The sequence below is a fragment of the Mercenaria mercenaria genome, chromosome 13 (genome assembly GCF_021730395.1).
Source record: "Mercenaria mercenaria strain notata chromosome 13, MADL_Memer_1, whole genome shotgun sequence".
Lineage (NCBI taxonomy): Eukaryota > Metazoa > Mollusca > Bivalvia > Venerida > Veneridae > Mercenaria > Mercenaria mercenaria.
Window position 1 is genome coordinate 44540837 of NC_069373.1, and position 144179 is coordinate 44685015.

Consider the following 144179-nt stretch of genomic DNA (forward strand, 5'->3'; position numbering starts at 1 on the left):
GGTTAGGGCAGGGTGACGGTATCAGTCTGAGTAAAAATATTATATTTATAAAGAAATTTGTAGGAAACGGCGTGCAAATCGCATTAAAAGCCAATTTTAATCCTGGGCTACTGTGACTACTGTGTTTGGCTCTCACAATTATTGAAGATATATCTTTAAAAGTAATATTGTGATCTACAATTTGAGGGATTTCACCGCCGATTCGGTTCATTGGTTAGGGCAGGGTGACGGTATCAATTTCAGTAAAATTTAATATTTACAGAGCAAATAGCAGGAAACCGCGTGCAAATCGCATTACAAGCCTGTTTTAATTCCGGGCTACTGTGACTCATGTGTTTGTCCCTCTCTATAATTGAAGATATATCTTTAAAATTAATACTGTGATCTAAAATTTGAGGGATTTCGCCGCCGATTCGGTTCACTGGTTAGGGCAGGGTGCCGGTATCAATTTGACAAAAAAAATCTTATATTTATAAAGAAATTTGTAGGAAACCGCGTGCAAATCGCATTAAAAGACAGTTTTAATCCCGGGCTACTGTGACTTATGTCTTTGGCTCTCACTATTATTGAAGATATGCCTTTAAAAGTAATATTGTGACCTACAATTTAAGGGATTTCACCGCCGATTCGGTTCATTGGTTAGGGCAGAGTACCGGTATCAATGAGTAAAATTTAATATTTACCGAGCAAATATAGTAAGAAACGGCCTGCAAATCGCATTACAAGCCTGTTTTAACCCCGGGCTACTGTGACTCATATGTTTGTCCATCTCCATAATTGAAGATATATCTTTGAAATTAATATTATGATCTAAAGGGGTTTCATCACCGATTCAGTTAATTGATAAGGACAGGGTGACGGTATCAATTTGAGTAAAATTGAATATTTACAGAGCAAATGTTATTATACGTACGTTTGCTGATTTGGTACTGGGTGATTTCTTTCAGCTTTCACCAAACCCACCCGTATAGGACTCAACGCAAATGAGTACCTCATATTACGATGTTACAAGCCTTAGTATTTCGGGCTAGGTTTAGCTTCCACAAAATTCATCCGTATACGACTCAACGCAGGTAGGAACCGCGTACAAATCGCATTACAAGCTTGTTTCAATCCCGGGCTACTGTGACACATGCGTTTGTCCCTCTCTAATATTGAAGATATATCTTTGAAATTTATATTGTGATCTACAATTTGAGGGATTTCACCGCCGATTCGGTTCATTGGTTAGGGCAGGGTGACGGTATCAATTTGAGCAAAACATTTTATATTTACAGAGCAAATAGTAGGAAACCGCGTGCAAATCGCATTACAAGCCTGTTTTAATCCCGGGCTACTGTGACACATGCGTTTGTCCCTCTCTAATATTGAAGAAGATATATCTTTGAAATTTATATTGTGATCTACAATTTGAGGGGTTTCACCGCCGATTCGGTTCATTGGTTAGGGCAGGGTGACGGTATCAATTTGAGCAAAACATTTTATATTTACAGAGCAAATAGTAAGAAACGGCGGGCAAATCGCATTGCAAGCCCGTTTTAACCCCGGGATACTGTGACTCATGTGTTTGTCCCCCTCTATTATTGAAGATATATCTTTAAAGTTAACATTGTGATCTAAAATTTGAGGGGTTTCATCACCGATTTAGAACATTGGTTAGGGCAGGGTGACGGCATAAATTTGAGTAAAATTTAATATTTACAGAGCAAATGTTATTATACGTACATTTGCTTATGAAAAATATATGGTACTGTGTGATTTCTTTCAGCTTTCACAAAACTCATTCGTATAGGACTCAACGCAAATGAGGACCTCATATTACGATGTTACAAGCCTTAGTAATTCGGGCTAGGTTTAGCTTTCACAAAACGCATCCGTATACGACTCAACGCAGGTAGAAACCGCGTGCAAATCGCATTACAAGCCTGTTTCAATCCCGGGCTACTGTGACTCATGTGTTTGTCCCTCTCTAATATTTAAGATATATCTTTGAAGTTAATATTGCGATCTACAATTTGAGGGGTTTCACCGCCGATTCGGTTCATTGGTTAGGGCAGGGTGACGGTATCAATTTGAGTAAAATTTAATATTTACAGAGCAAATGTTATTATACGTATGTTGCATGCATATGAAAATATATTGTGTGATTTCTTTCAGCTTTCACAAAACTCATCCATACGAGGGGTGTTTCATAAATAATGCAACTGTTACAAAATCTCGAAAACCACGTGCACTTCCACCACCAAACCCATATTTTACGCTCGAGCAATTATTCGTCTCCATTTTTCTCGAGATTTGGTTAATATATATAGATTTATAGATTTTATTTTATAAACACCAGTAGGTCATCGACCCATGTGGCAAACACATACATATATATATGGAACCAGGTACAAATATCGTAGTTTCGAAGTAGGTTACTTCATGCTACTACATATTAAAATGGTTGGAAAACGTTCAGAAAAGTGGCTACAAATTCGATCATACATTCAAGCCAGGAATAAAATTGGAATAAGTGCAAAAGTTATTTTTAATGAAATTTGTAATATATATGGACACTATGAAGTTTCATATAGTACAGTGACGAGATGGATATCTCGATTCAAATCGGGAAGGGAGCAGGTAGAAGACCTTCGACGTTCTGGACGGCCAAAGACAGCAATCATCAAGAAAAACGTCCAGTTAATTAAGGACTTATTACATCAGGATGCTCGCTTAACTGTGCGTGATTTAGCTCGTCGATCAGGAATATCATCGGCACGAGTTCATTTCATTCTTCGCAAAATCTTGCTCGTGAAAAAGAAATGTGCACGATGGATACCACACCTTCTGACAGCCGAACAAAAACAGGAGCGCGTTCGAAAGGCCAAGAAACTGCTTAAGTTATACCCTGAATTTGACAATAAACGTTTTTCAGAATTAATTACAGGTGATGAGACATGTGTTCACTTCTTTGAGCCCAAACGGAAGTGTTCAAACCGGGTATGGGCAACAAAACATGCCAAGAGGCCAGTTATTGCCAAACGTACGGCAACAGTGAAGAAGGTGTTGTACTGCATTTTCTTCTCAATACACGGACCTACTATACAAGTACCTGTTCCCAAGGGTAGGAGTGTAACTGCCAAATTCTACAAAACCGTTGTTCTTAAGGAACTGAACAGATACTTTAAAGTACGACGACCACAAAATGGTATGAAGTACATTTCACTTCTTCATGACAACGCATCCTCACATAAGGCTCAGATTGTAAAAGATTATTTGAGCAAAGAAAAGGTTCGAGTTTTGGAACATCCAGCCTACTCGCCAGACTTGGCACCATGTGACTATTTTTTGTTCCCAAAGCTGAAATCAATGCTCGCTGGGAGACGCTATGCTTTGCGGAAAGTCTATTGAAGACTATCAAAACTGCTTTCACAACTGGATAAAAAGACTAAATAATTATATGGCTATCATTTTGCTAGAAAAAATATTTATGGGCGAAAAACCGAAAGGGATACATATGTTGTGTATGGGCTATATATGTGGTGCAGCATTATTTTTTTTTAAAACTGCAGATCTTGAGCTAAGATGGTATCTGGATAAAGAAACGAACTGGAAATACTAGTACGTATATGTCACATCATTCCAAATATTATATACATTTATCACATCGCTGGAGTGTAATAAAGCCATTACATAAATATGATATACACTAGTGTAATAAAGTTTTGACGTTGTTTATAGTATAGGAGACGTTGGTCAAATTAACTTGTTTATATAGTAAAAGAAAGTAGATTTTGTTTGTTTCCACAGGAAAATCTAACACATGTGATAAAAGGAATATTACATTTTTGACTTTCCAAATAGAATTTGTTAAACTCGTTGAATAAAATTGATAAAATGCTCTGCTTTTTTTGTTGGATTTAACGTCGCACCGATACATGATAGGTCATATGGCGACTTTCCAACCTTAATGGTGGAGGAAGACCCACTTTATACAGCCTAGGCAGATTTAATTGTACACATACTAATGGCAGCCTCCATTTGAAACCGACTCCAAACTGGGAACAATTCTGGTACAATGCCGAATTACCATACGAAGACACAAGCAAATCTCTTGTGCAGATCTTTTTATTTTAAATCAACATAACGTATGACCCACCTGATGGTGAATATTTCAAATGTTCAAAACAATGTTACAGCACTATACTGTATCCAGTGAGAGACTTTTATGCAAAATTTAAATTACTTTCACTATGCCGTTTTAAAAAAAAATAAATTTTGTATAATTCATGATATTTCCTCAAGCTCAAGTAGAGACAAATTTCAAAGAGATGGCCACTGTCATAAATGTTTGCAGAGAATTCATTTTACCAATAATTTTGATAAAAGAAACATCAAACTATTGGTAAACAATTATAAAACACAAAATAAAACTGTGAATATCATTTTTCAAGGGTGCCTCAAGTACTAGGATTTAATGAGACAGGATTCTAACTCCAACATTGTAAAAATAAGGTCGAGTCCTGTGGGATTACTTTAAATTTTGCTCACTTCATTCAAAAATAATCTTGGAGCAGAAGTAAAACTTACCTACATTTCTTCCACAATATGTAATCTAAAGAGTAAAGGCAAAATAGAGAATTTTTACCGTACGTAACTCAGTATTTCTAAATATGTCTTACTCTATCCCCTTCTGTTTCAGAGGTAAATTCACTTTGAACAGCAAGAAATCAATCATCAAATGAAAAAAAATTCACTTTTGTACAATTATCAATGATAAGTCTTGAAAAAAAAGTAAAATCTTACTAGAAAAATGGAATAAACAGAATAAAAGGAAAACAAAGAGGGCCATGATGGCTCTATATATCGCTCACCAGAGTTGATCTGGCCTACTGACCTAGTTTTTGACCCCACATGACCCAGATTCAAACTGGACCTAGAGATCATCAAGACTAACATTCTGACCAAGTTTCATAAAGATTGGATCACAAACGTGGTCTTTACAGTGTTCAAAAGCTTTTCCTTTAATCTGACCTACTGACCTAGTTTTTGACCCCACATGACCCTGTTTCGAACTTGACCTAGAGATCATCAAGATTAACATTCTGACCAGGTTTCATGAAGATTGAGTCACAAATGTGGTCTCTAGTGTTCACAAGCTATTTCTTTGATCTAACCTACTGACATACTTTTTGACCCCACATGACCCAGTTTCAATCTTGACCTAGAGATCATCAATAATAACATTCTGACCAAGTTCCATAAAGATTGGATCACAAATGTGGTCTCTAGAGTGTTCACAATCATTTTCCTTTGATCTGACCTACTGATCTAGTTTTTGACCCCACATGACCCAGTTGCAAAACTGACCTAGAAATCATCAAGACTAACATTCTGACCAAGTTTCATACAGATTGGGTCACAAATGTGGTCTCTAGAGTGTTCACAAGCTTTTCCTTTGATCTGACCTACTGACCTAGTTTTTGACCCAATATGACCCAGTTTCGAACTTGACCTAGAACTCATCAAGACTACCATTCTGACCAAGTTTCATGAAGATTGGGTCAAAAATGTGGTCTCTAGAGTGCTCACAAGCTTTTCCTTTGATCTGACCTACTGACCTAGTTTTTGACCACACATGACCCAGTTTCGAACTTGACTTAGAAATCATCAAGACTAACATTCTGACCAAGTTTCATAAAGATTGGGTCAAAAATGTGGTCTCTAGATTTTCACAAGCTTTTCCTTTGATCTGACCTACTGACCTAGTTTTTGATTCAACATGACCCAGTTTCAAACTTGACCTAGAGATCATCAAGAATAACATTTTGACCAAGTTTCATAAAGATTGGGTCACAAATGTGGTCTCTAGTGTGTTCACAAGCTTTTCCTTTGATCTGACCTACTGACCTAGTTTTTGACCCAACATGATTCAGTTTTAAACTTCACCTAGAAATCATCAAGACAAACATTCTGACCAAGTTTCATAAAGATTGGGTCAAAAATGTGGTCTCTAGAGTGTTCACAAGCTTTTCCTTTGATCTGACCTACTGACCTAGTTTTTGACCCCACATGACCCTGTTTCGAACTTGAGTGACTTGACCTAGAGATCATCAAGACTAATATTCTGACCAAGTTTCATAAAGATTGGGTCACGAATGTGGCCTCTAGTGTTCACAAGGCAAATGTTGACAGACGACGCACGACGGACGACGCACGCCGATGGACGCTGGACAATGACCGGTCACAATAGCTCACCTTGAGCACTTTGTGCTCTGGATAGCTAAAAAATAGTTGGTCCAAATGGGGTTTGAACCTACGCCCCTAAAAAATATAAGTCAAAGTAGATTTATTGTAGGAATTGAATACTCTTCCAAAGGAGGTACACTATTACGTGGGTCATACCTAAACCCAATTATAGGTGATTTTGAAAAGAACTAAATTGAAAGATGCCAATTTAATCACAAAGTTTTCTAATATATCCCATCAGTCAATGAATTTTAAGCCTATATTATAAACAAGAGGGCCCTGACGGCCCTGTATTGCTCACCTGAAGAAAGTAGGTCAGTAGGTCACATTCATGGCCACTGAAGTCAGTTTTCAGATCGGTGTGCAAAACTTTAAATGCCATCCTAGTTTTTGACCCCACCTGACCCAAATTTAAATTTGACCTTAAGATCATCAAGGTTAACATTCTGACCAAGTTTCATTAAGATATGGTCATGAATGTGGCTTCTAGTGTGTTAACTAGCTTTTTCCTCTGATTTGACCTGGTGACCTAGTTTTTAAACCCACCTGACCCAGATTTAAACTTGACCTTAAGATCATCAAGATTAACATTCTGACCAAGTTTCATATGGTATGGACATAACTGTTGCCTCTAGAGTGTTAACTAGCTATTCCTTTGATTTGATCTGGTGACCTAGTTTTTGACCCTACCTGGCCCAGATTTGACCTTAACCTCAAGATAATCAAGTTAAACATTCTGACCAAGTTTCATTAAGATATATACATAAATGTGGCCTCTAGAGCCTTATCTTTGATTTGACCTGGTGACCTAGTTTCTGATTCTACTTGACCTAGATTTGAACTTGACTTAAATATCATTAAGATTAACATTCTGACCAAGTTTCAGGAAGATACATCATAAATGTGGCCTCTAGCCTGTTAACAAGCTTTTCCTTTGATCTGACCTGGTGACCTAGTTTTTGATCCTACATGACCCAGATTCGAACTTGACCTAAAGCTCATCAAGATTAACATTCTGGCAAAATTTCATGAATATATATCATAAATGTGGCCTCTAAAGTGTTAACAAGCTTTTCACGTTATTTGGCCTGGTGACCTAGTTTTTTATTCCAGATGACCTAATATTGAACTTGTCCAAGATTTTATTGAGAGTAACATTCTAACCAAGTTTTATTAAGATTGGGCCAAATTTGTGATCTCTAGAGTGTAAACAGTGAAATTGTTGATGACGACAACAGATGAATGGCGATGGACACAGGGTGATCACAAAAGCTCACCTTTGAGCACTTCATGCTCAGGTGAGCTAAAAGACTGAGGAACAGTCAAAATGTAATATGTTATTAAAACACTTATTTCATTTTTAAAGTAATTTGCCAAGTTAGCAACATTTCCAATTTAACATGCCATTTCTTTTTAAAGATGCCATCTCTTAATAAAATATCACTTCTTTTTCTTGTTCTTGATCTTTTTCTTTTTCTGCATATTCTTTTGAAACCTTTTAACATTTATCCCTTTGTATTCACTGTACATTCCAGTTTCACTATCTGTCGCTTTTCTCTTCATACTTCCAACATTTCTTTCAAAATCTCCTTTGCTATGGTCAGTCTCTTTAGAAGCTGCTTCACTTTTATTTCTTTCAACCTTATCTGTATCTGTTCCTAGGAGTGAAGGTTGTATTCCAAAGGTAACAGGATTTTTACGCACTCTTCTTTCATTCTTAACTCTTATACCTTTAACTGTTTCGATGGTTTTACATTGAGGTCCTTCATCAAAAGCTATAAAACTTTGTCCACTAAACGATTTAGATTTGTCTGTCTCAGATTTATAAATGTAGTACTTGGTTGCATCAACTACTGGGCGACACAAATGTTTGTTACATGTTTCATTACTTGTATCAGATTTAAACTGCTCAGTTTTGGCGTCAGCTTTAGGTTTGTCTTTGGACTGGTCAGGTTCTATGACTGGGACTTTTTGAATTAACAGTTTGTCTTCTGTCACTGAAGGATCAGTCACATGAGGTGCATTGGTTCTAATACTTTCAACAAGTTCTTTGAAGTCATTGGGTTCCTCCATTCTCTATAAAAGGCAGAAATCAAACATAAAGATCATGTTCAACATTTTTCTAACAGCAGAATAATAATAAACTTGCCATTCTCTGGTGATATCAGTTTAAGAGCCTGATGAATTTATCAAATGCCAAAATGTTTATCAAATATAGTGTGAAGAAAGCATCTTTAAGGATAAACAAGATCTCACCAGTTATTACGAGATTTAGTGAGATTTCACTCTATCGTCTTATTGGAGTTTCAGATCTGCTTTTATTTCATAGAACTTTAATCAAACTAGTCCCACTATGTGACTTGAACTAGGGGGGTCCTAAATAGGTAACAAGGCAGTCTGAAAAACAGCTATATCCCCCACCACTGTTATAGACAGTGAAAGGGTTGATGGTATTGGGCAGAAGCGTTGACGTTGTTAAGTATATTTTATAGTCCATGTATGACAAAATCAATGAATTTGAAAATCCTTCAGGAGGTTTACTAGATACAGAGTGGACATAAAATGGAAGGCTCAAACCTTTGACCTTGAGTTGTGACCTTGACCTTAAGTCGACATGGCTGACTCATGAGTTCTGCAAATTGTCTTGATGAGGTGATCATTTGACCAAAGTTTAATGAAAATCCTTCAAGGGGTTTAGGAGACACAGAACTCAAACTTTTGATCTTGAGTTGTCACCTTGACCTTGTATTGACATGGCTGACTCATGAGTCTGCACATCGTCTTAATGAGGTGGTCATTTGACCTAAGTTTCATGAAAATCCTTCAAAGGGTTTAGGTGATACAGAGCAGACACAAAATGGCAGGCTCAAACCTTTGACCTTGACTTAAGTCGAAATGGCTGGCTGACTCATTGAGTTCTGCACATCGTCTTGATTAGGTGATGATTTGACCCAGGTTTCATGAAAATCCATCACGGGGGTTTAGGAGATATAGAGCCGACAAAAAATGTTAAGGGCACAAAGGTGATCATTTTACCCAAGTTTTATGAAAATCCTTCAAGTGGTTAATGAGATACAGAGTGGTCACAAAATGGAAGGCTAAAACGTTTGACCTTAAGTTGTGACCTTGATCTTGAGCCAACATGGCTGACTCATGAGTTCTGCACATCGTCTTGATGATGTGATCATTTGACCCAAGTTTCATGTAAACCCTTCAAGGGGTTTAGGAGATACACAGCGGACACAAAATGGAAGGATCAAAACTTTGACCTCGAGTTGTGACCTTGTCCTTAAGCCAACATGACAGACTCATGAATTCTGCACATAGTCTTGATGAGGTGATTATTTGACCCAAGTTTGATGAAAATCCATCACAGGCTTTAGGGGATACAGAGAGGACACAAAATGTTAAGGACACTTAAAAATGGAGACCATTCCTAAAACCTCCCACCACTCATAGCACGGAATTAATAAGCATTTAACTGACTGTATTAGACATTTACGGATTAAGTCTACGTGGACTGTGGACACCTAAGGCGATAGATTTTTCAAGGGGACCGTCTCAACATAGTTTAATTATAGTATGCGCGATATGAAAAAGAGTTTATAACGGCAATAGGGTTTGAGTTATTATATCATCACTATGCGGTAGGTGATATAAATTTGGATGTGCCTGTTTTTAGCTCGACTTTTCGAAGAAAAAGTAGAGCTATTGCACTCGCTCCGGCGTCGGCTTCGGCGTCTCCGTTGGGTTAAAATTTTTGATAAAGTCAAATATCTCTCTGTTAATGTCAAAGCTATTGACTTGAAACTTAAAATACTTATTTACTATCAAAGTCTACACAAGGAAGAACAATCCCCATAACTCTGATTGAATTTTTACAGAATTATGCCCCTTTTTAATTTAGCATTTTTGGTTAAAGTTTTTGATAAAGGCAAATCTCTCTGTTACTATCGAAGCTATTGACTTGACACTTAAAATAGTTATTTACCATCAAAGGCTTCACCAGGAGAAACTATCCGCATAACTCTGATTTAATTTTGATAGAATTATGCCCCTTTTTAACTTAGAATTATTGGTTAAAGTTTGTGATAAAGTCAAATATCTCTGTTACTATCAAAACTATTGACTTGAAACTTAAAATACATATTTACTATCGAAGTCTACACGTGGAAAATCAATCCCCATAACTCTGATTTGAATTTTTACAGAATTATGCCCCTTTTTAATTAAGAATTTTCTGTTATTTTTTTTGATCAAGTCAAATATCTTTGTTACTATCAAAGCTATTGACTTGAATCTTAAAATACTAATTTACTATTTAAGTCTACACGCGTAGAAACAATCCCCATAACTCTGATTTGAATTTTGTTAGAATTATGTCCCTTTTTAACTTAGAATTTTTGGTTAAAGTTTTTGATAAAGGCAAATATCTCAATTACTATCGAAGCTATTGACTTGAAACTTAAAATAGTTATTTACCATCAAAGGCTTCACCAGGAGAAACTATCTGCATAACTCTGATTGAATTTTGATAGAATTATGCCCCTTTTTAACTTAGAATTTTTGGTTAAAGTTTTTGATAAAGTCAAATATCTCTGTTACTATCAAAGCTATTGACTTGAAACTTAAAATAGTTATTTACTATCGAAATCTACACCAAGAAAAGCAATCCCCATAACTCTGTTTGGATTTTGACAGAATTATGCCCCTTTTTAATTAAATGTACTAAATTGAACAAATATATATGTCATTACAGAATAACTGTAGAACATTCAATCGCAGAATTGAAGTGTTACAAGAGCGTAAGCTCTGTATGGAGGCACTCACGACAACGACTTTCAAGAACTGTACATGTCTGTGCGTTCCTTGTGTGTAGAAGAAAACATGTCGGATTGATTGTATAAACTGATAACTGTCAACAAGAAATGAATTTCATTTCATTCATGTTTATGCCATAATACAGTATAAATGGGAAGATTTTTTTATTTTGATTATTTTCCTATCTTCCGTTCATTTATCTAGTAAAAAAACTGTCCATCTCTTCGTCCATCCACTACTGACAAATTAAAACAATAAAGTTATACAAATACAACGTCTTTAACGTTAATACAGAAATAACAAGTGCTCCGCCAAGCGGGGCAATATACGCCCGAAGGATTATATCAGGGGATGGGAGCAAAATTAAAAGAACTTTATTGTTGAAGCCCAAACGAAAAGGACAACAAAGGGAAGTAATTCCCCGAAAAACTCTTAAGTCCACTAAAATCATTACCAGGTGCAGATATGTCAAATACACCTTAACTTTGCAGGTACCATCCATGTTGTACCACAGAAAAGTGGTATCGGTTTTTTCCCTACGACCAGTAATAAAAATGTTACAAAATAACCTATTTATAGTAACATAAAAGGGAAGTAATTCAATAAAAAAATATTATAAGTGAACAAAAAATGGATATGCCGAATAAAATTAAGAGCACCGCAATGCAAAGCAACATAAACACAAAACAAAGTCATGTGACCTTTGACCCCTAAGTGTGACCTTGACCTTGAAGCGAGCCATGCGCTCTGCACGTCGTCTCAATGTGGAAAACATTTGTGCCAAGTTTCTGTAAAATCCTTCAAGCAGTTCAACAGTTACACATCGCACTCGAAACAAAGTTATATGACCTTTGACCCCTTAGTGTGACATTGGCCTTGTATCTAGCCATCCAAAACATGCGCTCTGCACGACGACTCGATGTGGTGGACATTTGTGCAATGTTTCTTTAAAATCTCTCATACAGATCGAGAGTTACAGAGCGGACACGAAACAAAGTCATATGACCTTGACCCCTAAGCGTGACCTTGACCTTAAAGCAAGCCACCTGATACGTCCTCTTGATGTGGATAACATTTGTTTCAAGTTTGTTTTAAATCCTTCAAGGAGCGGAGTCGACACGAAATTGTTAACGGACAGACGGACAGACAGACAAACAGACAGACAGACAGCCAGATGAACACCTGTGGTATCCCAAAATACGTCCCTTCGGGCGTATAATAACAACAAAGGAATGGAGACGCAAGATATTACGTTTTCTACAGTTTTCACAATGTTTTACCTGCTGACCTACATTTTGATCCCAACTGACCCAGTTTAGATTTTTTCATGTTGGACGACGACGACGATGGAATACGGATACATTGCGATCAGACTAGCTCATCTTTTCAACTTTGTCGCAGATGCGCAACTTATGATATTGAAGAACATTTCAGGAAAGTGTTATGACGCTAGATCAAATACTTTTTGCGATATGTATAACAAAACATTTCTCTGGTGAACAGACGGACGGACAGACAAATCCAAATATTATCCTGTGCAGTGACATATGAAGCCAGACCTTACCATCATTATAGGAATTTTTTTCCTACCAAACATAAATAAAAATTATCATGTTGAGACGGTGCACTTGAAAAATCGATCGTCTTAGGTGTTCACAGTCCACGTAGACTTAATCCGTAAATGTCTAATAGACATTCAAGGCAGGACTAGGTTCAAACTGCTTTTCTGACATACATTATTACTTTACTAATATGTTCTTCCTTGTTGCATCTAAAGAAAATTTCTTTGCTTATTACACATTAAAACTAGTTAAAGCTACTTGCTTTCAGTAGTGGAGAGGGGGAAGAAATCTGAATACAGTGAAACCTGTATACAAAGATCACACTTAAAAGTGCCAGAATTTGGTCTTTAATAGAAGTGGTCTTTATTCACAAGCAAAAAAAAACACTTTAAAAAGTTCACAGGTTAGAAAACACTTTAGAAGTTCAAAAAGTTGAAAACACTTCAGAAGTTCACAAATTAGAAAACAGTTCAAAAGTTAATTTTTGCAACAGTACTGAAGCTATATTATACTGCACTGAGTTTGTTTTTCTAAATTTCTTATCGAAAGTACAAGCTTCTACTAGGAACTGATAACTTTCTACAAAAGACTATGGTAAAAACCTTAATAATTAGGGGGCATCACAGAGAGATTTGTTCCAGTCTTTGTCACTACTACAAATCCGTAGCTCTCCATTGTCCTTACCCAGCTTCTTGTTTTGTTTGGTTGAACTTACACCAACACAACTGTAAGTCATATGTCAACTTTCCAAGACTTGATTATGAAAGAAGACCCCCAAGTACTGGTAACCCCTCTGGGCATTATTTCAGGCATGAGCAGGCATCCGAGTAGAACCATTGGCCTTCCATAAGCCTGCTGCATGGCTTCCTCACAGAGAGAATTCTACACCCTGAGGAACGTTTTGAATCCATGGCGGTAAGGGGCAAGTGATTTGAAGTTGGTAACCCAAACTATTCTGCCGCCAAGCAAGAAAGGACTAAGAAAGGTGTGGCAGTTTTAGTTTGTACCTACCAGAACACCAAGCACAGCAGCTGAGGTCAGTCCTGGCCAGGACTTCTGTATACTGGACAACAGATCAGACACACAAATTGCCGGACATCCATGCTGACTGACCAGGTGTAGAAGGGCTTTTCGGAGTACTGCTGGCTGCATTTCACTCCATAACAAAACAGCGGACAATTTGTCTCTCTCTAGGTTCCTCATTACAGTCTGTGCACCAACTACAAACCAGGACCTAATAAACAGAAAGAAAATGGTTGGCATGAAAATACGTTTATAACCTTTAAGGTAAAGACTAGATATTGAGCTATACAAAAAAAATCCCATCTTTTTCACAATATTTTGGCTTTAAGTCCTCTTTAGGTGACATATGCTTAAAACTTAAATACTTTGAGGTGGTGGGGGTGGTTGTGGGGGTGGGGGTCGAAGAGTACAATATAAAATTTCACCTGAAGAAGGCTTAAAGAGCAATGGTGTCAAACTCAAACATTGTATAATTCACTAATCACAGCAAATAACTTTTGACTTTTAAAATACTCTACTTAATTGATCAGGCCAGCTATTAAACATGGCTAAGGCAATATACCAATAAACATTCTAAGTTGGGAACTGCGTAAGCTATCAAAAGGACAATTCAAGGGCCTTGAAGAATGAAGGGCCAAGAATGACTTGGAGTATCCATCTAATGGTAAGAAGAGTCTGAAATAATGTGCCCATAAACATTGTGACAAAGTTTAGTGAACACTGGATAAGAACTATGAAGGAGCAGACACTCAGTTTTTGCAATTTTGAGTAATTCAAGGGCCATAACTGCAGAAAAGTTTGCTGAATCCAAGTTAATGGACTTGGCTGAGATACGATGTCTATTGTGATAAAGTTTGGTGAACCTGAATAAGAACTACTCACGTTAAGAGATATGAACACCTCGTTTTTCACAAATTTAAGTAATTCAAGGCCCATGACTCAAGAACCACTGGGACATTCCAGCTGCTTATCGAACTTACCTTGGAAATTATTCCAACAAGAGCTGGTCGAACATGAAATGCCCCCCTTGATGCATTCAGTAAAGTGAAAGTAGGCCACTAGGTCAGATCAAGGTCAAATTTTATTTTGGAACAAAAACCTATGCATGTGGTCCAAATTTGAAGCCGGTACCTTCAAAAATGTGAAAGTAGGTCACTAGGTCAATAACAAGGTCAAAGTTTTTTTTGGTACACAAACCTATGCATGTGGTCCAAATTTGAAGGCTGTAGCTACAGAAATGTGAAAGTAGGTCACTAGGTCAAGATCGAGGTCAACTGAGGTCAAGGTTCATCTTGCCACTCAAAACTATACATGTGGTCCAAATTTGAATTATGTAAGTTATAGACATGAAGGTTCAAAGTTTTTCCCTTTGTAAGTCTATATGAACCATATGACCACTGGGGCGGGGCCATATTTGACCTTAGAGGGATAATTTGAACAAACTTGGTAGAGAACCACTAAATGATGCTACATTACAAAATATCAAAGCCATAGTCTTTGTGGTTTGGACAAGAAGATTTTCAAAGTTTTCCCCTATACAAGTCTATGTAAACCATGTGACCCCAAGGGCAGAGCTATATTTGACCCTAGGGGAATAATTTGAAAAATCTTAGTAGAGGACCACTAGATGATGTCATATACAAAATATCAAAGCCCTAGGCCCTGTGGTTTTGGACAAGAGGTTTTTCAAAGTTTTTTCCTATATAAGTCTATATAAACCATGTGACCCCCAGGGCGGGGCCATATTTGACCCCAGGGAAATAATCTTAACAATCTTGGTAGAGGACCATTAGATTTTGCTACATACCAAATATCAAAGCCCTAGGCCCTATGGTTTTGGACAAGAAGATCAGAAACCGTTCTAACTGTTCCTGGCCAATGTGACCTTGACCTTTGACCTAATGACCTCAAAATCAATAGGGGTCATCTGCTGGTCATAGCCAACCTAACTATCAATTTTCCTGACACTAGGCCCAAGCGTTCTAGAGTTATTGCCTGGAAACCATTTTACTGTTCCTGGTCACTGTGATCTTGACCTTTGACATACTGACCTCAAAATCAATAGGGGGTCATCTGCTGGTCATGACCAACCTCCCTATCAACTTTCGTGACCCTAGGCCTAAGTGTCTTGAGTTATCATCCGGAAACCGTTTTACTGTACAGGGTCACTGTGACCTTGACCTTTAACATACTGACCTCAAAATCAATAGGGGTCATCTGCTGGTCATAACCAACCTCCCTATCAATTTTCATGATCCTAGGCCCAAGTGTTCTTGAGTTATCATCCGGAAACCGTTTTACTATTCAGGATCACTGTGACCTTGACCTTTGACAAATAGACCTCAAAATCAATAGGGGTCATCTGCTGGTGATGACCAACCTCCCTATCAACTTTCATGATCCTAGCGTTCTTGAGTAATCATCCGGAAACGGATTGGTCTACATTCCGAATGACCGACAGACCGACCTACCGACCGACATCTGCAAAACAATATACCCCTCCTTCTTCGAAGGGGGGCATAATAAACATTGTGCCAAAGTTTGGTGAACATTGGATATACATTGTAGAGCAGACACCAACAATTTTCACATTTTTTACTAATGCAAGGGTCAAAACTCCAGAGCCTCTAGTAACAACCAGTTGGTTATAAAACTTGGTAGAGACTATATGCCAAATAACATTGTGACCAAGTTTGATGAACTTTAGACAAGAACTGCTCAAGTCAGAGAGCACACAACTTAAAGAAGATGCCGCTAGCTAGATGCCACAATGAGTCACATAATATGTCCCATTTCACAGGCATAAAAAAGGAGTGTTTTATCAATATATTTTATAAAGATTTGAAATCCTCTACAAGCGTTAATTTGTAGTCGTCATAAATGGTTTGTCAAATAGGCAACTCCTCCCTAATAATGGTTTACAAGACTGCATGATACAAAGGATGATGAAATTTCAAAGGTTTCTCTAGTTCTTTTGCTTGCATTGAGTATACATGTACACCAAAAACATGGAGTCTGTTGAAAGTCTCAACTGAATGTCTCAATAAAACTCAGTGGAAGGTCTCAGCTGAAAACACATACATGTGATAATTTAAATTGAAATCATTAGAGCATGTACTGGTCACATGGTTACTACAAATGTTAAGCATTAATGGCTCCCAATGTGACTGTCTACGTTTATGTTTAATTCTACTTGTTGGTAACCGGTAATTAAATTACTCAGCGTTTGATATAAAATGTTTTAGTAAAACAGAATGTTCTTCATGGTCCCTGACCTTTCCTCGCAGAATTTCCCTTTCAATTACAGATAATACAATGTCAAATACGCATGATTGATCCATTCAGTTAACTTACTCTCCACGGAGAGTGAAATTTAAGTAGGCAACTGAGGGTATTTGACGATGTAGGTTATGGTATCTTACTTAAATTGCTTTCTCAGACTTTCTTCCTCTTCAGACAAGCAGTCTTCTTTATCGCCTTCAGCTTTTTTCTTCCATTTTGGAGGCTTTTTGATTGTCCTCAAACATGACTTGTACTTAGCAAACACTCTGCAAGTTAAACAGAAATTAAAAATTATTAATCTACCCATTGTAGCTTCTGTCATCTGCACCTCTGCGAGGGTATATTTGGGTAGAGGAGGGCAACCAATGAGAGCCCTGGAAAATTCTGACTCTGACATATTTTTGACAGACTGAAACTGAGACCTTAGTCATTTTGGAAAATTTTAGCTTTCTTTGTTTGCAAAACAGTAAACTTTATTAGTTGTATCTGTAATAACTACTTAAGTGGTGGAAATGGACAACAAAATTAAAAGCTACTGCTTTGATCAAAGTGCCTTTTTTTGAAAACTCCTAGATTTTAAAGATGACAATATACAATTTTTACCCTCAAATAACAACCTATCCCCCCACCCTAACACCAAATTCTAAGGTTAGCCCTCACTCAGAGGAGCGAATACCCCCTGTAAAGGCAGATCTTTTCTTTTTAACTGACAAAATTCTTAGTAAATTTTCCTACTAAGAGCAAGAACCTCTCTACAACAAATACATTCTGATATTCCAGCGTTACTTTAGAAAGATAGCACTGTATTTATTCTAATTTAGTTATGCTCTTTCTTATGTAGAATGCTTGAAGCTTATCTAAATTTTTAAAGGAGTCCACTCCCTAGGAAAACTATGTGGAGTCGGGACCAGGTGGAGGTAGGGTTCAAACTGGTGACCTCCTTGCCAAGAAGATTAATTTCCAAAGAACAACATCCTGTATACAAGAGTTAATATGCTTATCAGTAGGCATGCCTCCAGACTTGCATCAATTTCTTCTACACTAAGATTAAATATGTTTGTTCACTACTTCAGAGTACTTTATGTAGTACATTTTGTACTTTATAGATAATTGAGCCGCTACATGAGAAAACCATCATAGTGGCTTTGCAACCAACATGGATCCAGACCAGCCTGTGCATGCACGCAGTATCGTCAGGATCCATGCTGTTCGCTTTCAAAGCCTATTGCAATTAGAGAAACCATTAGCGAACAGCATGGATCCTGGATCCATGCTGGTCGCAAACCCTGGCACTATGTTGGTTTTCTCATGGCATGGCTCATATATACTGTCTTATCAAAGGGCAATGGCATGCCTTTAATGGTTATAAGAATGACTAAACATATATTTGGACCAGGGTGTAGTTCAAGATCCAATACACAGACTAAGGAATGCTAGAAACCACACAAGTCACATCACTGCCTTTTAACTAGTTGTTTACTATATATACCTTACTGTAACCAGTACTGGGTAAATATAAATCATATGAAATACTGACATTTACAAACTTTTTAGCGTGACAACCTTGGGTCAAATGATGCCAAGACTAACAGAGACACACAATGTGGATTCTTGTATTTTCCAATGTTTGACACTGGATTGAAACATATGGCCCTAGCAGCATACAAACACCTAAAACGTAAAATGCTATGAAAACCTACCATAAGAAAATAAACTGTTTCTTAAGTTAACAAAAAAGATGAGATGTTTTTGTTTTTTTTATATAAAATATGTACAGAAATTATGAACAAATTTTAATATCTTACTTTTCTAAAACTTCAAGAACAGTTTTCTCCTTCTCACTGTCTACTACTGGCCTAAAATAGAAAAACACATTTCGATTTAAATAAAGTACTTTTATAAATGCCCCTAAATTATGAATTATTAGACAAATGTTAGATTTCAATTCAAATGATTGGACAAAAAAACGTAGTTGGTTTTTACTCGCTGGAACTCAAGATCATGAATCTATGCAGAGAGGCTTGACCCATATTCTATTCAAGAGGACCTAATGGGCCTAAGTCGCTCACCTGAAAAGGACCTTGATCATCTGACCTTGCTTCTGCTGGTGAACATTCTTTAAAAAGTTCATTAAAATGGAAGTTTTTTTCTATATTTTTACTATGATTGCCCAAAAATACATTATCATTATGCTGCCTTAATTCAAGACTGGCATATGTCCATTTTTGGCAAAACTGAGACTTCAGTGTCATAAAATATGATATTGACTCTATGACCTCTGTATGATGATGAATTTGTGTCCTTGTAGAACTAACATATACAGGTTAAATCTTAGTTCAACAAGACTGTAAGTTGAGCAAAGTCATTGACACTCACAGTGTTCTCATTCACGTAAATATGTACGTTTTTCAAAATGCAGTGGGAACACTGACTCAAATCTTTAAAATGTTGTTTCCAAAAACTATCATAAAGCTAGTTACAGAATTGTGGAAATGAGGCGACGATTAGTAAAAATTTCAAGACAAGAAGTTATTCACTTTTTTCCCATGTTTTAGCTCTGTTGTTCATGCACTAAATGGAACCAAACAGAATCATCTGAACAAGTTTGGGAGAGGACCTTACAATGACGCTATATACAGACCAAGTTTGATAAATATCCATCAAGTGGTTCATGTCAGGTTTTTCTGTTTTTAGCTCTCGAGGCCCCTAAAAGGGGCCAAGTGCAAATACACTTGGAGAGGACCTTATAATAACACATAAATGAAGACCAACTCAGAGTTTCATGAGAAGATATCATTTAAAGTTGCTTTTTTTTTCCATTTCCACATCTAGCGTCCTGTAAAAGAGCCACAACCCCAACTTGAACAAATCTGGGATAGGACCTTTCAGTGATGCTACAAATGAGATTTGATAAAGATCCGTCAAGGGGTTCGAATTCAAGAGAAGGTATTTCTATTTTTAACTCTGGTGGCCCCTACATGGGGCCAAGTGCCCTAATTTGAACAAAATTGGCAGGAGACTTTACACTGATGCAACAAACAAGGTCTGATGAAAATCCATCCAGTGCTTCATGAGAATAGATTGTTTAAAGATATTTCTATTTTTAGCTCTAGTCACCCCCTAAAAGGAGCAGAGTTACCCTGACTGAACAAAGCTAGTTGAGAACCTTATAATGATGCTATAAATCAAGTTTGATGGAGATAGCGGTTCATGAGGAAAGGTCATTTGAAAGGTATTTCTATTTTAAGTTCTAGTGACCCCTAATAAGGGTCAAGCATCTTCATTAGGACAAATTTGGGACAGAACTTTATAATAATGCTACAGATCAAGTTTGATGAAGATCCATCCATGAGTTCATGAGATGAACTTGTTTAAAGGTATTTCCATTTTTTAGTTCTAGTGGCCCCTAAAAGGAGCCAATCAGCCCTATTTGAACAAAACGATGAGAAGACCATATAATAATGCTATGTCAGACCCAGTGTGATTAGGATATAATATCCAAAAATAATATCCAAAATTACAAATTTTCTGGTGAATTAAACCTATATGTAATGTACATGATTAACGTTTACCATGTATATGACTAAACATAAGCCAATATGCGCAAGCGATAAAACCAGTAACTTTACATGGCTGTGTACAGTCCGTGTCTGATAACTTAGGAGTGACTATTTGGACGAGTCCAAGTCAGGAGGATAATCGATTAATATCGTTATCTAAGTACACAGTTTTATTTTATACTTCTATCTGGAACGCTTATTACGAAGTAGAAGATTAGTACCGGTCATAGAGCGTTAGCCTTACATGTGCGATTCTTTTATATTTCCATTGTCGCGTTGGTTCGAATCCCACCGTGATTTATACTTTTTTTTAAATCTTTGCTTTTTATCTCTGTTTTAATTAATTTTTTTTTTCAAAGACAATTGAAATTATTCAAAATGCAGTAATACAGCACTACAGTATACAATAACGAACTGAAATATGGAAAAATGATGATGCGTAAAATAACCTTCAGAGTAATTTGTACATTCTTATACTGAACGGTGTTTCTCTTTGCAAAAAGACGTGGACGCCTCGGACATGTTGACTACACTAATACTGGCAATATACCAGAGAGGAATTTAACCTGCACGAAATTTTCGAGTGTTTTCGTGACTATGCATTCATAATGCGATGTATTTACACAGAGCTGATTGCTGGTCCTCTTTAAACAGAAATTAATTCAATAATATGTCTATCTAAATATATTAATATATTCCAGGAGAAATGAATGATTATGGTGGTTACCCTGAAAGAGAAAAAAAAAAAAAAAAAAAAAAAAAAAACACCTCGATTCGAACCTATGGCCCACAAAATTCGATATTTCAAACACCAATGCTTAACCACTGAGCAACCGGGACTGACAGACTTGTTGCAATAAAATATGCCCAATATTATTGTTTATGTAAGCTGCTTTACCTATTTTGTTAGTTTTATAAGTCCAGGAAACATAAACGAAAGTGACGTCACTCCGAAGTTATCATACACGGACTGTACTGTGATTCATCCTCCATTATTTTGGTCCTTCAAAGTTTTGACATTTGCCTGTCACACTCACAATTTATATAAAACAATCCTGAACATCGAATTATTTTGACTAACATATGCATGTCCATCCAATTCAAATGATAATGTGGAGAAGTTGTGAATCGCTGAAAGTCCCTAAACCTTCGTCGACTGGATTTAAGGCGTATAGATTCTAGGTTATCACTCTTATATAAGATTCATGATGATCTGGTTGCTATCCCAATCATAGATTACCTTACCCCAATGACCCGATGTGTCCGCTATGGCCATTCCTTAAGTTATAGGTTAACTACCGCAACCACTGACTATTACAAGTTTTCTTATTTTCCGAGGACTGTGTACCATTGGAACCAACTTCCCCCAAGTGTCGGCCACCTCCCTACCCTAGAGCAGTTCAGTGCCGCAGTTTGCAGCCTTGAACGCTTCTCGCCCTAGTTATCCTGCAAACTCAAGTTTTAACCTTTTTATATCACCAAAGTTATTTTTTAGTTTCTTCCACTCTAAATTTTTATCACTATATTCTTTCTCTTCATGATTTTGACGCGCAAAATGTCTACGTTCCCGCAAGGGGTTTGACGTCTACGGAAGATAGATAGATAGAAGTCACTTGTGGAGAACAAGTCAGTTTTGTTACACAAACGGGTGGTTTTCAAAATAATGAAGCTTTTTCTTCTCTCACCTAACTTTAATTCAGTTCAGTTTTAGAATGTGTTTTGGGGTAATTTATATCCAAATCAATGTAGTCAATAAATTTGTGCAATTTCAGCTTAATGGCTCAAGCAGTTTTAAAGTTATATTAAATTATATAGCTAATTTTGTCCCCTGTGCACCCAAAAAAGTGTGACATTTTACATGAAGAATAATTTTCAACTGTGGTTTACTTTTTCAAACTAAGCTGTATTGTTACAGCACTGGCTTTTTTATGTAATTTAAACTCTGCACATGTAAAACAAAATACTTTTTTTCATTGACTACATCTTATTCTGACCAATATTTCACATCTTGCGATGGAACCCCCCTTCACAAAAAAAAATAGTGACAAAATACTAAATTTAAATGTTAAACACTACAATTTCATCACCCCATTACTTTTCTTACCGGTAAGTCCTAGTGCTTTTCTAAGACCTTTATCCTTTCAGCTGTGAAGACACAGTATGACTTTTTTGTTTAATAAATCAACTTTCTCAGAATCTTGATGAATATCTATACACCCAAAAATGTCCCCTGTGCACCTTTTTTAGTTGTTAAGTGTCAGATTTCTTTTATTCTTTAAATAAAATGGTTTTTTACTTTACTTTCCTTGAAAGGGAGTTACAGGATACAAAAGCAGCTTTCAACTTCACATATTAAGGACTGTTAAACATTAACAAAGCCAAAAGTGATGTCCCCTGTGCACCCTTTTTTTTGACATTCATCAATTATCATAGCATTACTGTAATATGTGGTGGCAGTTCTATATTCTTAGCAGTGTGTATGCAAAATTTAGGCATTACTTGATAATTTAGCATTATATAAGAAACCCTGGACAATTTAAAATTCACAATTTGCATTTTTTTCCACAGTTGTCAATTTTCAAGTTTAAAAGTGGAAACATCAATTTTATTGCTTTTAAAGCTCTTACGTTTACTTACATATGTAAATGTTCACTTGTGAATATTGTGTAGTTCAAAGAATTTTACTTACTATGAACATATTCTATGAACATATATTTTGCTACAATTTGTCCCCTGTGCACCTTCTTAGTAACATTATAAAGTATGTATGAATTTTACTATTCCATTTTACCATGCATGGCATTTTGTCATTTTTCTACTATGAATAAGCAGTGCATGTAAACTAAGTGATTTCAATGTGTTAGTTATGTTAAAGTCACTGATTTTTCATTTAAAGCATTACATGCTGTTGAATATTCATGATTTCGTTGTGAAAATTTTCAGCTTTGTAGTTATTTTGTGGAATAAACTAATTGTTTGATAGGACTTGTCTTAGATGATCACCATTAGTCTTTTTATGAACAGAAAACTTACAATTAATGAATATTACACTGATTTTCAGTATGTGTCCCCTGTGCATCTGTAAAATAACTCAATTTTGAGTTGACAATTTTAGAAATTAAAATTACTGGACATTCTTGAAATTTGGCATGTGGTTTATAAACATGCAAAATGCGAGAGAAAAATAGGTTTTATAAAAATATGTTAATTATTTTTCATTCAGCAACAACTTTTTTAAGTAAAATTTTATTTTCATGTCAGATTTGTGCAGAAAAGGTGATTTTAAAAACCAACGTCCACAAACATTTTATTAAAAAAGTTTCAGACCATACACATACACCTATTACTTATCAAATATATTGAAAAAATTACTGTTTTACATAATTCATTGTCATAAAACACTGCAACATTAATCACCTGTCTTAATCAGGCTGGGGGAGGTATTTAATTCAGCTAACTTAGCTATTTATAGCTAATATAGCTACAAATGGCTAAAAAGTGAACAAAAGAAATGTATATTTTTCTCACCCTTGCTCATATTTTTAACACAAGCATCCTGTCACTGTGTCCATCTATTCCACTCAATTTTCTGCACAGAACTGATCAATCAAGTACAACATTTACCGATGCAGTTATTGTTAATTCAGACATCCCAACTCTCCCGATCCGATCGGGTTTCTCCCGATTCTGGTTGTAAAACCCGATCACCCCGATCAGAAGTCTCAAACTCCCGATTAAAAAAACAACAACAAAACAACATAAACAACAATGAAAAAACAAAAATTATGAAATAATCCACTTCTTTGCGCCTATCTGATACTGTATGTATCACTACTGATCGAGTCTGTAAACAACACCTTTCGGATATTTTCGCACCTTATTCTACCCGTGCTGATTATTGTTTATTACACGATTCAACAAAGCCAGGTGTTGATTAATGTGTCACAATTGAAATTAAAATCCAGACATTAGATATCTAATTAAATTCAATCAAATTTAGATTAGAAATTATACTGGCTTTACCTTTTTCTGTAACTTTTTGAAATCGAAAGTAGATGGTCGCCGAGTCAACCTGCTAGGTTTTAAAACATTTCTCTTAAATTCATTTTGAGAAGAGGAAATGTCATGGTAAATTTTAATATCACTTACTATCAAATGCTGTTAAACTGTCTTTGCATCAAAACAATTTGTCAAACACATCCTTTTAACTGGAGATTTAGGCAAATCTACGAAAGTGTAACAATACCCGGACATTCAATTTTGGATAACAGGATTTTGATCAATAAAAGTATTTGAGCGAGGGGTTTTAAATACTGGTTGACAGGGATGAGAATCAAACAGTAAATTTTCTATTGCTTGAACTTTTATTCTTTTAGCTATATACATTTTGTTTTTACAGTTCTAACAGCTGCACTGTTTGTCATGTAAAATTCACCTGGGGAGTCTTCTTTCCAACAAAAAGAAATAAAAGTGCAGGTTTAATTCTCAGTGGTGTTTTGAATTAAGACATAGTGCTTAAAGTGCCATAACTATTTAATTTTGCACAGAAGGCTTCATGTATTATTGTTCCAAAATATAGACAAGTGAATGTTTTAAGACTAGTGATTTTATATGGGCAAATAAGTTTATATTATCATTAGATTTGTTAAAAGCTTCGTTATCATGAACATAATTACCGCGGTATAAAATCTCCCACTTGGACACCTCAATCTCCCACTTTGGAAAGCAAAAACTCCCACTTGGCATTCAGAAAAAGTTGGGATGTCTGTTAATTGCCTTGTTTAATTGGAGAATTAAGCCATACATGTGATCTCCCGCACGGGAGGGTCAAAATCCCGATTTTTTCACCTTGCCTTCCATCTCCCGACCAAAACCACAATTCTCCCGCTTTTCACAAAAAATAAAAATAAAAAAAATCAGTATTATGACTGGGTTGATAATTACCGAGGAGTGCCAAACATGTTTACACAGTAAATCAAAGTGTCACTGACTGTTGTGTATTATACATGTTTGAATGTTTGACACACAGGTAGCTGGAGGAAAGAGTTGTTTTCACTGGTGATTTTTTCTTTAGGTTCTGTGTCCGTGCGCTTAATTTATGTCGTTAAAAACTCCAGTTTTGAGACCCCAACTCCAGCTGAAAAATGGCAAATCTCCAGTTTTGGGATTCTGAACTTATCACATGTATGATTAAGCCCAGTTGTGTCAGTAACCACAACAGCCTGTATTAAACACCTAGAAAGACTTTAAGGCCAATGTAAATTGAATCAAAGTTTAACATCCCCTGAATGGTAGTTGTCTGCCTATTACTAGATCTATTTCCAAGTATTTTGATATTACATAAAATTTTGATAGTTTAGCTTATGTTACAAGTATGCACAATTTTGTTTAATTGCAATTAATGTCAGTTAGTTATTGTTGACACAAACACTGAACACAAAAACAACTTGTCTTAGCCTAACAACAGTGTGATGACCATGCAGTGTTTATATATGATATTAAGCTGGTAGGAGGAAATCATGTGTAACTGTATTATTGCATGGAATTTCCATGAAAAATGTGCAAGTTTAAATCTTCATTCAATTCTTTTCACCTCCCTTGGATTGATTACACATTATACATGCAAGCTATAAAACATGTTGTGTGATATCACAGATCTTTCACAAATGACAACTTTCGGCAATATCCGGTTATCTTCCCCTCTACGGAATGAACTATGTTATATCCACCTCAATCACCAACCACCACCCCTAAGAGTGTCTTAAACTTATAGATATTGAAATATGACTTTCAGAAAGGTTTCTAAATCAACGTTTTTTTTACCTCCCTTTATTATTTTTGCTCATTCCGTAAACAGAGGGGAAGATTCCCGGATATTGCCCAACTTTCTGAACATATTTTCATACATGTGTTAAGAGTGCTTAGGAAAGAAGAGTAGAAAATTAGAAAAATTGTGAAAAATTATGTTTGTTTTGTGTGCTTATCAGATGATTTACTTTGTGTGATGGAAGGATAAATTGAAATTATTTCTGAAAAAAACGCATCGGTAAATAATTTATTTTATTTCTCTGAAATGTTACAATTGCCAACTTCAGTTGATATGCAAGTAACTAATATGCACCTATTTACAGTTTAAGAGTAATTAATGAAAACGTGTAGTTCTTTTGTTTAATTTTTAGCCATATATAGCTATATTAGCTATAAAAAGCTAAATTAGCTGAATTTAATACCTTCCCACTTTTGCTTCATTATTTTGAAAACCACCTATAATTATACCAAAACACTTACATAGCTGTATGGCTAATAACAAAATCTGTTGTGACATACTTTATACGTGGTTGTAGTATTTTATAATAAATACCATTTCAGTTCTGTTGGGTCAGCAACCTTCGGCTTATTACTCATAATTTTCGTGCAAAACTGTCATAAACTACACAACGTGCTCAGATTGATGAAACGAAAGCGGAAACGGAAGTTCAATTTATATTGCAAGGGAACGAAAAAAGGACGACGAAAGATAAGGTGATGATTACTCATTAATTTCATGACGTAAAAGAATAATCTGGTAAAAAGAACAGTGTAATTTAGGTGCATGTATTATTTTTCAAGGCTTGTTAACATTTTCATATCATGACAGGGGCTAACATTTTCATTTGCGTTAATTTTATAGTGCAATAGTAAATGGATATAAGCAGAGCTCGGATAAATTAGATATTTGATGGCAGTGGCCTCTTGTAGAATTTCTAACTTGTCCTTTGCATATGTAGATGAGAATTGTTTTACCGAGGCAGGGTTTTCCCTCAGATTTTTTATTTGGGAGTCCATGCCAGGACCCACATGGCTGCTTATTTAAGGGTCCCTAATAATTTTTGGGGGTCTACAAATTACTGATCTTGAAAATGGACATTATTGCTATAAAAATTTACCCTAAAACCGAATGAACTTATATCTTTTTAATTATGCCCCCAAAGGGAGGCATATTAGTTTTCAACTGTCTGTCCGTTCGTTCGTTCGTCACAAAGTTAACTTTTTGCATGAAGGCACTTTACTGGCGAACCACTGCACCCAGGACCTTCAAACTTCACATGCTGATAGTACTTATTGAGTACACCACCCCTACTGACTTTGGGGTCACCAGGTCAAGGTCAAAGGGGCCAATGTTAACTTTTTGCATGAAGGCACTTTACTCGCAAACCACTGCATCCGGGACCTTCAAACTTCATATGCTGATAGTACTTATTGAGTACATGACCCCTACTGACTTTGGGGTCACCAGGTCAAAGGACAAGGTGCTGTGGGGGCATTTGTCACCATTAGTAACAGCTCTTGTTTAGGTAGCAGCTGATTCAATATTTCGGAATGGCATCTTTCAAAATGACATGAGCTTCTCAATTCAGACTGATAACAAAAGGTGTGATAGTCTTTTTGTTACGATCAAATAGCCAGTCATTACCGGCAATTAACGTGTCACCTCGTGTCAGTTATGTTGTTCACAGTTTGATCTCGGTTAAAGATAATACGCGATCCTTAATTAGTATAATTAATTTTGGTGATTTCTTAATATTTCTTTCATCAAAATACTTTTAAATTTATATGCAATTAAATTTGCTTGAAAGAAAAAAAAACCATTCGATCTTTTATGGAAGGTAATGGCAATCTTAGATTTTAGCGGTGACAGTTAGCACGAAGAGTAGTATCCCTTTACCAAAATGGCGAACATCGGTAACAAAACTTGTTTTGAAGTTGGAAAATTGTCTATACCTGTGTATAATGCGCACACATGATTCGAGGGTGATCCCGGGGGTCAAAAACTGCACATTATGGGTATCTGTACAAAGAAGGTTTCAGCATTGTTCAGTGCAGAGCAGTCGCGTGACCGATTTTGCGGGTCCAGTGGATGCACAGGCACTTAAATATGCGAGTTCAAAGCAGTAAAAGCGCGTCAGGGACGCAGAAATCTGCGTCCGGGAAAACCCTGACTGAGGGGTCTTGGTTCGGACATTTCATAGGAGATACTGTTTTACAGCAGAATCGTATTATACCTTTTATTCAGGGGTCTCGCGAGGGAGCAACTTGAGCAAAATAGACACTTTGAAGCTTCAAATTTAACTTCGCTCAAATCTTAGCTCAAAGCGAAATTCAAGTCGCCCAATTTTTTTTTTTTATCCGCACTCACTAATCTGTTGACAATTTGCTCCATGTCAAACTGAGTGTTAAATACACTATAGTCAAAATAATTGGAAGTGTCTACATGGTCTAGGGGTACGGATCTGCACCCCTAGAGTCAGATTCTAGAGGTACAGATCCGTACCTCTAGACAAGACTGTTAGGGGTTTTCTAGGGGTACGGACCTCCGTTTTTCTAGAGATAAAGGGTATTTATGTTTTTCACACATTTGGTAGCAGTTACGAAATAAAAGGGACGTTTTCACAAACAGTTTCTTTTACTTAATGTCAGTTGTTGATTATTAATCAGTTCCATACCAGTTATCATTATATCTTGTTAAATAACAAAATAAATAGGTGCATATTATTATTATGCCTAGTTTTTATGCTGAATTTCATATTTAATTTATTCAGTGGTTAGATTCACTCATAAATCTGTTATCAACAGTTTGTTTTACAACAAGCTAATCGGCACGGAACAGTGTATTCATTTGGAGTTCCACTGTTATTTAGGTTTTTAAAGAGAAGGTAAACAATCAGGTGAACACTCATCTGTAAATCATTTAGATTCAAGTTTTAAGTGAAAACTGATTAAGTCTTATTTGTTATTTCATTTTCAACAAAATTTAAGCTGTAACCAACCCTAAATCTCTAGAAAAAGGAGGTCCATGCCCCTAGAAAAGGTTTTGAAAGAAAAGGTAAACAATCTGGTGAATGCTGATATCTGTAAACCATTTAGATCAATGTTTTAATTAAGAGAGTACTGGTTAAGTTTTACTTGTTATTTCATTTTCAACAAAATTTAAGATGTAAATAACCCTAAATCTCTATAAAAAAAAAAGGAGGTCTGTACCCCTAGAAAACCTCTAATAGGCTTGTCTATTATGAGGTACGGATCTGTACCTCTAGACACTTCCTTTCAGAAAAATCAAAGTCAACAAAATGACTGATTTGAAGTTACAGCTGACCTTTATTTATGCATACCATAAGTAAATCAATTAATTTCAAGCTGCTATTTTGAATCTAAATATGATTTTGGCAGTTTTCAAACACTTGATCTGTAAATTTATAGATTGAAAAATCTGTAAATTTATAGATATTCTTTAAATTTACAGATAATCTGTAAATATACCACTTTCCTAGACCTGTTTAAAACTGCACATCCCTACAAAAAACAAGTAGATTCTATAAATGTCAATGCTTTAGGTATTTTTCAACTGTTTATTTAATATGTACCATGCACAGAATGCATGTATTGGATGTAAACTTAGACCTTCAGTATCCCCAAGCATTATGAGAATGAAAACAAACGAAAAAACTGAAAGAACTGTGATGTCAAAGGAAGAACAGTGATAGAGATGGCCATACAGTTAAAAATACAAACCATTCGATCAGTATATTTTACTTGAATTTTGTGAGTATATGCAAGCTTAAATTTGAACTTAGCCATGGGTCATAAACAGGCAGTTGATTAGTTGATAAGTAAGATGAGTAAAGGAGGCAATGATTTACTTCCCTTAGACTATATAAGTATTGGAGTAATTTGGCAAAAGTACGGAACACCAGACTAGACATTGAAGGGGAAAATGAAATAAAACAACCAAAACATTAAAGGATATACAGATACCGCAATTTTACCCTACGACATATCTCTCTATTGTTGCTTACGTGTATGAATTAAAGTTTCTCAAAATGAAAGGACATTGCATTATGCAAGTCCCTTTCCAATTCCTAAAGGCTGTCTAGATCCTTTTGTAATTGTCAGGTGTCACTTTCACAGTACTTGTAACATACTGTCATCAGCAATTTTTAGTGACATAGGACACCTTTAATTACCATTAAGAATAGGAGATTCTGTGCAAAATGTACTTCTATAAGATATAAATGTATATAAATACCTGCACGATCATAAAGGTGTAAGCTCCATTTCAATTTTTTTCAATGTTCAGATATATTGTGACGTCACACGTCACAACATTGTCATGTTGTGTGGGTAAGACGGGTATAATTTGGTTAAAACCATTGAAAATCATAAAATAAAAAGAAAATTTGTTTGTTTTACATGTAAGATCAAAATCTGTTCACTCGTAACACCATAATTTACATTTTCACTTGTGTCTACGCCACTTGTGAAATATTGCATATGGCAATCACTCAGTGAAATATATTTCCATCTTACATTGAAAGAAACTGATATTCTCAATTTAAACAAAGCTGAATATGTCGGTATGCTAACACAAGTACATATAGAAGATTAACACAAAATCATGAAAAAAAATTTAAAAAAAATAAACGAGAAAAAACCCCAAAACAAACAACAACAAAATCAAACATTGAATAGCAGCATATATAATTTGAAGATCATGGTTTTTTAAAAGCAACGTTGTATATCTGTTTACAGAATGGAGAAAGCTGTGAAGCTGTACAAGGAATTGATCAAGTATTCTGAGACTAGTAGTGCCGCTATCTGCAGAGGTAGCAATGCAGGGCCTGTTGTAGTGAACACTGTTCAAGCACAGAGAGACCTGGAGCGGGCAGAGAAAGTCAAGTTCTCCAAGACATATTGTGTGGATGTACAAGAAAATCAAAAGTTTAAAGTTGTGTATAGATCAAGTCCACAGGAATTGAATAATGAGTATGAACCTTCTGTCAGTGTTTTAGTTTTCAGGCTGCACTGTGGCCGTGATGACCAATTCTTCTTAGATGCTAACATTTTCCTAAAAAATAACACTTTTTTGACATTTCCCAGTTGAGATGTTTTATATTAAAGGGCCCAGCCCTATTCCCAAATTACCGGTAGTAGAAAAAAAGCCCGGACATTACTGTTTATCAGTGGCTTATATTGTATTTTACATACTATTAAAATAGAAAATCTCAGTTTAATTGATGGCCGTTACTGACTACTAATTTATCTGAGATCAATTTGAAGCAAGTGTTCAGCCAGTTTTTCAATGGTAGCACACATTTATACTGTGTTTATGTATACAGTGTGTACTATTTTGAAACTTCTGCATAGTATAGTTAATACACATATTTTAAAACTTGTAAAATTTATGTTTATATAAACTATATGAAGTAATTGTTCATGATTTTAAATATGAAATTTGGATCTAATATACCTTTAAGTGCCATTTAGGAAGAAATTCTACATAAAGAGGTTGTTTTTCTGAAAACTTTAAATTTACCAGGGATCAAATTTAGCACCTGAATAATTGCAGAATGCAAGTAGGTTTGAAACTTGAGATTCTTTTAAATTGTTGAGAGTGGAAAAAATGTTATAATAATGTACCAAGGCTTAAAGCTTTGGATAAGGTTGTAGATATTTTCATTGATTTATAATGTATCTGAAATTAGTCATACCACAAAAATATAATTTTTATAGATTGTGGAACAAGGAATCAAAATCAGGGAAGTATCGGGCAATTGTGCGGAAAGTTCTTGACAAGAAGAAGGAAGAAAAACAGTATTTAGAGGTAAAATGAAATCTGTTTATTTTTGTATTTTCATTGCTGGGTCAAAATTTTGCACATTTAAATTTTGAGTATGTTCTTGAGATTTAATATTCATGAATATTTATGCAAGGATTAATTTTTGCAAAGTGCAGGGCCTCGCGAATATAGCGAAAATTAAACCCTCACAAAAATTTCTGCTTTTACAGAACTTCCACAGATAAGGTTAGATTTTATTTTTCTAATTTCAAAAGTTACTGAGTACCCGCCCGCTTAGCTCAATAGGGAGAGCATCGGTCTACGGATCGCGGGGTCGTGAGTTTGATCCTTGGGCGGGGAAGTTGGCAGTTACTTGCCGAGAACAGGTTTGTACTGGTACAGAATCCAGGCACACTGGTTAGGTTAACTGCCTGCTGTACATGACTAAAATACTGTTGAAAAACTGCGTTAAACCCAAAACAAACAAACAAATTAAAAGTTACTGAAAGGTGCAGTAATTATATGTACTTTTATCTGCAGTCGAGTTGAAATAACTAATATATAATATACCTGTTCTAGCTTCTGTAACTGTTGGGGGGGGGGTGGGGGGTGTTTAATTGTGAATCAAATGTAGGATTGAAATCTACATTAGTATTAAATGAGTTTGTTGGTTTTGCCTTAAAATTGACAAAACATATTGAAATGCTGCTGCTGAGGCTACTTCTACTTATGCTTGTTATTGGTGATGATGATGAGATTTTGCTACAGTAAAAACGAGAAAACGGTAGATTGATAATGTTGATTTAATGGCCACATTATGATGATATATAAAATATCTGTCAAAGCTGTATTTAATTTATCAGATATGGAATGGCAGTACCAAGTTGGAGAATTTTGATGTTCTGGCCTCAGAGAAACATGGAAAGATATATGACAATGATGGTTTGTAAAACATTTTTTTCTGGAGAATTTTATGTATACATACTCTTTTGTGAAACTTGCTTTTAATCAAAATTAAGAAAACATTGATGCTGAAAATGGAAAGAAAATTGAAGAATTCATTAAAGCATGCCTAAGTCCTCATTTTAAGCTGCTATCTTGAAAATTCTTAAAATTGCCAGACGGGAGATGATTAGCACCTACAGTTGAACTTTGTTCTCTCGAACCTAATAGTACCAGCAAATAAATTCCAGTTATCTGTAGTTCAAGCCATAAAAAATATACATTAGGCCAAAAAAATTTAATGTTTAGTTTCTTAGGCCACTTCTTGCAAAATACAATGAGGCAGTGCGGATTTTTTTTTATTTCGATTTTCTTTTTTATTAACGACATTGCCCGTTTTATATGGAATCCAGTAATGTACATCCATTTCTAACACACTTAAAGACATTGTATCTTACGTAGATAATAATTTATCATGACAATACTTGTTCTGAAGGTTGCATTGTGCACTCAATATAATCTGAGAAAATTACTATATATATTAAACAAGAAATTGTTGAAGCATTGACACCAGATGAAATTGGCGACAGAAAAAACATGATCACAAAAGCTCACATTGTCACTGGGTGACTGTTGACCTATAACATATCATTTATCAAAAGAAACTCGAATTAAAGCACCATGAAAGTTTGTATATAATATGTTTGATGATGTTTTTCAATTTATGTTGATAGGAAAACTATGGTGGAATGTTGGCACATTAAACCAATGTCCGGCAGCCCATATAATAAACCCGGGTTGGTGGTGTAGGGGATACAGTCCTGGACTTGTAATCTCTAAAACCTCTGACTGAAACAGGGTCGTACGTTTGAGCCCTGCTACCAACTAGGATTCTTAAAATTTATGTGAGAAAGTACGCAGTTTCTTATGGACTTCAGGGTCTAGTACTGGTCTTTCCAAGGAGTGATGGTTAGGTGAACTGACAGCCTGATATAACTGAAATAATGCTGAAAATGGGTGTAAAACCGAACACAGAAACTGATCCGTATCAAAAAAGCACTTCTTTTATATAATTGTTCTCAGTGCAATAAAAAAGATATCAGCTCCGCGCAGTCTGGTCAGCATCCATGCTGTTCACTTTCAAAGCCTATTGCAATTAGAGAAACCATTAGCGAACAGCATGGATCCTGACCAGGATGCACGGGCTGGTCTAGATCCATGCTGGTCGCAAACGCATTATGTTGGTTTTCTCATGGCAAGGATCAAATGTTTCTAGTCATTTTCTCAATGAATTAAACTAAAACTTAGAAGATCACAATAAAAGTGGTCTTAGATTAGATCTGTTCTCAATACAAGAAGCATTGGTAAAACTAAGCAAAAAAATGTAACAACCTGATAATGATATTTTGGACTGCTTCACATGTAGCACTGAGTAGTCGCCATTGGTGTAAACAGTCCTATATGAAAATGTTCCAGGATATTTTGGGTGTCTGGAGTGGACGGCACAGGAAGACAGGTTGATGTATACTGCAGAGAAGAAATATAAGAAAGCTGTGTCGTATTTCGCGAAACCCAGTGAGGACAAAGAAACACAAGATAAAACAGAACCAGTAAGAGGGATAGGAATACTTTGAGAAATGAAAAACCTGTGAATATTTGTTTTGTTTTAAGTCAAATTGATATGGTGCAGATCTTATGGCAACTTTCTGGCATTTAGTTGTGAAAGAAGACTCCCTTCTGGGGTTGTTTCAGATACAGGCAGGCACCTGAGTAGAATTACTGACCTACAGTAAGCCGCCCTGATGTGTTCCTCACATGCAAGAATTTTGAACCCACTGCATTGAAGGGCAAGTGATTTGTGCCGCACCATGAAAAAATCAATATAGTGCTTTTGCGACCAGCATGGATTCAGACCAGCCTGGGCATCCGCGCAGTTTGGTCAGGATCCATACTGTTCGCTTTCAAAGCCTATTGCAATTAGAGAAACCATTAGGGAACAGCATGGATCCTGACCAGACTGTATGGATTTGTAGGCTGGTTTGGATCCATGCTGGTCGCAAATGCATTATGTTGGTTTTCTCATGGTGTGGCTCATTTGATGTTAGCTACCTTAACCACTCCACCACATACACCTGTTAGATATCTGAAGTAGATACAGATACGAATGGTTTGGTTGTATCTTCATTTTGTTGGGTTTTATGTGAAACCAACAAAGTTCAGGTGAGGAAGACCCCATGTAGCTCTGACATTATTCATGTCACAGGCAGGCCTCTAGGCCAACCACCCTTCTTCTGCAAACCAGGATGATGCCTTTCTAACCGAAAGAAATTTGGGCTTGAAAGTCATCTATCTGTCTTCTGTTCATCATATTTCTTGTACGTATCATAACTCCAAAACCATTTAAGGCATCAATTTCTAATGTAGTGTATAGATTGGTGGCAATGAGACAATGTACAGAGGGCAAGGACCAGTTTGATAGATCAAAGGTCAAGGTCACAAGCAGCACTTGGAGTTCAAATTTGGCCCTTAAATTTTGTGTCCAGAGCATTACTTAAATACTATTTAGGGTATTGACTTTAAACTTTGCATATTGGTAGGTGATCAAAAGATGATGTGCAAAGTGCATGAATTAGGTTTTTAGTTCAAAGGTCATGGTTTCATATGGAGCTCAAAGGTCAAATTTGTCCTTCATATTTTGTGTCAGGAGCAGGGCTTCGGAAATTTGCCGGTTTGTCGGTTTTGGACCGATTTTTGACTTTTCAGACCGATTCATGAAGTGAAAAAACGAAAAAAATCGGTCCCGTAAAAATGGAGACAAGTATAAATTTCGGTCTGATATCTCAATACACCATCTACTGCCAAGCAGGAAATTGTTGGTCACACCCTCAGATAATCAATAAACGTGTCGAACGGTGTGATTGTCACTTTGATAATCGGTCCGTAATTAGCACGTGACGCAATCAGTGCTCGCGCGGCACATTCTTTAATGTTTGCAGACAGCCGACTGCAATGTATTAAACATTTTTGACTGGTTTCCAAATATGTCTGACTGGATCCAAATTATTTCGACGGGGATCCACTTCTTTTATTTAGAATCCGACGGATGGTTTATTTCAAAAGGCTATGTTTGATCACGGTAAAAAACAAATGGTCACTGCATTTAATCTAAAAGAGCTATATAATTGTACATTATAGGTCTTTGATTTAATGAGACATCACACAGAAAACCGATCAAAATATTTTTTATAATTACTTGATTTGAAAAAATTACAAGATTCATTTGTTGGGGCTCCAGTTGAAACAAGTGCAGAAAATTGTCTTTGCAACCTGACTGTGCAAAAAAGAAAGAGAAAAAAAATGGACTGGCAAACACGAATGATAAAGAAAACCGGAGTGGCGCTGTTTATCAAATTGGTCTTTTAAAAAACGTTTCAAAATGAAATTTTGTTTACATCAGAAGAGAACATATAACTTTATAAAATGTAGTTGCTTTGAAGTACAACATAAGTGAAATGAAATATCCGTGGCCAGCACGCGTGACCTTTTGGTACTATACATGCGGGAAATTCGATCTCAGCGTTCATATAATGTACACATTCGGTCCGCGGCAGAGTATTCTTAAAATACTGAGTCTGTTAAGCAGAGAATATGTGTCGTGTAATTCACTTTGACGCATTGTATTTTATAGAATTCTGTCAAAGAATGAGGAAACATCACAAAGTATCTGCCGTGTATACGGTACCGGTCACGTGCGTTGGCTTTTAGACTAGTTACGCACACAGTGTCAATGCCTCGGTAATTTTATCCTTACAAGTATTTTCTCGGAAAAACATCGAAATTTAAACAAAGTAACGATCACACATAACACTGAATAACTGTCTTCATTGTATGGAAACACGCGGTGACCGATAACTCTGTTTTAATGCATGACATGCTTATTTCTTTACTCTATCACGTTTTACAAAATATGTAATATTGGGAATGCAGTGGGTGGGGTAGCGCCGATGTTCAGACCGATTGAGTTATCAAAATTTCCGGAGCCCTGGTCGGGAGCATAACTTAATAGCCATTCAAAGTATTGACTTCAATCTTGGCATATAGGTAGGTGGCAATGAGATGATAATGCAGAGTGCATGAACCATGTCTGTTGGTCAAAGGTCAAGGTTACAGCAAGGTCAAATCTGTTCATCATATTTTATGTCCAGAGCATAACTTGTGACCCTTCATTGTATTGACTTAAGACTTGGTGTATAGGTTGATTGCAATGAAATGATGTGCAGATCGCATGAGCTTGATTAGAAGATCAAAGATCAAGGTCACAAATTGAGTTCAATCAACACCCCCTGTCCCATTTCCTCCCAGGGGCCTCCATGTCCATGTGGTTAAGGTCGCTGAGATCAAATCACTTGCCCCTAATTGATATGGATTCAAGCCTTACTCTGGGTGTTGAATTCTTCAGGTTAGGAAGCCATACAGCTGGCTTACGGAAGGTCGGTGGTTCTACTCAGGTGCCTGCTTATAAAGAAATAATGCTTGAAGGGGCACATGAGGTCTTTCTCCACCATCAAGGCTGGAAAGTTGCTGTTTGACCTATAAATGTGTCAGTGCAATGTTAATCCCAACAAAATAAATAAATAAATACTTCCCTGATCTTGAACTTTGGCCATTGATATTCTTACAGAAATCTTTCTTTATGAAACTTCTTCAGGTATATATTTGTATTGTTCACAGGGAGAGGAATATGTATATAGAGAGGAATGGGGAGAAGGCCTTGTTGGTAAACATCAGTCTGTTTTGTGTATACTGACCATTGCCACAGGAGACATAGAAGTGGTTGACAGCACACCTGAAAATGTCTGTATAGGACAGGTAAACATCAGTCTGTATTGTGTATACTGACCATTGCCACAGGAGACATAGAAGTGGTTGACAGCACACCTGAAAATGTCTGTATAGGACAGGTAAACATCAGTCTGTATTGTGTATACTGACCATTGCCACAGATGACATAGAAGTGGTTAGGGGCCTCCGTGGCCGAGTGGTTAGAGTCGTTGACTTCAAACCATTTGCCCCTCATCGATGTGGGTTCAAAACCTCATTTGAGGCGTAGAATTCTTCACGTGAGGAAGCCATCCAGCTGGCTTACGGAAGGTCGGTGGTTCTACCCAGGTGCCCGCTCGTGATGAAATTATGTACGGAGGGGCACCTGGGGTCTTCCTCCACCATTAAAGCTGGAAAGTCGCCATATGACCTAAAATTGTGTCGGTGCGACGTTAAACCCAACAAAATAAAATAAATAAATAAACATAGAAGTGGTTGACAGCACACCTGAAAATGCCTGTATAGGACAGGTAAACATCAGTCTGTATTGTGTATACTGACCATTGCCACAGATGACATAGAAGTGGTTGACAGCACACCTGAAAATGTCTGTATAGGACAGGTAAACATCAGTCTGTATTGTGTATACTGACCATTGCCACAGATGACATAGAAGTGGTTGACAGCACACCTGAAAATGTCTGTATAGGACAGGTAAACAATCTGTATTGTGTATACTGACCATTGCCACAGGAGACATAGAAGTGGTTGACAGCACACCTGAAAATGTCTGTATAGGACAGGTAAACAATCTGTATTGTGTATACTGACCATTGCCACAGGAGACATAGAAGTGGTTGACAGCACACCTGAAAATGTCTGTATAGGACAGGTAAACATCAATCTGTTTTGTGTATACTGACCATTGCCACAGATCACATAGAAGTGGTTAACAGCACACCTGAAAATGTCTGTATAGGACAGGTAAACAATCTGTATTGTGTATACTGACCATTGCCACAGATGACATAGAAGTGGTTGACAGCACACCTGAAAATGTCTGTATAGGACAGGTAAACATCAATCTGTTTTGTGTATACTGACCATTGCCACAGATGACATAGAAGTGGTTGACAGCACACCTGAAAATGTCTGTATAGGACAGGTAAACATCAATCTGTATTGTGTATACTGACCATTGCCACAGGTGACATAGAAGTGGTTGACAGCACACCTGAAAATGTCTGTATAGGACAGGTAAACTTCAATCTGTATTGTGTATACTGACCATTGCCACAGGCAACATAGAAGTGGTTGACAGCACACCTGAAAATGTCTGTATAGGACAGGTAAACTTCAATATGTATTGTGTATACTGACTATTGCCACAGGCAACATAGAAGTGGTTGACAGCACACCTGAAAATGTCTGTATAGGACAGGTAAACTTCAATCTGTATTGTGTATACTGACTTTTGCCACAGGCAACATAGAAGTGGTTGACAGCACACCTGAAAATGTCTGTATAGGACAAGTAAACTTCAATCTGTATTGTGTATACTGACTATTGCCACAGGCAACACAGAAGTGGTTGACAGCACACCTGAAAATGTCTGTATAGGACAGGTAAACATCAATCTGTATTGTGTATACTGACCATTGCCACAGGCAACATAGAAGTAGTTGACAGCACACCTGAAAATGTCTGTATAGGACAAGCAATTATCAATCTGTATTGTGTATACTGACCATTGCCCCAGGCGACATAGAAGTGGTTGACAGCACACCTGAAAATGTCTGTATAGGACAGGTAAACATCAATCTTTATTGTGTATACTGACCATTGCCACAGGTGACATAGAAGTGGTTGACAGCACACCTGAAAATGTCTGTATAGGACAGGTAAACATCAGTCTGTAATGTTACTGGCATTGAAAGCAGATGCCTGTTTGTGAATTTTTTATCCCCCCGCCAAAGGCGAAGGGGATATTAGAAATGCTCTCCGTCCGTGCGTCCGTCCGTCCGTGCGTCTGTCCGACCGTGCGTCCGCAACGATCTTTGTCCGGAGCATAACTCCAAAAGTACTGGAGGGATTTTCGTCAAACTTCATACACTTATAGAACACATTGGGAGGAAGTGCAGTGTGCAAGAACAATAACTCTACCTTGCCTATTTTTTAGTTATTCCCCTTTATCATATTTTCTTAAAAAAATTTGTCCGGAGCATAACTCCAAAAGTACTGGAGGGATTTTCTTCAAACTTCATACACTGATAGAACACATTGAGAGGAAGTGCATTGTGCAAGAACAATAACTCTACCTTGCCTATTTTTTGAGTTATTCCCCTTTATCTTATTTTCTTAAAAGATTTTGTCCGGAGCATAACTCCAAAAGTGCTGGAGGGATTTTCTTCAAACTTCATACACTGATAGAACACATTGGGAGGAAGTGCAGTGTTCAAGAACAATAACTCTGCCTTGCCTTTTTTTGAGTTATTCCCCTTTATCATATTTTCTTAAGAAAATTTGTCCGGAGCTTATCTTTTTCATGCATGGAGGGATTTTGATATATCTTGGCACAAATGTTCACCCCTTTGAGGCGTAGTGTCAAGCGCAAGAACCAGCTCCCTAGGTCTAAGGTCAAGGTCACAGAGGTCAAAGGATACAAAAATGAAAACCTTGCCCGGAGCATTTCTTCGTCATGCATAGAGGGATTTTGATATAACTTGGCACAAATGTTCACCACCATGAGCTAGAGTGTCATGAGCAAGATCCAGGTCCCTAGGTCTAAGGTCAAGGTCACACTTAGAGGCCAAAGATCAGATACAAGAATGACTTTGTCCGAAGCATTTCTTCTTCATGCATGGAGGGATTTTGATGTAACTTGGCACAATTATACACCATCATGAGACGAAGTGTCATGCGCAGTTCCCTTCTTTAGAATTACTTCCCTTTGTTGTTACTTTAAATAGCTTTTACTGTAACTTTTTCATTACTAGTCATAGGGGAAAGTCGAGACCACTTTTCTGTAGTACAACATGCATGCTACATCCAATTTTGAGTTGTATTTTGACCAAACTCTAACCTGGTAAAGATTTTTGTGTGGACTTACAATTTTTTTTTTTTTTAAGATTAACTTCCCTCAGTTGTTACTATAAATAACTTATATTGTAACAGTTTTATAATTGACCATAGGGAAAAAACAAGACTACTTTTCTGTGGTACAACATAGATGTTACTTTCCAATTTTAAGATATCTCTACCTGGTAAGGAGGTTTCTTGAGGACTTAGAAAAACAAAAGACTTAAATGATTACTAAACAACCACAAAATTAAAATTCCATTTGCAAATACAGCTGCTAGAGTAAAGAAATTTGCTGTGACGGGCATATATTGTGACATTCTGGCACTCTTGTTCCCTGTTAGCTTTCCATTCCTTCTTTTTACAGTAGCCATATAGAAAAACATCATAGCTATACTGTTCATGAAAATTAATAAAATTTAGCAGTAAACCACCTCACTACTGACTTATTCTTTCTTCCACATCTTTAAAACCCCTGATGCGGACCACATCTAAACGGTTCTTCAAAGCTTTCCCCAAAATTAATACTTTCAGACACTAACTTGCCAGGAACTTTAGCCTTCAGTTATAATATACCCGGCGGGGGGATTGGCCATGTCTAACATGGCTCTTGTTATTTAATATTATGTAATATTTTTTATTTCTAATTTGATATATCAGTATGATTTTATAGTCAACATTTTAGTTTTGTCCTTTAGTGTGCATATTAATGGTTATAATGGTGTATTATTAGGCCAAGTGGTTACCAGAAGATTCAGGTGTTGTTTTCACTGGTTGGCAGCATGAACCTTACAGACTCGGATTGATATACTGTCCCATAAGAAAGTATGTTTGTTTTTATTCCATTAAACAGTCCTTTTTCTTCAAATTCCTTAAAATGAAGTGAATTTCTCTAATTTTATTTCTGTCCTGAAAGATTATTAGTTTTATTATATATCTACAAATTTTCTAGGGGCATCTAGTGGTTTAGGTTGTTGACTTCGAATCACTTGCCCCTCACCGATATTGGTTAGAGCCTCACTCGGGGCATTGAATTCTTCATGTGAGGAAGCCATCCAGCTGGCTTATGGAATAACCAGGTGCCTGCAGGTGATGAAATAATGCTCAGAGGGACACCTGGGGTCTTGATGTTCCATGTGTCAAAAGGTTTACCGTTTCGAACTTATAAATTTTCAGTCTTATTGATCTAAAATTAAGTCAGTTTTCGCTTATATAACACAAGAAATAGGAATATGTATATGATAAAGACTCATTTAAAGAGTACCTTGATCTGCAGTGATGCATTCAGCTTGAGTGGATTTTGCCAGGCTGGATCGCACTCAGTGCAAGCGCCTTGTGGGATACAGGCCTGGCAAAATCCACTGAAACTGAATAAAACGTTGCAAATCAAGATACTGTTATAATAATGCTATTACATTGCATAACATGCAAGTTCTGTAGAGCAAACACCACAGCGAAAATTGGAATGTGTTTATTGTACTGAGATTGTTTCTCTGTTTAGGTTGATTTACTAACTAATTTATTAAAAGATTTTTGTCTAATGAGAAAGAAAGTACCTGACTTTATAGCGAGATGTGCAATGATAACTTTACTTTCAAACTGTTGGATAACTAGTGATGTTGTCCTATCTGACAATACTATGGTTATATTACAGGAGCACAATCTTTCATCTGAATCTGGAGACTAAACAATGTGGTATGTATGTGAATTTAGATACTAGCTGGTACCTGTGAAATCATTATTATTCTAGGTGGCTGTTTTTGATATGAAAGATTTCCACTTTAGCAAGGTTAACCTAGTTAATGACTAGCCTGGAATGGATGGAACATTTTATGTACAGTCAAGCCCACAGCAGGTGTTATAGCTAGTTACAAAGCATCCAATCTAGGCCTATACTGCTTGAAACAAAAGAAGAAAAAAATCAAATAAATCAACTGCTTGGAACAAAACAAAAAAAAATTTAAATAAATCAACCGATATTGAACATTTAACTCTGATGTCAGCCATACGTGGATCACTAACATTATAATACAGTCCACTTAATCCGCTTTGTCACTGGCTCAATAACTTCTATGTTTGCATCAGCTTATGATAATAATTCCCAGTAAATCAGTTAAGCCTCTGCTTGTCTTTAAAGTTTGAAATATATATATTCTTGTCCACAACACTTAGTATTGAATGTGTTTTCTTAAAAATGTTGTTGCCTTTCCAGTCAGCTCTGTACTAATCGTATTAATTACAAAGACAACTATCATTGAGGTTGGGACTAAAACACCTCTACTTTATGATTTGACGGAAGGCCACATTTTTGAATTGTTGTCAGAATTATTTTGATATACAAACTGAATGCTGGTGGGACACTGTGGAATATTCACTTTATATAGAACTGAAACAAATGTTTAAAGGACTGAGAACTTGAACCTTTGAAGCAACAAAACAGTCAAATGTTTTCATTACTCAACAACTGCTCATTTCCAACTAACGTTTACCTCATAGTAGTACAGGATTTTTTCTTTGTACAAATTGTTAATATTTTGGATGGGGAACTCTGTTCAAATATGTTAAAACCGTTGAAAAGACAAACTATATTGTTTCTATGGTCGCGAGATATACAATTGACCTTGTCAAAATGGAACAGCACAAAAAGCAAAGGAAAAGTCAGTTTCAAAGGGTTTCTGGTTTGGAGGATTATTTTCATGAGGAGAAACCTCTTAATGACCAAGGTAATTGTTCACTCAAACTCAGATAATTCGAACATGGCCCTTTGCTCAAACTTATCGTCAGGTCATTGTCAGGTCCTTTGTAAAATCCCAATAAAATTTATAATTGTACAATGGCTCGAACTACTGAGAAATGGAATAGATTTTGCTGGTCCGGTTGAATTTGAATGAAGAAATTTTGACAGTATATGGTGTCCACTGACTCAGAGTCACTTTACATAAAGATATATATTTTTTGTGTTTTTCTACATTTATTGATAAGTTTTTCATTACCTGTGACAGGATTTTCTTGTTAATTACTTCCAATACATGTAACTCTTGATGACCGAAAAGGATAGTGTTCACGTTACAAAGATTTGCTTTTGGAACAGTACAGCATATAGGTGGTTGCCATTCAAGATGCTGAAGCTACATTTTTAGCTCATCTGATTTTTTGAAAAAAAATGATGAGTTATTGTCATCACTTGAGCGGTTGTCGGCGTCGGCGTCGGCGTCGGCGTCGGCGTCTGCGTCGGCGTTGCCTGGTTAAGTTTTATGTTTAGGTCAGCTTTTCTCCTAAACTATCAAAGCTATTGCTTTGAAACTTGGAAGACTTGTTCACCATCATAAGCTGACCCTGTATAGCAAGAAACATAACTCCATCTTGCTTTTTGCAAGATTTATGGCCCCTTTTGTACTTAGAAAATATCAGATTTCTTGGTTAAGTTTTATGTTTAGGTCAACTTTTCTCCTAAACTATCAAAGCTATTGCTTTGAAACTTGGAATACTTGTTCACCATCATAAGCAGACCCTGTACATCAAGAAACATAACTCCATCTTGCTTTTTGCAAGAATTATTGCCCCTTTTGGACTTAGAAAATCAGTTTTCTTGGTTAAGTTTTATGTTTAGGTCAGCTTTTATCCTAAACTATCAAAGCTATTGCTTTAAAACTTGCAACACTTGTTCACCATCATAAGCTGACCCTGTACAGCAAGAAACATAACTCCATCCTGCTTTTTGCAAGATTTATGGCCCCTTTTGGACTTAGAAAATATCAGATTTCTTGGTTAAGTTTTATGTTTAGGTCAACTTTTTCTCTTAAACTATCAAAGCTATTGCTTCGAAACTTGCAACACTTGTTCACCATCATAAGCTGACCCTGTACAGCAAGCAACATAACTCCATCCTGCTTTTTGCAATAATTATTGCCCCTTTTGGACTTAGAAAATCATTTTCTTGGTTGAGTATTATGTTTAAGGCAACTTTTCTCATAAACTATCAAAGCTATTGCTTTAAAACTTGCAACAGTTTTTCACAATCATAAGTGGACACTGTACATCAAGAAACATAACTCTATCCTGCTTTTTGCAAGAATGATGGCCCTTTTTAGACTTAGAAAATCATGGGTAGGACAATATTTCTATTATACAAAAAAAATCAGATGAGCGTCAGCACCCGCAAGGCGGTGCTCTTGTTTGCATTTACAAGCTTTTTTTGCATCGTTAAATATGGAATTAATACAGCATAATCTCACATAATGGCAAATTGCTGATCCAGTTAGAAAAGTGTAATTTGATCATTTAACCCGTAGCATGCTGACGGCAAGTGATTTAGCCTTTGCGACCAGTGCAGACCAAGGTCATGATCATGGTCTGCACCATTCGCTATTCAGTCAGTAAATTTTCAGTGAACACCCCTTTCAATGATAAGTGGTACTGCACAAATTTAATTATGGACCAGTCCATTTTTTATCCCCCCGCCAAAGGCGAAGGGGATATTAGAAATGCTCTCTGTGCGTGCGTGCGTGCGTGCGTGCGTCTGCAACAATCTTTGTCCGGAGCATAACTCCAAAAGTACTGGAGGGATTTTCTTCAAACTTCATACACTGATAGAACACATTGGGAGGAAGTGCAGTGTGCAAGAACAATAACTCTTCCTTGCCTATTTTTTGAGTTTTTCCCCTTTATCTTATTTTCTTAAAAAAAATTGTCTGGAGCATAACTCCAAAAGTACTGGAGGGATTTTCTTCAAACTTCATACACTGATAGAACACATTGGGAGGAAGTGCAGTGTGCAAGAACAATAACTCTACCTTGCCTATTTTTTGAGTTATTCCCCTTTATCTTATTTTCTTAAAAAAATTTGTCCAGAGCATAACTCCAAAAGTACTGAAGGGATTTTCTTCAAACTTCATACACTGATAGAACACATTGGGAGGAAGTGCAGTGTGCAAGAACAATAAGTCTACCTTGCCTATTTTTTGAGTTATTCCCCTTTATCATATTTTCTTAAAAAAAATTTGTCCGGAGCTTATCTTTTTCATGCATGGAGGGATTTTGATATATCTTGGCACAAATGTTCACCATCACGAGGCGGAGTGTCATGCGTAAGAACCAGGTCCCTAGATCTAAGGTCAAGGTCACACTTAGAGGTCAAAGGATACAAGAATGAAAACCTTGTCCGAAGCATTTCTTCTTCATGCATAGAGGGATTTTGATATAACTTGGCACAAATGTTCACCACCACGAGACAGAGTGTCATGCGCAAGATCCAGGTCCCTAGGTCTAAGGTCAAGGTCACACTTAGAGGCCAAAGGTCAGATACAAGAATGACTTTGTCTGAAGCATTTCTTCTTCATGCATGGAGGGATTTTGATGTAACTTGGCACAATTATACACCATCATGAGACGAAGTGTCATGCGCAGTTCCCTTCTTTAGAATTACTTCCCTTTGTTGTTACTTTAAATAGCTTTTATTGTAACTTTTTCATTACTAGTCGTAGGGAAAAATCAAGACCACTTTTCTGTAGTACAACATGCATGCTACATCCAATTTTGAGGTGTATTTTGACCAATCTCTACCTGGTAAAGATTTCTGTGTGGACTTTCAATTTTTTTTTTTTTTTTTTTTTTTTAATATTAACTTCCCTTAGTTGTTACTATAAATAACTTATATTGTAACATTTTTATAATTGACCATAGGGAAAAAACAAGACCACTTTTCTGTGGTACAACATGGATGTTACTTTCCAATTTTAGGTGTATTTTAAGATATCTCTACCTGGTAAGGAGTTTTTTTTGTGGACCTATAAAAGACAAAAGACTTACAATGATTACTAAACAACAACAAAATTAAAATTCCATTTGCAAATACAGCTGCTAGAGTAAAGAAATTTGCAGTGACGTATATTGTGACATTCTGGCACTCTTGTTCCCTGTTAGCTTTCCATTCCTTCTTTTTACAGTAGCCATATAGAAAAACTGTTCATGAAAATTAGTAAAATTTAGCAGTAAACTACCTCACCACTGACTTATTCTTTCTTCCACATCTTTAAAACCCCTGATGTGGACCACAACTAAACGGTTCTTCAAAGCTTTCCCCAAAATTAATACTTTCAGACACTAACTTGCCAGGAACTTTAGCCTTCAATTATAATATACCCGGCGGGGGGATTGGCCATGTCTAACATGGCTCTTGTAGAAATTTAGCAGGGTAACGGTTAATACAGTGTCCTGCTACAGTTGGTAGGAATAAAGGTAAAAAACAAAACTGCTGTAAAATCAGAGTTGAGGTCAGCTGGTTTAAAGAAATTTGGATACAAAATTTTGATTTCTTCATTTTTTGTGACTTTGACTTTTTGCAAAAATTTGAAAATATATATTTTGCTTCTCTTGAAAAGTTGAGTTTTTTTAGGCATGTCATCTTAAATTGAGACCATCCTTGTATTTTAACACCTTTGCAGAGAAAATGTCAGTGGAAGGATTATCATCAAGGTGTTCTAGGATATCACTTGATGGCAGCACAATGATATTCCTGCAGAACAATTCCGGTGGTCCACACAAACAGTGCTCCGCTCTCATCAAGGTACTTACCAACATATCTATATTGACAACTAATATTTCCTGATAAATAACCTGCCATTAAATATGTTTGCATCTTACAGTTGCTTTAACGTCCTCCCACGAAGCCTCTAGTGACTGCCGAATATCTCCTAACTTGGACAGTTTCGTTTACCTTCAAAGTGCAATTGGCGGACCACATATGCAGTGTTGTGAACTTCTTAAGGTAATAAGCAAAAGCCTAAAGTATTTCGGAAACACTAAAGATATCCAGAAAAAAACAAGAAAATTTGTGTGGTCTTGATACAGAAAAATTAAGCTGATATGAAATTTCAAATTTTCGGATAGCCCATACATTCTACTTTAACGAACTGATTAAATTTTGCTGCTACAGTTCTTGAATACTCTTGATAATTAACAAAAATCTTTACTGAGTACTGTGAAATCATTAATATTTGTTAGGGACTAATTTTTGTGGATTTCGTGGTTGAGTCAATCCATGAAATTTAATCCCAATGAACAAGAAAAATTCCCATTAATGTTATATTCAAAAGTTGAAATCCACGAATTCATATCCCCACGAAATTGACGTTTTGACCAAAACCATGAAATTTCATACCCATGAAATTAAATGATTTTACAGTAAACCGACATACACTGAACAACTTTCCTAACTCCACACTTGTTTTTTTGTTGTCATCTTTGCCGAATATTCACAAATTTTAATGAGCATTGCACACAATGAAAAATTATTATAATATTGTATTTCATTAAGAAGAAACCCAAACAGTTTATTAATGTTGAATATTTTACTCTATCAAACATACAAAATGTGTAAAAATGAAATCTGCAGTTGTTTCTTTGTAGATAAAAATTGAGTCCCTAATATAATGAAATTATCTGTCATCTGCAGAATTTTTGCATATTTTTTGGTACTGTTCTGATAACCTACTAATTTTCGCAGATAGAATCTTGTATCCCGGTAAAAGTGCCTTCTAGAACTTGATTAGTTCATGGTTTACCTTGCAATTGTTAAATCCTGCAGACAGCACTACTTGCCATATAGTGACCAGAACCAGGTTGCGCTGATTGCGTTAATTTGAGGGTCACATGATTTTAACTATCAAAGCTTAATGAATTTACTTCCAATGTTTGATTTTTTTAGCTCACCTGTCACAAAGTGACAAGGTGAGCTTTTGTGATCGCGCGGTGTCCGTCGTCCGTGCGTCTGTCCCTGCGTCCGTAAACTTTTCCTTGTGACATCTCTAGAGGTCACATTTTTCATGGGATCTTTATGAAAATGGGTCAGAATGTTCATCTTGGTAAATTCTAGGTCAAGTTCGAAATTGGGTCACGTGCCATCAAAAACTAGGTCAGTAGATCTAAAAATAGAAAAACCTTGTGACCTCTCTAGAGGCCATAATTTTCAGTGGATCTTCATGAAAATTGGTCAGAATGTTCACCTTGATAATATCTAGGTCAAGTTTGAAACTGGGTCAGGTGCCTTCAGAAACTAGGTCAGTAGGTCTAAAAATAGAAAAACCTTGTGACCTCTCTAGAGGCCATATATTTCACAAGATCTTCATGAAAATTGGTCAGAACGTTCATCTTGATGATATCTAGGTCAAGTTCGAAACTGGGTCATGTGCCTTCAAAAACTAGGTCAGTAGGTCAAATAATAAAAAAACCTTGTGGCCTCTCTAAAGGCCATATTTTACATGGGATCTGTATGAAAGTTGGTCTGAATTTTCATCTTTATGATATCTGGGTCAAGTTCAAATGGGTCACGTGCCGTCAAAAACTAGGTCAGTAGTATAAAAATAGAAAAACCTTGTGACCTTTCTAGAGGCCATATTTTCAAGGGATCTTCATGAAAATTGGTCAGAATGTTCACCTTGATGATATCTAGGTCAAGTTTGAAACTGGGTCATGTGCCTCAGAAACTAGGTCAGTTGGTCTAAAATAAAAAAAACCTTGCGACCTCTCTAAGGCCATATTTTTCATGAGATCTTATGAAAGTTGGTCTGAATGTTCATCTTGATGATATCTAGGTCAAGTTCGAAACTGGGTCACGTGCCGTTCAAAAACTAGGTCAGTAGGTCAAAAATAAAAAACCTTGTGACCTCTCTAAAGGCCATATTTTCATGAATCTTATGAAAATTGGTCAGAATGTTCACCTTATGATATCTAAGTCAAGTTCAAAAGTGGTCACATGCCTCAAAATCTAGGTCATTAGGTCTAAAAATAGAAAAACCTTGTGACCTTTCTAGAGGCAAATATTTCACAAGATCTTCATGAAAATTGGTCAGAATGTTCACCTTGATGATATCTAGGTCAAGTTCGAAACTGGGTCACGTGCCTTCAAAAACTAGGTCAGTTGTCAAATAATAAAAAACCTTTGGACCTCTCTAAAGGCCATATTTTTCATGGGATCTGTATGAAAGTTGGTCTTAATTTTCATCTTGATGATATCTAGGTCAAGTTCGAAACTGGGTCACGTGCGGTCAAAAACTAGGTCAGTAGTCTAAAAATAGAAAAACCTTGTGACCTTTCTAGAGGCCATATATTTCATAAATCTTCATGAAAATTGGTCAGAATGTTCACCTTGATGATATCAAAGGTCAAGTTCGAAATGGAGTCATGCCTCAAAATCTAGGTCATAGGTCAAAAATAGAGAAAACCTTGTGACCTCTCTAGAGGCCAATTTTCACAGGATCTTATGAAAGTTGGTCTGAATGTTCATCTTGATGATATCTAGGACAAGTTCGAAACTGGGTCACGTGCCGGTCAAAAACTAGGTCAGTAGGTCAAATATAGAAAAACCTTGTGACCTCTCTAAAGGCCATATATTTCATGGAATCTTATGAAAATTGGTCTTAATTTTTCACCTTGATGATATCTAGAGTCAAGTTCGAAACTGGATCATGTGCCTTCAAAAACTAGGTCATTAGGTCTAAAAATAGAAAAACCTTGTGACCTCTCTAGAGGCCATATATTTCACAAGATCTTCATGAAAATTGGTCAGAACGTTCATCTTGATGATATCTAGGTCAAGTTAGAAACTGGGTCATGTGCCGTCAAAAACTAGGTCAGTAGGTCAAATAATAGAGAAACCTTGTGACCTCTCCAAAGGCCATATTTTTCATGGGATCTGTATGAAAGTTGGTCTGAATGTTCATCTTGATGATATCTAGGTCAAGTTCGAAACTGGGTCACGTGCGGTCAAAAACTAGGTCAGTAGGTCTAAAAATAGAAAAACCTTGTGACCTCTCTAGAGGCCATATATTTCATGAAATATTCATGAAAATTGGTCAGAATGTTCACCTTGATGATATCTAAATCAAGTTCGAAAGTGGATCATGTGCCGTCAAAAACTAGGTCATTAGGTCTAAAAATAGAAAAACCTTGTGACCTCTCTAGAGGCCATATATTTCACAAGATCTTCATGAAAATTGGTCAGAACGTTCATCTTGATGATATCTAGGTCAAGTTAGAAACTGGGTCACGTGCCTTCAAAAACTAGGTCAGTAGGTCAAATAATAGAAAAACCTTGCGACCTCTCTAAAGGCCATATTTTTCAATGGATCTTCATGAAAGTTGGTCTGAATGTTCATCTTGATGATATCTAGGTCAAGTTCGAAACAGGGTCATGTGCCTTCAAAAACTAGGTCAGTAGGTCTAAAAATAGAAAAACCTTGTGACCTCTCTAGAGGCCATACTTGTGAATGGATCTCCATAGAAATTGGTCAGAATGTTCATCTTGATGATATCTAGGTCAAGTTCGAAAGTGGGTCACGTGCCATCAAAAAGTAGGTCAGTAGGTCAAATAATGAAAAAACGTTGTGACCTCTCTAGAGGCCATATTTTTCATAGGATCTGTATGAAAGTTGGTCTGAATGTTTATCTTGATGATATCTATGTCAAGTTTGAAACTGGGTCAACTGCGATCAAAAACTAGGTCAGTAGGTCTTGAAATAGAAAAACCTTGTGACCTCTCTAGAGACCATGCCCTTGAATGGATCTTCATGAAAATTGGTCAGAATGTTCACCTTGATGATATCTAGGTCAGGTTTGAAACTGGGTCACGTGCCTTAAAAAACTAGGTCAATAGGTCAAATAATAGAAAAACCTTGTGACCTCTCTAGAGACCATATTTTTCAATGGATCTTCATGAAAATTGGTCAGAATTTTTATCCTGATAATATCTAAGTCAAGTTCAAAACTGGGTCACATGAGCTCAAAAACTAGGTCACTATGTCAAATAATAGAAAAAACAACGTCATACTCAAAACTGGATCATGTGGGAAGAGGTGAGCGATTCAGGACCATCATGGTCCTCTTGTTTATTAAAGCCTTATCATGCTGGATGGGATTGATTCTGCCTTTGCAACCAGTGCAGATCATGATAAGCCTGCACATCTGTGCAGTCTGATCAAGATCTGCACTGTTTGCCATTCAGTCAATATCCTTTTGGTAAGCACTCATTTTAACAGTTAATGGTACTACTGTCAAATCATTTAATTTTGTGGGCATGAAAGTTTGAGGTTTTGGTAAAAACGGCAGTTTCGTGGGGATATGATTTCATGGATTTCAACTTTTGAACGTAAATTGAATGGGCATTTTACTTGTTCGTTTGGATTAAATTTTGTGGATTGACTCAACCACGGAATCCACGAAAATGAGACCCCCACGAATATTAATGATTTCACAGTGTATCAAAATTGAAAGATAGACAAGTTCATTATAAAAATTTAGCAGGGTAAGGATTAACTGCTATGATCATTTAATACTGCTGTCAATATTTGATAGGGATGGCAGCAGAAAACAAAGTGTGTGGTCAGATAGGTTTTAAAATATATTTGAACTGCGCTATAAGAAAACCAACATGTGCATTTGTGACCAGCATGGATCCAGACCAGCCTGGTCGCAAATGCGCTATGTTGGTTTTCTCATGGCACGGCTCATTTCTACTTTCTCACATTGCCAGCTTAATGTAGTGGACCTGTAATGGCAATCAGCATTTTTCAGTTAGATTATTACTTTAAATCACCAGATGTGATTTTGGCATACTCTGGATGTTATGAAAAAAGGATTTTCTGTTATGGCAGAAAGATGCCGAAATAGCATACAATGATACGTAATTGCACGGAAATCGTCGATTGTCTTTACCAGTTCACTACCTTAAATTTCAATCTCTTGCTTTATATATTTCATTTGCTAAAATGGTATATAATGCTCTTAGTACTCAGATTTGTTAATACATCATGTACAGATAGAATTTGATATCGTGTGATATTCTGCTTTTCAGTATGATTTGAAGAGTAAAATTTCAAGTACACTTGTGGAGAAAGTCAAATATGCAGCAGGTTTGATATTTTTTATTTTCATGGAGTGGCAAATCATTATTTATAATCTTTTGTTGTATGCTTAACTATAATAAAAATTAATCAGAACAAAAAAAGCTATTTACAATTACCATTACGGTGGCCTTTGATTTATCCGCTGCCCAGCTGGACCTCATGTGCCATAATCGTATTGACCCCAGGTAACTGGACTGTTGTTGCATTCTGATATTTATTTTGTGTAGCAATGTCATAATGGTTGGTGAAATAATGCTGAATCATTTTTAGATTGATTCTTCAATATTGATGGCATTGTGGATGAAAAAAGCAATGCAATTGATACTTTATAAGTTCGTGGAAGATATTAAGGGAAAGATTAAAATGAAAAAAGAAAGTAGATAATAAAATGGTCAAATAGATAAACCTAGCTTCTGGTGTAGATAAACCTAGCTTTGGGTGTAGATAAACCTAGCTTGGGTTGTAGATAAACCTAGCTTGGGGTGTAGATAAACCTCGCTTTGGGTGTAGATAAACCTAGCTTTGGGTGTAGATAAACCTTGCTTTGGGTGTAGATAAACCTAGCTTTGGGTGTAGATAAACCATGCTTGAGGTGTAGATAAACCTCGCTTGGGGTGTAGATAAACCTCATTTTGGTGTAGATAAACCTCACTTTGGGTGCAAATAAACCTAGCTTTGGGTGTAGATAAACCTCGCTTGAGGTGTAGATAAACCTTGCTTTGGGTGTAGATAAACCTAGCTTTGGGTGTAAATAAACCATGCTTGAGGTGTAGATAAACCTTGCTTGGGGTGTAGATAAACCTCATTTGGGTGTAGATAAACCTCGCTTTGGGTGCAAATAAACCTAGCTTTGGGTGTAGATAAACCATGCTTGAGGTGTAGATAAACCTCGCTTGGGGTGTAGATAAACCTCATTTGGGTGTAGATAAACCTCGCTTTGGGTGCAAATAAACCTAGCTTTGGGTGTAGATAAACGTAGCTTTGGGTGTAGATAAACCTCGCTTGAAGTGTAGAGAAACCTTGCTTTGGGTGTAGATAAACCTAGCTTTGGGTGTAGATAAACCATGCTTGTGGTGTAGATAAACCTCGCTTGGGGTGTAGATAAACCTCATTTGGGTGTAGATAAACCTAGCTTGGGGTGTAGATAAACCTCGCTTTGGGTGTAGATAAACGTAGCTTTGGGTGTAGATAAACCTCGCTTGAGGTGCAGAGAAACCTTGCTTTGAGTGTAGATAAACCTAGCTTTGGGTGTAGATAAACCATGCTTGAGGTGTAGATAAACCTCGCTTGGGGTGTAGATAAACCTCATTTGGGTGTGGATAAACCTCACTTGGGGTGTAGATAAACCTCATTTGGGTGTAGATAAACCTCGCTTTGGGTGCAAATAAAGCATGCTTGAGGTGTAGATAAACCTTGCTTGGGGTGTAGATAAACCTTGCTTGGGGTGTAGATAAACCTTGCTTGAGATAAACCATGCTTGTGGTGTAGATAAACCTCGATTGGGATGTAGATAAACCTAGCTTTGGGTGTAGATAAACCTTCTTTGGGTGTAGATAAACCTTGCTTTGGTGTAGATTAAACTCATTGTGTTGTAGATAAACCTCATTTGGGTGTAGATAAACTGGCATGGGGTGTAGATAAACTTTGCATGTAAGGAAGCCATTTATCCAGCTAGCTTACTAAATGTTGCTCGTGCTACTTAGGTGTGGCACATGCCTGCAATAATGCCCAGTGTGACACCTGGCCGCTTCTTTCACCATCAGAAAATAGAAAGTCACCATATGTCCTAAATTTGTGTAGGTGGTATGACTAAAACACAGTGAAACAAAACAAACTAGACAAATTTATTTACTTCGAAAGTTACCTAATCAGAAAGAAATATGCCATTGTGGTGAGGTGTTTGGGCTTCAGAGGAGCCATAAACGGAGCTGATATGGTACAGTGAAAAGATTTTAACCCCCAGATCTTCTGTGACTTGAAATTAAAGTACTTGTGATATGATTCAGACTTGATCACAGGTGCCTAAATTCTGTTCACTGTAAAATCATTTAATTTGCATTGGCAGGAAATTTCATGGTTTTGGTCAAAACATCAATTTCGTGGGGATATGAATTCGTGGATTTCAATTTTTGAACATAAAATGAATGGGAATTTTACTTGTTCGTTGGGATTAAATTTTGTGGATTGACTCAACCACGAAATCTATGAAAATTAGTCCCCCATGAATATTAATGATGTCACAGTATATTATCTCGAAAGTCTATATAAATATAGCAGATGACATGTAGTGTATGTGTAAAATAAAACAATAATTTTATGTTCTGTAAAGTCAGATATTTTCAAATTAGCTTTGTTTTCGCTGTATTTCCATAAGTGTCTTTCTTTATGACAGTGAATACAGGTACTTGTGCAAGTTCTGTCATTGTTATGAATAGTCCTGTTTATTTAACAAGTTGCCCAAGTAATACAGAATATTCTACAAGAGGAACCAGTTAAAACTTCAAATAAGAAAACTTACGGCCTGGCGAAAAAATCTGATGCTATAGAAGATTTTTGGGGTATTTGAATAGAATTTCCCTTCATTGTTTATTTGCAGGTGAGGACTTCCCTGGGGTGTATACTGTTGGGCTACCAGACACCTGCTGGAGTAGTGATAGTGTCAGGGTTGTGATCAACTCCATGTGGAGGTCCAGGGACGTTATTCTAGTCATCAACGCTAGTACAAAAACTGTTACCAGGCTACCAGCTTGTAAGTTTACAGTTTCTTAATTCTCCAAAATAATGTTGATGCTATACAGATAACAAATTTATTTGAAAGTTGTCGATTTGCCTCTTTTCGAAAGAATTAGACCGTCTGTGTCAGCCATCCTGGTTTCATTGGAAGGGAAGAGCGGAAATCTGAATTTAGCATTTAAACAGTAACTTGTTTCTAATTTTTTTTCAAAAAAAGCATATATTTTTGTGTGGGTTACTGTATAATTGGCAAATTCATTTTTTTGTATTTTAGCTCACCTGTCACGTAGTGACAGGGTGAGCTTTTGTGATCGCCCTTTGTCCGTCGTCCATCCACAATTTCTTGTCTGCACGATAGTGGTTTCATTTATGATTTTATTTTAACCAAACTTGCACATAACTTGTATACCATAAGATCTTGGTTCCTTTCTTGAACTGGCCAGATCCCATTATGGGTTCCAGAGTTATGGCCCCTGAAAGGGCCAAAATTAGCTATTTTGACCTTGTCTGCACAATAGCAGCTTTATTTATGATTTGATTTTTACCAAACTTGCACACAAATTGTCTCACCACAAGATCTTGCTTCCTTTCTTGAACTGGCCAGATCTCATTATGGGTTCCAGAGTTATGGCCTCTGAAAGGGCCAAAATAAGCTATTTTGACCTTGTCTGCACAATAGCAGCTTCATTTATGATTTGAATTTAATCAAACTTGCACAAAACTTGTGTCACCATAAGATCTCAGTTCCTTTCTTGAACTGGCCAGATCCCATGGTGGGTTTCAGAGTTATGGCCCCTGAAAGGGCCAAAATTAGCTATTTTGACCTTGTCTGCGCAGTAGCAGTTTCCTTTATGATTAATTTAATCAAACTTCCACACAACTTGTATCACCACAAGATCTTGATTCCTTTCTTGAACTGGCCAGATTCTATTACGCATTCCAGAGTTATGGCCCCTGATAGGGCAAGAATTAGCTATTTTGACTTTGTCTGCACAATAGCAGCTTCATTTATGATTTGAATTTAATCAGACTCGCACAAAAACTTGTGTCACCATAAGATCTTGGTTCTTTTCTTGAACTGGCCAGATCCCATAATGGGTTTCAGAGTTATGTCCCCTGAAAGGGCCAAAATCAGCTAGTTTGACCTTGTCTGTGCAAAAGCATCTTCATTTATGATTTGATTTTAACCAAACTTGCACACAACTTGTATCACCACAAGATCTTGATTCCTTTCTTGAACTGGCCAGATTCTTTTATGGGTTCCAGAGTTATGGCCCCTGAAAGGGCCAAAATTACCTATTTTGACCTTGTCTGCACAATAGCAGCTTCATTTATGATTTGATTTTAACCAAACTTGCACACAACTTGTATCACAATAAGATCTCGATTCCTTTTTATACGCCCTAGGAGACGTATTATGTTATCGCCTTGGTGTCCGTCTGTCTGTCTGTCTGTCTGTTGGTTAGCAATTTCCCTTCCGCTCTGTAACTCTTGAACCCCTTGAAGGATTTCAAAGAAACCTGACACAAATGTTCACCTCATCGAAACGATGTGCAGAGTGCATGTTTCGGATGGCTCACTTCAAGGTCAAGGTCACACTTAGGGGTCAAAGGTCATATGATTTTGTTTTGTGTGTATGTTGCTCTGCATTTGCGTTTTTATTTGGCAGATCCTTCTTTTGTTCACTTACAATAATTTTTTAATTACTTCCCTTTTATGTTACTATAAATAGCTTATTTAGTAACTTTCTTATTATTGGCCGTAGGGAAAAACCAAGACCACTTTCCTGTGGTACAACATGGATGGTACCTCCAATTTCTAGGTGTATTTTGACATATCTGTACCTTAAAGAAAATTTCAACTAGATTTTCTCATGATTCTTTTGATTGATCTTGATTATGATTTTTAGCTCACCTGAGCACAAAGTGCTCAAAGGTGAGCTTTAGTGATCACCCTGTGTCCGGCGTCGTCCGTCGTCCGTCCGTCCGTCGTCAACAATTTGACTGTTAACACTCTAGAGGTCACATTTTTGACCCAATCTTAATGAAATTTGGTCAGAATGTTGCCCTCAATAAAATCTTGGACGAGTTCGATATTGGGTCATCTGGGATCAAAAACTAGGTCATCAGGTCAAATCAAAGGAAAAGCTTGTTAACACTCTAGAGGTCACATTTTTGGCCCAATCTTAATGAAACTTGGTCAGAATGTTACCCTCAATAAAATCTTGGACGAGTTCGATATTGGGTCATCTGGGGTCAAAAACTAGGTCATCAGGTCAAATCAAAGGAAAAGCTTGTTAACACTCTAGAGGTCACAATTTTGGCCCAATCTTAATGAAACTTGGTCAGGATGTTACCCTCAATAAAATCTTGGACAAGTTCGATATTGGGTCATCTGGGGTCAAAAACTAGGTCACCAGGTCAAATCAAAGAAAAAAAGCTTGTTAACACTCTAGAGGTCACATTTTTGGCCCAATCTTAATGAAACTTAGTCAGAATGTTACCCTTAATAAAATCTTGGACGAGTTCGATATTTGGTTATCTGGGTTCATAAACTAGGTCACCAGGTCAAATCAAAGGAAAAGCTTGTTAACACTGTAGAAGCCGCATTTATGACTGTATCTTCATGAAACTGGTCAGATTGTTTTAAAATTGATGATCTTAAGGTCCAGTTTGAATCTGGGTCATGTAGGATAAAAAACTAGGTCACCAAGCCAAATCAAATGAAAAGCTAGTTTACACTGTAGAGGCACATTTATGACCATACTTTAATGAAACTTGGTCAAAATGTTAATCTTGATAATCTATAGCTCAAGTTCAAATCTGGGTTAGGTGGGGTCAAAAACTAGGTCACTAGGTCATATCAAAGGAAAAGCTTGTTAACACTCTAGAGGCCACATTTATGACTATATCTTCATGAAACTTAGTCAGAATGTTAAACTTGATGATCTTTAGGGCAATTATGAATCTGGGTCATGTGGGGTCAAAAACTAGGTCACCAGGTCAAATCAAAGGAAAAGCTAATTAACACTGTAGAGGCCACATTTATGACCATATCTTAATGAAACTTGGTCAGAATGTTAATCTTGATGATCTTTAGGTCAAGTTTAAATCTGGGTCAGATGGAGTCAAAAACTAGGTCACTATGTCATATCAAAGGAAAAGCTTGTTAACACTCTAGAGGCCACATTTATGACTATATCTTCATGAAACTTAGCCAGAATGTTAAACTTGATGGTCTTTAGGTCAAGTTCGAATCTGGGTCATGTCGGGTCAAAAACTAGGTCACGGGGGTCAAATAAAAGGAATAGCTAGTTAACACTTTAGAGGCCACATTTATGACCAGATCTTAATGAAACTTGGTCAGAATGTTAATCTTGATGATCTTTAGGTCAAGTTTAAATCTGGGTCAGGTGTGTTAAAAAACTAGGTCACTAGGTCAAATCAAAGGAAAAGCTTGTTAAGACTCTAGAGGCTTGTTAAGACTCTAGAGGCCAGATTTATGACTGTATCTTCATGAAACTTAATCAGAATGTTAATCTTTATGATCTTTAGGTCAGGTTTAAATCTGGGTCATGTGGGGGCAAAAACTAGGTCACCGGGTCAAATCAAAGGAAAAGCTAGTTAACACTTTAGAGGCTACATTTATGATCATATCTTAATGAAACTTGGTCAGAATGTTGATCTTGATGATCTTTAGGTCAATAGGTCAGGTGAGCGATACAGGGCCTTCATGGCCCTCTTGTTTATTATAAGTCCTATGTAAAAAGTAAAAACATTTTTCCGTGGTAACATGGGTCGGTAAGACACTTTTTTGTATTCACTTTTAGTGTATCTCTAATATTAGAGATTTAATATATTTACTAGTATTACTATACTAGTATTATACTAGTATTACTTATATGTGGAAGCCCAGGATGAAGTACTCCAAAGTATTTTTAAGATTCCTTATGGTTGCCATTCTTCTGTGACAAGACCGTATGGTGGGGGTATGAGTCACTCCTGTGACAGTTCTAGTTAAAGATCGAGAATTATCTTTAACCGAGATCAAACTGTGAACAACATAATTGACACGAGGTGACAAGTTAATTGCCGGTAATTACTGGCTATTTGATTGTGACAAAAAGACTATCACACCTTTTGTTATTGGTTTGAATTGAGAAGCTCATGTCATTTTGAAAGATACCATTCCGAAATATTGAATCAGCTGCTGTTTATTTATCCAAAATAGTGAATTAAAAAGGTAAAACAACAAATTAAACAATATTTTACTGGTTTTAATTTTCGAGAAAACAAAAATTGATAGTACCACGAGACCGATGCTGCTCTCCACCGCGGAAATAAGATTTATTACCTGTGTCGATGTAAACTCTACTTTCGTTTTCCATCCACCTCAAAATTGACCAAAAATGTTTTTTTCCCAGGATTTTGGGCCAAAATAGGAGGTGCGCATTATACACGGGTGCATATTATACATGGGTATCTACGGTAATGATTTCAAACACAATGTCGTTTATCAAATAGTCACGGAGAACATAAGCATTGTCTGAGTATTTGTTTTTATAAAATTTTAGTGACCGTTTTAAACTAGGGTATCTGGGGTTAAAAAAACTAGGCCATTAGGCTGAATCATAGAAAAACCTTGTTAACTCTTCAAAGGTCACATTTTTTACCTGATCAACATAGCACTTGGTCAGAATGTTTGTCTTTCTGAAGTGTAGGTCATTTTTGAAACTGGGATATCTTTGATTAAAATCTCTGTCACTAGGTCAACTAATAGGAAAAGCTTGCTCTGGTTTCTTCAGCACATAATAAGCATCCTTGCATGGAGCTTTCTTTGATTTGTTGGAATGGTTCTTCACAAAACTTATTTTGTAGTGGTCAAGATCAAATTGACCATGCAGTGACAGTAAGTAGGGGGACACAGGTTTTGTTTGGGATTTTGCTCTGCAAGACAGAGTTATGGCCCTTGACTTATTCAGAGCCCTCCACCGAACCAAACACGTGCAGTGCTGTGCACCAGTAAATTTTTTGTTACTCTTAGTTCCTTCTGTTTCTTGATGATGTTTCCAAGTATCCCTCCCCCTCAAGGTAAAATGAAAGTTTACTTAGTCTTGCATTGTCAAGAAGTAATATTGGACAATGCAGAGACAGCAGGTAGGGGCACCAGTGTCCAATTGACACACATGTTTTTATACCCCCACCAAACATGTTTGAGGGGGCTATATAGGAGTCAGTTTTGTCGCATCCCGTCCCGTCCCGTCATGTCGTGAAATCTATTATCTCAGTTACTACTAAATGGATTTGATTCAAACTTAAAATAGATGTATCACCTTATCACCCACATCATGTGACACAAGGTGCATAAGTCTGACACCAATTTTTCATGAATTATGTCCCCTTTTAATTAGAATTTAAGGTTAATTTTGATGCATTTTCACTATATCTCAGTTATTACTAAATGGATATGATTCAGACTTAAAATAGATGTTCCACCTTATCACCCCCATCTTGTGACACAATGTGCATAACTCTGACACCAACTTTCATGAATTATGCCCCCTTTTACTTAGAATTTAAGGTAAATTTTGATGTATTTTCACTATTTCTCAGTTATTACTAAATGGAATTGATTCAAACTTAAAATAGATGTTCCTCCTCATCACCCACATCATGTGACACAAGATGCATAACTCTGGCACCATATTTTTATGAATTATGCCCCCTTTTATTTAGAATATAAGGCTAATTTTGATGCATTTCACTTATTAAATATTCTGACTGGCTTAGAGCCAAAGGGAAGTTACCTTTTTTTTAACTTTTGTACTGAGTTACTTCCCCTTAAATTCCAAGAATTTGTCAATTTTTAGAAATTCTATTTTTAGATTTTCAATATTTTAGGTATTTTTCTAACATTTTTAGCTCACCTGTCACAGTGACAAGGTGAACTTTTGTGATCACCCTTCGTCCGTCGTCAGTCTGTCTGTGCGTCCGTCCGTCAACAATTTCTTGTCTGCACGATAGTGGTTTCATTTATGATTTTATTTTAACCAAACTTGCACACAACTTGTATCACCATAAGATCTCGGTTCCTTTCTTGAACTGGCCAGATCCCATTATGGGTTCCAGAGTTATGGCCCCTGAAAGGCCAACAATAGCAGCTTTATTTATGATTTGATTTTTACCAAACTGGCACATAACTTGTATCACCATAAGATCTTGGTTCCTTTCTTGAACTGGCCAGATTCCATTATGGGTTCCAGAGTTATGGCCCCTGAAAGGGCCAGAATTAGCTATTTTGACCTTGTCTGCACAATAGCAGCTTCATTTACGATTTGATTTTAACTAAACTTGCACACAACTTGTATCACCATAAGATCTTGATTCCTTTCTTGAACTGGCGAGATTCCATAATGGGTTCCAGAGTTATGGCCCCTGAAAAGGCCAGAATTAGCTATTTTGACCTTGTCTGCACAATAGCAGCTTCATTTATGATTCGATTTTAACCAGACTTGCACACAACTTGTATCACCACAAGATCTTGGTTCCTTTCTTGAACTGGCCAGATTTCTTCATGGGTTCCAGAGTTATGGCCCCTTAAATGTCCAAAATTGGCTATTTTGGCTTTTGCAGCCATATAGAGACTTCATTTATGGTTTTATTTGATACTAACTTCCAAAATAACTTCAACAACAATAATTCTTGGATTCCATGACAAATCAGATCCAAGCGTAGGTTCAGAGTTATTTTATATCTGATTACCTCCCCTGATTGTTATTGAAATGGATTTATATCAGTAAGTACTTATAGTACTTATTTGAAATTTCATTATTGTCATTAGTTGGACTGAGACAATCGGGGTAGATAACTATGGACTGATTTTATGTCAAATTACCTCCCTTTATTTCAAATTAAATTGGGTATATCTCCATAACTAATGAAGGTACTGATCTGAAATTTCATTTATGTCAACAGATTTATTTGGCAGATCCTTCTTTTGTTCACTTACAATAATTTTTTTTTTAATTACTTTCCTTTTATGTTACTGTAAATAGCTTATATTTTGTAACTTTTTTATTATTGGCCGTAGTGAAAAACCGAGACCACTTTTCTGTGGTACAACATGGATGGTACCTCCAATGTTTAGGTGTATTTTGACATATCTATACCTTGTAAGATTTTTTTTTCTTTTTGGTTAAATTTCTTCCCTTTGTTGTTACTGTCCTTTGGACTTAGATATTTTTTCTTAGGACCTTCTTGTCCTCAAGTGCAATGATAACAGGTGAGCGATATAGGGCCATCATGGCCCTCTTGTTTTACCTTCTTGTCCTTAAGTGCAATGATGACAGGTAAGCGATATAGGGCCATTATGGCCCTCTTGTATGTTTTTTTGTTGGATTTAACGTCGCACTGACACATGATAGGTCATATGGCGACTTTCCAGCTTAAATGGTGGAGGAAGACCCCAGGTGCCCCTCCGTGCATTATTTCATCACGAGCGGGCGCCTGGGTAGAACCACCAACCTTCCATAAGCCAGCTGGATGGCTTCCTCAGGCAAATTCATGGCACTCTATCTATACTGTTAGGAGTAATTGCATAAGCATGAAATTTAGAACTCGAGTAGATTCGGCTTCAGGTTCTAGTTTTAGATACTGTTGAATATATTGTCTTTATAAATGAGTTTCCAACCTGCATTTCCGATATCCATCCTCATTATTAGTCTTTAGCTTGTTGGCGGCAAGTGATTCTGCCTTTGCGACAAGTGTAGGCCAAGATCAGCCTGCACTTCTGTGCAGGCTGATCATGGTCTGCACTGTTCACTATTCAGTCTGTAAATTTTCTGTGAACACTCCTTCGAATAATAAATGGTATTGCCCAAATTTAATTATGGAACAGTCCATTTTAGAAATTCAGCAGGTTAAAGGTTAGTACTAATATTTCAGACAGTGACTGCTGTATGACTGCATTGTGTATAGACAGAGATATTATTGTAGCTGAATGTTCGTCACCAACACGACCAAATTTCCTGGTAAGATGATTTCTGAATTAGCATCACTATTTGAGCTGCACCATGAGAAAACCAACATAGTGCATTTGCGATCAGCATGGATCCTGACCAGCCTGCGCATCCGCGCAGTCTGGTCAGGATCCATGCTGTTCGCTTTCAAAGCCTACTGCAATTAGAGAAACTGTTAGCGAACAGCATGGATCCTGACCAGACTGTGCGGATGCGCAGGCAGGTCTGGATCCGTGCTGGTCGCAAATGCATTATGTTGGTTTTCTCACGGTGCGGCTCATTTGATTAACCTACTGTTTGATCTGCACTGTTTGCCATTCAGTCAGTATCTTTTTGGTAAGCACTCCTTTTAACAGTTAATGGTACAGTCCAAATTGGAAGATGGACAGGTTCGTTATAGAAATTTAGCAAGGTAAGGGTTTAATCAGTATGTTCAAATTAATTTAAATATATCATGCTAAGTTTGCTTGTAACTATAGCATTTTTGTTGTACTGCTTGGAATTTAGTGTTATCTTTGTATTGCATGTAAAGTTATCTTTGTATTGCTTGAAATATTGCATTATTTTCGTACTGCATGTAAATATAGCATTATCTTTGTATTGCATGTACCGGTATTATCTTTGTATTGCTTGAAGTATAGCATTATCTTTTGTCTTGCATATGAATAAAACATAATCTTTGTATGTAAATGTATCATTATTCTGATATTGCATGTAAATAAAGCATTATCTTTGTATGTAAATGTATCATTATTCTGATATTGCATGTAAATAAAGCATTATCTTTGTATGTAAATGTATCATTATTCTGATATTGCATGTAAATAAAGCATTATCTTTCTATGTAAATGTATCATTATGCTTACATTGAATTTAAATGTATCATGATTTGTAATTGTTAGGTTATTGGTTGTCTTCCTGCAGCAGGGAAGGAGTCTGAGATTAAGTGGATAACTCTTGATGATTCGCCAACACAGATAGAAAATATATCATGGAAGGTTATAGGTCACCAGCCAACTCCAGACAGGGTCAATAAAGATTATCGTAAGTGAAAGTATTTCTTGATAAATTAAGTGAATTGGACTGAAATTTTGCTGTTCATGTTGGGTTTAAGGTAGTTCTGCACGTTTGATTAGTGGGAAGTGATGGTATTATGTTATTAATCCGAAAAACGTAGAATAATGCCTTATGGTCATCATACTGGTAGCATAAATGTTGTCATGAATTTGTTATATACCATGTATTAATTGTTACACGGTAGGCTATTCTGTCTTTCTTAAAGTTAATTTTGACAATACATAGGCTTTGATATAAGATTTTTCAAAATAATAGCCTAAGATAAGAAATGTAAGAGTGCTTTTGATTTTTGGCAAAATGTGAAAATTCAAGCTCACAGATCAAACATTTTATTTTGCCATACCATTTAAAATATGTTAGTCTTCAGCTATGAAAATTTCCATTAAAATCTACAATGTGGAACTTCTTCTGTACTTGAAAATATCATCAAAAGTATGACTTTCCCATAGATGTCCATTGTGAAAATTGACTGGAGGACCAGTATTATTATATTAGTCTTGTTAGCTGAATTGCCTTCGGATACAATGATGCTTTGAAAAAATATGCATTTATAAAATACTACATTGAAGCACAAGATTTGTTTCAAATGTGCAGAACTACCTTAACACAGATTTTCTGTACAGTTTCAATTACTGTCAAACCTATGCTTAAGACCACATTGAAGGAAAGCCACAACTGAAACTTGCATATAAAGGGCACTATTTTCTCTACCCAGTTATGCATTAATAGTGTACATTTACCTGTATAGAGAGATCACCTGTCAACAAAACTACTTTTACTATTTCCCAAGGGCAGTCTAAACAGTCAGGTTTGACGGTACATGCTGTGGTCACTTAATCTAACAAGTGTTCCTCGATTCCTTACCAGTATTGACCTGTTCTACACAAGTTACTGACAACTTTCCCCACATGGATCAGATATGGAGTATATGTTACTGCCAACTTCTCCACATGGATCTGAGGTGGAGAAAAAAGTACTGACAAGTTTCCCACATGGGTAGAAGATAGAGGAAATGTTACTGACAACTTCTCCATATGGGTCTGAGATAGAGGACAAGTTACTGACAACTTCCCCACATGGATCAGAGGACAAGTTACTGACAACTTCCCCAAGTGGATCAGAGGTGGAGAACAAGTTACTGACAACTTCCCCACATGGATCAGAGGTGGAGTATTAGTTACTGACAACTTCCCCACATGGATCTGAGGACAAGTTACTGACAACTTCCCCACATTGATCAGAGGTTGAGGAAATGTTACTGACAATTTCCTTACATGGAACAGAGATGGAGGACAAGTTACTGACAACTTTTCCACATTGATCAGAGGTGGAGGACAAGTGACCTTAAGTGAACTGCCATTAGTAAATCATTATAGAGAACATACGCCTTTCTGGGGATTTGAACATACAAATTCCAGGTTGGAGGTCCTGACCAGTGCTTTAGCTTACTGGTAGGGCTAATTAAATGGATATTGACATCTGAAAAACCACTGAAAAATTATCCATTTTCTGATTGCTAATTGTTAAATCAAGCTGTATCTGTCTATCTTGCAGCAAATCTGACATACGAAAGTATTCTGGTTTCTCCAACAAATGTGGAGCCAGGTTCAGCAAAGAATCTACTCGTCTTTCCACATGGTAAGTTTTTTTTTTTTTTGCTTAAACAAGAAAATAAAGCTCTGATACCTTCAAACAGTCCTATTTTTAGATGAAATCACTGATTTCTAGTTCATTGTATTTTACCTGTATTAGGGGCTTCCAAGGGCAAGTGCTTGAGGTCATTGATTCTGAATCACATGCCCTTCACCTCTGTTGGTTTAAGCCTGGCTAATGTGTCATCATATGAGGATGCCATCCAGCTGGCTTGCAAAAGGTTGGTGGTTCTACTGGGTTGCCGGCCCTTGTCAGAAAAGAAAAACTTCTCAAAAGTGTACTTCAGGTCTTCCTCTTGCTTCAAAGGCCGGACAGTTTGAATTTGGTTCTTAACTGGACAAAACAAAACTTAGTAGGTTAGAGACAAATAAACCAGTAACTATAAATGGTAGTGATAATGCAAGAAATTATAAATGATAGAATAATTTTGCCAGTAGCAAATATTTTTTTCAAGCAGCAACTCGACCAATTTTTTCTATCTTCTTAATTCAGGTGGACCACATGCTGGTTTTACCTCAGCCTTCATGTTATATACCTCATTTCTATGCAAGCTTGGATATTCTAGTCTGATGGGTAAGTTATCCCCCTTTGACCAATGCCATTTTCATAAATGAGTTAGCCTTACAGGTACATATTATTCATTTTCCTTAAAGTGTGCTTAAAAGCATTGTTTTCCTAAACTTAAAAAAGTAATCGGCTTTAATAAGAGCTGTATATTTATTCATAGTTTCCATAAAATCTGTTGAAACTTTGCAAAAATATGACAGTAACAAATTTTTAGGATTTGGAAGTCTTAAGTAAGTTAAGACAAATCTTGTTTGCATAAAACGCTAAACTTTTACTGAAACAAGATTTTATTTTGTGTGTTACATAAATACAAGATGTCAGTTTGTTTGTTTGTTTTTTTGTCAAGTAAATTACCGAGGGTCATGCGGGTATGGTAATGACAGTATCTTCAGTTTACCAGGTAAATGTGGGAACCAGGATGTTAAAGATGTACAGGTGAGTCATGTTATAAGCAGCGTTTTAAAGTAAAATTTAGATATGATTTTGCATAAAAACCACACTGATATTTATGGAATTCCAAATACCAGATATAAATTTAAGACCATTTGTTTAATTATTGCACTTGTGTAAACTGCATGGGTCAATGATTTTAAATTCAGCATCATGTCAGGTTGTACACTGCATAAAAGTTTCATCGTATTCCCTGCTGCTTTAGAAAAAAAAAACAAGAAGTCTTAATAACTCATGTAAGCTAAAATCTCAGATTACTGATCAGGTATCTGTAAGAAATTACATGTATTATGTGTGGGAAATAATTTTACTCCATGAAATTGAGTTTATATAGACTACTACATGAATGACTTTTCATATTAAATTTATTAAAGGAGTTGAATAAAATAATAAATAAGAGACTGTACCAAGCATTTAATCAATTTTATTCAACCGAGGTAGAAGGGCACAAGTGTAGTTACTGTATTCTTTTCAGCACATGTTAGCTTTTCCAGCTGAAACGTCCAAATTTCTTCTTCTTTGCCTATGATATTCCAAGCCAGTTCAACCAATGTAGGTCAGCGTCAAAGCTTTATTACACTAGTGTAACACCAAAATTATGTGATGGCTTTATTTTACTCTCACAACATCAAGGAGCATTTTTGATCAATGCCTTGCAAAAATTGTGGCATAGAACTTTTATTTCAACTGAACTTCATGATATACCTGATTGCCATGAAGTAAACATATGCATGGCATCTTTTTTTATGGTCATTTAAAGCATTCCGGTGCTTAGGGTGCCTGTTTCTTTTGACAGAGAATTGTGGGGGTATTAATCACATTCAGTGATAGCTCTAGTTGATAAGGAGTTAAAACAGTTTCGTGCTCAACTTTCAATAATTATTAGAAATGTTTTGAAAATTTTCTTAGTTAACCATTTATTTTGTTGTTGTGTATCAATGTAGTATGATTTCAGAATGCAGCACTAGAGGTTATAGATAAAGAAGGTTACGACAAGGATCGAGTATTTGTGTCGGGTGGATCACATGGTGGTTTTCTAACCTGTCACCTGGTTGGACAGTTCCCTGTATGTAATGTTTTGCTCAATATCTTATGATTGTTTCAAGTTTCAGCATAAAGCATATACATAAGGGGAGCGTTGGTCTAGTGGTGAAGGTGTCAGTGGCTCAACCCTAGAGTTGTGGGTTCGAACCCCATTGGGTCACGACCACAACTTCTCTTATGACACCAGTACTGGTTTTTTTTAAGGAAGTGGACTCGAGAGTGGTTCCATTAAGCTGGATGCTTTCATCACAATTGAGCTAAACATATTAGTATAAACTAAAGCATTATACATTATGTACATTGTAAGATTAATTTTTTTTTTTTTTTAAAGTCTTCTTCCAGTTGAAAACAAAGGTTATGGGCATTATTAGATGCTTTTAGAACAAGTATTTATAGTGTAAGTTATGATAAGGGAAGACTGTTTTTAAATATTTGCAGTATTCAAGGAATATAAACATCAATTGTTTGGTCATTTTTAGCTCGACTATTCGAAGAATAGGGGAGCTTTCCTACTCGCCCCGGCGTCGGCGTGAGCGTGATAGTTAGTGTTAGCGTGAGCGTCACACAAATGTTCAAGTTGGCGTACCACCCCAAATATTTTCAAAGTCCATTGAGATATTGCTTTCATATTTTGCATACTTGTTTACCATCATGACCCCAGTCTGTAAAAAGGAGGAGGCAACTCTATCAAGCATTTTGACTGAATTATGGCCCCTTTTCGACTTAGAATAAATGTTAAAGTTTGCGTACCACCCCAAATATTTTCAAAGTCCATTGAGATATTACTTTCATATTTTGCATACTTATTGACCATCATGACCCCAGTCTGTAAAAAGGAGGAGGCAACTCTATCAAGCATTTTGACTGAATTATGGCCCCTTTTCGACTCTGAATAAATGTTAAAGTTTGCGTACCACCCCAAATATTTTCAAAGTCCATTGAGATATTACTTTCATATTTTGCATACTTGTTTACCATCATGACCCCAGTCTGTAAAAAGGAGGAGGCAACTCTATCAAGCATTTTGACTGAATTATGGCCCCTTTTCGACTTAGAATAAATGTTAAAGTTTGCATACCACCCCAAATATTTTCAAAGTCCATTGAGATAATGCTTTCATATTTTGCATACTTGTTAACCATCATGACCCCAGTCTGTAAAAAGAAGGAGGCAACTCTATCAAGCATTTTGACTGAATTATGGCCCCTTTTCGACTTAGAATATGCTTATTGTAATGTTAAAGTTTTTCTTATTGCTTATATTATACTATCAAGCACTGAGAATAGTCGAGCACGCTGTCCAAGCTATACCTTTTAGAATTGTGTTCACTTGTTTATTGTCATAATGTAAGTAAGTAGGCCAAGAATCATAACTCTTGTTTGCATTTTGTAAGAGAGGAGTTATGGCCCTTTTTGTACTGAATTTTTAATTCTCCATTTTTTTTTCAGGATTTTTATAAGGCAGCAGTTTGTAGAAATCCTGTGATAAATATTGCCAGTAAGTTATTTCGGATATAAGATTACTTATGATATAATTTCTGTGAATTTATAAAAATTGCAGCTATTTACAGTGCTTGTCTAAGACAGCCATTCTTTATGACTAGAACATTAATCTTGTAAATACGCCCCATTTAGTTATGGTACTGTAAATGTGCAAATCATTTACTACTGTACAATGCACATGTGTACACAATTTTTTTGTTTGTTTTCAGCAATGACTGGCAGCTCAGATATACCTGACTGGTATGTATTTTACAATTTACCATGTGACTGGTTTGTATTTTACAGTGTGACTGGTTTGTATTTTACTGTTTACAAGCTGACTGGTACATATTTTTCTGTCTGACTGGTTTGCATTTTACTATTTAAAATCTGACTGGTACGTATTTTACAGTCTGATTGGTTTGTTTACTATTTACAGTCTGACTGGTACGTATTTTACAGTCTGACTGGTTCGTATTTTACTATTTACAGTCTGACTGGTATGTATTTTACAGTCTGACTGGTTTGTATTTTACTGTTTACAATCTGACTGGTACGTATTTTACAGTCAGACTGGTTTTTATTAGCTCACCTGTCACAAAGTGACAAGGTGAGCTTTTGTGATCGCCTGGCGTCCGTCGTCCTTCCGTCTGTGCGTGCGTGCGTTCGTGCGTGCGTAAACTTTTGCTTGTGACCACTCTAGAGGTCACATTTTTCATGGGATCTTTATGAAAGTTAGTCAGAATGTTCACCTTGATGATATCTAGGTCAAGTTCGAAACTGGGTCACGTGCGGTCAAAAACTAGGTCAGTAGGTCTAAAAATAGAAAAACCTTGTGACCTCTCTAGAGGCCATATTTTTCATGAGATCTTCATGAAAATTGGTCAGAATGTTCACCTTGATGATATCTAGGTCAAGTTCGAAACTGGGTCACGTGGGGTCAAAAACTAGGTCAGTAGGTCTAAAAATAGAAAAACCTTGTGACCTCTCTAGAGGCCATATTTCTCAATGGATCTTCATGAAAATTAGTCAGAATGTTCACCTTGATGATATCTAGGTCAAGTTCGAAACTGGGTCACGTGCGGTCAAAAACTAGGTCAGTAGGTCTAAAAATAGAAAAACTTTGTGACCTCTCTAGAGGCCATATTTCTCAATGGATCTTCATGAAAATTGGTCAGAATGTTCCTCTTGATGATATCTAGGTCAAGTTTGAAACTGGGTCATGTGGGGTCAAAAACTAGGTCAGTAGGTCTAAAAATAGAAAAACCTTGTGACCTCTCTAGAGGCCATATTTCTCAATGGATCTTCATGAAAATTGGTCAGAATGTTCACCTTGATGATATCTAGGTCAGCTTCGAAACTGGGTCACGTGCAGTCAAAAACTAGGTCAGTAGGTCTAAAAATAGAAAAACCTTGTGACCTCTCTAGAGGCCATATTTCTCAATGGATCTTCATGAAAATTGGTGAGAATGTTCACCTTGATAATATCTAGGTTAGGTTTGAAACTGGGTTACGTGCGGTCAAAAACTAGGTCAGTAGGTCTAAAAATAGAAAAACCTTGTGACGTCTCTAGAGGCCATGTTTCTCAATGGATCTCCATGAAAATTGATCAGAATGTTTCTCTTTATGATATCTAGGCCAAGTTCGAATCTGGGTCACGTGCAGTCAAAAACTAGGTCAGTAGGTCTAAAAATAGAAAAACCTTGTGATCTCTCTAGAGGCCATATTTCTCAATGGATCTTCATGAAAATTAGTCAGAATGTTCACCTTGATCATATCTAGGTCAGATTCAGAAGTGGGTCACGTGCCTTCAAAAACTAGGTCATTAGGTCAAATAATAGAAAAACCTTGTGACCTCTCTAGAGGTCATATTTTTCAATGGATCTTCATGAAAATTGGTCAGAATTTTTTATCTTGATGATATCTAGGTCACATGTGCTCAAAAACTAGGTCACTATGTCAAATAATAGAAATAACGACGTCGTACTCAGTTCAACACTGGGTCATGTGGGGATAGGTGAGCGATTCAGGACCATCATGGTCCTCTTGTATTTACTTTTTACAACTCCTGCATTAGAGCCTGAAGTAATTTCTGTATGTCATTTACTGGCTGTTGGCATCCATACTCTGCCTACTTTAGTTCCTTTAAGATATTACATGTTTGGGCTAATTATATTTTTTAGCACAAACACAAAACCTTGAATTTTGAAAATGGGAGTTTTTGACTTAATTAAGTGTGTAGTATTTATGATTGAAATTTGATGAAATTTCACAGAATGTATTTGTGGAACAGAGGTAAATTAAATACAATATAGTTATCTAAACGAATTGAAGGGTTCATTTATGAAATATTTATGTTTTTTTGTGCCCCCCCATGAGTGGTGGGGGCATAGAGATTTGCTCTTGTCCGTGCGTCTGTCCGTCCGGAGTTCGTGACGCGCCTAGCTCAAGAAGTATTCGATATAGATTGATGAATCCTTGCATGTGTCTTTATCATGATATGAACTTGCGCACCTCCTATTTTTTCGTCTGGCACCACCCCCTATTTCCAGAGTTATGGCCCCTGAAATAGTCAAAAATGCACATTTTCACCTTGTGACACGCATAGCTCAAAAAGTATTTGATATAGATTCATGAAACCTTGCATGCGTCTTAATCATGATATAAACTTGCGCACCTCCTATTTTTCATCTGGGTCCCCTTCCTATTTATGGCCCCTGAAATAGTCAAAAATGCACATTTTCACCTTGTGACGTGCCTAGCTCAAAAAGTATTTAATATAAATTTATTAAACCTTGCATGAGTCTTTATCATGATATGAAATTGCGCACCTCGTATTTTTCATCTGGGTCTGCCCCCTATTTTCAGAGTTAGAGCCCCTGAAATAGCCAAAAATGCACATTTTCACCTTGTGACGCGCCTGACTCAAAAAGTATTACATACAAATTGATTAAACCTTGCATGAATCTTTATAATGATATGAACTTGTGCACCTTCAGTTTTAAATCTTCCTCCGCCCCCTATTTTCAGAGTTATGGCCCCTGAAATAGTCAAAAATGCACATTTTCACCTTGTGACCCACCTAGCTCAAAAAGTATTACATATAAATTGATTAAACCTTGCATGAGTCTTTATCATGATATGAACTTGCGAACCTCCTATTTTCTGTCTGCCTCCGCCCCCTATTTTCAGAGTTATGGCCCCTGAAATAGTCAAAAAATGAACATTTTCACCTAATTATGTGCATAGCTCAAAAAGTATTTGATGTAAATTCATGAAACCTTATTTGAGTCTTTATTATGATGTGACCTTGCGCACTTGGCATTTTTCTTGAGAATCTTAGCGCTTATTACAGAGTTACAGCCCTTGAAATAGCCAAACTAGTAGATTTTATGTTTGTGATGCTCATAGCTCAAAAAGTATATGGCCTAGAATAATGAATCCTTTTCATAAAATGTTTGTTGAGGCTATACCCCATTAAGACTACAAACATTTAAATTATTTCCCCTTATTTGTGACAATTGTACCAGTGGGGGCAAACCCTGTGTCCTACAGACACATTCTAGTGTAACTTACAATCTGCTTGGTTTATAATTAACAATCTGACTGGTTTGTTTTTTGCTTTGTTTGTATATTACAATCTGAATGAGTTAAATAGAGTTAAGTAGTGTAGACTTTTTCAGCAAACTTCATGTACCAACAGAATTTATTACAATTTTATTACATTATCACTTCAAACAATATTTTTGGCAGATTGATGGGATAATGAGTCTAAGATGTTAACCTTTTTAATGAGTCTCATGTTAACCTTTTTGTTCATTCATTTTTCTCAACAACTACTTATCCAAACTTCAAGAAACTTAGTCAGAATGATCCCCTATTACCCTAGTTGGTCCAAAGTGAGAATGGGGTCACTTGGTCAAAGGTCAAGGTCACAGGGACCTGAACATTGAAGATGGTTTCCGCTCAATATCTGGACAAGTTTTTCACCTAGGACCTTGAAACTTCATACGTATGTTGGTCTTGATGTGTACATGACCCCTATTGATTTTGGGGTCAAAGGTCAAGGTCACAGGGATATGATCATTGAAAATGATGTTTTTCTTACTTTGACTTTTTTACACCAATTTATTTCTTTAATTTCATTTTCTACCTGTCAATTTCTTTTTTTCTCCCTTTTTCCTTCAATAGTGTTTATTAATTTGGGGGTTATTTATTGTATGCCTTTATTAGAACTTTAACTCATTATCACCTAATTCGGAAAACCTGGCCAAAATGCCGTCAGGTGTTCCCTGCTTGTCAAAATACATACCGGTCAATTAACTAGAATATGAAATTCTGTTCCTTACAAAAAACTTAGAACTATCAAAATCATATTTGAAAAGAAATATCCAGGTTACAGTTTATACCACCATTAATTTTGTTATATTATTTAAAAAAAAATTTAACATTCAGGTGTAATGTAGAGGCTGGCCTTGACTTTGATTTCACAACAGTCCCAAGTGAGAAGTCGATGACTGCCATGTGGAAATGTTCACCATTACAATACGTTGATCAGGTATGTCTAAGAGCCACACCATGAGAATACCAACATAGTGCGTTTGCGACCAGCATGGATCCAGACCAGCCTGCGCATCTGCGCAGTCTGGTCAGGATCCATGCTGATCGTTTTCAAAGCCTATTGCAATTAGAGAATCCATTAGCGAACAGCATGGATCCTGACCAGACTGCGCAGATGCGTAGGCTGGTCTGGATCCATGCTGATCGCAAACGCATTATGTTGGTTTTCTCAAGACGTGGTTCTCTTCTTTTTATTGTTGTCTTATATTGACTGATTAAAAAAATGTTAAGGGGTTTATGCTGCTGACTTTGAATTACCTACAAGGTTTTACCAGACAAAGGATCCTGTGTCCATATACACATAAGTTTCACTTTGTACTGGAAATTCTATCGACTTGCATCCCCATGGACACAGCGTCTTGGTCTTTCATAAATGGGTTTTTACTACTTTCAAATTTTGCAGTAAATTTATATTGACAAATTTACGCACTGGGCTTTTATCAGATTATCTTTATCGGCTAACTTTAACATGTTTAATGTTTATAAGTGATTAAATGCTGTCTTTGGAACACTCGGAAGTTAACATTACATACTGAATGAGTTGTACTAAATGTCAAAGCAAAGTACTTTTTAGTGGGGTAAGCTTTTTTGGCAATACTGAATAGAAATTATCAGGATGATAAATTCTCAGGTCAGCACCAAAAGTTGAGGGTTGCTTCCAATCAATTTGGCATGAATGGTTACGATAAGAAAATGATTGCATGTTCTGTAACATTTGCTTTTCTGCAAAGAGTTCTGGAAGGCATTGATTTTCCTACATTGAATGTACACAAGCACTGAATGTACAATATAAACCTAGAATAAAGCTTACCCAAACAGTTAGTCGGTATATTATACACTTGATGCGTGCGTACGTCCAATAGGTATGAATAATTATTAATGTTTGTGAAAGAGTTGTAGCAAACAGTTCTTTGAAGGCTAAGGAAAATGCTTTGTAAATGTCAAACATACATCTTCCATGTGATTTCATAAAAAAAATGCAATTTAAGGTTTAGGAGTATATCACCAAAACACAGAAATATTTTATAAACGAATAACATCGTTACCAATATTTTACTTAACCATTACATGTTCTGCCGTACTGTCCCGTACTGAAAATATTCTGAAAAAGTTGTCCCCCTTTGAGAATGAATGCCATTTGTAAAGAAATAAAAATAAACAATTGCTGAAAACTATGTTCCACTTAATTATGTGAAATTTCAACACTCGCATGCGATTGCAAATGAATCAAAACTAACATGTGTAATAGTTCTTTGAAAATGGTGAATTTTTGAAGGCGTTTGACTGCCCGGAAGTGGGTCCCATTTAGGCAGTCTTTTTTTCGGAATTCAATGTTTATATTAGTATACTGACACTTGTTTTGTTGTTTTTGTAATGATAGCGTGTATATTACTTATATTACTCTACAAAACAAGTGTCAGTATACTGATATAAGCATTGAATTCCGAAAAAAGAACTGTTTAAACAGGCCCCACTTCCAGACAGTCAAGCGCTTTTAAAAACTCACCATTTTCAAGGAACTGTTACACATGTTTGTTTTGATGCATTTGTAATAGCGTGCGAGTGTTGAAATTTCACATAACTAGGTGGAACACAGTTTTCAGCGATTGTTTATTTTTATTTCTTTACAAATGGCATTCATTTTCAAAGGGGGACAACTTTTTCAGAATATTTTCAGTACGGGACAGTACGGCAGAACATGTAATGGTCAGGTAAAATATTGGTAACGATGTTGTTCGTTTATAAAATATTTCTGTGTTTTGGTGATATACTCCTAAACCTTAAGTAAGAAAAATAGCTCTACTGAGCTAAAAAACTGAGAACTAGATCTAAATCTGCCATTATGCGACTCTCATTTTTTTCATGCCATTTTTAGCTCACCTGTCACAAAGTGACAAGGTGAGCTTTTGTGATGGCGTGGCGTCCGTCGTCCGTCCGTGCGTGCGTGCGTGCGTTCGTGCGTAAACTTTAACTTGTGACCACTCTAGAGGTCACATTTTTCATGGGATCTTTATGAAAGTTGGTCAGAATGTTCATCTTGATGATATCTAGGTCAAGTTCGAAACTGGGTCACGTGCCGTCAAAAACTAGGTCAGTAGGTCTAAAAATAGAAAAACCTTGTGACCTCTCTAGAGGCCATATTTTTCATGAGATCTTCATGAAAATTGGTCAGAATGTTCACCTTGATGATATCTAGGTCAAGTTCGAAACTGGGTCACGTGCCATCAAAAACTAGGTCAGTAGGTCTAAAAATAGAAAAACCTTGTGACCTCTCTAGAGGCCATATTTCTCAATGGATCTTCATGAAAATTAGTCAGAATGTTCACCTTGATGATATCTAGGTCAAGTTCGAAACTGGGTCACATGCCGTCAAAAACTAGGTCATTAGGTCTAAAAATAGAAAAACCTTGTGACCTCTCTAGAGGCCATATTTCTCAATGGATCTTCATGAAAATTCGTCAGAATGTTCACCTTGATGACATCTAGGTCAAGGTCGAAATTGGGTCATGTGGGGTCAAAAACTAGGTCAGTAGGTCTAAAAATAGAAAAACCTTGTGATCTCTTTAGAGGCCATATTTCTCAATGGATCTTCATGAAAATTGGTCAGAATGTTCACCTTGATGATATCTAGGTCAAGTTCGAAACTGGGTCACGTGCGGTCAAAAATTAGGTCAGTAGGTCTAAAAATAGAAAAACCTTGTGACCTCTCTAGAGGCCATATTTCTCAATGGATCTTCATGAAAATTAGTTAGAATGTTCACCTTGATGATATCTAGGTCAGGTTTGAAACTGGGTTACGTGCGGTCAAAAACTAGGTCAGTAGGTCTAAAAATAGAAAAACCTTGTGACGTCTCTAGAGGCCATGTTTCTCAATGGATCTTCATGAAAATTTATCAGAATGTTCCTCTTGATGATATCTAGGCCAAGTTCGAAACTGGGTCACGTGCGGTCGAAAACTAGGTCAGTAGGTCGAAAAATAGAAAAACCTTGTGACCTCTCTAGAGGCCATATTTTTCATGAGATCTTCATGAAAATTGGTGAGAATGTTCACCTTGATGATATCTAGGTCAGATTCAGAAGTGGGTCATGTGCCTTCAAAAACTAGGTCATTAGGTCAAATAATAGTAAAACCTTGTGACCTCTCTGGAGGTCATATTTTTCAATAGATCTTCATGAAAATTGGTCAGAATTTTTTATCTTGATGATATCTAGGTCACATGTGCTCAAAAACTAGGTCACTATGTCAAATAATAGAAATAACGACGTCGTACTCAGTTCAACACTGGGTCATGTGGGGATAGGTGAGCGATTCAGGACCATCATGGTCCTCTTGTCCTATTTAGTGTCTGTATACCTGAGGAAGTTGCACTGTATAATTATGCATCTTGCTTTAATTTCATTTCATTGGATAACACTTTATGTCTTTGCTCTTAACGTAAGCACATGAATTGTACATCAGAATTCCCCTTATATGACATTGTGTTAAAATTTTTGTCCATATTGTACATATTGTGCTTAATCTGTTTTAATGAAAAACTGTTGCAATTATTTGTGTTGTTCGTTCTTAGATTGAAACCCCAGTGATGATAATGATTGGAACAGATGATAAACGGTGTCCACCAAAACAAAGTTATGAGCTCTACAAGGCTCTGAAAGCCAGGAATAAACCTGTAAGGTAGGTATAAACTTTGCTTTTCTACAGTCAAGACTGGGTTTTTTACAAGAAGTGGAGCTGAATTGTGAATTAAATGATGACTTCTCAATATAGAGGTCATAAGTTTGAAGTCCATTAGGATAATCTACTGTTAATATAATTATTTGATTTTTAGCTCACCTGAGCCAAAGGCTGTGACCACTCAATGTCCGTTGTGTGGCGTGCGGCCATCAGTGATTTCTAAAAAAAATCTTCTTAAAAACCACTGAGCAGAATTACACCAAACTTCAAAGGAATGATCCTTTTGTGGCCCCCTTTCAAAATTGCTCAAAGAATTGAATTCCATGCAGAACTCTGGTTGCCATGGCAACCGAAAGGAAAAACTTTAAAATCTTCTTGTCCAAAACCACAAGGCCTTGATACTTGGCATGTGACTTCATCTAATGGTCCTCTATGAAGATTTTTCAAATTGTGCCCCTGGGGTGAAAAGAGGCCCCACCCTGGGGGTCACAAGTTTTACATAGACTTATATAGGATAAAACTTTAAAAATCTTCTTGTATAAAACCACAAGACCTAGGCCTTTGATATTTGGTATGTAGCATTGCTTTAGGTCCTTTACCAAAATTGTTCAAATTATAACCCTGGGGTGAAAAGAGGCCCTACCTAGGGTGGTCTCAAGTTTTACATAGACTTATACAGGAAAAAACTTTAAAAATCTTTTCGTCTGAAACTGGAAGGCCTAGGCTTTTGATATTTGGTATGTTGCATTGCCTTGTGGTCCTCTACCAAAATTGTTCAAATTATGCCCCTGGGATGAATAGAGGCCCTGCTCTGAGGATCCCAAATTTAACTATAGGGGAAAAATACAAATCTTTTTGTCTTTAAGTTCAAGGCCTAGACCTTTGATATTTGGTATGTAGCATTCCCAAGTGGATCTCTGACAAGTTTGTTCAAATTATGCCCCTTCGGTGGAAAGAGGCCCTGCCGAATTGATTAGGGGTCACTTGACTGTGACCTTGACCTACTGACCTAATTTCTTATTTTTAGCTCATCAGAGCACAAAGTGCTCAAGGTGAGCTATTGTGACCTGTCCTTGTCCGGCGTCCATCGACGTGCGTCGTCCGTCAACATTTGCCTTGTCAACACTCTAGAGACCACATTTTTGAACAATCTTTATGAAACTTGGTCAGAATGTTTGTCTTGATGATCTCTAGGTCAAGTTCGAAACTGGGTCATGTGGGGTCAAAAACTAGGTCAGTAGGTCGGATCAAAGGAAAAGCTTGTGAACACTGTAGATACCACATTTTTGACCCAATATTTATGAAACTTGGTCAGAATGTTTGTCTTGATGATCTTAAGATAAAGTTTGAAACTGGGTCATGTAGGGTCAAAAACTAGGTCAGTAGGTCAGATCAATGGAAAAGCTTGTGAACACTCTAGAGACCACGTTTTTGACCCAATCTTTATGAAACTTGGTCAGAATGTTTGTCTTGATGATCTCTAGGTCAGTTTTGCAACTGGGTCATGTAGGGTCAAAAACTAGGTCAGTAGGTCAGATCAATGGAAAAGCTTGTGAACACTGTAGATACCACATTTTTGACACAAACTTTATGAAACCTGGTTAGAATGTTATTCTTGATGATCTCTAGGTCAAGTTCGAAACTGGGTCATGTGGGGTCAAAAACTAGGTCAGTAGGTCAGATCAATGGAAAAGCTTGTGTACTCTCTAGAGACCACATTTTTGACCCAATCTAAATGAAACTTGATCAGAATGTTTGTCTTGATGATCTCTAGGTCAAGTTCGAAACTGGGTCATGTGGGGTCAAAAACTAGGTCAGTAGGTCAGATCAATGGAAAAGCTTGTGAACACTCAAGAGACCACATTTTTAACCCAATCTTTATGAAACTTAGTCAGAATGTTAGTCTTGATGATCTCAAGGTCAGGTTCGAAACTGGTTCATGTGGGGTCAAAAACTAGGTCACCTGGTCAAATCAAAGGAAAAGCTTGTGAACACTTTAGAGGCCACATTTGTGACTCAATCTTTATGAAACTGGGTCAGAATGTTTGTCTTTATCATTTCTAGGTCAAGTATGAATCTGGGTCATGTGGGGTCAAAAACTAGGACACTAGGCCAGATCAAAGGAAATTCTTTTCAACACTCTAGAGACCACAATTTAAGTTTGAAACTCATGAGAATTAGTCAGAATGTTTGTTTTGATAATCTATAGGTCAAGTTCGAATCTGGGTCATATGGGGTCAAAAACTAGTTCACCAGTCAAATCAAAGGAAACGCTTGTGAACACTCTAGAGGCCACAGTTGTAACCAAATCTTTACAAAATTTAGTCAGAATGTTTGTCTGGATGATCTTTAGGTCAAGTTCAACTCTTGGTCATGTGGGGTCAAAAGCTAGGTCAGTAGGCCAGATCAACTCTGGTGAGCGATGTATAGGATCATCATGGCCCTCTTGTTTAAGATACAGCCTTGAAATTTGGAAGACATGTACAGTTTTGTACACTGATCTTGAAACTGATGTTCAGTGACCATGAATATGACCTACTGACCTTCTTTCTAATATTTTAGCATCAGGGTGCCATATGAAACATGTAGCTTGTATTACTCAGGTGAGCGATTCAGAGTCATCATGACCCTCTTGTTAAAAACTTTAGAGCCATTTAATATGCTTAAAGGTCTAAGAAAGCAGACATGAGAATACTTTGAATAAGCTTCAGGAAATTTCAGGAAGAAGGCTTGAGAATTATTTGAATGATTTTTAAGGGTTTAAGGAAGCAGACATAGGAATAATTTGAATAAGCTTCAGGAAGGCTTGAGAATGATTTGAATGATTTTTAATGTATAAGGAAGCAGATATAGGAATAATTTGAAGCTTCAGGAAGGCTTGAGAATGATTTGAAGGATTTTTAATGTATTTGGAAGCAGACATAGTTATAATTTAATAAGCTTCAGGAAGGCTTGAGAATGATTTGAATGATTTTTAATGTATAAGGAAGCAGACATAGGAATAATTTGAATAAGCTACAAGAAGGCTTGATAACGATTTTAATGCTTTTGATACACCCGAAGGGACGTACTATGTTATGACGCTGGTGTCCGTCTGTCCGAGCTCACATTTGCATACTTAGGTGGCTATAGGAACAATAGGTAACTGTACTTTTATTTTGATGTCATTCATTCCGTAAGGCTTTTATGTGGCTATTTTTCTCTTACGTGGCTAAAAGAACAATAGAGAGACAAAAGAGTAGCCATAAGTATCCATATGTAGGAACGTGCATCCGTCCATCCGTCTGTCCGTTAGCAAGTTCGTGTCCGCTCTGTAACTCTTGAACCCCTTGAAGGATTTCAAGGAAACTTGACACAAATGTTCACCACACCGAGACAATGTGCAGAGCGCATGTTTTGGATGTCTCGCTTCAAGGTCAAGGTCACACTTAGGAGTCAAAGGTCATATCAGTTTGTTTCGTGTCCGCTCTGTAACTCTTGAACCCCTTCAAGGATTTCAAAGAAACTTGACACAAATGTTCGCAACACTAAGATGACGTGCAGAGCGAATGTTCCGGATGACTTGCATCAAGGTCACACTTAGGGGTCAAAAGTCATATCAGTTTGTTTCGTGTCCACTCTGTAACTCTTGAACTGCTGGAAGGATTTGGCAGAAATGTTCAGCACATTGTAACAATGTGCAGAGCGCATGTTCCAGATGACTCGCTTCAAGGTCAAGGTCACACTTAAGGGTCAAAGGTCATATATGACTTTGCTTTGTGTATATTGCTCTGCATTGCAGTGCTCTTGTTTTATTTTAGCAGATCTCTTTTTTGTACTTACAATATTTTTTTTTTAATTACTTTCCTTTTATGTTACTATAATAGCTTATTTTGAAACTTTTTTATTATTGGCCGTAGGGAAAAAGCGAGACCACTTTTCTGTGGTACAACATGGATGGTACCTCCAATTTTTAGGTGTATTTTCACATACCTGAACCTGATAAGGATTTATTTGTAGACTTTGAATATTTTTTTTGTGGACTTAGATTTATTTTTTGAAGTTTTCCTTTTGTTGTTCCAGTCCTTTGGGGCTACAACAGTCAAGTTCTTAAAATTTTGCTCCCATCCTATGATGTAAGCCTTCGGGCGTAAATTGCCCCGCTTGGCAGCACTCTTGTTAACATATAAGAAAGCAGACATAGGAATAATATGAATAAGCTCCAGGAAGGCTTGAGAATGATTTGAATGATTTTTAAGGTTTAAGGAAGCAGACATAGGAATAATATGAATAAGCTTCAGGAAGGCTTGAGAATGATTTTAATGATTTTTAAGGAAGCAGACTTAGGAATACCTTGTTTCAGGAAACATACATTAGAGTGATTTGAATAAGCTTTAATGTTTAAGGACTTGAGAATGATTCGAGAATTATTGATACAGACTTCAAAGAATAAGTTAGAAAAGTTTTATGGGTTTAAAGAAGTAGTTTGGAATTTTATTTAAGGATCTTCACTATCTGATAATTTGATACTAATTAAATGTTTGTACCTAAGAGCACGAAGTGTCCATTAGTATCACTACCTGACTACCAAGGTTTTGCTGTAATTCTGTGATTCCAGCAGGTATGCAAATTTTGATTCCATACCTCATGTTTTTATTTTGATGTAAATGAGATGTGGAACCAACATTTGTAGTCCTGTTTGGCGCCATATAACCTATACTGTGTTGGTGCACCGTAAAACCCAAACGATTAAATAACCCACTACTAAACCAGGGAATGCGAGTTTGATAACCTTTTTCTCCAACAAAAAGTTCTAACATCGGGATAAGAGTCCCTTGTATCTGGCATGCTAAGGAACTGGGGAAGCTCCTGGAATTGGAATGTCTTCTATATCTTGCACTATTATCCCACTAAAATTTCTAGTAGTCTTCTGGAGGAGTCACCCATTTGGGTCATGGATGGTGATAGTAAAAAAGTTTAGAAACACGTATTTCTGCCTAGGTGTCAGAATGGCAAGGTAGGTAATCTGTGCAAGAAATGTTCAAAAGTCAAACAAGAGTTATGTCACATTAACACTCAAGGAAAATGCATTGGCTTTATGTTTACAATTAATGAAATAAAATTAACTTATAATATACCTTGTTCTGTGTTTCAGATATATTGCCTATCCAGACAATGGACACCCGATAGTGAAAGTGGACTCAGAAGCTGATGCCTGTATTAATATATATAAATGGTTTAGTGAACACCAACCTTAATGTCGCATCAATGTTACAAAATATATGCTGTAATATTGGTGGATGTAGTTTGAAATGTGCAGGACACCGAAACCTCATAAACAGAGACATACCTTTTTCCTGAAAATAAACAGATAAAACTCGTGTACTATAGATGGGTAGTAATAGCAATGGTTTTATTTTTTGTTGATATATATGGGTTACATGCCACTCACATATACAAAATATTTCTGAAAATTAATCTGAATCATGTCCTAAAATACATGTACAAACACTCATGTTTCGCGAATTCTTAACACTGGATCCAAGTTCATAAAGTTTACATGGAAATTACCCAAGCGCCAGTATTATTCATTTAAACAGCCTTTAAAAAGTCAGGGGTGTAACTGTTTCAAGTTATCGCAGTTCATAACCCATTTGAGTTATTGCTTATACTTTCATAACTTAATTGGTTTCAGTTATCATAAAATATTACAAAGCCCTCCTGTGCCAATTCCTAATTTTGAATGTGACTAATGCAATATTTGTCTGAATCCATGAACTTTATCTTTCCAGCTATGCAATAAATTTTTTTACGCAAAGCAGATAAAGGTTTACGCAAAAGTTTTAAAGCCATAAAACTCCTATCACCCATTATTCTTATCAGGTCATGGTCAGACTAAAAGAGAATTTGATTAACCACAGTTTGCTACTCATTTTCAAATTACAAATTTCACTTTAAAGGTCACTTTGTGAAAACAGCAAAAAGACTTTTTTTGAATAACTTACCTGAGTTAACTATATTTTATAACTAATACAGGTTATAAAATGCTTAAAAAAGTAACTGAAATAGGTTATATAACTTAAAACAGTTACACCCCTGACTGTTAAATGAATTTTGAAAAAGAAAATAATCAGGGGTTTTGTTAAGGGAAGGGAGATTACCTCCTGCTCAAGTGGTCTGAAGGCATGGCCGAGTTCTTAATGGAAGGCATCTTGGAATTATCCCTTGCTATGCAAGTTCCAGTTTTTGCTTAAATAACTAATTAAACCCCTTGATTATTAAAAATTGCTTACACAGAATACAATGATTCTATGTATGCAGAGCACAGTGAGTAATTATTATTGTATAGAAAAAAAAATTCTGGTTGTGATAACAAAATCAAATTTAATTCAAAACTTGAAAGTTCATTTCCAAATGAACTGAAATGTTAATCCAGGTTGTTAGTTTATCACCTTTGACCTTGTCATTTTCAATGATTGTGGGCCTTAATTGCTTACCACAGTTTTACCACTCTCTGTGGTGGCCTCTGACTCCGAATAAAATGATCAAATAATATGCTAATTAGATAATATTTTAAGCTACATTGTGTGAATCAATAAACAGTTCTGGTATATACAATTACTTAACATTTTTCTGTACAATATGGCAATATTTGGACAGCTACCCATTAAAAAAAACATTTTGAAAGCACTGATCAGTGAGTCCTAGATGATTTCAGGATGGGTACAAGAACAATTTGTATAAGAAATTATTACAGAAATATTTTGATTCTATTTTTGTTTTTCTCTAAATATACAGATTGACATGTTTACATATCTATTTAAGATGAAGGAAATGACTGATAATGAAAATATATTCAGATCAGGTATTCTGATCAGGTATTCATTGACGACGAATAATTTGATGTAATTTGTTCTTTAGTTAACATAGGATTTTGTACCAACGTTGCATCATTCAATATAGAACAAATTGTATCCATTGCTGCACAGATATGTTTTTCAAGGAAAAATCACTAATTGGAAAAGGAAAGTAGGTCTAGGATAACAAATTTGTGTTCATCCAGTGAGCTCGGTAGGGGAAACTAGATAGTCAGTCTCAGAGGTGTGGCTTTTGTCTTAAATAGTCATTTCCCTGGGGAAACCAGTTGTTTTTTGCAAGTATTTGACAGATGACATTATATTTTTTTTGTTTTTCTATTGTCATTTCTTCTGGGGAAGTTGCAATTTCTTGAACAAAGTATAAGAACTCTGGAATGTGTATTGATCCCCGATCATTATTAGTAAGACACTGCTCAAAAATGGCGATAAAAAGTAACACAAACAGAACATATGTCGCATTTTCTTTTGTATGCATTCCAAACAGAGGTACATTTAAAAGGCACTTTGGTGTAGTCTAGCATTTTATATATATTGTATATTGTTTAAGTGAAGAGACTTTCATATTAAATTGCATCAGAATGACTACGCTTTATTGTTACTTTTCCATGTGAGCCAAACCCAACCAGGTTTACATTGAATATCTAGCAGGATACACTAAAATCCCAGTCATTATTAAATTTTTAACTTGCCTGAGCAGAAAGTATAGTGATCACTAGCCATTCCTCGTTCATTCACATTTCATGTTCACCGCAGGGACTTATGATTTGCCCCATTTGTCTGCCAGCCACACTGGATCCTGTGAAAACTGAATACAAAAAAATTTACTTTTCCATGAGATTTGGGACACTACGTGCATTTATCAAATGAAACAATTGTCATTTACCACAAATTTTAGCGTTTCTGCTTAAGATTGACTCATTTTACGCTTGTCAGTGCATATACACAGTATCTGGTTATCAAAAGCTCTTTACCTCTATAGTAGTAAAATAGAATAGTAAATCTTGATTTTACTTAGTTTTATGAAAATACCTTATCACTAAATGGCAAATCCGGTGTTCTGGTGTACACATCCTCACAGTGGTACATGGATTGACAGGATTATGGAGAACATGCACATCTTTTTATTAGCTCACCTGAGCAAAAGGCTCATGGTGAGCTTTTGTGACCGCTCAATGTCTGTCGTGCGATGTGCGTCGTCCGTCCATCAACATTTTCTAAAAAAAATCTTCTTGAAAACCACTGGGCAGAATTAAACCAAACTTAACAGAAATGATCCTTGGGTGGCCCCCTTTCAAAATTGTTCAAAGAATTGAATTCCATGCAGAAAAGCTTTAAAAATCTTCTTGTCCAAAACTGCAAGGCGCAGAGCCTTGATATTTGGCATGTAACATCATCTAATGGTCCTCTAGTAAGGTTGTTCAAATTTTACCCCTGGGGTTTAAAGAGGCCCTGCCCTGGGGGTCACAAGTTTAACATAGACTTACATAGGAAATTTTTTTTTAAAATCTTCTTGTCTAAAACCACAAGACCTAGGCCTTTGATATTTGGTATGTAGCATTGCCTTATGGTCCTCTACCAAAATTATTCAAATTATAACCCTGGGGTGAAAAGAGGCCCTGCCCCGGGGGTCTCCAGTTTTACATAGACTTATATAGGAAAAAACTTTAAAAATCTTCTTGTCTGAAACTGCAGGTCCTAGGCTTTTGATATTTGGTATTTTGCATTGCCTTTTGGTCCTCTACCAAAGTTGTTCAAGTTATGCTCCTGGGGTGAAAAGAGGCCCTGCCCCGGGGGGTCTCAAGTTTTACATAGACTTGTATAGGAAAAAATTTCAAAAATCTTCTTGCCTGAAACTGCATGGCATAGGCTTTTGATATTTGGTATGTTGCATTGCCTAGTGTTTCTCTACCAAAATTGTTCAAACTTTTCCCCAGGGGTTTAAAGAGGCCCAGCCCTAGGGTTCTCAAATTTAACATAGACATATCTATAGGAGATAAAATCTTCTTGTCTGAAAGTTCAAAGCCTAGGCCTTTGATATTGGGTTTGTAGCATTGCCTAGTGGATCTCATACAAGATTGTTCAAATTATGCCCCTAGGGTGAAAAGAGGCCCCGCCCAGGGGGTTACTTGTTATATGATTCATATAGGAATAAATACTTCAAAAATTATCAAATCATATTTCTCAGTGTGCTTAATCATAATTACCTGATGACCCAAAGTGATTAGGGGTCCCTTGACTATGACCTTGACCTGCTGACCTTACTTTCTTGTTTTTTAAGATACAGCCATGGAATTTGGATGACATGTACAGTTTTTCACACCAATCTTAAAACTGACTCTCAGTGACCATGAATGTGATCTATGACCTTCTTTCTAACATTTTAGCATCAGTTTGCCATTTTAAACATGTGGCTCACATTACTCAGGTGAGTGATTCAGGGTCATCGTGACCCTCTTGTTTTGTTAAACCCCCGACGAAAGTCGGAGGGATATAGTTTTGGCATTGTCTGTCTGCCCGTCTGTCTGGAGCCATATCTAGGAAGTAGTTGGGAGGAATATTTAAATAAAACTTCATATATATGTTCACTACTATGAGTTTATATGGTCCATCAAGTTTCAGTCAGATTGCCCAATTAACACCAGAGTTATGGCCCTTAGAAGTTTCTAGTGTTAACTATATAGGGTACTATAAATATGGCAATTTCTGCATCATAACTTTTGATATATTTGACCTAGAACTATGAAACTTAAACAGAATTTAGATCACCATAATGTGGTTGTGCACACACAATTTCATTTGGATTTATTTTGTAACTTCAGAGTTATTGCCCTTTAATTGTATAAAAATCCACATATTTGTACTTAACAAACTTACCATTTGGTAGAATTTCATTAATTTTCTTTCATTCTTTTTAATGAACATTTATTATAAACATGTGAAGATGTGTACCCACATGTGGTCAACCCCTTACCTTCGTCATACCCCTCCCCCTCCCGAACCCCATCCCCCTCCCAAAAAAAAAACAAGAACAGTCATTCCTTATTTTAGATCTTTTTCAAACAAACTTCATATACATGACCCCCACTGTGAGGTTATGGGGCCCGTCAAGTTTCAGTCAGATTGCCCAAGTAACACCAAAGCTATGGCCCTTAGAAGTTTCTAGTGTTAACTATATAGGGTACTATAAATATGGCAATTTCTGCATCATAACTTTTGATACATTTGACCTTAAACTATGAAACTTAAACAGAATTTAGATCACCATAATGTGGTTGTGCACAAACAGTTTTGTTCGAATTTCTTTTGTAACTTCATAAGATATTGCCCTTTAATTGTATAAAAATCCACGTATTTGTACATAACAAACTTACCATATGGTAGAATTTCATTGAATTTATTTCATTCTTTTTCATGAACATTTATTATAAACATGTGAAGTTGCGCACCCACACCTGGTGACCAACTCCCCTTGTATTGGTTACACCTTCTCCCCCTCACACCCCCTCTCCACCAACCAAAAAAATAAATTCTTTTTTCATTTCTTATTTTAGATTTTTTTTCAAACCTTACATGAATATTTATCAACATGCAAGTTGTACCATTGTCCCTCCTCGCTCCTCCACCCAGTCATGCCCACCACCGATCAGGCATCCTCTGCCCCCCCCCCCCCCCCCCCCCCCCCCCCCCCCCCCCCCCCCCCCCCCCCCCCCAACACACACACACACACTTCACCCAATTTTTTTTCGTTTTTAGCTCATCTGATTTTTTGAAAAAAAATGATGAGTTATTGTCATCACTTGAGCGGTTGTCGGCGTCGGCGTCGGCGTCGGCGTTGCCTGGTTAAGTTTTATGTTTAGGTCAGCTTTTCTCCTAAACTATCAAAGCTATTGCTTTGAAACTTGGAATACTTGTTCACCATCATAAGCTGACCCTGTATAGCAAGAAACATAACTCCATCTTGCTTTTTGCAGATTTATGGCCCCTTTTGTATTAGAATATCAGATTTTCTTGTTAAGTTTATATGTTTTAGGTCATCATTTTCTCCAAACCAATTATGCAGAAGTCTAGTGTTAACTTGGAATAAATTGATTCTGCATCATACTGATATATTGACCCTGTAACTAAACAATAACACCATAACCCAATTCTTGGTTTTTTGCTAATAGAATTATTGCCCTTTAACTTATAAAAATCAGTATTCATTCCCTTTGGTAAGATTTTAATTTTTTGTCAGCTTTTAATCTAAACTATAAACTGTTGCATTTACCAACATTGCAACACTTACTTTCACCATCCATCACGAACCCTACACCCCAAAAAACATAACGTCCATCCTTTAGCTTTTTTGCATAGAATGTGATTATGGGCCCGTCTTTTAGTCAGATTCCCAGAAAATATCAGATTTCTTGTTAAGTTTTAGGGTTTATAGGTCAATTTTCTGCTATAACTTCAAACTTTTGCCTTAAACTTGCAACAAATTTAGATCACCATATAGTGGTGTTGCAACAAACAGTTTTCGACATTCTTTTGTTTCAGAATAATTATTGCCCTTTTGTACTAACAAATACATTGTATTTCATGAATTTGTTATTTTCGAACTTTTCTATAAACATGAGTCAAGCATTGTTAAAACTTCACAGTTTGTTCACCTTCATAATGGCACCCCTCTCCCCAACCAAAAAAATAATTCTATCATTTCTTTTTAGAATTTTTTTAAACTTAAAGAATAATCAACATGCAGTAGACATTGTCTTTCCTAATCACCACCAAATAATCATCTGACTCCCCAACACACCCCAATGTTTGCTTTGTTAATTTTCCATCAATATTTATAATCAACATGTGAAGTTTCGTTTCCTCACCCGTTCACCTCCCCCCCCCCCCCCCCACCCCCAACCCAACCCCTTCAAAAAAATAAATAAACATATATAAATATTTCCATTCCTTTCTTTTTTTTAAAAAAAGTTCAAACCTTCAACATGTTAAGATGTTACTGCACCAACCTTGCTCCAGCCATGTTCAAGATATCTTACTTGATTGTGTTTTCTTAAAGGACATATGTCATTTTAAGTTCAAATGTACACGTTAAACTGCAACACTAATTGGTGCCAAACCACTCGAAGACAATATATCGTTCCAGTTAAACTTCAAGCTCACATTTCAATTATATAATTTTAAAAGCTAAGCTTATTACAGTAAGCATATTCAATTAAAAATAAGTTCTTTAGTCAGGATCAAAGTATCATACATTTATTATGTACTCTTTTAACTAAACATGTTTTCTATAAAATTGATTTTGACTAGATCTGATGAAATTATTTGCTTCTTAAAAACATCCTTAACTTTTTGCCGGATATATTTTTTTGCCATTCCTCACCACAAACCCTTTCGGCAGGGGATACCAGTTTATCGAATTTGCTTGTTGCTATATGGATAAGTCTAGTTGCTATGGCAACAAATAGATTGAAAAAAGGAAAATCCCACTTTGTACTACAAGAGACTTTTCTCCGGGCAGGTTTATTCCCCGGAAAACTCGGAAATATTACGGCTAATTTCCGGAAATCATGTACATGGCCAGAAGTTTAATATTTGGTGTTATAATCAAAATATTTTGATATATGATCACTTTGAGCATCTAAGCTTTGGATAGAAGTGATTTTTTCAGAGTTACTGATATATTTAAAGTATAACCGACTGTCAAAATTAACCGTTTTTGCCGTGGACTTGTCATATTTGGAAAACCCTGAAATCATTTGCATGGCTATAAGTTTCAATCTAAATATTTTGATATATAATCATTTTTGAGCATCTACGCTTTGGGTAGAAGTAAATTATTGTGGAGATGTTGTTATATTTAAAGTATAATCGACTGTCAAAATTAAACGTTTTTTGTTGTTTTTTTTTGACGCGGAATTGTCATATTTGGAGAGACCGGAAATCATTTACATGGCTGTAAGTTTCTAATTTGTTGTTTTAATCTAAATATTCTGATATGATATATTTTCTGAACATCTATTCATGGGGTAAGTAGAAAAAAGTATGAAAATAACTCTACATTTAAAGAATAAACGTCTGTCAAATTAACCGTTTTTGGCCGTCAAAATCATCATAATGAAAAAAGTGGAAATCAAGTACTTGGCTATAAGTTTCTTACTTTCTTTTTAAGTCTAATTATTTCAACATATCATATTTTTCATGTCATTTTCAAGTATGCAAGCTTGAAATAGGATGAAAACCTTGTGTTAAGTTTTCCATGTATTACGTTCAAACGGCCGCCAAAATTTAGCATTTTTAACCGGCGAAATCGCCGCATTAAGAAAAGACGGAAATCAGAAACTTGGTAAAAAGTTTCCTATTTTTTATTTTCATTAACTATCTTCATGTCTAATTATTAAAAAGAATCACGCACTTATAATTATAAATTTAATTGCATAATAATCGACGTAAGAATTATTCCATTGACAATTAGATAAAGTCATATGCTTTAATGCTTATAAGCCAATCATGACATAAACATTGACACATTACTCTCAACACGTTAACTATATTTAATAATGATCAACGTTACACAAAATCGTATAAATTTATCTAATTCTTACAAGAAAAGCGTTCCACTGACATTGCTAAATTCGTTTTTAAAAATTTTCTGTGCTTTATTAATAAGTTTATCATTAAGTCAGCCACTTGGGTTTTCAATTAGTTCAAAATCACTTTGTGACAGTTCAGTCTTATATTCTAAATTAACACTTTGGTGTAGATTGAACGACATATTGTCTGATATTTGTAATTCATTTTCCTCAGTTAAAACTTCTTCGGCGATAGATGTTAAATTCAAATCAGCTTTTTCCGCACTACCGGGTATATGTAAATTGATTTTTTTACATGTAGGGCTGTTTAATTCCCGTATTTTTCTTTTTCTATTAGTATTTGGTGTTTTCATTATTGAAGCTGGTGATGAATTAACTGAAGAAGATATTTTTATTTCACTATTGTTTATCTCCCTGTTAGAATTAGGGGTTTTCGTTATCGAAGTTGGTGATGACGACATTTTTTTTGAGTCATATATATGGAATCGGGTGCCGGTTGTATTCAAAATCTGCCTTCATTGGTTTCTTTTGCCCCGTCTTCATACCAACTCTCGGTCGGCTATTTCGTTTCATTAATGACAAGTTTTTAACATTTGGATTATCTGAAATATTCCCTACATTAAGCGTCATTTTACAGCTAGTATGTGGTAGCACTGACCTGTGGATGGACAACTACAGGTTTCCCTGGGTGTTAATGTCACTAGTCGTTTCGAACCCTTAATGCCTTCGACACAGAAGATTTCATGGACGGAACCATTTTTATTTTGTCATTGTCTATAACGTATTGAGCTAGTGCTTTTTGACTTAAGTTTTTCTCTGCGCCTTTCCTTTCGTCATCATCCTTGTCATCAATTAATGTTGCGTTTTTATCAATTAATATGTTAGCTAGATCGTCGTTAACAATGTTTTGAGTTGATGCGGTATCATCTTGCTCCGTGGAAACGTCATCGTTTTCTACATTTTTTTTTTGTTTTAACGTTTGTCACACTGAAATGTTCCAGTGTTTCTTTTGCCCATTTTAATATTTCATCTGGTGTGCCTGATATTTGCGGAATAGCAATTTCACTTCTGTCTATTTTGGCATATTCACATTCTGTTTTCAATTTGAAATTACAGAAACCAGCGCGACTACACTGAATATCTGCGTAAACTGATTTTTGACACATAAGAAAGTTAAGACATATCAAGTCAACTGGAAGTTCTTTCCTGTGTTGTATAGACCTTACCGTGTTGTTCACAGACTGCTGGGTTTGAATTAATTCCAGAATAAGGGTTAAATATATTCATGTCTTCTAAAATCCATCGATCCGACTGTTCGTATATGGTAAGATGTGTGTTCTTGTCAGTATTTTCTAAAGTCCTGTGTCCACATTTGTTCCAGTTCACTTTTATTTTCGTTGTAGTCTGTATCTTACTTACATCTTAACAAAGTATAAACATGATTCAAATCTACAGATAGGTCATCCTTGCTTCCTTTCGTTTTATGGATCCATGTTTTAACATCAGTTTTTATGTGGTTCCAACAATGTACAATGGGAATTTCAGGAAGTGCGTTTTTATTGCAAGTCTTATTCCTGCTTCTCTGTCACATATAATATGATGTTTACTTTTGCTTAATACCCAAGTCACACATACGGATAGAAACGTAGTAATCTGTATCGATCCGTGCCTGAGCCGTACGGATTGATACGGATTACTACTTTATGGTACGGATCGATACGGATTACAACGTTTCTATCCGTTGCTAGACGTAGTTATTCCGGCGCGCCGTATGTGTGACTGGGGTATAAATTAGGAATATGCTCTTTCAATACATAGAAAAATCGTCCATGAAACTTTGCTTCTCGCTACTCATGCATCATAAATGCTTCTGGGATTATCTTGTTGCCTTCAAATAAAATGTGTTAGAGAAGATCTGTACTTTGTTTTTACTATTTTAGATGATGTTTCAAGGAAGGTCAAAATCGTCGCATTAGGAAATCCTAAAACAGTGTATTCGCAGGATACTAATATATCGCATAAAACATTGAAAACGTCCGAAAATAAAGGCAAAAATTAATGACATGCAAATATAATCAAAACGGTTAAACATTAATATGAAAACTTGATCAAACATGAATTTAAAAAGTATTTATTATCAAATACAACTTTACAGGTTGAAACGTCTTTACAATTCACCATGGCATATTTATTAAGGATCTTACACATGTCCTTTTGTTAAAATGATTCCATACCTCATGTTTTTTTTTCGATGTAAATGTGATGTGAAACCAAAACTTGTAGTCCTGTTTGTCGCCATATAACCTATACTGCGTTGGTGAGCCGTAAAACCCAAATAAATAAATAAATGAAAATTGCCATGAAGTACATCATTGAAGAAAAAAAAAACGTCAGTAAAAATATAAGTATTGTAAACTTTCCGAAAAGAAGGTCGCAACATCGTATATAATATCCTAAATATTGATAAAACACTTGATAATCTTATACTAGGTACAAACTTTACTCAAGAGAATGTAGACGAAATAGTCAATGATATATCATCCTTGTTTTTAAAAACATCTAGTGAAACTTTTGGATAAACAATGTAAATAAAAAATCATTCACCGGTATTTCTAATAAAAATTCTTGATCTCTATAAATTAAGAAAGAATAATGAAACAAAAGAAATTCTCAAACAAATTTACAAAAACACATTATTGAACCAATTTTATAATAAAGACACACGCTCAAGTATCAAGAAACTACGGGATGTTAAAAGTGAAACTACGGGATGTTAAAAGTGAAGACCCACGAAACTATTGGAAAATCTTAAATGGAAATCCAAAACAGAAAAGTAAAGCTGACGTAACAGATCTTTATGATTTCTTCACAAATGTAAACAATAGCGACGATGAAAATAGTAGTATTGATAATAATGATAATAATGATAATAATTATAATAATAATAATGTAGAATATGAAATAAATGAAGAAATAAATATTTTCATTACTGAAAATGAAATAATGATAGCAATAAAAACTTTAAAAAATAACAAAGCAAGTGGTTATGATAAAATAGTAAATGAACAAACAAAAGCATCTTTACCATTGATGAAAAATATATACGTTAAACTCTTCCACCCATTTATGAAACTGGTGTTATTCCAGAACTTGGGACAATAGATAAAGGCGACATAACTAAACCTGAAAATTATAGGCCTATAACATTGTTAAGCTGTCCAGGGAAAGTTTTTACCAGTATTTTAAATAAAAGAATAACTGACTATGTTGAATCTTATAACACTTTAATAACATACAAGTGGGTTTTAGAAAAGGTTTCTCAACAGAAGACAATTTATTCGTTTTACACCATATTATTCAATATTTAAAAAAATAACAAAAGTAAATTATTCTGCTCATTTATTGACTTAAAACAAGCGTTCGACACGGTCTGGAGAAATGGTTTACTGGAAAAAAGAAATACTAAAAATAACGGAAAGTGTCTCCAAGTAATCCGAAACATGTATAATGACATAAAATCCTGTGTTAAGAGTCAATTCATTTTTCTAACTTTTTCTCTTTTGATACAGGAGTTCGTCAAGGTGAAAATTTATCATCTTTGCTTTTTTCACTATTTCTAAACGATGTAAAAGACTTTTTCAAAAAAATAGTTATGTACAAGGAATAATGATTTAAAACGAACGAAACACAAATGAACTCTTTAATCTCAAACATTTTTTTTCATTTACTTTATGCTGATGATACAGTAATAATGGCAGAAACAGCGGATGATTCACAGGAGCTTTAAATACTTACGAACAACAGTTCAAAAACGAAAATTGTTGTTTTCGCCAAAGGCAGACAACCTATATATAATTTTGTTTTTAACAATGAATCCCTAGAGGTCGTGAACGAATATAAATATTTTGGTTTGCTTTTTAATAGAAGTGGCTCTTTTCTTAGTTGTAAAAAAACATATTTCAAACTAAGCAACTAGGGCAATGTATAGTCTTAGTAAAAATTCTAATCGTCTTAACCTTCCGATAGATTTACAAGTAGATCTTTTTAATAGAAATGTCAAACCTATTTTACCTTATGGAGATGAAATATGGGGTTTTGGTAAACTAGTTTTAATAGAGCGTGTACAATTAAAATTTTTAAAATATGTATTAAAATTAAAAAGGTCTACTCCTAATTATTTTGTTTATGGTGAAACGTGATGTATGCCATTGTCAGTAGATATGTTTTATTACCAATTCTTTAAGGTATTGACAGATAAATATTGTGCTGATAAGTGAAAAGTTTGGTACTCATGAGTCTTGAGTCAACAAACAGACTGAAACTCGGTATCTTATGAATAAATACCACTGATATACTGTGAAATCATTCTTATTTGTGGGGGAACAATTTTCGTAGATTTCATGGTTGTGTACTGGTTAGCGTCCTACAACCGCACACTTTTAACGCATTTTTCATGATAACTCGGGGAAATATATATATCTGATAATTGAAATTTCAGTACACTGAACCAGTAAATGCTTGGTTGTGTAAATCCTTTAAAAGAAATTTTCATTTTATATTACAACTGCTGAATTCATAAATGAATTCATTCCCCATAAAAAAAATATTCTGTTACTAATATTGCCGTGATACTGATCATTACGCTTGTTGGAAAAGGTATGGAGGCAGAAAGGAGACCGGTGGTAAAGGAATTTTGTTTGATTTTAGCACTGGACAAGTATCGCAAACAGTTCAAACATTTCTCTGTCGGAGTCATAAAAACTGCAGCTTTAAAACTTGTTTACAGTGCAACATGATTTAAAATTTATTTTGAAAAAAAAGACTAAAAAATACCACTTTGCCCATAGCCCACATTTTTTATTTTAATTAACCTTTAGCCTGCTGGCGGCAAGTGACTTTGCCTTTGTGACCAGTGCAGACCAAGATCAGGATGATCATGCACTGTTTGCTATTTTAGTCATTAAATTTTCTGTGAACATCCCTTTGAATGATAAGTGGTACTACCAAACTTGAATGATGGACCAGTCCATTTCAGACAATTAGCAGGGTTAAGGTTAAAAAATGCATATCTCCAAAACCATTACCTAAATATTGGTGCTGTTGGAAGAAAGTTTGTGTTACAGTAATGTATAAAATTATAATACGTATAAATTTTTGGCTACATTCTTAAAACTAGTAAATTGATGGTGTCAAGAGATTGTCTACCAGTAAGGTATATAATTCTGATATGTATATTTTTGGCTTCAGTCTTTTAAAACCTTTATACCAATATTGATACTGTCATCAAAAAAGTTGTCCCCTATTGTATATATAATTTCAAGTGTTTAATCAATATACATGTAATAATTTAGTAAGACCTTTTTTTATGCACCGCCTTTGTTTAAAATATTTACGGTTTTTATAAGGTCGTGTTACAATGCACCTCTGCCCAAAAAGCTTGTTCTACACATGTACAATTCTCAGTATAAAAAGATAACTTTAAAAGACATTGGTTTTGGGTTAGTATGTTATCAAGGATATATCTCTACCTAGTTGATCAAATTAATAACGCACCTTTGCCCAAAAAGCTTCTTATTTTACTATACATACAATTTAAGATGATACATGTGTTTTAATCACAGCATGAAAATACAGTTCAAACTCAATATCTTGAACTTCCTTGTCTCAAATTCCATCTATTTTGAAAAATAGATGGATAATACCTTGCATTATTGCTGCTAAACATATTTATTTACTTAATTATAGGTATCATTTATTTACATGTACATGTATTTTTAGCTTACCTGAGCCAAAGGCTCATGGTGAGCCTTTGTGACCGCTCAATGCCCGTCGTCAGTTGTCCGTCCGTCAACATTTTCTAAAAACATCTTCTTGAAAACCACTGGACAGAATTACACCAAATTTCACAGGAAAGATCCTTGGGTGGTCCCCTTTCAAGATTGTTCAAAAAAATTCAATTGCATGCAGAACTCTGGTTGCCATGGCAACCGAAAGTAAAAACTGTAAAAATCATATTAAAAACATCATCTTATGGTTCTCTATTAAGATTGTTCAAATTGTGCCCCTGGGGTGAAAAATGGCCCTGCCCAGGGGGTCACAAGTTTTACGTAGACATATAGTAAAAAAACTTTAAAAACCTTCTTGTCTAAAACCACATTACCTAGGCCTTTGATATTTTGTATTTAGCATTACCTTGTTGTCGTCTACCAAAATTGTTCAAATTATGCCCATGGGGTGAAAAGAGGCTCTGCCCCGGGGGATCTCATGTTTTACATAGACTTATATAGGAAAAAAAACTTTAAAAATCTTCTTGCCTGAAACTGCAAGGCCTAGGCTTTTGATATTAAGTATGTTACCTTTCCTAGTGTTTCTCTACTAAAATTGTTCAAATGATGTCCCTAGGGTGAAAAATGATCAGGTCATATTTCCAGGACTGTTTAATTATAATTACCTGATGACCCAAGCGATTAGGGATTACTTGACTGTGACCTTGACCTACTGACTTACGTTCTTGTTGTTTTTTTAAGATACAGCCTTGAAATTTGGATGACATGTACAGTTTTGCACACCAGTCTTAAAACTGACTTTCAATGACCATGCATGTGACCTACTGACCTACTTTCTAATATTTTAGCATCAGTTTGCCGTTTTAACCACGTGGCTCATATTACTCAGGTGAGCGATTCAGGGTCATCTTGACCCTCTTGTTTCATTATAACACGTTACAAGTAATACATTTGACGTCCGTCACATTTTTACTGTTATCTGTTTCCGTCTATTTTAGCATATTAAGTAACGTACTATGTATGACGTTATTTCCGTTGTTTATTATTATTGTTATTCACTGATGAAGGCATGTAGCTGAAACGTAACGTTGGAACTATAGTAAATTTTGAAACTGACAGCATGTTTGGTCTTTATTTACTTCATTACATCTATTTTGAAGACATTTTCAAGTCTCCTCCTGAAATTTGGTTATCTCGAAATAAAACACTCTATCCCTTGGAATTCGAGATACCGAGATTCAGTTGTATATATTTTATTTAATTGCCTCCTTATTATATATTTTATATACTTGGTTACTACATTTGCACTATTAAATAATGTAAAGTTAACTTTGTACTTCGAGTTCAAGATTTTAAGGCACAGCCTGAAAGAGCTATGGATGACTGAGTAACATTTGAAACATTTTAGCTCACCTGAGCCAAAGACTCATGGTGAACATTTGTGACCGCTCAATGTCCGACGTCCGACGTGCGTCGTCAGTCGTGCGTCGTCCGTCAACAATTTCTAAAAAATCTTCTTCTTGAAAACCACTGAGCAGAATTACACCAAACTTCATATAAATGATCCTTGTGTGGTTCACTTTCAAAAGTATTCAAAGAATTAAATTCCATGCAGAATTCTGGTTGCCATGGCAACCAAAAGGAAAAACTTAAAAAATCTTCTTGTCCAAAACCGCAAGGCCTAGAGCCTTGATATTTGGCTTGTGGCATCATCTAATGGTCCTCTATGAAAATTTTTCAAATAATGCCTCTGGGGTGAAAAAAAGGCCCGCTGCGGGGGTCCCAAGTTTTGCATAAACTTATATAGGAAAAAACTTCAAAACTCTTCTTGTCAAAAACCACAAGACCTAGGACTTTGATATTTGGTTTGTAGCATTGTCTTGTGGTCCTGTACCAAAGTTGTTCAAATTAATACCCTGGGGTGAAAAGAGCCCTGCCCCGGGGGTCTCAAGTTTTACATTGACATGTAGGATTTTTTTTAAAAACTCTTCTTGCTTGGAACTGCAAGGCATAGGCTTTCAGCATTTGGTATGTTGCCTTGCCTAGTGTTCCTCTACCAAAAATTTTCAAACTTATGCCCCTGGGATGAAAAGAGGCCCTGCGATTGGGGTCCAAAATTTAACATAGACTTATATAGAAAAAAATTAAAAATCTTCTTGACAATAATGTCCAAAAGCTCAAGGTCTAGGCCTTTGATATCTGGTGTGTAGCATTGCCTTCTGGATCTCTAATAAGATTGTTCAAGTTATACCCCTTGGATGGATAGAAGCCCTGCCTTGCGGTCACTTGTTATATGACTTATATAGGAAAAAATACTGTGACCTTGACCTACTGACCTACTTTCTTGTTTTTTTAAGATACAGTCTTGAAATTTGGGTGACATGTACAGTTTTGCAGCCCGATCTAAAAACTGACTTTCAGTGACCATGAATGTGATCTACTGACCTACTTTCTTTATATTTTAGCATCAGTTTGCCATTTGAAACAGGTGGCTCATTTTACTCAGGTGAGTGATTCAGGGTCATCATGACCCTCTTGTTACAAGAAGCGTAAGTGTTGCTGAATTGCTGTCAAATTTACTCTGTACTGAGCATTTATGGAATTGTGCAGCATTGAGTGTTACTTAAAGGCCCCTAATTTCTTTGATAAAATGTGCTGCACAAAATCATGATTTGATCATTGCCATGTTTCTCACTGCGGTGTAGTATTTTGCACAGACCAACAGCTAAGATAGTTTCACGCATCAGTTAAGTCTGATTCAAACAATTGATGTTAATTAGAAAAAAATGCTCTTTTCATTGCGTTTTTGTTAATTTTCTCAATTTCGTAGCTTTTACAGTATAGGTGACTCATTAATTAGGTTGCTCTTCTTACTATAAGACTCTTACACATGTTTGACTAATGTAACATCATTTTATCAGAATGTCATGTTAGGATAAAGCTTAGGGTTGCCATATCGAAATATTTTTCATATCGTATCAGAAATAAATGGCAACCCATTTTTATACACTTTTCTCTGAAAGTGCGGGGCGTATTATGTGAACACCTTTGGCGGCGGGCGGTCAGCGTCCAAAAGCATGTCCGTTCTCTAAGTCAAACAGTTTTCATCCAATCTTCACCAAATTTGCTGACAATGTTTGTGGGCATAATATCTCGGCCAAGTTTGATAACCAAGTCAAATTGCCCCAGGCTGTCTTGGATTATGGCCCTTGAATTACTTGAAATCTGCGAATTTAGCCTTGTCTGCTCTTTTAGTGGAATAGTTTTCATCCGATCTTCACCAAACTTGCTGATAATGTTTGTGTTGGCAAAATACCTCAGCCAAGTTTGATAACCAGCCAAACCGCCCCAGGCACTCTCGGATTATGGCCCTTGAATTACTCGAAAAACTGCGAATTTAGCCTTGTCCGTTCTCTACGTCGAACAGTTTTCATCCGATCTTCACCAAACTTGGTGACAATATTTGTGGGCATAATATCTCGAACAAGTTTTATAACCAGCAAAATCGCCTCAGGCATTCTTGGATTATGGCCCTTTAATTACTCGAAATTTGTTTTTATTATACGTAACTGAATATTTAGACGTATTTGTGACAGTCTTGTTTTAATTACATGTACCATAATAAAACAAGTAATAGTACTATATTTCCTAAAGATGAAGTGTCAAAGCAAAAATGTTGAAAAAGCTTGAAATTTTCAGATACCTTTACCCATGGGCAAGTATCTCCTAAATAAGCAAACAGACCTGTATACCAAAAGTATAATCCTGAAGTTTAAAAAAATCAGTAAAAAGTTGAAGAACTTTATATGAGCCACACCAGGAGAAAACCAACATTGTGCATTTGCGACCAGCATGGATCCAGACGAGCCTGCACATCTACACAGTCTGGTCAAGATCCATGCATGCCGTTTGCTTTCAAACCCTATTGCAGTTAGAGAAACTGTTAGCGAACAGCATGGATCCTGATCCACGCAGTCTGGTCTGGACCCATGCTGGTCGCAAATGCACAATATTGGTTTTCTTGTGGTGCGGCTCGTATACAGAGCAGGACAACCTTTAGTCATACCTAATACCGTATTGTCTTCAGAAAATTGAAATTCAAACCTGAATCTGTTATGATGTAATGATATAAAATATTGTAAATTTTGTTCTTTTTTCAGACGGGAAGGATTGCAAAGGGCATCTGCAACATTCGCACCATCATAGTTCATATTGAAGACATCGTAGTTCATATTGAAAGACAGTTCAGTTCATATTGAAGACAGCATAGTTCATCTTGGAAACAGCATCTAGTTCGTATTAACCCAGTCAGTTTAATTTAAATCTCAGATGGACAAAACAGAACTGCTTCCTGCTAAAAGTTCCAATGATGTCTTACCTTCATATTCACATAATATTCAACAACTAAAGTCTTAAGAGTTTAAAATCTGCTGTGAAAACTATTGAATGGCTTATTATAAACTGACCAGTTTCCAGTCAAAGTAGTCTACCTTGGATTTACCGGTATTTGTGTTATATACCACAGGTGGCAGTAACGTACCTAGGATACAGTATGGATCCATGAGCCATATGCACTTAAATTTACTACAATTATAATGTTTTCTTAGGGGAAAAATGACAAAAAGCCATTTTGAAAAAAATTTTGCTCATGTGACAATGAGCCATGAGAAAGGTGATCAAGAACAGTTTGACATGTGCATTGCTTCCAGGTCCGTACTTTTTTTTTCAAAACAATATTTCCTTAACAATGGTTGGCCGCCTTTTCGGCAAAAGATTAATCTTTCAGAAAAATCTTACTTCAAAACCCAGTTCCAAACCGTTAACGCATCACGAGCGAGCAACGGCATACGAACCGATAGTGATTTCTTCACCCGAATAAATCCCACACATTTTTCGCATCGAAGTCTCCCCCCTAAAACACATCAAGCTCACAATGCGAGTTTAAAATAACGTAATAACCGTTCATAACAGACTAAACACAAAATAACAAGACCGAAAACTAGGTTCAATCCTACTTTGTTACTTACAAATTCGCTATTTAACATTTTCGCTTTCGGAAATTACCTTCGCCTGCCATGATTACCGTTGACAAGACGGTGGTTGTAAAGAACGTTTTCATTGGCGGAGACAGTTTACGTATTTCAAACGTAGCGATAAAATCCAAAGAGTACCCGAATATAAACAAGCAGCGATGGCTCACGAGGATTATTTACCAAATTCAAATAAATAACAACTGGTAAGTTATTAAGTAGAATTGAACCTTATTTTTAGTCTTGTCAGTTTACATTTAGCCTATTCTGACTGCCTGCAGTGCTATTTTTAACTGACATGGTGTACTTGATTTGTTTTACGGGGGAGACTTCGGTGCGAAAAATGTGTGGGATTTATTCGGGTGGAGAAATCACTATCGTTTCGTATGCCGTTGCTCGCTCGTGAATAATTGATGCGTAAACGGTTTGGAACTGGGTTTTGAAGTAAGGTTTTTCTGAAAGATTAATCTTTTGCCGAAATGGCGGCCAGCCATTGATAAGGAAATATTGTTTTGAAAAAAAAATACGGACCTGGAAGCAATGCACATGTCAAACTGTTCTTGATCACCTTTCTCATGGCTCATTGTCACAGGAGCAAAATTTTTTTCAGAATGACTTTTTGTCATTTTTTTCCTAAGAAAACATGATAATTGTAGTAAATTTAAGGGCATATGGCTCATGGACCCATACTGTATCATAGGTACGTTACTGCCACCTGTGATATATACTTGACATATAAAATGAGGCGGGAGTTTATGACAGCGCGTTTATTTGTATAATATAATAGATATTTCATTTTCATCTTAATGATACTTGTCCTTTTTGTTATTAAAAAAATTCTGTATTTATATAATAAACATGTGATACTTATTTGAAATTCATAGTCTGCTTTTTGTGATGATATATTATGCTCCTTTTCCCTAAAATTTTCTTTTGTCATTTTTGATAGTTTAATTTGAAAAATAAAAATATATTTAACAGGTTTTTCTTTGATTTTAACAGGTGACCTAGTTTTTTACCACAAATGATCCAGATTTGAACTTGGGCTAAAGATCATCAAGGTCATCATTTTGACCAAGTTTCATGAGATATGGTCATAAACGAGGCCTCTAGTGTTATCAAGCTTTTCTTTTGATTTGACTGGATGACCTAGTTTTTGACCCCACATGACCAAGATTCAAACTTGACCTAGAGGTCATCAAGACAAACATTCTGACCAATTCTCATGAGTTTCAAACTTACACTGTGGACTCTAGAGTGTTAACAAGATTTTCTTTTGATCTGACCTAATGACCTAGTTTTTGACCCCACATGACCCTATTTCCACTTTGGCCTAGAGATCATTAAGACAAACATTATGACCAAGTTTCATAAAGTTTGAGTCACAAATGTGGCATCTAGAATGTTCACAGGATTTTCCTTTGATTTGACCGGGTGACCTAGTTTTTGACCCTACATCATCCAGATCTGAACTTGTTGTAGAGGTCACCAAGACAAATATTCTGACCAATTATCATGAGTTTGAAACTTAAATTATATGGTCTCTAGAATGTTAACAAGATTTTCCTTTAATCTTGCATACTGACCTAGTTTTTGACCCAACATGACCCAGTTTCAAATCAGACATAGAGATCATCAAAACAAACATTCTGACCAAGTTTCATAAAGATTGAATCACAACTGTGGCCTCTCGAGTGTTCACAAGCTTTTCCTTTGATTTAACTGAATGACCTAGTTTTTTCCCCACATGACCCAGATTAGAAGTTGAACTACATTTTTAAAGCAAACTTCAGATAGTTGCGCCACATGATATGATACAATGTCATGATGCATTACTTTTGCAGAAATTTTCCATGAATTTATTGTCTCTTTCATACTTATTTAATGTTTTGATACACTTTTCTATCTCTGTTATTTACTAAATACATTTGACATTGTCCATTATCTTCATCCACATAGGTGTAATTTAACACTCCAGTGACAGGTCCAGCTTCGTCAGATGTTCCCAGTTTTACTATCCAGCATCAAAATAGTTGAGCGCGCTGACAGCTCTTGTCCATATAAGCATGTTTCTCAGGAATTACTTGACCAAATGTTTTCAGATTCTACGTTCGTCTTTGGCATCATAAGATAACCTCACATGGCAAGTTTGATAAGTCTAGCTTACATTTTATAGCAAAAGGTTGCCCCTTTTCTACTAAGAACATTTTGCTAAAGCTTTTGTTTCCAAGCTGGTATTAGATGGGAGGGCTTCAAATAGTCGAGCACGCTCTTATCAGACAGCTCTTATTACATTTTCATTTCTCTAACTTTTCATTTCTGCTTAATGACTATAATATGAAATCATTAATAATCATGGAGAAAGAAGTTTTGTGGATTTCATGGTTGTATCATTCAACAAAATTAGATACTGTCAAACGAATAATACAATATATTTTATCTGCAAAAGTTGAAATCCGTGAATTCATATTTTCATGATATTTGCCAAAATTACAAAATCTTACAGTCACAAAATTATATGATTTTGAGGTGTATTTTTAGCCTAATGGTACTTTGCGGAACGGAACAGAACAAGTTAAGAGGACCCCACGGGGTATAATCAAAATGTAAAAAACAATGCTTTCAAACTTATCAGACCACCAACTCTGATAAAAAAATAACCTATTGCATTTGATTCATTGTCCTGGTTAGTCGCATGTTAGTCGTCAAATGAAGACTGTTCTTCTTTTCACTTATACAGTTTATTTGTAGCTGTATTATAATTGCACAACTCTCCTGCCTGAGATGCTTAACATATTTGTTCATGCATTGTTAAATGCTATAAATGCATGATGTATTACTTGATCATCCGGGTGTCCGTCCGTCTGTCATTATTCACGTTTTTATAACTATTCAAGGTACTGACTTTAAACTTGGCATATTAGTAGTTGGCAATGAGGCGATGTGTGGAGACCTTGAATCAGCTCTTCAGGTCAAAGATCAATTTCAGTTAAGTTGGTCTGCAGTTCGCAGTTCGCAGTTCGTAGTTCGCGTTTCGAACTGCAAACTGCAAACTGGTCTGCTGTTTAAAATTAAAATTTCAAGGTGCAGTCTGATCAGCACTGCCGTGCAAATTGTAGACAAGAATGCATTTCACAGTTGGTATGCAGTATGCAGTTCTCAGTTCACGTTTCTAAATGCAAACTGCAAACTGGTCTGCAATTCGCAGTTTACAATTCGTAGTTCATAATTCGAATTGCGAACTGCAAACTGGTCTGCAGTTTATGATTCAAACTTCAAAGTGCAGTCTGATCAACACCGCCCTGCGAACTGTGGACAAGAATGCATTTTACAATTCGAAGCCAAAAGCTTTGTAATCGAATTTCGAACTGAAGACCAGTTTGCAGTTCGCAACTGGAAACACGAACTGTGAACTGCGAGCTGCAGACCAGTTTGCAGTTCGCAATTCGAATTATGAACTACGAATTGCGAACTGAGAACTGCAGACCAGTTTGCAGTTCGCATTTGAAAACTGTCAAATGCATTCTTGTCCAAATTCGCAGGGCAGTGCTGATCAGACTGCACTTTGAAATTTAAATCGTAAACAGCAGACCAGCTTGTAGTTCGCAGTTCGAATTGTGAACTGCAAACCAGTCTGCAGTTTGTCATTCGATTCCAAACCATGACCGTCAATTGTGAAATGCATTCTAGTGTGAAATTCGAAGCGCAGTGCTGATCACACTGGGCTTTAAAATTTGAACCGTGAACTGCAGACCAGTTTACAGTTCGCAGTTGGATTCGTGAAATGCAAACTGGTCTGCAGTTTGAAATTTGATTACAAAGCTATGGGCTTCGAATTGTGAAATGCATTTTTGTCCACAGTTCGCAGGGCAGTGTTGATCAGACTGCACTTTGAAGTTTGAATCATAAACTGCAGACCAACTTGCAGTTCGCAGTTCGAATCGCGAACTGCAAACCAGTTTGCAGTTCACAGTTCGAATTATGAACGACGAATTGCGAACTGCGAACTGCAGACCAGTTTGCAATTCGCATCTGGAAACGTGAACTGAGAACTGCGAACTGCACACAAACTGTGAAATGCATTCTTGTCCGCGATTCGCAGGTCAGTGCTGATCACACTGCACTTTAAAATTTGAATTCTAAACTGCAGACCAGTTTGCACAGACCAGTTTGCAGTTTGCAATTCGAATCACGAACTGCAGACCAGTTTGCAGTTCGAAAGTGGAAACGCGAACTGTAGACCAACTGTGAAATGCGTTCTTGTCCAAATGCGCAAGGCATGCTGGTAGCTGCCTTAAATTGAATCATAACTCGACCACTTGCATTCGCAATCCGAATTGTGAACTGCAAACATCTGCAGTTTGTCATTCGATTCCAAGCCATGACCATCGAATTGTGAAATGCATTCCAGTCTGAAATTCGAAGCGCAGTGCTGATCATGCTGTGCTTTGAAATTTTAATCGTGAACTGCAGACCAGTTTACAGCTTGCAACCGGATTTACGAAATGCAAACTGATCAGCAGTTTAAATCGATTACAAAGCTATGGGCTTCGAATTGTGAAATGCTATCTTATCCACAGTTCGTAGGGCAGTGCTGATCAGAATGCACTTTGAAGTTTGAAATTATTAACTGGAGACCAGTTTGCAGTTCGCAGTTCGAATCGCGAACTGCAGACCAGTTTGCAGTTCGCAATTCGAATTATGAACTACGAATTGCAAACTGCGAACTGCAGACCAGTTTGCAGTTCGCATTTGGAAACGTGAACTGAGAACTGCAAACTGCAGACCAGCTGTAAAATGCATTCTTATCCAAATTCGTAAGTCAGTGCTGATCAGACTGCACTTTGAAATTTGATTCGTAAACTGCAGACCAGCTTGCAGTTCGCAGTTCGAATCGTGAACTGCAGACCAGTCTCCAGTTTGTCATTCGATTCCAAGCCATGACCATCGAATTGTGAAATGCATTCTAGTCTGAAATTCGAAGCGCAGTGCTTATCATACTGGGCTATAAAATTTGAATCGTGAACTGCAGACCAGTTTACAGTTCGCAGTTTGATTTGCAAAATGCAAACTGGTCTGCAGTTCGAAATTCGATTACAAAGCTATGGGGTTCGAATTGTAAAATGCATTCTTGTCCACAGTTCGCAGGGCGGTGTTGATCAGACTGCACTTTGAAGTTTGAATCATAAACTGCAGACCAGTTTGCAGTTCGCAATTCGAATTATGAACTACGAGTTGTAAACTGCGAATTGCAGACCAGTTTGCAGTTTGCATTTGGAAACATGAACTGAGAACTGCATACTGCAGATCAACTGTGAAATGCATTCTTGTCTACAATTTGCAGGGCAGTGCTGATCAGACTGCACCTTGAAATTTTAATTTTAAACAGCAGACCAGTTTGCAGTTTGCAATTCGAATAGCGAGGTGCAGACCAGTTTGCAGTTCGCAATTCGAATCGCGAACTGCAGACCAGTTTGCAGTTCACAACTGGAAACACGAACTGCAGACCAACTGTGAAATGCAATTTTGTCCACAATGCGCAAGACAGTGCTGATCAGACTGCACTTTGAAATTTGAATCGTAAACTGCAGACCAGTTTGCAGTTCGCAATTCGAAACGTGAACTGCGAACTGCGAACTGCAGACCAACTTAACTGAAATCAAAGATCAAGGTCACAAATTGAGCTAAAAGGTCAAAACTTTCCATCATACTTTGTGTCCAGAACATAACGAAATAACCATATAAGGTTTAAACTTCAAACTTAGCATGTAGGTATGTGGCGCTAAGACGACATGCAAAGCACATGAACCATGTCTATAGGTCAAAGCCACATATTGAGCTCAAAGGTAAAATTTGTCAGTCATATTTCCTGTAACTTACTTATCAATTTTTCAATGTATTGACTTCTGATGTAGGTAGGTGGCAATATGACATTGTACAGAGTGCATGAAGCAGGGTGGTAGGTGAAGGGTCAAGGTTACAGCAAGTTCAAATTTGCCCATCATTTTGTATCCAGCGCATAACTTGAAAAGTATTAAAAGTATTGACTTGAAGTTAGGAATATAGCCAGGTACAGACTGCAACAATTATATTACCCCCCCCCCCCCCCCCCCCCCCCCCACACCAACCCAACCCCCTCGCGCCACCCCCTAACAACAAAAAAGAAATATAGATTTTTTGTTTGTTTTTGTTTTCACTTCATTTCTTAATCTTTAGTATCCTGTCACCACCACTATACACACACTCCTTGCTCCCGCCCACCCTGCACCCACACACATTCCACTCCACAAAAAATCATTAAATTTTGTTTCCGTTCTCCTCTGATAAAACCACACTGGCCATAGCTTTCGCAGAAGCGGTGGTTACAACGCCGCGGCGGTGGAGAATTCGTCGTAGAAGCGTTGGAGAAATATGGCCGGCGTACTACATTACGGTAAGTTTTCTAATGAGATTTCCCATATTCATTCATGTTTGAATGGAAACAACAAGTGAGACAGGAGCCCACAAGTGTACTCTTCCAGCCACAAACACTTGTTCAGTGCAATTCTTTGTCGTTAATGTAAACACTTCTGTACAGTTTGACGAGGGACTGTCATTTTTGTAGAATTTTCATTAAAAAGGGTAAAATATTGTACAAAGAGACCCCTGAGCACGTTTGCATCAAATCGTAAGTATGACACTGACAAGCAAAAACTGTTTGTGAGCAATCGGTTAATCTTTATTGTAGGCATATAAAGTTATCGACCAAAAAGTGATTCCAACGCGGTGGCGGTACAATTGCAACGCATTGCGGTGGATCTTGTTTCTGTAATGTTCGTGATGGAATTTTAACATAACTAAATAACATTTTTCTCCAGATTTTGATTGGGGTAGATACATGAAATCACTTTGACATTAGACAGCAATAGAAACTGAATGTTTAAAAATAATATTCTATTGATTTGCACTTCCATTCTTTTGAATACATACGCGAAAAGTAAGCTTAATGTTTTGAATCATAATCTCCTGCCAAGAAATAACACCATGTTCTATCATACCAAATACGCTTCAACTATGATTGTTGATATGAACACGTGAAAGATTTCTTTAAAGTCATTTTCCCTGAATATATACAAATATCAACTGACAGTATCGATTGTCTATTTAAATGCTGACCACATGCGACTTTTACATCATATAACATACCGACTTGTCTAATGTACAATACAATTACTAATACGTAGAATACCATAACAAAACGCCATTGAGCAGCTGTGTTATATGCGTTATACATTTTACAAGTAGGCCGATGTATCTCTACTTCTACAATATCCTTTTCTTTTCACATGATTTCAAAATGTCAAGAAAAAAGTTTAGATGTTTTTGTTTCAACACTGAAAAATAAACGGAGAAACAGAGTACAGACAATTATATAATAAAATGCAAATATCCATTACATAACATCGCTCTGCTCCTTTTGTTGAAGACAGTAAAGTGGTACAATTGTTCTACCTTACACGAGATGAATAGTAGAGCGATGTTATTAAGGGGTATTTTGTCTTTTAATAAGGTAAAATAGAAATATAGTGAAAAAAAAAAGAATCCTCGCCTCAGAGGATTTTCTAAGAACTTCTTTATTCATAAAATAAAACATTGTCCACCATTTCTTATTCTCTTGAATCAATTTTTCTTTATTTTTTGACGGCCTATGAATCAGTTATTTCTTTCTAGTCTTCTTGGCACTAGGAGAAGGAGTAAAATGTCTCTTGTCCTATACTGTGTTGGTGCGCCGTAAAACCCAAATAAATAAATAAATTGATTGGCGAAGTGACAGTTTTTAGGTGAATCAAGTTATTGTCTATTATTTGTTACACGTATATCATTGCCTTCTGTTTGTCGTTTGTTAGTTGTTTGTACTCTGTTTCTCCGTTTATTTATTTTTCAATGTCGAAACATGTGCGTGAAATTAGCCAGAGCAGCCAGAGTAGCCAGAGTTCAGCCAGAGTTTAGCCAGAGTAGCCAGAGTTCAGACAGAGTTTAGCCAGAGTAGCCAGAGTTCAGCCAGAGAAGTCATAACTCTGGTTACTCTGGCTGGCCAGAGTAGCCAAAGTTCTGCCAGAGTAGCCAGAACTCTGGTTACTCTGGCTGGCCAGAGAAGCCAGAGTTCAGCCAGAGTAGCCAGAACTCTGTTTACTCTGACTGGTCAGAGTAGCCAGAGTTCAGCAAGAAAAGCCAGAGTTTCTAGGATATTAAAATGTTCTGGCTACTCTGGTCAGCCATAGTATCCAGAATAGCCCGTGTCACCTGGATTGTATTTGTTCTGGTTAGTCTGGCTGGCCAGAGTAGCCAGAGTTTCTAGGATTTTAAGAGTAGCTAGAGAAACCTGGTTCACAAAACATTTTCCGTCTTAGCTGAGTTTGATTATGAAACTTAATATGTCATTTCTATCTAAATAGCATGTTTAAACTGAATTTCAAGTTAATTACTAATTTCAAGTGGCTATTTAGAGTAGCCAGAGTAGTCAGAACTCTGGTTGGCCAGAGTAGCCAGAGTTCATTCACAGTAGCAAAAGTTTCTAGGATTTTAACGTGTTCTGACTACTCTGGTCAACCAGAGTATCCGGAGTAGCCCGAGTCACCAAGATTTCATTTGCTCTGGATACTTTAGCTGGCCAGAGTAGCCAGAGTTTCAAGGATTTTAACATGTTTTTGCTACTCTGGTCAGCCAGAGTAGCCAGAGTAACCAGGTCTCATGTTCACAAAAGTTTTTCAGTCTTAGCTGAATTTGATTATGAAATCTAATAATTGAGCCTTGACATGAAAAAAACAAACATAGTGGCTTTGCGACTCGCAGTCTTGTCAGGATCCATGCTGTTCGCTTTTAAAGCGTATTGGACTTGGAGAAACTGTTAGCGAACTGCATGGATCCTGACCAGCCTGCGCGGCGCAGGCTGGTCTGGATCTATTCTGGTCTCAAGCCCACTATGTTGGTTTTCTCATGGCGCGACTCATATGTCATTTCTATCTAAATACATGTTTAAAACTGAATTTCAAGTTAATAATTATTTTCAAGTGGCTGTTTAGAGTAGCCAGAGTAGCCAGAACAATGGTCACTATGGCTGGCCATAGTAGCCAGAGTTCAGCCAAAGTTTAGCCAGAGTAGCCAGATTTCTGGTTACTCTGGCTGGCAGGAATAGCAAGAGTTCAGCCAGAGTAGCCGAGTAACCAGGATTTCAATTGCTCTAGCTACTTTGGCTAGCCAAAACAGCAAGAATTTCCGAGATGTCCATTGGTTCTAGCTACCCTGGCTAGCCAGAATAGCCAGAGAAAATACTGTAATACCTATTGCAAAATGACCCTTTTGGTACTCTCAGGTTTGATTTTTTAGTGTTTTATATGTATCAAGTGATTCATGAAACGGACTTCAAAGAATTGTCTTATTTTTCAGACAGCAGCCTGAATAGCCAGACGTTCTAGGACTTTAATATGTTCTAGCTACTCTGGTCAGCCAGAGTAGTCAGAGTGACCATGATTTCTTTTGCTCTGGCTACTCTGGCTAGCCAGAACACCCAGAATTTCCGAGATGGCCATTGGTACTAGCTACCCTGCTAATCAGAAATAGCCGAAGAAAATACAGTAAAACTTGTTGCCAGAGTAGCCAGAGTAATTAGAACATTGGTTACTGTGGCTGACCAGGACAGCCTGTTTCATAATTTTCACATAGTCTGGTTACTCTGGCTGGCCAGAGTAACCAAGAATAACTAAAATGCGCACGGGTTCTGGTTACTCTGGCTGGCCAGAACAGCCAGGGAAAATACAGACAAACATACCACACTACCACAAGGTTTCCAAAGGGACTTTGCTGCACCCCAGCGCTAAATTCTGCCTCCCACGAAGGGTAGGTACGACGAAGCGACACCGATCCGTCTTGGATCTTCAGTATTTATACGGCTGTATGCCATACCACACTGGACTGTGATTTAGTGCAGTGCGACATGGCCGTCATGGTCTTTTGTTTTGAATTGACCCATTCTGGATCTTATTCATGGCATATTTTATCCCCAGTGTATTGTCTCATGTTCCTTCTGTTGAAAAAAAAAATGGCACCAAATCGAAAGTAAAAAACACAGGTACTCGAAACGGTTATGGGTGTAAAACCAGTAAATGCATTTTTTTCGCAAAGTGGCGTGTTACGTGGTTTTTAAAGAGCTGTCTTGGCCAAAAAACACGTGTACGGACCCAGTCACGTGAAATCCTTTAGTATGGCATCCGTGTGTGTCGGAGTTGGTGTCACACTTATATCTGGAATTTTCTTTGAACAGAGAACTATGGTGCCCAACTCTGGCTGTGTATTTCTCCCGTAATCGCGCATAGGAGTGAATCAGTCCCTACTATGCCAAATTTTAGGATAGGCGCAAATTGTATTGAGAAACTTCTGACCAACCTGAACCCCCATGAGGCCAACGGTCCTGACAAAATCAAGCCTATAATTCTTAAAACACTCTCTGTAGATCTATCCCCCATCCTTGAGGTCATATTACAGAAATCCCTGGAGGAAGGATCACTTCCATTCCAGTGGAAATCCGCATATGTTGTCCCCATTTTTAAAAAAGGTGATAGGTCAAATCCAGTAAATTACAGGCCAATTTAATTAGCATGTGTCCTTTGCAAAGTTCTTGAACACATTGTTTCCTCATATATTGTTAAGCAATTCACCATCCATGGTATTCTGTATGACCTACAGCACGCATTTAGGGATAAAAGATCATGTGTTACCCTGTTAGTTATTTTAGTAAATGATCTGGTCACTTCAGTATACAAAAAAAGTAGATCTTATACTATCATATTTTAGTAAGGCTTTTGACAAGGTTAGCCATGAGAAAGTTCTTCTAAAATTGCATGAATACGGAGTCAGAGGAAACACACTAAGATGGGTCAAAGGCTTCTTAGATAATAGGATCCAATCAGAATCTAAAGTTAACAATTACAAATTGTGAATTTTACTATGACTGCCATAACCCACAAGGTCCAAGTAAGAGATTCAGGACCTTATTCAGGACCATATGGGTCCTCTTGTTAATACTGATATCATAAACAATTGCAGTGAATTCCATATAACTTTAAATGTAAAAATAAAGAATATTTATTTAAAGGCTTCTGGTTTTGTATTCATTTAACTTCAGTGTTTGCCTTGAATTTGTACCAAATAAATTAACTTGAAGACATAATATAAAGAAATTGGAGAATAAATTTTTTTATACTTGTTGACAGCAATCAATTCCTGAAATATGCATTTTAAAGTTGTGGAAAGTTGACGAAATGTTGACATGTGAACACATATACTTAAAGCGGCTTAATAACGGTATTTCATCTAAACCCTTGGAAAAAAGGTAGGTACCTATGACATGCCAATCAAAACGCAAAATGTCATTCAAAATTGATTGTGGTCACCTTATGCCATCAGACCATCAACATTCCATGTTGTATTAACTCGGTATTACTCAGTATGAAACGATATTGACTGTGTTTGGATTAAACAGTTATAGGACAGCTAACTGATAAGTAAGACAATTCTTTGTAGTCCGTTTGATGAATCACTTGATACATGAAACACTAAAAAAAACCGAGGGTACAAAAAGGGTCATTTCGCAACATGTTAAAGCCCTAGAAACTCTGGCTACTCTAGCAGAAGTCCGTTTTATGAATCATTTGATACAGAAAACACAAAAAAATCAAAATAGTCAACAATCTTCTCAAACCTTTCCAATATAGCTTTCGTTCCAAACATAGCTGTGAGGCTCAACTATTATCCTTTACACAAGAAACATTTGACAATCTCCAATCTGGAAACTCCTTCTCTATAAAATCGTCAAAATTTGTGTCTACAGAATCTCTCTATCCCGGATTCAATCTTTCCTTAGTAACCGGCGTTCTTACTCTGTAGTAGCTGAAGGTTCACACTCTTTTACCAGTTCTATCAGGGGGTTCCTCAAGGTTCAGTGTTGGGTCCTTGTCTCTTCCATTGTTTTATCAATGACCTTCCTGACTCTGTTAAAGGTAAAATACACTTATTTGCTGATGATACTGTCATATACCTCAACATAGACTCGTTAATAGACTCTTACAAAGTTCAAGATGATTTGACAACATTAGAAGAATGGGAACGTAATTGGTTTTTGGAATTCAATCCTGATAAATGCGAAGTAATATGAATCTCAAAAAAAGAGAGAAAAAATATCATCTTTCCATATAAATTACTTAATCAAGAACTAAAAACTACAGAAAATGCTTAATATCTTGGGATTACTATTAGTTATGTCTTAACTTGGAAACACATATTGAAATTACATCTTCAAAAGCTAGTAACACTCTCAGATTTATAAAAAATATGTACAATGTAATAACAATAATATTAAAGAAACTGCCTAAAAACATACGTTCGCCCGCAATTAGAATACTGTAAGACCATATTGCATCCATTGCAGAAAAACTTAGTATATAAGATTATTATCATTATTATATTATTATCATCATCATCATCATCATCATCATTATTATTATTATTATTATTAATCCAGATTTGTTGAGTGCCCATTTAATATAAAATATACGTTCAAGGGCGCTTAACAATTAAACATGTGACATATCGCAGATATGTAGGAAAATCACAAAAACATGGCATATGCAATATTAAAACTGAAACTGACTGATTTGATTTATGGTTATTTGTACAACATTATTCGGCATGCATGTATTCTTCTATGTTCTAGTGTCGGCCATTTAAGTTTCAAGCATTGATGTTACGATGCTTTGGTATGAGTAGCCAGAACATGCTAAAATCCTAATAAAGTCTTGTTACTCTGGCTGATCTCTGCCTACTCAGGCCAGCCAGAGTAACCAGAGTTCTGGCTACTCTGGCTGAACTCTGCCTACTCTGGCTACTATAAATAGCCAATTGAAAAAAGTTATTAACTTGAAATTCAGTTTTAAGGTATTAGAGCACTGATAGTAATGTTTACAAAATGGCCTTTGCTTGGTATATTCTGAAAGGTAATCGTGTTTTGCACTATTTTGCAATTTTTAAACAACTTTTACCGTGTCGTTTTTTATAAATTTTGTATAACTTATGGTTTCTCCTTAAGCTTAAGTACAGACAAATTTCAATGTGATAGCCACTAATCAAAATGTTTGCAAAGAACTCATTTTACCATTAATTTTAATAAAAGAAACATCAAACTATTGGTAAACAATTATAAAACACAAAATAAAAATGTCGATATCATTTTTTTCTATGGTGCCTCAATTAAACGGATTTAATGAGACAGAATTCATACTTCAACATTGAAGAAATAAGGTCGAATGCTGTGTTTTTTATTTTGAATTTTACTTACTCCATTAAAAAATAACCTTAGGGCAGACGTAAAACCTACCTAAATTTCTTCCACAATATATAATCTAAGAGTGAAAGCAAAATAGAGAACTTTCACCGTGTGTAACTCAATATTTTTGAAAGATGTGTAACACTACCACTTCCGTTTAAGTAGTATTAGAATTACCGAAGCGAGCTCAATCTGACCCCCCTGACCTTTTGACCCTTGGTCCGGACTGACCAATGTCGGACAATTTAAAACCAAAAAATAAACAAGTTTTCATAGTACTATATGAAAACCTGTAGTAAAATATGATTAAACACTTCCACCAAATATTTGTCAAAATCCTACCACGGAAACATGGTCAGTTTAACCTCACTTAACCTCTTATCCCTATAAATTTTAACGACACCGGTGTCGTTTTCTTTAACAATTTTATCAATCAATATCGTTTGTGAAGCGACGAGTTTAAACAAATATTGGCTCAATGTAAAGCGACACCGGTGCCGCTTTATTGGATTTATTTTCATTCATAAAACCGATATGTTTACATTTGTAGTACAATTCGTTTAAACTTCCTTGTGATCGATTTACGTTTTACAGCTGATTTAATATAAGTGTCATAGGTAAATCAAGTGCATTTTTTAAAAATGATAATGTGGGAAACCACAAATTCAACCAATCAAAAGCCTGCCATTTTTCTGCCACGAAGGCAGCAAACTGTCATTTGCTTTTACTTTGGCCGAATCTTTGGCAGAACTTTGGCAAAACTTTGGCAGATTATTTTTATTAATAAAATGTAAAGTATTTGATCTTATTTTCAATTAGTAAGTATATTATCAGGGTACACATAGTAATTAAAACTTTAATTAAGCTTTTAATCCAAAAGTCTGTTTCTATCATAGGATACAGGTTCATCCGATATGTAGAATCTGATGTAACTATTTATCAAAAGCATAAATGTTACTTCTGTAGATGCCGAATCGTCATAAGGATGAATATCAAACATTGTTCCTTGTTTTAGATAAATTTTAATTTTTTTCTTATACATAGATATTAACTTATCAGTGTCAAAGTCCTCAGCTGCCTCAGCTGTTATATTTACATTATCAAATATATCAAAAAATAAAACATCATCCTGAGGCCTATAATTTCGCCACCTAAATATAAAATGTGATATTGGGCTTTTAGTCGGTTTATCCGGTTCACCTATAGGACTTGTATACTTTAATAAAATCTTAATATCTATTATATAAGTTCCGGTTTTTCTGACTATAAACACACCACTCAAAAGCATATCTAGTACATCTATTTTATATTTTTGGTCTATGAGTATGAAATCTTTATAATCTAAGATAATTCCAGGTCTTATTTCAAATATATTTAAATAGTTCAGATCGGCCATATTTTTATATGTTGAATATATCCAGGCACCACGACGGTCAAAATACTTTTTCATTTGTATGTAATCAAAAGGATGATTATAATAGTATTCAAAGAGAAACACTTCATGTCTCACTTCCTCTACCCTTTTTTCTATTTTCCTGTCTTTCTTTTTAAGTTTAAGAATTATTTCAGCTAAATCATCAAGTCGTTTTGTTGTGGCAACTTCAGAAGCAGATAGATTGTCAACAGTATTCTTTGTTCTAGCTAATTGTGTTTCTTGTTTTAAGAAAACATTTTTTACTTTTGTAATTTCTTGGGTATTAGTAGTAATTTCTTCAACATTAGCGGTTATTGCTTTAGTATTAGCAGTAATTACTTGAGTATTAGCAGTGATTGATTCTCCTTGTTTATCCGATATTTTAACTACAGAGTCTAAATCATTTATTATTTTTTTAATTTTATCATTAAATTCATCATTTATTTCATTAATATCTTTTTGTAATAAACCTTTAAGTTTACTTAACTCTTCGTACTTTATATTGTGATGTGCATCGACATTATTAATCATGTTTACAAGTTGTTTTCTCAAATTTTCTAGCTGATTATTAATTATGTTAATTGCTTCAGTATTAGCAGTAATTAACTCTCCTTGTTTATCTGATATTTTAACTACAAAGTCCAGTTCATTTTTATGTTCTTCAACTTTAGCATTAAATTCATTAATATCATCTTGTACTTTTTTTGTAATATTACTTAAGTCTGCATACTTTAAATTGTGACGGTTGTCAACAATACTAATCCAATTTCGAATTTGTTTTTTAAAGTCATCTATTTTAGAATTGAGCTCTTTTTTAAAGTTCTCTAATGCTGTGTCATGATCATCACCTCTTTGTGAAGCTGCCTTTTCCAAATCAGATTTATATTCTGCAAATTTATTTGAAAATAATTCTAATAAATCTTTATGCTTATTTTCAGTTTCAGTATTTAGTTTATTTATTTTCTGTTCTGATTTCTAACTGATACATATTTTGTAACTTTTTCTCAGCTTCAATAATCTTGTCTTTTAGTTCTTCATGTTTAATCATACTATCTTTTAATTCTTGAATTTGGGTGAATAAAATGTTTAAATTAACTCGAAATACTTCTTTTATGTTATCATCTGTCAAATCAGATTTCTCTTCAAGTTCTTTAATAGAATCAACCATAGCTTTCATTTCTTCTTCAATTTTACCTTGTAATTGATTAATTAATAATGAATTCTTTTTAAAATCTTTTGTTAATTCTTCAATATTCTTTACTTCTTCTTCTAATGTCTGTTTTATAGATTTGATGTCTTCAAGATTATAGTCATCTATTACACTTTGAACTTTTTTAAACATAAATCGTCTTGAAACTACATCGGTGGATTTATCTGGATTTCCTAGGTTGATTATTTTATTACCTCCCATATCTAATGCTCTGTTCATTGTGTTATCAAGTTCCTTATTTCTGTGAAGATATGATTCCATGTCCTTTCTAAGCTTTTTGTATTGTTTTTTTGTAGCATAATCACTTAAATCAATATCAAATTTAACTTTACTTATACTATCAGGTTCACTTATTTGTTCTATATTATTAAAAACTCCCATTATATAATTATTATATATTACCAGTAAAGTTTTTTCTTAAAAACTTCCTTGGTTTGTCAATATATAAGAAATCATATTTTTTTTGATTTGTTGCATTAGCAAAAGAATCACGATCTATATTTTGTTCATTACAAATCCTATCATTTTCCGTTTTACCTGGACTTTCAAATAAAATATAGTGTGAACAGTTAATTCGAATATCTTTTGGTGTTTTATAGTAAGACTGACTTAAATAAATAACACAACAGTTTTTGTGACGTCCTTGAATAAAGTATTTTGTTATTTCATTTTGAACTTTTTTATCTTCACATACAAAATCATCAAATATTACTACTTTTTGTTTTTCTGATTCAAGATTCTCACAAGGTTCAATTTGGTTGGGATCAGCTGAATATTCAAGTATTTCATTTGGATCTACTTTAATTTTTTTTGCAATTTGGTTTAAATTGTTAATTAAATCCTGATATTTATATTGTTCTAGGTTTTTAGCATATAAGTATAATTTATCATAATATATAAGAGGTTTTCGAAGTATATGCATTAATGTATTTGTTTTTCCAGATCCAGACGATCCACATATTAACATTCTAAAACATGAATCTGGCATAAAAGGATAAAATTGTTTAAAGTTATTGGATTTATCATTTTTTGTATCATAATTTGGAATTTCCATTTATATAATATTACATTATTTTACATTATTTTACAATATCTTACATTATTTTACATTATTTTACATTATTTTACATTATCTTATATTATTATATCAATGCAATCAAAACTTAATGAAATAAGAATAAGAAAAAAATTAGTCGGGCAAAAGATGAGAGCTCTTAGAGAAGAAATAATGAGAGAAAAAATAAGAAAAGCTACAAATCGGGATATGTATACTGAAATTTATAAGCCAATTACTGAAAAAATAGAAAGTCAAAAAGAACAATTATCAAGTCAATTAAAAGCATTACCTGGAATAAAACAACAATTAGCGATATTAGGTGATGAAATGAAAGACATACAAACATACCAGGGTGTACCACAGCTATTCCAAGAACCAGTACCAATTACAGAGTCTCCTGAAGATGAAGACCTGTTGAGGGAATTTGAAAAATGGGAGGAAAAAATACATGAAATAGATTTGAATGCTGGTTTGGATACTGATGTTTTAAAAGAATATGGATATTCCAAACCGTCTGAAATGTTTGACTTTTTTACTGCAGATGAATCTAATCCTAATAAAAATATATGAAGGGACACAGTCCAAAATACAATAGGTAATGTTACTACGAATATTGTGAAGCTAAACGGTCTGATAGCTAGCAAATCAAGATCAAAAGATCCATATAAACGAGAAATAACAAAAGAATTAAAACATAAACAAAACGAACTGGTAAAGTACAAAAAACGGTTGATAAATACTTTTAATTTAGCTCCTATATTTAGTGGACAAGGAATAAAACATCATAACCCATATAAAGTTTCACCAAATGGACAATATGGTAATTTAATTATTAACTTAAATAAACTTTATGGTCAAAACAAATTAATTGCTAAGGATAGAATAACTGGAAAAGAAGTAATTAACACTAAAGTAGATGATGATTTAATTGATTTGATTAATAAAAGATATAACAATAATAAAAAACATTCAATTCATTCAAGAAAAATATTTAAAGAATTAACAGAAAAATCAGGATTACCTATCAATAAAAGATCTATGAAATTTAAAAAAGTAATTAGGGGACAAGGTTATGACGTTTGTCCATGTAATCCAAAAGAATTGGTTGATGACTTGGAGTTAATTTGTGGTTCAATTGATGCTGGAAATAATAATGAAGGACTAAAAAATGAAGGTATTAGAATAATTGATGAACTATTAAAAATGAATTCACTATTACCAGAACAACATGAAATGTTTTATAAAAAATATTTTTCTTGAATTTAAACTTTTAGTTAAAGTTTTAAAACTTTAGTTTTTAATTATATATAAATGGAACAAAAAATAGTATTAAGTTCTGAAACAGTTAAAGATAATAAAAATACTCCGAATGATTTTACAATCAGATTTAGTCGTTCTTTAATTTTAGATAAAAATAAAATTTATGTTGTTGGTTTGGATAGTATTAACACTATGACCTATTCTTGGCATAATATTAGTGATGAATATGACAATAAAAGAATTCGTTATAATAATGGTAAGGATTGGAAAGATATCATATTTACAAATGGTTCTTACAGTTACACAGATATTAATAATTATATGAGGGAAACATTATTAAGTAATGGTGATTATGAATTTGATAAATCAGAAATTGCTCCAATAAGTTTGGAATTTGATTTAAGTAGTTTTAAGATTTTGATTTCAATTACAGATAATTTTAAGTTGGATTTGGAAATATCAAATTTTCATACATTGCTTGGATTTGAGAAAAAAAAATAGAAAATACTGAATGGGGAACTAAAACACCAAATATAACTAACTCTGTGGATACAATTTACATTCATTGTGATCTTATTGATAATTCACTTGTTGATGGTAATTTCAGTGATATTATCTATGCTTTAAGTACTGCAGATTTAACAAGAGCTTATCCTTTTACAAAAGAACCACAAAGAGTTGGATATTCTGAAATTAATAAATATATTATAAATTCAATTAGAATATATATTACAGATGTATTTGGTAGAATAATTAATTTTAATGAGGTTGAAACAAGTTTTACACTAATTTTAAAAGAAATTAATTAAAACTAAAGTTTTAAAACTTTTATTATGAAATTATAAATTTTAGTTTTATATAATGTACAAGAAAGTTTATGACAAAAATAAAGGAATATTTATTTATGTTGATGCTCACACAGGAGAAGAAAATATACAAGGCTCAGGTATCTTTGACACTTTAACGAAATTGTTTTCAAGCGGAGTTGCATCTTCAATTAGCACAGCTGGAAAAAAAGCTTTGGAAACAGCAGGAAAAGCAGCACTTGAAAGTGGAACAAAAAATGTTGGCACAGAAGTTGGAAATTTAGCTGCAGCTAAAATTGTTGAAAAACTTAAAAAGAAACCTGCTCCGGCAGTTGGTAATTTAATTGCTAAGGAATTACAAGAAAAGAATAATAGTAAAAATAGTAAGGAGGAGGAGGATATTCATATGAGAATAAATAGAATATTGTCAGGATCTGGGACTTTAGCTCGTGCTGGAACTTCAGCCCAACAAAAACGTATTAACAGATTAATTTATAAAAACTAAAGTTTTAACTTTAATAAAAATTAAAATAAAAAATAAAATAAAAACTAAAATAAAAAATAAAGTTTTAACTTTAATAAAAAAATAAAATAATATATAATATATACATGTTTAGAACAAAAGAATATTGCGAAAGATATGAATTAACTCCTATTCAATTAGATACAGCTTTAATATCTGTCCTGGGAAATAATGTTAAGCAACAAAAAAACGGATATCACTTTACAATTAATGATAGAAGCTCATATTTTGATTGGTTTAATGGTTATTTTGAAGTAAGTTTTAAAGTAAATAAGCTTGCTAATGGTAATGATTATGGTGGTGGAGATCAAATTGCTTTAATTAATAATGCAGCTTCATTAATTGATCAGTTAGTGGTTAAACAAAATGGAAAAATTGTTTATGACTGTAATAATTTATACAAAGTAATAAATGTAAAGAGTTTGGTTGAACTATCTGAAGATTATGCAAAATCAACTGGAACAAATGAATTTATTTATTTAGATACTACTGCTACTGCTGTTGTTGATGATAATTCGGGTTTTGCTTCTAGGAAGTTATTAATCCAAGATGGTGCTGAGGTAAATACTAAAATTCCATTAAATAATTATTCATTTTTTCAGGGTTTAGAAACTAATATTTTACCTCCAAGTCAAATTCAAATAACACTACAGCTGACAGATGATGATGAATTAATTTTTAGAGCTAATGCTGCTGATCCTGGTAGAGTAATTGTAACAAAATTAATTCTATGGGTTCCACGTTTGGTTTTTAATGAATTTGGGTTTGATCTAATTACTACTGAAAGATTTAAAAAAGCAAGATGGTCATACCTTCGGGAAATGATAACACAATCAACTGATACACGACAGACGAACATAACTTTTAGAATAACAGCTGGTGTAACAAAACCACAACATGTATTTGTTTATTTACAACGACCTGATAAAAGTAATGCACAAAGACAGAATCCACATTTATTAGATACATTTAAAGCTAATGCAGCAGATGATGATTGTACATTGGAATCTTGTCGTCTTGAAGTTGGTAATGGTGTTTTTTATCCAGAAACAGAATACACAAGTATATCAAGAATATATGATGATGTAATTAATTATTATTATAAACAAAATAACAAAACTACTGGAAGTCTTTTAAATAGATCAAATTTTCAAAAATTGTTTGGATTTATTCATTTTAACTTGGAATATAAAAAGGAAGTAACTACAGATGACCCTAAGCATATTACATTAACAGCTAAATTAAATGTTCGGCCGGCAGCACATGTCCGTGTTTACGCAATTGTATTGTATGAGGAAACAGTTGAAATAAATACTATTGGAAATGAACTTGTTATTGTTTAAATAAAATAAATATAAATTAAAATAGATATAAAGTATATAATGGCATCAAATTATATTGAATATAAAATTAACCTTACAGATGAACAAAAGAAAAATTTAGCACAAGCTTATAATAATAAAATTCCACATACTTTTAGATTAAAACATGAACAATTACGTGGAAACTTTCCTTTACTATTAACAAAAACACAAATTAATCAAATTAAAAAAGCTGTTGCAAATAAGAAGGGATTAGAAATTACAATTTCAAAAAAACAAATGTCCAGTCAAGGTCAAAATGGTGGATTTTTAGGAGCTTTAGCTGGTTTGTTAGGAAAAACAATTCTTCCAATGGCAGCAAAAATAGCTCCAAAAATATTAGCCCCTTTAGGCATTGGAGCCCTTTCTGGGCTGGCCAGTACTGGTGTCAGTAAAATACTTGGGAATGGTATGATTTCAGTAGCTAATGATAAGAGAAATATGATATCACCATATCTTACACCTAATCAAAGAAAGCAACTAGTAGGATCTGGAGTGATTAAATTAACACAAAAACAAAAACAAGACGGTGGGTTTTTAGGTATGTTGGCTGCTAGTCTAGGAATACCTTTGATTACATCTTTGTTGAGTGGAAAAGGACTACAGATTGATTCACAACGGAGACCTTACAGACGAATTCCTATAGTAAAAAAAAAATAAAATTTATAAACAAACCTATTTCTAACTTTGAAATTGAACAATGGGTAAAACAATTAAAAATTAAAAACTTTAGGGGTGTATTTAGTAGAAATAATTTATTAAAATTAAAAGAAAAGGACGAGTGTGGAATAATCAATTTAGATGACTCTGTTGGTCCTGGAACACATTGGGTTTGTTACTTAAATAATATATACTTTGATCCGTTTGGACTTCCTCCACCAAAAGAAGTAATTAAGTATATACCAAATGTAAAATACAACAATGTTCAATATCAAGACAAAACAAGTATGCTTTGTGGATATTATTGTTTATTTTTCATTAAAATGTTACAAGATAAAGTACCGTTGTATGATTTATTGTATAAAATACTAAAAATTCATAATCAAAGAGTAAATGAACAAACTATTATAAATTATTTTAACTAATAAGGACATTTATTTAACTGGAATAATTAATATAATGGGAATATTTAATAATATAAATGAAAAAGTAAATAAAATAGAAAAACAAATAGAAAGGCAATTAATAAGAAAACCTCCATTGTTTTTAACATGTTATACTCAAGATACTGATAGTGGATTATTTCAATGGAAAACTGTAAATGCTAGTCCTGGTTTAGTTCAAAATGATAATAATGTAAGAATTAATTTTAATTGCATCTTAATTATTCTTGTTGATGCAATTAAATTAGATAAAGGAGAATCTAAATTACAACTAAAAAATAAAGAAAATGTAATTCTTCAAAGTTATATTGTAAAAAATAACAGAAAAAATGAATCTATTTCTATTAATTATGCTAATAAATTTAAAGTAAATGATGTTATTTCTATTAATTCTTTAAACGTTAAGAATATTCAGTTAACAATTTATGGTTCTATAATTTAAGAGTTTTTTAATTTAAGAATAAGCTAATGTATCAATACCATTATCAAGAATATATCTTTTATCGTCATAACATGATAAAGATGTTTTATTTATAACATAACTGGAAAGATTGTGTTTATTAGAACGAATAACTTTAAAGGTGTGATTACTTTGGGTTGAATTAAACAAAGTATCTTTATAATTTTTATGAACTATTGTTTTCTTAACAACAAGTTTTTTAATTCCTTTACATTTTTTAATATTAACTTCGTTTTCTAATAAATATGAATACATTTTACTTCTTAATCCGACAAATTCAACAATGGGAATGCCGGCAGCTTCATCTTTAAATTTTCCAATTACTTTTTTATTATTATCGAAATAAAATTTTGAATTACTATCATAATCACTATTATCAAATAAATCTTTGTCCTTATAAAAATCCTCATATGCATCTTTAGTTTTTATTTCATAACATAATGAATCAGTGTCAGTAAACAATAATTTACAATTACCCTCGTACTTTTCCTTAATGTAATTATAATGAAAATCATACATTAAATATTTTGATAAATCTAGAATGCACATTCCAACATAACAAGGTCTGTTTAATAACAAACTTTCTTTTATTCTATGAATACCAAAAAGGTTAGAGTTAAACATCGTTGAACTAACAAATGAAGGTTTGGCTATGTATTTTAATTTTCAACATGAGTTAATTTAATATTAACCCTCTTGCGTAAATTCTCCATCGTCTTACCGAATACAGAATTGTTCATTAACTTAAAAAAGTCCTTTTCAAATGAATTTTTTGCTTTAGATCTTTTTTGAGTATTAAAATCAATATACTTTTTTAACCAAGGACTTTCGTCAAAAGTTAATATTTTATGTATTTTTGTTACTTTTAACCCTAATTGTGTATATAGTTCAAGATTTTTATAATGAACTACATAATTTTGTTTTTTCATTAAAGTTGGAACCAACTTCTTTACATTACTTTTTCCTATTTCAAATTCTGTTTTAATATTTTTACTATAATCAGAAAGCCATTGATCTGGTATTTTTATTTTTTCAGGAGCTAAAGGATAATCGTTGTGGGTTTTATGTAATTCTTTTGGATATTCAAGATCACATTCAACAATAAAGTTAGTTTTACCTTTTGTAATTAATTTCTTGAATTGTTTTTCGGATATAAATTTAAAGTTTCCAGAGGGCAAAGGTTGACACATAGCCCAACCGTAAAGGTTATTGGCGTCGAGGTACATAATGTATTTGCTTTCTTCTTTTGAGTTATAATCCTTCATATATTTATTGTTTGCTTTACTGTATCTGTTTGAAATATAACTTATTCCTCCTCTCAGTCCCTTTTCAATAAAAAGATACATATCAATATCAGTTATTAAATCTAACTTAATTCCAGTCATTTTTAACATTGCATCCCAAGCTAAACCAGGACTACTAAAATAATGACAAGGATCTAATTTGTAGTACTCCAAACATAGTTTTCTAAAATTTTCGAATACATCAGCTAAAAGTAATACGTCAGTTTTTAAATATAGATCATGATATTCTCCCATTGTTTTAATTTTAAATTTTTTCCAGATATTTTTGCATGTTCGTATTCATTATCAGAAATATTAGTTTCATTTAAAATTGGATAAAACTCTTCTTTAGAAGGTAATTTTGTTTCTTTGAACTTTTTAAACGAATCCATGTAATCATATGGATAAACACCTTTTGTTTTTAATAAATTAATGCTTTCACAATCAAATTCTTGAGATAAGTATTTAAATTCTGGAATATTTTTTACTAAGTTATCCAATGATTGAGACATAAATTGAAATGAATCAATAAAGACCAAGTCAGAAATCATAATGCCATATATCTTTCCATATTGTTAGGAATAACATTAATTCTTTTTTAAAATTTCCCTATTTGTTGCATAATAAAATGACCGTCATAACCTCTTAAATTATGAAAAATAACAGAATTTTATGTGTTAGTTTAAAATTAATATTACATTCTGAGTGAGCACTTCCTCTGAATTTTCCTGTTATATGACAATGATCACGTACTGGCACTTCACCTTCTATATATTCTTTTTCACAGATATGACAAAACTTTTGTTTTTTAAATTCACTTTCATCTTTTTTAGACATTCTCAAATCTTTGTTAAAATGTTCTTTAAATATTTCTTTACAATATTCCTCTTCCTCAAGCATTTTTTCAATAAACTTATAAACTGCATTAGGGCCTCTATAAATCTGGGTTGGTTTAGTATTTTTATCGTCATAACAACAAACAACTTTTATAGCCGTAACCACAATCTATATGATTTTGATATGGTTCAGTAAATGAAGATTCAGTTGATGGTAAAGCAGGTAAAACTTTTTTAGGTTATTGATTCAAAATCAGCATAAATTACAAAAGGTATGCTAAACCTTTATGATAATTTTTAAATTGTACTTTACTTCCCTCTTTTGGCATTTTTACACCTTGGGTACCATTAATAGCTAAACAATTTGGAATATGTTCATTTAATATTCTTTCTTGAGTAAAATGTTGTAAGCAACTTTTACAAAAATGTTTTCTATGTTGGTCTTTGGTTTTGTTAGTCATTAATCTATTAAAGTCTTTTATCCAAACATAATGTTGGACTACAGTTCTTGAGGGTTTACAATCATCATCAGTTATTTTATCGTTTATTTTATCATTTATTTTATCATTAGTAATTAGCAACATGTCACAGTGTTCTTCGTATTGATATTTTGATATGTACAATGGATAAATTCCCGTAGGTTCTTCATAACCAAATATATTAAATGATATTTCATTTAAAACTTCAATTTTAGGTATTTGATTTAATGTAACAGGAAATTTAATTCCAGTATAATCAAGATCGTTTATATGTTTTTTATAATTTGAAACTCTTTCAGAATTTTTTGTTACAGGAAATTTATAAGCTAAATGACACCATCTAAAACATTCGTTATCATCATTCTTTATATTTATTAATCCTTTCATTGAATTTTGTAATGGTTTTGGTAATTCTAAATAACTTGAAGCAGCCAATGGACTATACTTATATCTATTTATATAATGAGCATCAACTGACTCTATTCTCCAGCCACTTCCTTCAGAAATCCAATTACCAATTCTATTTATTATTTCATCAAAAGCTTGATGTAAAGTTCTTTTTATTTCGTTTGTGTTAATAATTTCTAAAGCTTTGATTGAAAATAAGCTGATTTATATATTGTATCAGTTTTATCCATTTTTGCAAAAGTTATTTTTAAAACAACGTTTAATTTTATACCTTTTAAAGTTTTAAGTTCAGATTTAAGTATTTCATAACAGTCGTTTATAGTTAAATATAATTGATTTTTTGGATCTTGTCTATATGTAATTTTAATTTCAAATTTCTTATAATATTGTTTTGTAGATCTCTCGATTTCCATCTATATATTATATTTAGAAAAAAAATCACTAAGGAAAAAAGGATTAAAAAAATAATAAAAAAAATAATAAAATAAATAAAGTTTAAGATGAATTAAAATATTTAAATTTATATCTTTTTCCGCTGGTTTTTGATATTCCACTTTTAACTTGGTTTTTTCCTTTGCAGCACATTGTTATTAACCCTGAATTAATATTAAGGTCTTTGGATGCTGCATAAGTGCTTTTATATGTTTTTTCTTCATTAGTGTCACAATCGGTTGCAATAACTTTTTTAGGATTGTTTCGAATATTATTTGGTCTGGGACAATCACATAATCTTTCAGCATTTTCTTCTTCAGTTAATAGACAACCACAGTCCCATTCAAATAAATTATTTTTAAAAGATAAGGATCTATAACATTTTGTAATTTATCAATGACATGATTTTTATATTCATCGCTAACTATTTGATTAAGTTTTGATTTAATAACATTTCTTCTTTTAAGAACTTTTTTATATGAATTTTTGTCTGGATTCATTATTTCTCCTAAAGTGCTAGATAATTTTGGTATAATCATTCTATCTACCTTTCTATTAACCATCTATATAATATACTTATAGAAAAAAATCTCTAAAAACGCACCTAATGAAATTATATTGATTTGAGAAATTTGTTTATATTATCTATATCTTTTGAATAAGATTTTAAAGTCATTTTTTCTAAATTGTTATCAACTGTTAAAATTTTAATACCTTCTTGAAACATTTTGTTTAACCATTCTTCGTGTAATTTGTGTAGTTTTTCTAAATAATCTAAACCAACTTTGTTTTCTTCCGTTCTGTTTCTTTTTTGAAGTCTTTTAAAACATATTTCTGGGTCGGTTTTAACATAAACAAATCCATCAATTGGGTTTTTTTCCATATGGTTTTATAATATGATCAGTTAAGAAAAGATTGTATACTGCCCACTCGGGGTCATTTATAACACCATTGTCGTGATGTTGTTTTGTAAAAACGTTACTGTTAGTTAAATAACAACGTTCAAGGACAGAAACACCATCAAACTGTTTAGCAGAAGATAACATTTTTATATGACTGTTTAAAGTTGTTAGCTGAAAAGGAAATAAATATTTGGAAGGTTCTTGAGCAGCAAGTTCAAAAAGATTATATGAATTATAACTTGCGAAGCTGGAACCTTCGGTTGCATGTGGATCCATAACATTTTGCCATTCGTGAATTGGTTCTGGAATTATATTAAAATTAGGATTATATTCTTTAATAATATCTAAAAACGTACTTTTTCCTGATGCAATATTACCTTCAACTGATATAATTTTAGCGAGTAAGATATGGAACAAAAAATGGCAAAGATGTTCCCGTTTGTGAAGAAAGCACCAAATTTTGCATGAAATTACTTTAAGGTATCCCAAATCCTACAAGAGGAGGAGACACGCTATATCTGCCCTGGAACCTCCTTTTAAATCAGTTTATAAAAGGGAGGTAAAAATGTCTTGAAAAAAATATTTTTTTACTTTTGAATTGAAATTTATCTATAAAGTAATGTTTCATATGATCTAAACATGGATAACATATCACTAGCATAGACAAACAACCATTTGGTATTGACAAATATACAAAGTTTACTACAGAATACTCTTATTTTTCAAGATACATACTAAAAAGGGAGGTAATCAGATTTTACTGTATGTTTAATTTCAAAACTGCGAGTGAAAAGATGTTTCTTACGAAGAAAGAATGAAAGTTTGTATTTAAGTATTATAAAGTATACTGGATCAGGAATGGACTACACATACGATTTGTTGGCTTGAATAGACCAGAACATGAGGCCCCAAAGGGGAACTACCTTTTTTTATTTCTATTAAATATATCTAGAACAATTTCAAAAATGTTTATTCATTACCTTAACCAATTATAACCCTTGAAACAAAATTTATTCAATTAGATTTTATAAGCATTCAATACACATGACTCAGGAAAAACAATACGAGGTCCTTCAAGGGAAAATTGTTAAAAGTCATATTTTAAGGCAAATTATTATTTCATTTGTTAAAATATCATATTACTGAACTTAACATAAGTAAAGAAACACAATTCATGGATCTTATATATAAAATATCAAAAGTAAAACTATTCATATGTTTAGGTCCACGAGGTAACCTATATATCTGGATTTATTAGGGCAATAGATTTATCTAAAAAAGAGAGGCCTTTCAATGGACCATTTTTTATGTTACATAACAGTATATGAAATAATCATGTTTTCAAATTAAATGACTCATCCAAAAACCCATAAAATAAAAGAAACTTATATTTACACCCATTCAATAGATATCTAAGAATTCTAATAGGCTTTCCAGTTCTTCTCTAATACATTTGTTTGACAAATTTATATTTTCATGAATGTGTTATTGCACTGGCATTTGATGGTTCTATGAAGTGTACATAGTAATGAAAGTGAAGTGTCATTACTGGTCAATCCAGATTCAACAGAATTAAGCAATGCAAGGGTCACATTTATGGTATACAGAAACTAGATAGAAAACTGGCGCGGAAAAAAAATATAATGGTAATCGCAAAATGGCGCATGCAAAAAGTCCTCCTACATTGCTCTGTAGAGCTTTTTCCTTCCTTTTTTATATTTTTGCTGAATTACATAATAGATCTATCCTTGACATATAGGAAGCATTTTCGCAATAATTTATGATAGCATGACAGATTTATTATGGAAATGTAGGTCATACAATTTGGAGTATCATTTTTAGATGATATTGTAGTTTGTTTGTTTGATCGAAGTACATGAGCCCCAATTTTCTTTTGATGTTATTTTTCCAGCACTGACAATATTCTTTAAGAAAATGTAAAAATATAAGCTACAGACATTTAAAACGGTCCTGCTCTGTGCTGTAGCCATTTGAAATTTGTCAACCTTATCTAGAATATAGAAGGCCAGCTATTTAGTATGTTCATACCTTAATGTCTTTCCCCAAACATGGCTTCGTATATAAATATTAGAAATGTGAACATCAGGTAATTTAGATATTTTCATGCTGTCTATTTCCTTTTGGAACTAGAATGGTATCTGGCACCATTTACTGACTTACAGCTTGATACCTTTGTTTATAACATGATCATGTATTGTTCCAAAAGTTTGAAGTCACAACATGTGGTGCACTAGCTGGTATGCGTGCGACAAGGTACACATTTGTTTGCCACAGATGCATAAAAACAAAACCACAAGGGGAAAATTTTTACGAGCAACCAATACTGATACACACTGGTATTTTCTATAGTAAAACAGTTTGCTAGTTGTAAGCTGTAGCTTCATTTGACTGTTCCAAACAGTTCTAGTACATGCTGACTAATTCCGTAGCAAGCCGTCTTTTTGGCATAAAAACAAGGACAAAAATCCAACAGGAAAAGACACATCCAAGAACGTAGACTTAAAGCTAACATTCTTTATAATGCATTATCTTGTTGTGATACTGTCTCAATACGTTTGCAAGGCATAGGATATCTTTACTTATGGTTATGCCGTTTTTAAAGATTCAAGAAACGCACATGACATCTGGAAGGATAGGTTGTTCTATCATGCAAAGAAATATCAAAATGAAGCCAGAGAACATATTTTCTTAAGCAATTAGACGTAATGAAAGCAAACCCCTGAGAGATGTTCACGTATGCAGCAAATAACATTATATCAAGCAGGTTGTAGACAGGCATTTATAGCATGCATTGACATTGCTAATCCTGTCAACTGAAATGGTCAAGAGAACTGGTACTTAGCTTTAATTATGCAATATGCTTCATAATTAGCTGCTATAAGTTGGAGGAAACTCATCACTGTAACTACAAGAATACATACAAAGTCAGATATAAATGCATCAAGCCAATCCTGTGTACTTAGACATTTTGAAGGCATGTGTGCTAGAGAGTGAAATACTGGCAAATTACAGTTTTAGTTAAATATTGAAAGGGTTGTTACACTTAAAATTAAAAGCTGTTTGTTTAGGTATCCTGGTCGTAACTTTTCTTTCAACTTTTGTAAGTTTATCAGATACATATTATTACTATATGGGGTGATTGGAACCTAAGACAGAAAATACACTATTTCGTTATTTATCAGAAGGCTTAATATGCAAAATAACTGTAGCTCAGTACATTTTAAGGAGACATTGTTTATAAACTAATCGATTAATCTTTACCTTAAAAATTTACATCTAACTCTATTTGGTATGACTTTCTTTATTTCTGTATCATATTTTCATCTTAAACATATTTTGATATGTAACTATTTGCGTTCTTGTGGTGTCTGCAGGAAATCACTGCTCTTTGGAGTGTTCAGTGAGAGAGACCGTCTAGTGGTAAAAGTGTTCAGATCAATAGGAAGGTCGTTGGTTCAAACCGTATAAAGGTTAATCTATCATACAATACCAGTGCTATTTTTAAGAAAGCGGAATTTAGACTGATTCTAAAAATTGAAATCTTAATCAAATTCAAATAAACTAAAATCATTGAATATAGTATAAATTAGCAATAATAAATACAACAATACATTTAGCTCACATTCCATATTCTTTTGTTGTGAAGAAAGCATAAGGATGATCGTATTCTTTAGCTTGAAGTCATTAATTGTCTTGAAAAACATAGAAATTATGTTTTGTATAATACGTTTTACATGAATTTACATTAGTTATTGAATTTACAAGAAAAACACAAAATAACCCCTTCTTTAGCTGCTCTTTTGAATGCTTAATAATAATATTCATAGGGAAATTAAACTATCGGTACTCCATGTAAAGTATAAGTACTGTAAACTTAAGTTGATTATATGAATTACAGTATGTACCTATATGTGAACTTGTTTTATAAAATACCCTTAATGAACCTCAAAATGTAAAGAATGTTTAAATAATATTTTGATATAATTTTAAAAATACTAAAATAAGTTTTGTTTACAAGAGTGATAAATAATTCACACTAAAAAATAAAGTCATCCTGTAAATGAAATTTTTAAACGATTTTCCCCCTTTTAGGGCCTCATCTATGTCATTTGTCAGTGTCCTATATATTAAATGTGTATAAAATGTAACTAAATAAATATTATGTCAATAATAGTTACTTATCTAGGTTATAAATTAACCCTTTGGACATTGCTTACAAAAATATATGATTAAAACACATAGAATATAGGTCCCTTTTTGGGGCCTCATTTTAAGCTAATTGAGGTTAGCGAACAGCGTGTCTCCTCCTTTTTTTGGATTCAGCATACTTCAAAATAGTTACATACAAAGTTTGGTGCTTTCTTCACAAAAGGAAACATCTTTTTCCTATAACCTACTCACTATTTTTCTCATTTATATAAAATACTTATAGAAAAAATCTTTAATTAAAGTTAAAGTTAATACAGCTCTTCTTCTTTTTTACTTTTATATCCGTTAAGTTTAAATTCCTTCATGTGCATTTCAAGAGGTGTTGAATAATTTTTTTCTTTCTGCATTTCTAATAGTATTGTAAAAATATCCTGAATAACTTTATTTGGATCTTCTTTATTTACTTTTCCAATCCGTGCTTTTGTTATAAGTTGTTTTATTTTGTGATGGTGTGTTTTTAAAATAAATTTCTTATCGTCAAGTTTTAGTCTGTTAGTAAATATGGTAATTACTGATGGAACAGCACCAGCAACTGCTACAAATATAGGAATAGCTGGAACAAGTACTAATGCAGCTGAACAACCAAAAATACCTGCTGTAATATATAATCCAGTACTTACTCTTCCGCAAAACTTATAACTTTTTCTGTAAGCAGCAGCTAGTTTAGTTAAGTGAATAATTAATTGATCTATTGTTTCTATTCCATTATTATTAGAAATAAGATTTTTATTACTCATTTATATAATTAAACTTTTTATTTTCTAAATTAAATTTGTTCAAGATCGCTATACGGAACCCAACTATTAAATTTTTCGCTATAACCCTTCCATTTTACTAAAGCTTGTTTTTTCTTATAGTTTCGTCTAATAACTTTTTCTATTCTAAAAACTTCTTGTGTAGTAGGTAAAAGTTCTTGTTCATAAAATGAACCTTGAATTATTTCATCATTTAAATCTTTAATAGTGTATGTTCTGGGATTTGTATTATTAATTTTATAAATTATAAATATTTCCTCTGTCCAATTTGGTGTATATCCTTTTTCAAAATGTCTTTTAAGTTTGCTTAAGCGAACTCGATCACCAATTTTAAATTTTGCTTTGCTCTTTGGTATCTTTAAATCACCATATAAATTAAAGTAAACAGTACCTTTATTTAAGTTTTTACTAGCTTCGGTTGGTGTCATTTTTATACTAGAATGTTTTGTTTTGTTATATTTATCAACCATATCCTGCAAATTATCTAAATAAGTATAAGTATTATTTGCTGTAAAATATTTCCACATTATTCTTTTTAAACTTCTATTAAATCTTTCTATTACTACAGCCTTTCCTTCATTAAATGTATGATACATATTAATCTTATTTTTATTCAAAAATGATTCAAACTTTTTATTATAAAATTCTTTTCCTTCATCTACCCATAAATTTATTGGTAATCGTCCTTCTAAAATTATTTTTTCAAATGCTTCAGTAACAGATTCTCCAGTTTTATTCTTTAATGGAATAACCCAAGCATATTTACTAAATATATCAATAACGGTTAACAAGTATTTTACTCCTTTATTATATTTTGAAAAAGCTTGCATGTCAACTAAATCAGCTGACCAAGTATCATCAATATCATTAACTATCACTCTTCGTTTCCTAAATTTCCTTTTAATTGGTTTGTGTAATTCTTCTGCTAATTCATCGCTCCAATTTATTTTGGGGGTAGTAAAAGTTTGCTCTACCCCCTTTTCCCGTTTTTTGACTTTCGTTTTTGTCCCAACCCAAGTTTGTATTTCGTTTTGATAGCTGGTTTTACAACTAAATGTTTTGCAATCTTTTCTCCAAATGTTTTTGATTTAGTGTTATTTAAATTGGAAAGCATTTGCTTATCACATGTACTCTTTTTTACACCACTGTCATAGCAAAAGTCATGGTCCATACATACTGCATCCAGTTCGTTGACAGGAGGTCCGTTATCTAAAGGATTTCCTGGTCCACAATAGTTATATCCTGGAAGTGTTAAACCTTTTTTAGGTAATAAAGGTAACATTGCTTTATGAATATCTAAATTACCCCCTGTACTTTTAACAAACTTTGATTTCATCTTTCCACAAGATGAACAGGTAGCTTTTATCATTTTTCTCCCATTTTTTGTTATAACATAATGGGGGTTTATATTATCAGTAAATCTTCTTTCTTTCAAACAATATATTTTATTCTGTAAACTCATCTATATCATATGTATTTAAATTTAACTTTAAAAACTTTTAATTGGGTTTAAAACCTGTGGATTTTAAATTGGCCGACATTGGTCAGTCTGGACCGAGGGGTCAAAAGGTCAGGGGGGTCAGATTGAGCTCGCTTCGGTAATTCTAATACTACTCGTTTAAGTAGTAAATTCACTTTGAACACCAAGAAATCGCTTATAAGATTCATCTGTTTCCATTTTTGTACAAGAAAGCAATAATATTCACAATAAAGTCTTGAAAGAAGTAAAAACTTACTACAAAAATAGGGAAATAAGGGGAAAAAATTTGGTCCCAGTAGGGCTTGAACCTACGCCCCCCTAAGAATTGGTGTCAAAGTAGGTTTATGGCAGGAATTGAATACTCTTCAAAAAGGAGGTTCTCTATTAGTGATCTAATACCTTAAACATGCTATTTAGAAAGAAATAACATATTAAGTTTCAAGATCGAATTCTGCTAAGACTGTAAATGTTTTGCGAACACGGGACCTGGTTACTCTGGCTACTCTGGCTGACCAGAATAGCCAGAACATGTTAAAACCCTAGTAACTCTGGCTACTCTGGCCAGCCAGAGTAACCAAAGCTACTTCAATTAACCACTTGAAAATAGTTATTAACTTGAAATTCAGTTTTAAATATGCTATTTACATAGAAATGACATACTAGTATTAAGTTTCATAATCAAACTCAGCTAAGACTGAAAATATTTTGCGAACACGGGACCTGGCTACTCTGTCTACTCTGGCTGACCAGAGTAGCCAGAACATGTTAAAATCCTAGAAACTCTGGCTACTCTGGCTGAACTCTGGCTACTCTGTTACCAGAGCAAATGATATCCTGGTGTCTCGGGCTACTGTTGCTACTTTGGCTGACCAGAGGTACCAGAACAAGTTAAAAATCAAGAAACTTCAGCCTACTCTGGTTGAATTCTGGCGCTCTGGCAAGCAGAGTAACCAGAGTTCTGGATACTAGATGAACTCTGGCTACTCTTGCTGACTACTCTGGCTACTCTGGCTTGTACTCTGGCTGGCCACATCCACCTCTGACTGAACTCTGGCTAACCCGGCCAGCCAGAGTAATCCAGAGTTATGACTTCTCTGGCTGAACTCTGGCTACTCTGGCTGAACTCTGGCTATCTGGCCACCAGAGTAACCAGAGTTATGATTCTCTGGCTGAACTCTGGCTACTCTGCTGCCAGAGTAACCAGGGTTTCTGACTTCTCTGGCTAACTCTGCTAAACCTGGCTCTCTGCTGCTCTGGCTAATTTTCACGCACATTGTCGAAACAAACAATCAAAACATTTCTCTTGAAATTTTGAAAACCTGTGGTAAACCTAGAAAATTACATTGTAGAGGTAGAGATAAATCAGCCTATTTGTAAAAACTTTTAACTTGTATAACGCAGCTGCTCTATCGCATTTGTTATGGTTTCTTACGTATAATAATTGTAATGTACATTAGTCCAGTTGGTATGTTATAATTGCATGATCGTAAGAGGTCGACAACAGTCTTACCTTGGTTTTTGCTGTAAAACTCTGTTAATTCCAGACAGGTATCAAATTTGAATTCCATACCTTAATGTTTTTTATTTCGAATGTACATGAGATGTGAAACAAAATTCATATTCCTGTTTGGGGGCGGCCATTTACCTATACTGTGTTGGTGAGCCGTAAAACCCAAATAAATAGATAAATTCTGTAAAAGTCGCATGTGGTCAGCAATTAATCAAACAGTTGATATTGTCAGTTGATATTTTTTTTGGTATTTTAGGGAAACTGAAGTAACGAAATAAATTCATGCATTCAATATAAAACAATCATGATTGAAGTGCATTTGGTACAAAGAACATGGTGGTTATTTCTTGCAGAAGATTTATTGTTCAAAAACATTAAGCTTACTTTTCGTGTGTATTCACTAGAACGAAATCAAATAGAATGTTATTTCTAAACATTCAGTTTCTAGCTGTCTTATGTCAAAGACATTTCCTGGATATAACCCATTTAAACCCCCGGGAAAAGTGCTGTTTAGTTAAGTGAGACGTGCTCAGGGGTCGCTTTGTACAAGATTTTACCCTTTTTGATGGAAATTCTACAAAAACGGAAGTCCCTCGTCAAACTGTACAGAAGTGTTTACATTAACGACAAAGAATTGCGCTGAACAAGTGTTTGGTGCTCAAGGTTTACACATGTGGCTCCTGTCTCACTGATGTTTCCATTCAAAACGTGTATAAATATAGATAACTCATTAAAAACGTACCGTAATGTAGGCACCGGCCATATTTCACCAACGCTTCTTCTGCCATGAATTCTCCACCACCGCGACGTTGGAACCACCGCTTCTGCGAAAGCTATGGCCAGTGTGAAAACACTTCGCGCATATGTAACAGGGTCAGTTTTCTATTAAAACTTTAGATTTCAGAAGGGAGACAACTCCGTCAACCTTGTCCACCTTTGTATCTCTCTAACCAATCAAGAGTTATCTGTTTTACCGGCGGGTTGGTGTTTTTCAATTGACCCTGACCTCTTTGAAAATACTGTCATCAGCCATTTATCCTTTGTTGGAAGAATGTGTTTTTTACATGGTCAGAACAATGTATTTCCAATGGTTTGTATATGTCCTGTTTTGTGTATTGATTGATTAATTTTACATGAAGTAAAGTCTTTGTATTAAGGTTCACATTTGAGTATTTTGAAGTCACAGAGATTATAAAGAAGGTGATTTCAAGTGACTCTTGAATTTCTGCAGTACACATTTCTGTCTTTATTCCACTGCTAACATTTAACTTTGCAGTAATCAAGAAACATCAACTGGGTGGTGAAATGAGCCTTGTTTGAGAATTGTACATTACAGATCAGTCATCCCTTAGATGTCAGTTACAAGAATGTAATATGTGTTATGTGTAACTATATGTTGTATGTGTAACTGTATTTGTTTACAAGTAATCTATACGTTATTGACAAATATTTTTTGCCACTAGACGCCGTTGTTTGTTATTTCCAAATGCGAATGGTCCGGTACTTACGAGAGCATATGCATTGTGTATGGTGTATTGCTTTTACTATGATTGAACCATGTACTGAATATCTTTTAACTACGGGAATCCTGTTTCGTGCACTTAAATTCTCCCTCGCCAAAACGCGGCAACGCTAATTATCGCGTTGTCGCCTTGTCCGAAAAACAACTTACCTCGAGATTTAACAAATCCACGCGAGGTTAAGAGGCGACACTTATCGTCTTAATTGTCGCTTTTCTTATTTTCCTTAATTCTCGCATCGTGAAATTGAAAGCCAATATACATAGTTGCGAGAATTAGTAATCTCGCATGTCGCATTGTCGCCGCGGTGATAGGGATTATTTCTTACTACAGCACTGACCGTAGGTGAAAATTTCTGCTACAACAAGAACCGTAGACAAAGGAAACTACGAATCCGTTTAGTGTCCCATTGAATGCGACGAAATATTGACTAAACAATTTCTCATCCATCGTAAAATTTGCTAACTCCTTCGCAAATTTTGCTTAAAATATTAGCCGTACAATAGGAAAAAGTGCTATGAAAATATTTATTTGGTGAATATTGCAAATATAAACTTTTTTTATAGAAAATTAACACTTATCTGAAGTCTGTGTCAAAAGACAAAATTATACTGTTCCTCGTCTGTACGTATTTTAGGATATCACTTTATTTCCGTACTTTCCGTGCGAAAAAAGTCCGTGTTTTTCAATACACTTTTAACTTGCAGGACTAGATAATTCTGCCTTTACGTCAAGTGTAATCATGATCAGCCTGCATATCCGTGCAGTTTTGATCATGATCTGCACTGTTCGCCATTCAGTAAGTATCTTTTTGGATAGCACCCTTTTTAAACATTAATGGTACTGTCCAAATGAAGAGACCAATGTTCATTACATGAAATTTTGCCATGGGGTGTAATTGTGGAATAACGTTACAGAAGTAATATGCTGACAAGATGAGGCGACAACACAAGGAACATCATTAAATAGCAGGAAACGTCTGAGTTTAGAGTCTAGCGATACACGAGTCTACTTATTAGTGAGGTGCACTTTTCTTGTTGTAATTTGTAATTTATGACAAACACGGTTCCGCCCGCGGGACAGTCTAAACATGTACCATTGTTTCGAAATATGCATACTTCTTCAATAATTTAATATAGGGTTGGCCTTGTCAGAGGATCAGATCTCATAACATATGGCCATTTTTAATAAATAATGATACCAAAATGCATAAGGGCAAGCCAGATACCTAAGAAAACAGTCAAGTTTTTGGTTCCAAAATCCGTCGGCTAGTCAAGTCATAGGTTAAATTCGGTAATATTTCCTCAAAATATGAACTTTTTTATAGCAGTCAAGCAGGAACTATCTTCACTGAGTCCAACGACACCATTGGAGCAATGCTCACGGCTCCCCGGTTGGACCAGCTAGTCCTTGCCACACCCTACCGCTTAACCAGTTTGGTCGTTACGAAACCTTGTCCTGACTCTGATGGCATTACATGGATTGTAAGTAGCTTTAAATGTAAAAGCTTATATACCTACCAACATATCATAAAAGGTAAGGTAAGATACCAGGGCATTAAGAGTCTCGAACAGCGGTCAAAAATCTAACCTAGTGTCATTATAACCATACCAACCCTCCATGTACACCTCCCCTGACACATATGGCTCACCCAATACTTTAACAAGGTCTCAATCAATGATAAAACTGATTTCCGAAAAAAAAAATCGAACAATTCTTTTTAATTAAGTGTTACCTGTTATAATATTTTCGAAAAAAATATTTTTGTCTCCGATTTTTGTTGTTGTTCTTTTTTTCTTGCAAAAAACAGTTTTAAGCTATTGCATCGACTGAAACTGCATTCATAAATAAAATATTCTTACCCTAAACTAATATTCTGGAGTGAGGGGAGGGTAATTTTTTTGAGTTGGTTATTTAAAAAAACCTATGAAAAATGCGAAAAAAAATAAGTGGTGAATAAAATATATAATAGTGAGTGCTAGGCACAAAGCTTTAAAAACAAATGAGTTATGAATAAATTTGGACCCTCAAGAAGTGACCAGTGACCTGAGAATATATACAAAAATCATGGGGAAAAAAGTGTCAAATGTGTTGTTTTTATCTTTTTTAAGTCCAAGTGCTCAACATATCAATTATAATTACAAATATAATGTAGATAAATGTCGTAGCTACAAAATAAGAACATAACCACAAAATGAGTCACAGGAAATAAGTTAACAGCTTAGCAGCCTAGCTCCTAGCAGCGTGAAGTTGGCGTCTAGCAGCCTATCAATATTTTTGTAACTTATTGAAGTCATTGGCACGTCAGAATAGACTTAAATCAGACTGCACGATGTTTTATCGCACAGCGTTGCTCAACCTGTCATCGAATGAATCGCAATATCCGATTTTATGCAGTATAAACTTCAAATCGATAAAGAAAAAACTTTTAAAGCCTAGCGCTGAAGCAATTTGAATTACAGAACTTTAGTAAATCATAACAATAGAGCCACGCGAATCGCTTTCTTATAAATATGGTATTCCGTTATGGCCTCACCTTTGAATGTGTTGATCTGAAAATGCGATACTTGGTAGTACGATGTTGAAAACGCGAAATCACCAAACTTACTATTAAACAAAACCCGACAACACGATGTGATAACGCGATAATACGATACTTCGATGGGTGTATCGCTTTTCCACCATCTACTGTCGCTTTCACAGTTCCGTTATCGTAGTATAGCGGATACATCATCGTGTTGTCGCGTTTTTCGTTATCGAAGTCGGACTTTATCAGGAGAACGTTCCTTAGATGACGTCGCGTTGTTCGTCTGTGAACAAATGGCCGGGAAGCGCTTTTATGTTAAAAGCCACAAAATATTGCAATTTATAATATTTAATTTTATGCTAACTAATGAAATACTGTATTCTATCATTTAAATATTATTCAATATCTAACATCGCTCACACTGTGAAATTATGAAATCTAGATTTTCCCACTGGGAGAGATATAGCTCCGCCCCCTCCTACATTGTGTATGAATTTTAAATATTTCTTAAAAAACAGAGAAAATTCTAGTCGCATTTTTTGTTCGTTTAAAATATATTTCTCGTTTCAAATTATTTTACTTAAGAAAATACATACCGTTATGCAGTCAAATAATAAAACAAAATGGTATTTCTGTTTAACGCGCGCTGTTTCCCGCGCTGAGATTAAAACAGTTGCAAAATGCATTCCTCAACTTAATTGAGCATAAAATAAAACATCCAATTTGTTTGTTTTTCGTGAAAATGGAAGAATCTCACCCTCAAAGTGAGAAAAAATAAATTATTTTATTTTTTTTTTTCACATTTCACTCGCGCTACGCGATCGAGTGACAATATTTTGAAATTTTCTCACTTCTCATGAGATATATTCACATAGTCACTCCAAAATCCAACTAATATCTTCTATATCTGGGTCTACAAATGGAAAAAAAAATTTGGAAAAATATAATTAAATATAACGAAATGAAACTATTTTTTCGGTGTTCATACGAATGAACGGCAGAATAAGAACGGCAAATTAAACATGGATTTGCCGACCATTCTTCGACATTTCGCAGAACACCGAAAAAAAATGCATTTCCATATCTTAGTAATACAAGATGTAACGACAAAACAACAAATATGGAATTGCGTAAAAAGGAATCCAGGGCAATCACAGAACGCTAAATGCCTCACAAAGAATATCCCTGTGTACACCACAAAACTGAGCAGGCAAAAACAATACCGTGCCAAATAAAAGCGGAGATAATATTGTTTTTGCTCGACATATAAAAGAAATAATAATTGGATACTTGAAAGCATCTACTAAATTTTGAAAATCAATTCTGGATACAGCCAAAAAGACTCAATTAAGATGAAGAAGTGTAATGAGGCGGGGATTTTCAAAACAAGTTGCATCGTTGATACTACGTAAATAACCGCAAAAGTTGATCTTCTCACCCGAGTACAGTTATATTGAAAAGGTCAAATGCACACTTTTTACGCAAATGACGTCGAAACTAATAAATCTTACAAATTTAATTTTATTGTAAAATGTGCAAACAAAAATAGGGGGACACCGACATCGTTTATTACAGTATTGTCAAAAATTATCCTCTATCCCCCTTTTTTTTCTTGCATTTTTTCTGACATAAAAAAAATCATAAGAAAAACATTGAACAAATCAATGAAATACACTTTTATCAGAAATTTTTTAGCCCATAGCGCATAGATTGCACACCGAGTTTGGGGATCGTTAAGTTTGAGTCTGACCCCTTTCGATTAATAAAGTTGTAGCCATAAACTTAGCATGTGTTGTTCCATATCTGAACTCAACGGAAGTGAACGTTCTTCGTAATAAATTGTGAGGGAGCATGCATTGATTGGTCCCATAGATTAAAAAAAAAATACAACACTTACTGAAAAGGCATTTTTCAGCAAAATCACGAATAAAGTCCTTGACTACCGACTTTATTTGCGAGCTACGAGTCTCAAAAAAAAAAAATGAAAAAGTCTCAAATGGCGATATGGACGCGTTTGGCGTTGCACATTTTCCCGCTTTATTCTGACGTTACGCAAAACGTCTTATTACTAAAACGGCGAATGCATTTGCAAATAGATATTTAGCCATACCGCTTTACAAAATCTAATACTTTCTGAAACATACTTCCAATCATGTATATACAAATCATTACATATCTGAGGTTCTCTTTATCACGTGAATATATGTGAACATTTTCAAGTTACTTACTTAGAAGAATTGTAGGCTATTCCGCGGTAAATAGAAAGCCGTAATTTTATTCTCTCGCGGTAACTGATTTCTTTTGCATAGAGAATGTTACAATATGAAATGATTTCTTTTTATGTGCAGCGCCCCCCCCCCCCCCACTCCCCTCCATCCATTTTGTGTTTGGGTGGGCAATTAGTGTAGCCTAGCCCCACCCCGTCCGTCCTGTCCCGTCAGTCCGAATTAAGTGTCGGCATATCTTCTGAAAGTATTGACCAAGAGTCATCAAAACCTCCCAGGATTGTTAACAGCACTTCCATTTGAGTATATTATAATTTCGCCTCGGATGACATTCTGCCCTCGGTTAATATCAGCGCGGTCCACATGCCATGCAGCCACTGTCTCTGTCACGTGTCAAAAAGGTTGAAAATGCCTTTTGCTAGTCAAAATATGTCTTTCTCGGCAATGGGATTTTATCATTTGTAACCAAAGAGGAAAGGTTGTAAATGTTTTTTGATAGTCAAAAAAAGTCTTTCCGGGTAATGGGATTTAATATTGTAGACAAAAGAGAGGTAAAATAAAATGTTTTTAATTTGATCTCCCACAGTCAGGCCAGTGTTATGGCCCGTTGACGTAGTCGAAAAATACATAAAAGTTGTGTCACATGTATC

At 35.1% G+C, this 144179-nt stretch overlaps 2 protein-coding genes across 2 annotated transcripts; one reads left to right on the forward strand and one right to left on the reverse strand.

Annotated features, from left to right (window-relative positions):
• Positions 1-4094: 4094 nt before the first annotated feature.
• Positions 4095-26937, reverse strand: LOC123529635 (uncharacterized). The gene is made up of 5 exons (XM_053521675.1): positions 26841-26937; positions 18725-18775; positions 17060-17185; positions 13626-13848; positions 4095-8307 (listed from the first exon to the last, which is right to left on the reverse strand). Exons 1-5 carry the CDS (start codon positions 26882-26884, stop codon positions 7672-7674), a joined length of 1080 nt encoding a protein of 359 aa, XP_053377650.1. The 5' UTR covers positions 26885-26937; the 3' UTR covers positions 4095-7671.
• A 42-nt stretch (positions 26938-26979) lies between these two features.
• On the forward strand, positions 26980-85570 carry LOC123530387 (acylamino-acid-releasing enzyme-like). Its single transcript, XM_053521676.1, has 22 exons — positions 26980-27001; positions 31046-31279; positions 32027-32117; positions 32936-33014; positions 34491-34624; positions 37746-37883; positions 41647-41738; positions 42568-42608; positions 47357-47478; positions 52762-52819; positions 55410-55562; positions 63490-63575; positions 64466-64607; positions 66195-66278; positions 66786-66866; positions 67207-67295; positions 68266-68376; positions 69803-69851; positions 70066-70096; positions 74291-74393; positions 78025-78131; positions 83266-85570. The coding sequence occupies exons 2-22, from the start codon at positions 31047-31049 to the stop codon at positions 83366-83368; spliced, it is 2127 nt and encodes a 708-aa protein (XP_053377651.1). The 5' UTR covers positions 26980-27001; position 31046; the 3' UTR covers positions 83369-85570.
• The last annotated feature ends 58609 nt before the right edge of the window (positions 85571-144179 follow it).

Excerpts from the sequence above, each read along its gene's own strand:
- LOC123529635 (XM_053521675.1), bottom strand. The coding sequence starts at position 26,884 with ATGAGTAATAAGCCGAAGGTTGCTGACCCAACAGAACTGAAATG. Across the intron at positions 18,776-26,840 it reads GACCCAACAGAACTGAAATG|GCCAGTAGTAGACAGTGAGA; the intron begins GTATTTATTATA and ends TTTCTATTTTAG. Across the intron at positions 13,849-17,059 it reads AGTCTGAGAAAGCAATTTAA|GTCCTGGTTTGTAGTTGGTG; the intron begins GTAAGATACCAT and ends TCTGTTTATTAG.
- LOC123530387 (XM_053521676.1), top strand. The coding sequence starts at position 31,047 with ATGGAGAAAGCTGTGAAGCTGTACAAGGAATTGATCAAGTATTCTGAG. Across the intron at positions 31,280-32,026 it reads CCACAGGAATTGAATAATGA|ATTGTGGAACAAGGAATCAA; the intron begins GTATGAACCTTC and ends TAATTTTTATAG. Across the intron at positions 70,097-74,290 it reads AGCTCAGATATACCTGACTG|GTGTAATGTAGAGGCTGGCC; the intron begins GTATGTATTTTA and ends TTTAACATTCAG.